Source organism: Rhineura floridana, chromosome 3 (assembly GCF_030035675.1).
Source record: "Rhineura floridana isolate rRhiFlo1 chromosome 3, rRhiFlo1.hap2, whole genome shotgun sequence".
NCBI lineage: Eukaryota > Metazoa > Chordata > Lepidosauria > Squamata > Rhineuridae > Rhineura > Rhineura floridana.
This window is the reverse complement of record NC_084482.1, coordinates 27,191,402-27,294,827: the sequence shown is the minus strand read 5'-3', so window position 1 is coordinate 27,294,827 and position 103,426 is coordinate 27,191,402. Positions and strand designations below refer to the sequence as shown.

The 103,426-nt window shown below is 44.9% G+C and overlaps 1 protein-coding gene and 1 long non-coding RNA gene across 9 annotated transcripts; one reads left to right on the top strand and one right to left on the bottom strand.

The window, feature by feature from the left end:
• The first annotated feature begins 7,643 nt into the window (after positions 1-7,643).
• LOC133379579 (unconventional myosin-Ia-like) lies at positions 7,644-92,219 on the top strand. 5 transcript variants are annotated; one of them, XM_061615139.1, is made up of 29 exons: positions 7,644-7,709; positions 30,242-30,401; positions 32,745-32,860; positions 32,962-33,056; positions 36,548-36,652; positions 37,298-37,344; positions 38,866-38,929; positions 40,850-40,948; positions 42,273-42,376; positions 42,866-43,013; positions 44,579-44,697; positions 45,902-45,988; positions 46,522-46,587; positions 47,148-47,252; positions 50,520-50,582; positions 52,865-53,065; positions 54,855-55,081; positions 61,158-61,358; positions 62,945-63,038; positions 64,037-64,186; positions 65,249-65,317; positions 68,341-68,427; positions 71,876-71,950; positions 81,946-82,080; positions 85,281-85,387; positions 85,843-85,975; positions 88,166-88,318; positions 89,434-89,561; positions 91,748-92,219. In XM_061615139.1, the coding sequence occupies exons 2-29, from the start codon at positions 30,282-30,284 to the stop codon at positions 91,869-91,871; spliced, it is 3,222 nt and encodes a 1,073-aa protein (XP_061471123.1). In that variant the 5' UTR covers positions 7,644-7,709; positions 30,242-30,281; the 3' UTR covers positions 91,872-92,219. The 5 variants fall into 5 exon arrangements, with proteins under 5 accessions (XP_061471123.1, XP_061471126.1, XP_061471125.1 ...); XM_061615141.1 differs by lacking the exon at positions 7,644-7,709 and adding an exon at positions 8,120-8,197; XM_061615140.1 differs by lacking the exon at positions 7,644-7,709 and adding an exon at positions 29,056-29,099.
• Positions 18,171-31,167, bottom strand: LOC133379580 (uncharacterized). Of its 4 annotated transcripts, none has more exons than XR_009761214.1 (5): positions 31,090-31,167; positions 30,911-30,994; positions 30,746-30,830; positions 28,733-28,905; positions 18,171-19,289 (listed from the first exon to the last, which is right to left on the bottom strand). It is a non-coding gene; the product is annotated as an uncharacterized LOC133379580 (long non-coding RNA). The 4 variants fall into 4 exon arrangements; XR_009761215.1 differs by having other exon boundaries at positions 18,172-19,289; positions 28,720-28,905; positions 30,746-30,805; XR_009761213.1 differs by having other exon boundaries at positions 18,174-19,289; positions 30,746-30,805.
• Positions 92,220-103,426: the final 11,207 nt, after the last annotated feature.

Sequence of the window (103,426 nt, the reverse complement as noted above, 5' to 3'; positions counted from 1 at the left end):
CAACTGGCCGACTCTGGCTCACTTCCTGTGTCCACAGCGTACGGGACCATGCTCTTCAGGTGCTCGATTTTATCGGCAAAGTGTTTAGCAAATACGTCACAGGAGGCTTTAGAGTGCTCCATGGGTTCCTGAACAACTGGACCGACCAGGTTTCAGACCACGTGGAACACCCTCCTGGGACAACACTCTGCGGATGCACTAGAGGCAGCAAAAAATTCCCTCTTTGTTGCCTTTGTTGCCACCTGGTAGGCAGCTATTGCTGCTCTAACCAGTGTCCGATCGTCTTCAGAACGAGATTTCCGCCACCGGCGCTCTAGTCGTCTCACCTCCTGTCTCAGACCCCGCAACCGTGGTGTATACCAGGGTGCTATCTGAGTTCTATTCAGGGGGAGAGGACGTTTCGGAGCCACCCGGTCTAGTGCCCTAGTGATCTCCCTATTCCACTCCATCACCAGGGTTTCGACCGGGCGTCCTTCAGCCAGCTCCAAATTTCCCAGCGCATTCAGGAATCCTTTAGGATCCATCAGGCATCTGGGGCGGACCATCCTAATAGGTCCTTGTCCCCTGCGTGTGGCATTGTGTGGTGTGTGGCATTGAGAGGTCTATATTCACCAGGTAGTGATCTGACCATGACACGGGGTTAGAAAAAACAGTCCCCATTTTCAGAGCACTTCCCTCCCCTCCCGAGACAAACACAAGGTCAAGAGCATGACCGGCTACATGGGTGGGCCCTATATTACTAAGGTGCAGTTCCCAGGAAGTCATGGTTTCCATGAAATCCCGAGGGGCTCCAGTGAGGACGTCCTCGGCATGCACGTTGAAGTCCCACAGAACCAGTAGGCTGGGGGAGAGCATCCGTACAGCCGAGACCACCTCGAGCACCTCGGTCAGGGAGTCTGCTGTGCAGCGGGGTGGGCGGTACACAAGTAGAATACCTAGACTGCCCTTAGGGCCCAACCTCCAGTACATGCAGTCAACAAACTTGGTCTCATGGAGAGGAGGTCTGCCAAAAACCAAAGACCCCCGATAGATGACTGCCACTCCCACTCCCCGCCTACCAACCCTCGGCTGGTGTGCATAATGGAAACCGGCTGGACACATGGCCCCCAGCGTAGGAGCCGAGGCCTCATCCAGCCAGGTCTCCGTAATACACACCAGGTCTGCGCTCTCATCCAGGATCATATCATGGATGAGTGTTGTCTTTTGCGCCACAGACCTAGCGTTACACAACAGCAGTCGAAGGTCGGATGGAGTCCTGCGTCCCGCAGTTATCTTCTGGTAATGGGCAGGCCTGGAACAAGGGATGGATATTAAGCATCTATCCCTTGTTCCCCTAAACTGGTATGGCCTGCCACCCGCACCTTTCCAGGATCTGCTGCCTAGCCTTTTAATATCCTGGCTCCCCCTCCCCCCCACGGTATCCCCCTCTGGTCTGCCCATGCCCCACTCCTTGTCCGCCAATCAGGCAGGCCCCCCACCCCTTAAACTGCTATCTCTACAATTCTTAGGTGGCTCAGGGAAGAGGGGGCCGCCGTTCCCCCACGCTAACCACCGGAGCTCTCTGTGGGCGACTGTAGTCTTTGTGGCTCCTCACTGAGTAACAAATGCGCTCCACCAGCAATGTTTGTGAACTCTAGCCCTTACCACCAGAGTTCAGGCCACAATTCAACAATTGCAGCGTCACAAAGGCTTTGCATTTTAGGCCGTGCCGATGACGCGGTCTCTCTCTCCCAGTAAATGACGTTCTGCTCCAAAGAGACCCACCGAAATGAGGGGTCCCAGTTTGTCCTCCCGGAGGCAGCTCACCCGGGAGGAGGGCGATGTTGCTTCTGCTCCAAGTAGACCCACTAACAGCAGGGCCAAAAATGCATATGTTAGTGTAAATAACATAAGCATGCATTCTTGTAAGGGAAACTGCATCGCAAAAAATATGTATGGTAGGCAAAATTGTATACAAACGTGTGTACCCTAGGAGCAATTTGCACTTAAATGTTGATGAATTTTCATGAGCACCTTTTTAAAAAATTGCAAACTGATATGGAAATGTGGAGAACTGAACTTTAAACTGGAAAAATGAGAAACCAAGCAACTGAAATTGACATATTTGCCCCTCACTAGAGGAACACTCCTCTGCCTTTCTGCCATCCCTTTATCCACACACACCTCTTGTTTTCTTTCTGCCAGACAGGCTGCTGGAGAGACTGATCTCTCTTGCCAAAGGCCTCTGAACTGATCACTTCCAGAGGGCTTTCTGTCCTCCTCCTTTTCCACCACTCCATTTGTTTTGGCATTCCTCCATTTCCCCCTCCCATCTCTCCCTCCAAGTTCCCTCTACCTTCATGAAATCAGGCTGAGGACTGCAGGTTCCCCACTGCTGATCTCAACTCTACCAAGGGCCCTCTTTACAATCTAAGCAAAGACCAAAACGAGGAGAGCTTTTGAGGAACATCTGAAATCAGTGATGTTTTGGTTATGCTTATAGCATTACAGCATTACAATGTTTTACACAGATATATCAAGTGTTCTTAGAGACATGGGAAAAGATGATTCTGTACATTATGGGGTGGATTTCTACATCTGTTGCTCTCAAAAGAAAATAGCTACTATAGTTATGAGTACAGTGAGCGCTTTAAAGAATAAAGGGTAACTTAGGGTAGATATTTTTTCAGATCACTTTAAATTATTTCTTTATTACACTTTAGCAATAAGCTGTACTCATCATAATGACTGCAGAATAAACATACTCTTACTTCTTACTTCAGGCAAACAGACATGCTTCTTTATTGCTGGCTGGGTGGAGAACACAACTGAAATGGAAACTAAAAAGTAGCACAAATGGAGTCTAACTCTAGCCCATAATTCAAAGTCTGAATGTTTAACTCTTCAAGGGAAATTTTCATGTTTAACTCTTCAACAGTCATGCTACTATGCAGGCTGTTTTTTTCAGGATCATTTAAGTAATTATAAGATGATAGTGATAATAAAAGATCCATCCTCAGTCAGGGGACGTCTTGAGTGAGAAAACTTTTAAGAGCTCTTCTAGATGAGGCTTTTGTTGTGCACTCGCCCTGCCTTATTCAATGGATTTTTTCAGAGGGTCCTATTCTTACATTGCTCCTGTTCTTAAAACAAGCTGCCATTCTTTAAATGGAGGCTGTCAGGCCAGGCACCAGAGGGCAGCCAGGTTGGACATTGGCCAAGGGCCCCTGAGACTGAGAAGGGTCCCTGCTGCTGGGGATGGGTAGATGTAGATCCTGCTCCACAATCCATGTCAGCATCAGGTCATGGACCATGCACCTTGCCACATGATGCTGGCATGGATTGTAGAACGAGAGCCACCCTCTGAGGCAACACCCCTCCCCCTGCCAGCATGGGCTTAAAATAGGCCCGACCACGCCACGTCCCGGGTTACCGCATTAGTATGCCAGCATGCTGTGCTGCTGCTGCCAAGAGCCCACTGCAGTCTGGTGCCCAAGGGCCTTCTGCAGTCTGGTGTGGCCCTGGCGGCTGTCACTGTCTGTCATGTCACAAACTAAACGGACAGTTTTAGAAAAAGATCCTGGGAGGAGGCAAAGCATGGCTGGGGCAGGTGTGTGCGTACCCATTTGCTCCTACCTCACTACAGGGCTAGGCTGGCCCAAGACATTTTGCTGCATAAAATGTAGCCTCCCCTTCAAATCAAGGCACATTGTACCAGTCAATCAAGTTATCTAGCACATGAGGTAGAAAATTCCACATGCACCTTTCCTCGTCCCTGGCAGTACAAATACAATATTAATAAATTAAATAACTAACCATTTCTCATCCATTCATGACAACCCCAGATCACCTGCCTGAAGCTGCTGCCTCACTCCGTCCAATAGTAGGGCCGGCTTAGCTCCTTTCCCATTTCTGTCATCATGCGGCTCTAGGCCCCCCATTAAGTCCATGTATTGAGCATAGATATATGCATTGGGGAAGCCTACATGTGTAGATCTCTGCATGATCAGGAACTCTATGAATTCTATGTGCATAGGCTTCCCCAGTGCAGATGTCCACAATGCCTAGACATCAGGGGGCAGGGCTAGGGAGAGGCCACACAATGCTGGGGTGGGGGCTCACTGTTCCTACAGTGCCCCAGTAGTCATGCATGCATGAAGGAAGTTAAAATGCCTCCAGATTGGTTAACACTCTTCCAGAAAGCCAAAACTGTGTATATTTCACACTGAGCCAATGTGATGCAGTGGTTAGAGTGTCAGACTAGGACCTGGGTTAAAATTCTTGTTCAGCCATGAAGCTCACTAAGTGATCTTGGGCTTGTCACTGTCACTCAGCTGAAACTACTCGCAAGGTTTTTGTGAGGATAAAATGGGGAGCAGGAGAGCCACCGTGAGTTCCTTGGGGGAAATATGGGCTATAAATGTAATAATGAACACACACACACACACACGGTAAATACAGTTGACCAGCTTACCCTGGAAAATGTGAGGAAGTTTGCTAATTTCTTATATATGTGCTGAAGTACTAAAGACAACCAGGGCTGTTTTATGTTTTACCTGTTCCATGGCTTCTTCCCCATCACTTCCTAGGTACTGACTTGTTCTGCTGCTACAGAGGGAAGATCTGCCTATTCCTCTGTGCATTACGGCAGCCCTTTGTCACTATTTCCGGGTTCTTTGTTTACGGAAGTCAATAGCTTCTTCTGTTCTCACTGTGTTAAAAGCTAGCTCATACTTATAATGGTGCTGTTGACATTGCTTTCCAAATATATACTATGATGTCATGTTTTCAGTAAAACATTTTCCTGTCTTTGGCGGGTGTGTGCGTGTCATTCTTTGAATATAGCTTTGAAAAAACTAGACTTAAATATTGTTCTGTAATAAATAGCACTGCTTGCATGCCTGTGAATGGAGGAGGAAGTCAATTGTCAGAGGAGGACTGAGGAGACGCAGATTCAAATCCCCACTAAGCAATGAAGCTCACTGGATGACCAGGGGCCAGGCAACCTTTCTCAGCCTAACCTACCTCACAGACTTGATGTGAGCATGAAATGGGGATAGAGAACCATATATATCATCTTGACCTCCTTGGCAGAATTGTGGGATATAAATGAAATTAATAATAAAAATAATATAAAAGTAGGCCTCTGTGGTGCATAACTAGATTTTGTCTTTGTTCTCGCTTTTAAAACTTATGGGTGATCAGTTACTTAAATCCATTAATTTCAATGGATCTACTCTGAGTACGTCTAAGACAAGATATCACCCTATTGCTATATTTTTTTAGGTTTTCTCCTCATAAATAATACTTTCTGAAAGTTAACCAAATATGCACTGTCACTCAAAAGTTACAGAACTCATGCAAAATCTGATATAAATTGTATCATATCAAATGTTCTTGCCATATCTATATCTGCAAGCGCATGCTCATGTTCATGATTTTTCCTAAAGAAAATAAACATATTCAGTCTAGTGATTATCATTCTACAATATGAGAGTGTTTATTACTCTGGTATATTTATCCAATTCTCTTGTGTGAACAGTACTTGTAATTTTCTTCATAAAGGCTAAGTCTCATATTTTTTTCAGTCACTGAAACAGTGGGAGTTATTGATTCTTTTCAGACCCATGCAATAAATGTGCTAACAGCTACAAGTAGATATGAAAGTAATTTATAATTTTTCTAAACTTTTAATAGTTCCATTCAGAATGGCCTTTGGGTGATGTCTAACAAAGTTACAGAGGAGATCCATTGAAATCAATGGACTTAAACCAACTGATTTCACTCTGAGTATTATTAGCATTGGATATTATGTCTTCAAAGGTAATATGTAAGTAGTCATTCTAGTAATTATATTTAATATCTCATACCAGAAAGATTACGTTTTAGGGCAATCCAACCTCATGTCTGCTCCCATATAAATTTGCCAGGAGTTAAGACCACCCTCTCAGGGTCTGCTGGTGCTCATGAGATCAGATGTGTGGGACCAGATGTTGGAATCTGTTTAATATGTTAGTTGAATATCCTCCACAGTGTCCAACAGAGATGTCATGTTATAAGCAGCCATACCCCGCCACAGAAATAGGTGATTGGTTACAAAGCTCCAACATTCCATCTCGCTCCCCCAACATTCTATCAATACTGTCCAGAGCAGGGAACTGTTCTGTTCTTCACACTGGGAGTGGGGAGTTGGATCCAGTTGGTGGGCCAGATCCTTACCTCATCCACCTCTGGAGCCAACTTTTTTGATAGGCAGGTGTGGCTCCCCACTTGTCAATCACCTGAAGTCACAACAATCCCAGGTGACCTGTTTTCCTTTGCCTGCATGGTTTGAAATAACAATGTGCAGGTAAAGGCCCAGCATTTTGCAAGGGCAGATCATCAGCTGATTGCGCTTTTGCAAGCGGTGCTGTGATCATCAGTGCTTGCAAAGGCACAGGGCTTTGTAGGCACTGCCAGTCAACTGATTGGGGGTGCCTGCAAGCCCTGCCCCATACCTGATGTCATATATGATGTCAGGTGTAGGGCAGGTACGCATGGCTTGGCCAAAATGGTCTTGCAGGCCAAATGGGTAGACCTTGCGGGTCTAATTAGGCCCAGGCTCTGGAAGTTCTTTACTGCTGCTCCACACACTAGGTTGGAGGCTGATGCACTCGGAGAGAACCAGGATCTCAATATAATAACTTTGGCATCATCTTGCAATAGCTGATTCACTACTATGGAGAACATGGAGGGTGAGGAATGAATGAACTTTCTAAAAGATCAACTCAAACAGGTCCTTTGCACAGAGGTCCAATCTGTGCATAAGACTGGGATACTGAAAATGTTTATTAAATACACACAGTGATTCATTGCTTATTTTCCACATAAGTGAAAGTGAAACTTTTTTTTTTAATCCAGCTTGTTTACAATGTGCTAGAACCACCAAAGGATAGGCAAAGTTACGCTGGGGCTCTGACCTGGCTCAAGGGCCACCAGTTGGCCATCTGTACTGTAGAGTAGGAGGGGGAAACCTGTGGCAGGCTACAGGTTCCTCATCCTACCTCTAGAGTGGCCAAAGCTAAAAAGCAGAATCCAGGACGGTGGTATGCAAATGAAGGATTATGCAAGTAGGAGCAATCTCCACTTTCAATTACAACAGGAGCAGGGAACAGAGCTAGCCCCATTGCAGGGGTATGTCCAAGGGCGCCTTTTCATATTCTTTCATGCTAAGTAAACTATTGCGATTTTCTGCTGTGGGGAAAAAAGGCAAAGTGGTGAGCTGAAAACATGCTCTCAGCCACTTATACTGGGTAGTCTGGCAGAGGTCTTCACAGAATGAGTGTCCAATGTGTCTCTATGCACAGAGTGCACAGACCCTTGAAATATGCATGAGATCCTTGCCATATACAAACTCCTCCTTACACACACACATACACACACACACACACACACCATCCTTTCATCCTTCATATTGATGGGCACTTTGCTAGGATGTAATTATTAACCCTGTTGACTTTGCAGCCCTGTGCTCTGAGGAGATCAGTGGTAACAGGCAGTACAGGGAGGAAGTAGGTGTGGCAGCCAGAAGTTGCTGAGCAGCAAACGGGACTTTGCAGAAGAGACAAACCATGGACAGCTCCTGCTGAGCAGGGTTGCCTCCTTGCTCTTTGGGTCCTAGCCAGGGCTACACTGGAGAACAGTCTTTGGTGTGTGACCACAGAGCGATAGGACATCTTCTTGATCAGGGGGTAAGTGTGAACCTACCTTGGCATTTTCTTCACAGTGCATGGCTCCTTCGTCTTCAACGTCATTCTTGCTTGCAAAGTAGGCCACTCTGCAGCTCCCCCAGGGGTTTGCACACCAGGGCCTGATACCACTGGAACACCCCGCATGCCCCCCAGTGGCATAGGACATCTATATCCTTGAAACATTGTTTGTTTTCTGGGCAGGCATCCTCTCTGTGTTATTACTAAAAACAGCCCTCTCGGGAGACAGCTTCTGTCTGTAGGAAATTCCCATGTAAAGACTGTCTTGTTTCTGATTTTGAGAGGAAATGTGCTAAAAGGCTTATTCTAGCTTCCCCCCTCATTCCATTTACTTCTTGGGAAGAAGCCAAGAAGCCTATACGGAGAGAGACGTTGCCAAGACAAAAGACCTTTTCTTCTTTGTCTGCGGACACGGAAGTTTAAAAGAAAAAGAAAGTTGGAGGAGAAAGAAAGGAGGAAGAGAAAGAAAGGTAAATGTTGCATGGGGGGGGGAACCAGGCCAGCTCTTAGAATTGGACTGTGTTTCATTTCCCCAAAGAGAGGTTTTGAGGCTCAAGCTTGCATGGATGCCATACTATATCTCCTGAAACACTGTTCTTTAATTTGTAGTGCATAGGTACAGGTTGCAGTTGCATGAGTGGTGTGGGAAAAGTACTCTGCATGTTCCCAGAGACAATTCTTATTCTTATGGCTTAGACAGATGGTCTAAGATGGCCCAGGATGGTCACGGGACTAAGAGATGATCTCCTGATAGCTGGAGACCTCTTAGAGAAGGTGATACCCCTCCACCTGAGGGGTGGGAACAGATGTGTGTGTGTGTGTGTGTGTGTGTGTGTGTGTGTGTGAGAGAGAGAGAGAGAGAGAGAGAGAGAGAGAGAGAGAGAGAGAGAGAGAGAGAGAGCAATTTGCAAATTTGAACAAACAAAAGAGCATGCTGTGATCTGGCTGAAGGCACACTGGGTTGCAGAGTCTCTCTCACTCTCTCTCCTGGTCCACCCCCCCTTTAAGAATCTGATGTGGAGTAATGGATCTTCTGCCTTTTAGGTGTGCACATATTGTTTATCTCCCACATATCAATATGTTATCTCCTACTTGAATATTTGTAAATGATGCAAATATTACAAAAATGCCATAAGTATCCAGTGCTCTCCCATCCAAAAGTAACTATACTATTGGGGAAGTGGGAAATGTGCAAGATTATTCACGTATTCCAGGAATCAGCTTTGGTACTGAAAAGAGATTCTGAGGCTGAGCTGCACCGAGTGCTGGCAAATCTTATACTACACTGCTACATGCTGCCAGCTGATGTTTTTCCATCTCTGCTGTTGGAAGATCAGGTGCAGCCCAGAGGGAGGGAGAGAGAAAATGAGAAGTGGTTACAAGTAGCGCTCTGCCATGGACTCAGGGTGCTTCCAGACTGTTGCTGTTTTCGGATAGGAGTCAATCACATACTGACACATTCAGACTGTATATTTAAAGTTGATTTGGAGCTCTTGTACAATAAAGTCGCTTCCCTCCAAAATCGAACTCTTAGTGATTAGGGATACACCAGAAAAGTAACATTTGCTTGACACAATGTTGTCTAACCTCCCTGCAACCATAGCAGAATAAATGTTCAATAAGTGCTCAGTCATCTACCCTCAAACCAGAACGGATGCTCAATAAACAGGTAGTCTGGAAGGGACCTTAGTTGGAGGGAGGCACGTTGAGTTTTTTTGTAAGTAACTGACTTTCAGTCTTGAGTTCTATTCAGTGCAGGGGGAACAGCAACAGCTTCTCCCATAGGCTTAAAAAGATTAAGTAAACCATCTACACAATATCCAGGAACAAAAATACTATATCCAATTTGAAGGGATGAGCAAATATTTCAATTTTGATTTCTCTCAGATTCTCATTTTTCCATTCTTAAGTTCAGCTCCCCACATTTCCACAACAGTTTGCAATTTTTAAAAAAAATGAAATTAAATGTTTTTAAATTGAAAATTCACCAGCATTTTAGTGCAAATTTCTCCGTTTTTGTATGCAGTTTTTGTCTAGTATACAAATTTTTTGCAAAGCCATTTCTCTTAATATAATTCATTTCTATATGTTATATTCACTACTATTTGCATTTATATGCACAGTTTACAATCGGGTCCGTGTTTCTGTACACATTATTTGGCTGGAGAACTGTATTGCGCAATTTGGAGATGTGCAGATTTTGAAGGATGACTGTGTTTCAGTTCATGTATTCTTTCGGAAAGGGTGAATTAGGTAGGTTCACCTATAGATGAGAAATGAATTGAATTTCTTTCCCATCCTTACCAATCTGGCAGGGTAGTGACATTTGTGAACAGAAACAACTACCCCCTACCCCTAGTCTAAGGCAAATCACTTGTTAAATAGTAGTAGAGGTAAATCCATCCACCAATGGATTGCTTCCCACTAGTCACTCCGTTTCTTGGAGTCCTACCCCCATCCTAGTCTCTTTTTAAATATTTTAATATCCCTGGTGCCCATTGTCTGCAGCCTGGCTAATCATCCACAAGGCTTCTGTGATTCATCTTGGGAAGCACTGTGACTGTGTGTTGTTAGAGTGTAAGCATATTGTTTTGTCTAAGTCAGTGTTCCTTAAAACAAAAAGATTTCCCCTGAGGAGCTATTAGCACTTCCAACGGAGGCCTGAGCTCTTGCTAGGGGCACGACAGTGGCCACTACTATGATTTTATGTGTATGGAACAGATCTGGGTAACAGCTGGACTGTTTTTTTAAAAAAATAAAGGGAGCATCAGCATCCCTTGCTTCTTTGTCCTAGAATCCTAGGTATGTAATGTCATACCTGTTATACCTAGCAGAGTCTTATTCAGTCTGCATTCTCCATCCTGGAACTAAGTCTAAAAGCTGATTTTATGACTACAACATCCAGTCTATTTTCATTTTTGCTTTTTATTTTTTTTACTCAACTTCATCTTTTCTGATGAAAAGTTCTGGAGAACTTGAAAGCTTGCCACTGTTGTGATCGGGCCTAATAAAGATATTGCCCAACAGTGGCTTTTAGAGAGGTTTTTCTTCCCCTTCTGGGCCAGCATGGCTACCTTTGTTTTTTAGTATGCCTCTGAATACCAGCTGCTGGTGAACATAGGAAGCTGCCTTATACTGAGTCAGCCCATTTGTCTACCTAGTTCAGTATTGTCTACACTGACTGGTGGCAGCTCTCCAAGGTTTTAGGCAGGAGTCTCTCCTAGCCCTATCTGGGAGATACTGGGAACTGAACCTGGGACCTTCTGCATGCAAAGCAGATGCTCTGCCACTGAGCTGTGGCCCGTCCCTGAATAACAGGTGGGGAGGGCTGTTGCCTGTGGATTTCTGAGAGGCATCTGGCTAGCTATTGTGGGGAAAAGAATACTACATTAGAGATAGATCTTTGATATGACGCATCAGGGCTCAGTGTTGCCGGAGGAGTTCCACCACACTTCCTTCTTTTCCTCTAGGTCAGGGATGAGGAACCTGGGGCCCTCCAGATGTTGGGGCTCCAGTTCCCATCATTGCTGACCAGTGGCCATGCTGGCTAGTGACTGATGTATAATGAAGGCTAACAATAACTGGTTCCCCATCCTTGCTCTAGGTGCTTCTTCAAAATCCACGCATTTCCTTTGGCTCCAACGTAAACTGGGCCAGAGAAAAGGCTTGTGCCACTTCTCTCCCATTCCAGACTATTCAGCACTCTCACTCTTTCAGATGGAAAATGGCTGCAATATTTCCTCAAATCTGGCAGTTGCAGTTTGGACTGGGACTTGTCACGGGCTCAGAAGTGTTAGCCTTGACTTAGGGTGACTCATATGACCCACATTGTTAGAAGCACTAAGAAAAAATGAATTAAAAAAAACCACCAGGGATTTTTAGGCAAGGGCTTGCTTTTTCATAAGATTTTTTGGGGAGGAGGTTGGATGTTCACAAATGTAGGCTAGCTTTGATGATACTGGAAAGCTGGGGTAGTATTAAGTGTAGCGCCTCTAAGTCAGGGTCCCATTAGCACAAGGATTACCACTAGTGCAATGGGAGTTCCCCTCTCTCATCTCCCCACATGCCCCCTAAATCTGTTCTAAGAGTTCCCCCAACCCTCTGGAGCAGATTTGGGGAGGCTGTGAGGTGCACACAAGGGAAAGAGGGGGAGAAAGTCCCATTGTGCTAGCAGTAATCCTTGCACTAACAGAATGAGTCAGTTGAATTCTGTCCTAGGTCTTCCAACCTGCATACAATTATGTCTTTATCACAATACTGACTAATTTTGGATGTCAGAATATGGGTAGCCAATCTGTAGCCCAGGCAGTAGGAGTTGGAAGCACATGTGGACAGGAGCTGGAGGGTTCATAGCTCTGTGGTAGAGCATGTGTTTTGCATGCACAAGGTCCCAGGGCCAATCCCTGGCATCTCCAGGTAAGGAATTGCAGGTAGTAAGACTGAGAAAGGTGTGGAACTGGCCACAGTTTGGTAGCAGAGCATGTGCTTTGCGTACTCCAGGTCCAAAGTTCAAGGGGCTTGGAAAGGCTGCCACCTGGGAAACCTGGAGTAGCTGTCAGTTATGGTAGACCAGAGATTGTGAACCTGTGGACTTATAGATGTTGCTGGACTCCAACTCCCATCAGCTTCAGCCTCTGAATGGCCAATGGTCTGGGAAGATTTATTTTATTTTATTTTATTTGTTTCATTTATAGACCGCCCATAGCGAGTGGCTCTCTGGGCGGTGTACAAAAAGGTTAAAATACAAAATATCAACAATAAAATCAGACAACAAACAATAAACACAAGCAGCAACAAAAGAAAAAAAGGAAAAAAATTAAATTATAACATAAACGCTTAAAATGCCTGGGAGCATAGCCAGGTCTTAACCTGGCGCCGAAAAGATAGAAGCATAGGCTCCAGGCGTACTTCTTCGGGGAGGCTGTTCCACAGTTTGGGGGCCACTACAGAAAAGGCCCTAGATCGAGTAAATGACCTCCGGGCTTCTCGATGGGTTGGTACCCGGAGGAGGGCCTTAGATGCTGAGCGAAGTGACCGGGTAGGTTCATAGCGGGAGAGGCGTTCCACAAGATATTGCGGTCCCACGCCATGTAAGGCTTTATAGGTCAAAACCAGCACCTTGAATCTGGCTCGAAAACAAATAGGTAGCCAGTGCAAACGGGTCAGAACAGGTGTTATATGTGCTGACCGGCTGGTCCTCGTCAGCAGTCTGGCTGCTGCGTTTTGCACTAGCTGAAGCTTCCGAACTGTCTTCAAGGGCAGCCCTACGTAGAGCGCATTACAGTAATCCAGCCTAGAAGTTACCAGAGCATGAACAACTGAGGCGAGGTCATCCCTGTCCAGATAGGGGCGTAGCTGGGCTACCAACCGAAGGTGGTAGAACGCATTGCTTGCCACCGAGGCCACTTGCGCCTCAAGAGACAAGGAAGGATCGAAAAGAACTCCCAGACTACGAACCTGTTCCTTCAAGGGGAGTGTGACCCCATCTAGAACAGGGTGAACATCCACCATCTGGGCAGGGGAGGCACTCACCAACAGTGTCTCAGTCTTGTCTGGATTGAGTCTCAGCTTATTAGCTCTCATCCAGTCCATTATCACGGTCAGGCAATGATTCAGCACATCCACAGACTCACCTGTAGAAGATGAAAAGGAGAAATAGAGCTGCGTGTCATCAGCGTACTGGTGGCAACACACTCCAAAACTCCTGATGACGGCACCCAGAGGCTGCATGTAGATGTTAAAAAGCATGGGGGACAAAATCGACCCCTGAGGGACTCCACAATGGAGAGTCCAAGGTGTCAAGCAATGTTCCCCAAGTACTACCTTCTGACGATGATCCGCCAAGTAGGAGCGGAACCACTGCCAAGCAGTGCCTCCAACTCCCAACTCCACGAGTCTCCCCAGAAGGATACCATGGTCGATGGTATCAAATGCCGCTGAGAGATCAAGGAGAATCAACAGAGTCACACTCCCTCTGTCCCTCTCCCGACAGAGGTCATCGTACAGGGCGACCAAGGCTGTTTCAGTGCCAAAACCAGGCCTAAAACCGGATTGAAACAGATCCAGATAATCGGTCTCATCCAAGAGCACCTGGAGCTGATTGGCAACCACCCACTCCAGAACCTTGCCCAAAAAGGGGATATTTGCCACCGGTCTATAATTGTTCAGGTTATCTGGGTCTAAGGAAGGTTTCTTCAAAAGAGGTCTCACTACTGCCTCCTTGAGGCTACTAGGGACTACTCCCTCACTCAAGGAGGCATTTATCACTTCCTTGGCCCAGCCGGTGGTACCAGTCCTGCTAGCCTTGACCAGCCAAGATGGACAAGGATCTAGAGCAGACGTGGTCGCCCGCACCATTCCAAGCACCTTGTCCACTTCCTCAAGCTGCACCAACTGAAACTCATCCAATAATGAAAGACAAGACCGTGTTCTGGACACTTCAATGGATTCATCTGTCGTAACATCAGAGTCTAGGTCCCTACGGATGCATGCGATTTTATTTTGGAAGTGCCCTGCAATGTCGTTACAGCGAGCTTCAGATGTTTCAATGGTATCTTGAGGACCAGAATGTAAGAGTCCTCGTACAACCCTAAAAAGCTCTGCTGGGCGGCAGAGAGATGTCTTGATAGAGGCAGCGAAGTAGGACTTCTTTGCCACCCTTACCGCTTTTATGTATGACTTAGTAGAGGCACTTACCAAAGCATAATTGCATCCATCTGGAGTTTGTCTCCATCTGCACTCCAGCCTCCTTCTCTCTTGCTTCATCACTCTCAGCTCCGGGGTATACCACGGAGCTGTATGAGCTCTGCATCGAAGAGGGCGCGCGGGAGCGATCGTGTCGATAGCCCGGGCCATCTCTGTATTCCACAGTTCGACCAAGGCCTCGACAGGAGCGCCAGTACTATCAGCTGGAAAAACTCCCAGAGCCCTCTGAAAACCCATAGGATCCATAAGCCTCTGGGAGCGGACCAACTTAATAGGTCCCCCACCCTTGCAGAGGGAAAGGGTCGTCGTAAGTCTAAAACTCAGCAGGCGGTGATCTGTCCATGACAATGGAGTAGATGAAAAATACCCCACCTCCAGATCACCATCTCCATGACCAGTGGCGAAGATCAAATCAAGAGTGTGACCCGACACATGTGTTGGGCCAGTAACAAATTGAGACAGCCCCATGGTTGTCATGGAGGCCATGAAGTCCTGAGCCGCTCCAGATAAGACAGTCTCGGCATGAACGTTGATATCCCCCAACACCACAAGTTTGGGGGACCTCAACAACACCTCCGAGACTATCTCTGTCAGCTCAGCTAGGGAAGCTGTTGGGCAGCAAGGTGGGCGGTACACCAACAAGATTCCCAGTCTGTCTCCTTGGCCCAGTACAAGGTGGAGGCACTCTAGACCAGTTGTCATCTGGACAGGATGCCTGGTGAGAGAGAAAATACTCCTATAGACCACAGCGACCCCGCCTCCCCGGCCCTCAGATCTGCCATAGCGCTGCACCGTATACCCAGGTGGGCAAAGCTGAGAGAGGGCAACTCCTCCCTGCTCACCCACCCAGGTCTTGGTTATACACGCCAGGTCGGCACCCTCATCCACAATTAAATCATGGACAAGGGAGGTTTTATTATATACCGACCTGGCATTCAAAAGCAGCACCTGGAGATCTAAGGGCTGGCTGATAGAACAACCAGCAGTTCTGTGGTCTTGAGGAGAACCGGAACAAGGCACAGACACAACTTGTCTGGGGCGAGTTCCCCTTACCTGGCACGTTCTCCTCCTAACGCCATACCTCCCATTACCCGTCACTACGCTAATTGGGGCCCCCGGAAGCCCCCCCATTAAATACAAAGCATGCTCTCCCAGGCACATTTTAAAAATATTTAAATACAAACAAACACATTCACACAACAACGCATAAAAATACACATAAATATACACAAACACGTCCACACAATCTCATTCATACACACAACAGACAAAACAAACAGACAATTAAAATGCACCCAAACAGCAACAATAGCATCATCCAACAACATCTGGAGGACCACAGATTCCTCCTCCCTTGAGTGGGCAACATGGTCAGACTCAGTAAAATGCAGGTTCGTAAGTGACCCTGCCTGCTTCTCCAGGATGGTATGGCTGCCTGCTCCATGGGTCACATGGAAGAGGGAGGGGCTGCATGTGTATTGTGACCCACTCATAGAATTGCACCATCTTATACCTTATACTGGACTTGTACCACATTAGTCCCAAAAATGTTTTCAACTTTTCAAGCTATATTCAACTTGCACAGCTTTGGGGTGCAAACTGGATATTGGCTGCCTTATCCCCCACCCTTAATTGTTGCTTTTCCCTCTTTTGAACCAACCCTAACATACCAAGAGAGTGAAGGAAAAAATTGCTCACTTCAGATATGAACTTTATTCAAGCAGGATTAATAAAGTTATTGAGATTTTATGGTGGTGGTGCAGAGTCCATGGGCAGCCTCATAAATCAAAGGTGAAGGTTGACTCTTTTATAAAGTGCTATAAAGGTAGGTGGTGTTTATTTATTCTTTTAAAGAAAGCTGATCTCTTGACCTTAACAACAGGGACTATTTAATTACAGATCCTGTTATGATGTGCGGATGCAGGATTTGGTGCCTATCCAAGGAAGAGTGTTTGTTCAACCAAGATAACGATGCTTCTAACCAATGAAGCATCATTATATCTTAAGGCTGTTAAATACTCTACAAAATTCTCACAGGGAAAGCACTATTGTGTGGAAATTAGTATGCAACCTCTATTTAGATTATCACATGGACCACACATGGATGTAGTTTGCTGCAATGATTGGCTGTGCCTTCCCAGCTAATATACATAGCATGTAAATACCTGTGGAATTTTCATGTGTGATGATCAAGATGTGAGTCTCATGATACATCTTGCACAGACCTGCTTACCATACAGGGTTTGTGTGAAGTGGCCATTCTGTTATATCTGGATCAGCACCTCCTTGTATTATTTGTACATACTGTAATTTGACATTGTCTCTCAATAACAGCATGCTGCTGCTCTTTACTCATGCTGGAGGAGGGGGCATAGATCAGTGACTAAACATGTACTTTTCATGTTAAAGGTCCCAGATTCAATCAGCTAACATCTCCATGTAAAGGATCTCAGGCTGTAGGGCTGGGAAAGATTCCTTCATGAGACCCTAGAGAGCAGCTATCAGTCAGAATAGCAGACTGGGTAGCTTCATATGGCTTGGGCTTTTTTTTAAAAAAAAATCACTCCCTCTAATAGCAAACCCAGGTGGTGAGGGCCACTGAGGTTTGCAGAAGTTTGATTTTTTATAAACCAACAACACAAAACCTAAGGGGGCAGCCTTCCAAAAAACGTGTTCACCATAATTAATTAACTGCCTTCCACATATACCACATACAGTAGGGCCCCGCTTTACAGCGCTTCGCTTTACAGCATTCCGCTAATGCAGCAGTTGTCAATTGCAGAAAGGCCCCGCTCCTATGGCGTTTGTTTCGCTTTCACAGCGTTTTTTGGCCGTCGGGTGCCATTTTGGTCAATATTAGTCAATGCGTTCCGCTTTACAGCGGTTTTCGCTTTACAGCGGGGGTCCAGAACGTAACCCGCTGTATGAGTGGGGCCCTACTGTATATGTCCCAAGGAGATGCCATCTTGAGGTTGCAATCCTATGCATACTTAGGGCTTATCTACATTTGAGCATTATTTAGCTGTTAAACCATGTTTTCTCCATTTGAATTAGAACAGAATAGTCCACACCCGCATGTATTTGAATTTGTGTATGAGGAGCAACTTCACTCTCTCCCATTCATACTAGTAAGCAGCTCCCTTTTGCGTTTGTCCCTGCGTTCTGAGTTGTTGATTCTATTATGCCAATTAAGTACCAACAGAGCATGTGCACAGACAGCTGGGCCTGCACACCTAGTTTTTTTTAAATAAAACTTCCCCACCCAAGAAATGTGCAAAAGCACACCGTCAGGCAATTGTAAATTTGCATGTGCTGTTTTCTGGTTTTGTGCAAATCTGAGGCATCAAAAGAAAAAAAAATTCCCCACCAGGATCACATCAGGAATGTAGTTACCAGCACATCTGGAAAAGAAATGAAAGCATGGAGGAAGTAGGGAGGGTGGAAAGGGGACAGAAAGTAACAATAGATCCACCAACCCAAAAACATCGAAATACATCATCTGCAACCCTGAGTAGAGTGGTCTGGAGACAGATTTCCCGAACGTATTGGATTATCTCCATATCGGGTAAACCCAAATTAACAGGGGAAAAGCACTGAGACTGATGTTATTTGAGGCTAACATCATGTGGACTACACAAATTAAGTGGGAACACAAACAGCTGCAAACACACAGTAAACTCTGGTGTGGACAAGCCCTTAGTAAATCCCATTGAACTCACTGGAGCTTACCTCTGAATAAGCAGTGACAGGAATTCCACTGTCAGTGTTTCATTGATTTGAAAATACTTTATATAACTAAATAAATAAAGCCATCCGCTCCTTCTAGATAGGGGTTTTCCTTCTATGCCACCTCCCATTTTACAAATTAAGCTCTGTGACTAAAATAAAAAAAAGAATACTGCATCCATTTTGTCACTCTTGGACACTTTGTATCGAAGAAGGGCATATCAGGAGGGGACAACCAAATCTGTCATTGTTTGGAACACAAAAGCCATTGGAAAATTCAGAAGGGACAGAAGGTGTACCACCATTTGGAAAAAGACTTAACTTCTCCCAAAATAAGAGAGGTTCCTAAAGTCTGAATCACAACCACTAATTGTTTTCTGTCAACAACACTGAGGGCAGAGCAAGATGGGCTTAAATTAAAGGAAGAGGAAAGATCTAGGTTGCCTAGCAGCAAGATTTCCTACCCATAAGAATATCTGGGAAGTGGGACAAGTTACAGGAGGAAGTTCAGGTTTATGTTATAAATAGGCCAAATAAAACAACTGATATGGATACTTAGGGGCAAACGACATGAAAAGCACCTCCCTTCCTCCATTCTTCAGAATGGTTCTCTCCTGAAGTGGTTTTTCATTTAAATATGACAATTTTTGAGGAAAGTGGTTGTCTTATCCAAAGTATACTCTACAAAGTGGAAATACAAATGTCCACACAGATTTTTGTTGACCTTCCTATAAATGCAACATTATTTGAATTTAGACTTGTTTCCCCTTTAGTAAAAGACAATTTAAAAATTAATACTTGTACAAATGGGAACTGCAACAAGATATTGCAGCATGGACTGCTACTGTGTAGTGTTCCATTCAGTCTGCCGTTCTCTTCCTCCGGATACTCCGTTCCGTTCTTCTTTCACCCAATCTCACTGTCCCCCACTCCCCAACAGTCAGCCAGCATTTTGTAGCCACTGAGCACATTTAGTTCTCATTGGGCTGTTTTTGCAGATTCCCCTTCTTAGATTTTTATCCTCCAGTTTTTGTGTACTTCTGCAGATCTCAGACGGCATTTAGACTGCTGATAACTCCCTCTTGTATGTGGGTGGTGCCATTTTGGCTACATAAGCATCAGCAGTCACACCTGAATATCAAGAATAGAGGGAATTAAATTTAATATGTTGATGTGAGTCCAGTTCTTCACCCATGCCCCTTTTTGTTTTTGGTTGTTTAATTAGTTACATGTAATAAATGTCATATCGGGTGGGGGATGCAATAATATCCCTCCAAAAAGGCAAGACAAAACAAAACACATTTCTGAACAAGTAGAAAACAGACCAGCTGACAGCCTAACCAAAAGAAAAGATTTTAACCTAGGACTCAAAAAAATTGTGGTGTTGATACCAGATGTACATCTATGGGGTGGTATTCCACAGTCGGGGTGACATCACAGAAAAGGCTCTCTCCTCTGTTGCTAGTTTGCATCTCCTGGTAAAAGTTCTTGGAGAAAAGTCTCATTTGATACCCTTAAGGGTTATTTAAAGCATATGGCTTCTCCCAAGGAATACACACACACAGAGAGAATATTCACTCACTCATTATTCTCAGTGCCCTTAATACACAACAGTCGCCATGATTATTTGAGGGAAGTGATATGTTTTAAATGTATAGTGTGGATCAATGTATGTGACCTGTGTGTGACCAGGTCAAGGTGAGCTTCATTATGGCTGAGTGGGGACTTGAACCCAAGTCTCCCTTCTCCTAGTGTGACTCGCTTAACAGCTACACCTACACTTACTCTCCAATTAGACAACCCTAAATTTAAAAACTGAGAAGCATGCTGGAGTGGCAGAGGTTTCCCCCCCTAATGTCTACCATTTGCTGATGAGGCAAGCATCGTTTGCCTCTTCAGCATTACAAGGAGCTGTAATGAGAAAGGAAAGGTTTTCTTCCCTCTCTCATAATACTACAGTTCGAGACCATCCAATGAAGCTTAATGTTGGGAGATTCAGGACAGACAAAAGAAAATCTTCGTACAGCACATAGTTTAAACTATGGAATTTGCTCCCACAAGATGGAGTGTCAGCCACCAGCTTTGATGGCTTTAAAAGAAGATTTACACAAAGTAATGGAGGATAAACCTATCAATGGCTACTAACTATGATGGCTGTTTTGTGCCTCCATTGTCGGACCAGTATGTCTCCGAATACTAGAGTGCTGGGAATCACAAGTGGGGACAGCGCTGTTGCACTCTGGACCTGCTTGTGGCCTTTCCATGGGCATCTGGTTGCCCACTGTAGGAAACGAATGCTGGACTAAATAGGCCTTTGGCTTGATCCAGCTTCCTATATTGTAATGAGAATTTCAAATGAGCCCTCTGCTATGTTCAGGCTACTCCACAATGGGTGCCTACAGCTTCACTGGTTTGCGGCTACAGAGGACAAAGGTAGCAGTTGAGTTTTAATCTGGAAGCCTTTTGGTTCTCCTCCCATGTGATGGCCATAAGAAAATGCGGCGGCTAGGGATGGAAGGATCTGTCAATTTCTATATTCTCCATTTCTTGCTTTTCTAATCTTAACTTTGGTTCTTCACATTTCAGGAGCAATATGCTATTTTTTAAAAAAGAATCTCATGAAAATCCAGCAGCATTTTAGTGCAGATTTCTCCTAATAAACACATTTTTGTATGCAGTTTTGACTAATGTATGCATTTTTGCAAACAATTTTCCTTACTATAATGCATTTTTGCATGTTATTTTCAGTAATGTATTTATTTTTATGCACACTTTCTCTTAATATATCCATTTTATAAATGTTGGTTGGAGAACAGCACTGCAAAATTTGAATAAGTGCAAATTCCAATGGACAACTATGTTTCAGTTTACGTATTATTACAGAAAGCGTGAATTTGGTAAATTTGCCTTTAAATGCAAACTGTATTGCATTTCTCCCCCATCCCTAGAGGCAACACACAACAAACAAGAAAAGCAGAATAGAGGCCCTCAAGACGACAAAGTGCTCTAACTACTACATTGCACTGGCTGAAAGGGCACATTCACATAAACCCAGAGAATCCAAGAGCTCTGGCTTCCAACCCAGCTACCAAGCTTCAGGTCTGAGTTTGGTGCCCCATAACGCACTAACCATTGGCCATATGCCTCTGTTAATTTACCCACCTATACTAGAATGAGATGCTGCAGGAGATGGGTCTGCTGCTCTCACTTGGGAGTTATACAAGATATACATGAGAAAGTACAGCATCCAGGCTACTCAATTCTTTTCCGGCCATAAAGTTCTTTTATAGTCAGGCTAATGATCGTGCTGCTAACAGGAACTCCTCGATTAGTGCTGCTGATGTAGCTTTATTGAGCTTTCCTGCTGAGTCTTCTCTGAGGGTAAATAGCAATCTACTAACTCAGACAGCGGCTAAATGCTTTGCTGAGCAAGGCATGCATGGGGATTGTCAGGCAGTGCCAGGAAACAGAGTCTTCAGTGGCTTCCCACTCTCAGTTTCACCCTCAGCCAGCAGCCTGACTAGCAGAAGTACAGCATTCTCCTATAACACTGTGTGTAGCTCCATAATCCATAATCCATTTTTGGGTTGTTGTTTTTCTTTAATACAATGCAGCCACTGAGGCTGAACTTTTAAGTGGGAAGCTGGCATGAGAACAGAGGGGCTTCTTAGCCCTTTCCCTGTGCACTATTTTCCCACTGAAAATCTCGCATACACACACGGGGTACTTCCAGACTTTTGCTATTTTTGGATGGGATACAGTCACATGCCAGCAAATTCAGGTTTATTTATGTATTTTATTTTATTTATTACATTTATATACCACCCCATAGCCAAACCTCTCTGGGCAGTTTACAGCAATTAAAACAATAAAAACAAATATACAAATTTTAAAACACAAAAAAACAATTTAAAAACACAATTTTTAAAAAAATTAAAAACAATTTAAAAACACATGCTAAAATGTCTGGGAGAAGAGGAAAGTCTTGACCTGGCGCCGAAAAGATAACTGTGTTGGCGCCAAGCACACCTCGTCAGGGAAATCATTCCATAATTTGGGGGCCACCACTGAAAAGGCCCTCTCCCTTGTTGCCACCCTCCGAGCTTCCCTCGGAGTAGGCACCCGGAGGAGGCCCTTAGATGTTGAGCGTAGTGTATGTGTGGGTTCATGTCGGGAGAGGCGTTCCATCAGGTATTGTGGTCCTAAGCCATATAAGGCTTTATAGGTTAAAACCAGCACCTTGAATCAAGCTTGGAAACATACAGGCAGCCAATGCAAGCAGGCCAGAATCTGTTTTATATGTTCAAACCGTCTGGTCCCTGTTACCAATCTGGCCCCTACATTTTGCACAAGCTGCAGCTTCCGAACTGTCTTCAAAGGCAGCCCCAAAGGTTGCCCAATTAAAGTTGATTTGGAGGTCTTGTACAACAAACCCACTCCCCTCCCCCTCAGACTCTTTGCTGTAAGGAAAGGGAATTGCGAAACTATGTGAAATTTGTAGTTCCCCCGTAATCCTTAATTTGAAGAGTGGAGGTGATCTTAAGACATATTGGGAGGATTTTAAAGCACTCTTATAAAACTTCAACAGTCATGGAGTATCCTGGGTACTGTAGTTTAGTAAGGGTACTGGGCATTTGAGCTTTGTGAGGTTAGCACCCTTAGCAAACTACAGTTCCCAGGGTTCTTTGGGGGAAGACATGATTGTTAAAGCGGTATAAGCATGCTTCAAATGAATGGTGTGTAACAAATCAGGAGCAGGGATTCTCAAGTGATTTGAACATGTACAAAAACTCAAATTATGTTTTCACAATCTTTTTAAAAATCTAATCTTTTCCTTTTTCATGTCAGCATTCTTGTATTGTATTTTTCATATTGATATTTAACATGATTGCCTGAAAATTCATCCGCAAGGCTTAAGAGTCACATTTTTGGAAAGTATCCCTCAGAGTTTCAAAAGCAAAAAAACTGAAAATGTTAAAACTTCAGAACTTTAGAATGTTGTCAAATTTGTCCCAAATGTCACATCAACTCTATTTGTTTGTTTGTTTGTTTTAAAAAAACAGCATATGGAGAATGCACATTGTAAGCCTCTTCTACTGAACAGATTGTGGTTGCAATCCTATACATAGTAACTATGCCCCCCCATCAGATGCATTGGGATCTTACATGATATTAGAGCACTATTGGTCATCTAGCCAGGAGTGGCTGGTGGAGAGGGGGTACCAGTGTGCCTGCACAGCCCCAATATCACCACCACCCTGACCTACCCTGAGCTGCAGCAATGCTAATGACAGGAGGACAGCTCCATGTCTTTCTGGCCCACCATACCAGCTACTATTGGTATGTCCTTCACTACCAAGTTATGGCCCCAGCAACCCCAGAATGTTCTACGCATTATACAGCACATAGCACAATGTATAATTTACTTACTTATTTGACAAAATTTATATACCGCTTGAATGGAAAGACCTCTACACAGTTTAGAAAAAATATTAAAATCATCAATGGAACAGTTAAAAACAAGTAATTAAAACATATTTTAAACAATTAAAACAGCTACTAACTAAAAAAATAAATAAAACAGATCAACAACTATGTGTTTGGATAGGCGTGCTGAAACAAAAAAGTTTTAAGTGGGCACTGAAAGGAATACAGAGAAGGCGCCTGCCTGATGTCAATAAGCAGGGAGTTCCAAAGAGCAGGTGCTGCCACACTAAAAGAACAATTTCTTACAAGTGCGGAATGAGGATTATGGCACCTATAACAATGCCTGTTCCACAGATCAAAGTGCTTGAGTGGGCACATATGGGGTAAGGTGGTCTCACAAGTAAAATGGGTAAATATTTGTTGTAGCATGAAATGGTAGTTTGTTTATAAATCTCCAAAATCCCCTTTAACAGGACAAGCAAGGAACAAAATTCATGTTAAATACAGATATGTGTAATGATCGGCAACTGCTTCTTTAATGCCCTTTATTTCAAGGGTGAGGAATCAGGTGTTGTTGTTGTTGTTGTAACAACAACTCCCATCATCCCTGAGCACTGGTCGTGATGTTTGGAGCTGATGGCAGTTGGAGTTCAAGAGCATTTGGGAGGGTCACAGGCCAGCCTCCTCTGCCTTACCGTAATCCTGAAAGGTAAGCCAGTATTATTATCCCCTAGAATACAGATGGCGGGTGAGGCTGAAGTCACCTAGTCGTGAATCCATGGCAGAAACAAGATTTGAACAAGGGATGCTACGCCATCCTTTGTTGTATAAGTCACTGCCTCTAAAGTGAACTTCTCCTGAAGACAAAATTGCAACTTTGAACTTCATAGAAGGGCAGGACACCAAAGTATGCTTGGATAATGTTTTGCCACTAGCTTATATGGCTTTTAAAACAGATGAGACACATTCACGGATGTTCGCACCAAGCAAAAAAAAAAAAGGTGAGGTAGCAGTGCAAGGTTTCCAGGTTTAGGCTCTGGAAATAAGTCATATTCCTATCGTTGTTTATTCGGAAGCCGCTCTGGTTTTAAGGGGACTTAATTCCAAGTTACTGAGCATAGGATTGCAGCCTTCATTATAGTTTGGTTTGCAGGCTGAGAGACAGGCAGGGTGCTCTTTTCAACAAGCCAGGCTTTGGATGAAAGCAGCAGTGAAGTGGTTAATACCACTGGGAAGAAGAATCAACCCAGGTTTGCAAGGACACCAGTGACTCAGAGCAGGAAGTTGGGCCGCCAACAGCTGTCAGCTGGCCTTAGAAATCAATGGCAGTGCAGGATGGAGAGGTGGGGGTAGCAGGGAAGGAACCAGGCATCTCCTCCTCACAAAGCACTTACGAGCTGGCAACCTTTTGGCCTTCCCTGCATGTGGAAGTTGCTGCTTCCTCTCATTATGGCGCAGCACAGGTTTGATGTTCTCAGGCATGAATATATTTTTGTATTTAAAACAACAGTAAAGTAACAAGGTTAAGCAGTGCTTTCTTTCTTTCTTTTGTAAAAAATGAGGTCCCGGTATTCATATCTTCATAACAGTGCTGCTGATGCCACCAGCACACAATGGTTGCTGTGGGCAACAAAAATAGAGATACTAGTAATACTCTGTACCAGTAAATTCATTCTCTCTCTCTCTCTCTCTCTCTCTCCCTCTCTCTCCCTCTCCCCCCCTCCCCCTCCCCCTCTCCCCCTCCCCCTCCCCCTCCCTCTCCCTCTCCCTCTCTCTCTCTCTCCCTCCCTCTCCCTCTCCCTCTCCCTCTCCCTCCCTCCCTCCCTCCCTCTCTCCCTCTCTCTCTCCCTCTCTCCCTCTCTCTCTCTCTCCCTCCCTCCCTCCCTCCCTCTCTCTCTCTCTCTCCCTCTCTCCTGATAGAGGAGGCTTTAGTCCACAAGAATTTGTCCCACAATTCTACACACTACGGGCTCATCTACACGGTGGTTTACTGTGTGTTTGGGCTACTCACATCTCCTTTTAATTAGCGTGGTTCACATGATGTTACCGGCAAACAGAAGCTATCATGTGTTTTCCCCCTGTAAATCCGTACTAACCCAATCCACTGATAATACGAAAAGTGGAGGAAAAACCATCTCCACTGCGCTGTGCGCTTCCTTGCAGATGCTTTGCTCCTATGCTTTTAGGTGGGTGTGTCAATCGATCCCCTCTCCACACCCATTATCTCCTTCTCCCTTTTTTCATTTTGTTTCCTGTGGGCTGACAAGCAACTTCCAGCTGCTCTTCTCTGTTTTGCTGGCTTTTTTTATGTTGCTGCAAACAGTGCCATTATTTTTCTTTCCCCCCTAACTTGTGCACAAAAGCCTAATACTGCTCAAACAAATATTTGTATTTCAGCTGTATTGTAGCAGTGAAAACACAAATAATCACACTTCTGGGTTGTTTTTTTAAAAATGGAACCTACTGCAGCTGGTAGAACCAACTGAGCATGCTCAATTGCCAAGCAACCAGGGGGAGTGAAAATGGAAAATTAGAAGGCATAGTCATTAGGAAACTGCGTGATTGATCTTTCTCCTCAATGTAAATAGAAAACACCGTGTTTGCAGCAGGAATTGAGCCCTTACTGTGGACGGTGCAAATAGAAAACAGAGGTAAAAACCACATCTTTAGTGGGAAGTAATGCTCCCGTGAGGATAAGCCCTATATCTCAGGTCATTGAAAAAATAATTTGGGGGAACACAATCATTACATTCTACTTTTTTTTTGTTCTATGGTGTGGGTTAATGGCCCATCAGACTCTTTTGAAATCAGAAAACATAGATTGGCTCAGCTGCCAGACAACTGGATCTATACTTTCAAAGGTGTCCCTCCTCAGGTGCTGGGCAGCCCTGCCCCCTCCTGCCTTAGAAGGAGGAAGTTTGAAGGTGCGGATTGCTCAGTAGTCAGCCACCCAATCTGAGTTTCCAAGGATTTCTTCTCAAGCTCAGCCTCTCTCCCATCCGGGAGAGCTTTTCTGCTCTCTCTCTGGTAAAGGAGGTTTATTTCTTTATTATTTACTAGATTTATATCCTGCCCTTCCTCCCAGTAGGAGCCCAGTGTGGCAAACAAAAGCACTAAAAACACTCAAAAACACCCTGAAAACAGACCTTAAAATATATTACAACAAAACAGCCTTAAAAACATCTTTAAAAAAAAAAAGCTTTAAAATGTTTTTTTACAAAACGCTTTAAAAACATATTAAAAAGCAATTCCAACACAGACACAGTCTGGGATAAGATCTCTACTTAAAAGGCTTGTTGAAAGAGAAAGGTCCTCAGTAGGTACTGAAAAGATAACAGATGCTGCTTGTCTAATATTTAAGGGGAGGGAATTCCAAAGGGTAGATACCACTACACTAAAAGTTCGCTTCCTATGTTGTGCAGAACAGACCTCCTGATAAGATGGTATCTGCAGGAGGCCCTCGCCTGCAGAGCACAGTGATTGACTGGGTATATAAGGGATAAGATGATCTTTCAGGTATCCTGGTCCCAAGCTGTATAGGACTGTGTACACGAAAACCAGAACCTTGAACTTAGCCCTTTAGCTAACAGGTAACCAGTGCAATTATTTCAGCAATGGGGTGACATGTTGGCGATACCCTGCCCCAGTGAGCAGTCTCACCACTGCTTTTTGCTCCAACTGCAGCTACTGAACCAATCTCAAGGGCAGCTCAACATACAGCTCATTACGACAATCCAGCCTGGAGGTTATCAGTGCATGGACAACAGTGGTCAGGCTATCCTGGTCTAGCAATAGCTGCAGCTGTCTAACCAGCCGAAGCTGGTAAAAGGCACTCCTAGCCACCGAAGTTACCTGGACCTCTAGTGATATGGATGGATCCAGGAGCGCCCCCAGACTACAGACCTGCTCTTTCCGAGGAAGTATGACCCCATCCAAAGCCAAAATTTGACCTAATTATCCAAACTGGGGAACCACCAGCCCACAGTGCCTCCATCTTGCTAGGATTCGGACTCAGTTTTTTGGCCCTAATACAGCCCACCAACAAGCGCAGGCACTGGTCCAGGACTAGCGTGGTCTCTCTCGATTCAGATGTTACAGAGAAATAGTGCTGGGTATTGTCAGCATACTGCTGACACCTTACTCCAAATCACCTGATGACTGCTCCCAAGGGCTTCATACAGATGTTAAACAGCACGGGGGACAAGATGGTATCCTGCAGCATCACACAGCACAACTGCCAAGGGGCCAAAAGATAATCACTCAATGCTATTCTCTGAAAATAACCCTGGAGATAGGATTGGAACCACTGTAAAACAGTGTCTCTGATATCCATCTCACCAAGTCGACTCAGAAGGATACCATGGTCAATAGTATCGAAAGCCGCTGAGAGATCAAATAAGAGTAACAGGGTGCCATTCCCCCTGTCCTTCTCCCAATAAAGGTCATCCATCAGGGTGACCAAGGCCGATTCAGTCCCATAACCAGGCCTGAACCCAGACTGGAATGGGTCAAGGTAATGTGGTTGACATAGTGGGCTGTGTTGACACACCCCTGCTATACGCACTTACCTGGGAGTAAGTCCCAAGGAATTCAAAGCAATTTAGTTCCGAGTATTATTATTGTTATCATTTATTTATTACATGCATATCCTGCCTTTCTTCCAAGGAGTTCAAGGTAGCATACATGGCTCACTCCCCACCCCCATTTCAATCTCATAACAACTTAGTGAGGTAGACTAGGCTGAGAGATGACTGGCCCAAGGGCACTCAGTGAGCTTTGTGGCTGAATGGGGATTGGTATCCTTGTCTTCCATATCCTACCAACACTATGACCATTATATCACATTTGTTGTCCACATAGCAGAGAGTTGATGTCTCTTTTCATCTCTAAGGCAGGGGTGGAGGTTCCCCAGCCCTGTTCTAAGGTGCCATAAGACTCTGTTGTTTTTGTTGCAACAGACTAACACAGCTACACATTTGGAGATCTCTTCATATTATTCTGGATTAATTAATTTGAAATAAAACACCACTGGCCTCACTGAGCTGTAGTACTGGAATACAAACTCCCAATATGTACTGAACACTTGTTTACATTTGAAGCCTCCTCGTCCCAATATTTTATTTTATTTTCTTACATTTATATCCCACCTTTCTTTCATCAAGGAACTCAAGATGGCATACGTGTGGTTCCTAGGCAGTCTCTCATCCATGCATTGACCAGACCCAGACCTGCTTCGCTTCAGCAAGGTGGTGGCCTCATGCCTTCAGACCATATCCAGACTACCTCATTTAGAACTGCAAATTCTGCAAGCCAATAAAATCTACAAGATAAAATAATTCTTTAGAAATAACCTGCATACTAAAATACTCAAATGTTTACCATACCTGCTTTGCCCTTAAAGACCTTTACATCCCCACCTTTCCAACCCTTCCTTCTTTTGGGATTTGCCAAAATCTAAACCTCTTTTCAGGGGCACTGCAAAACATTTTGTGGAGGATGGAAAGTGTAAATTAGGTAAGTTTGCCTTTAAATATGAACTGAATCAAATTCCTCCACTTACTCCTAAGGAAGTGCACACACATTACCGTCTTAGAACACAGCTAGGTTGTTCTTTTCCCCCATTTAGATTGAAGCTGGTTTTAGGGGAAACACAGTATTTCGTAAGAAGCAACAGGATAGATATGGGTTGTGTGTACACCACTTCCCAAACCAGTGGTGGGAGTGCACTGGATGCAGAGTAAACAGGAGTATGTACAAACAGCCACAGTGTAGGATTGCAGCCTAAGGTTGGCTCCAGATTCTCAGTATTTTTGGCTCATACTGGAAAGAAACATACACAGCCATTAAAGGACATTTATGCTGTTCTTTTATGAGCCAAATCCCATCCGGAGTCACTTCTCATAAAACCATAGTAATAGATGCACTCATGCTAATCAGGCTGCAATCTCAGTGTGTCATAATTGAGAGGGTGCTTTCACTTAATCTTAAATGAGATAATGGAACATAAAAACAGAAGCAGGTCTCCAAAATATGCTTCTGGGTGATTAAACTGTAGCTCACGTTATGGGTTTCCCTTTGTTTATGGATGTATTTTCTCAACAATTAGAGTAAAAAAAACCCTAGAACAGCAGTGAGTGACTAGCCTGTGGGTCCCTCCAAATGCTGTTGAACTCTAACTCCCATCAGCCCCATCCAGCATTGATGGTCTTCTCTGTGCAGTTGCTCTTTAAAACACACATCAATGCATGTATTAGGCATTGCATAGTATCTTGCACCATAACATCCCCCTGTTACAGGTGTGTGGAACCTTTGGCCCTCCAGATGTTACCAAACGATATCTCCCATCATCCCTGGCCATTGGCTATGCTTGCTAGGACTAATGGGAATTGTAGTTCAGCAACATCTGGAGGGCCAAAGGTTCCCCACTCCTGCTCTGTTGCAAAGGTAAGGAACCTGGGGTCGTCTGGATTCCATCAGCCCCAGACGATGAGAATAACATCTGGAGGGCCGCAGGCTACCCACCCTGCTCTACAGTCATTGGCTTTGCATGAGTTAAGAGTCTGCAACAGCTTTTCACATGTCACTGTAGAGAGGTCCTTCTGTTTCTGCGAGAGGATCATTTGGATATTTAACCCAGTTGTTCCACTGCCTTGCAGGTTGGTGTTCGTGTTGGAATTCCTGACACTCCCCAAAGCCATGGAGGCCATGGCTGTACTTGATACCATTGGGGTGGGAGACCTGGTGTTACTGGACCCACTGACAGAAGATACTTTAATGCAGAACCTGGAGAAACGCTTCCAACATAAGGAAATCTATGTAAGAAGGGTGGGGATCAAGGGTGGGGATCAAGGGTGGGGATCAAGGGTGGGGGAATAACTGAGTTGGGTGGGAGCCTTTTGGCTTTATAGTGGGAAACTGGAGACTTGGAAGCAGGCACAGTATGGCGGTAGGAATAATCAAGAAAAGTCACTGCAGTGAATGTGCAGTTAAAATGTAGTTTACTACTGGAATAATGTGAATAACAAAAACAAATAACACAGAGTTAAAAATAAACAATACAAAACCATAGAATATACAGCCAAAATGATAATAATGGCAGAAACAAATAACATATGAATAGAAGATGACAGTTACTCGGGAATATGGAACTGTTTCAGTACCTCTTCAGATATTTAAGATACTCAAATGTTAGCAGCCAGCCTTGAGTTCCCCATAAACATCTGTTGGGAATGTGACAATAATCACCTACATGTGAAACAATAAGAAGTAAAATATTGAAAGAATATTTGAAGAACAACATGTTCTTAATAACAGAACATAATTACCTTCGCTTCACAGAAAAAAATGCAAATTGTGTAAGTAGTCAATGTCGTAGTTCACTAATTATCTTCTTGTGAGGATGGTGTGTCCTAATTATATATCAATAATAGATTGTCATGAAAAAACAATTAATAAATCTACAAAAAATGTTTGAATAGAAAAAAACTCGGAAACCTTTACATACCTCATATACAAAATAAGAACTTCTTATCATCTTACCAGGAGAGAGGCTAACCCTGCTCTGAGCTTAACTGAAAATCCAGTATCATTTATGGTGTAATCAAGGTCAGCTGCTGGCAATAGTTAAAGAAACAGTAGAAAAAACAATGAAATTGCTATATCACTTGTGTAGCTGACTGAAACAGGAACCCCATTGAATATAGGCGAGGGAACAACAACCTCATAGAACTAGTAATGATGCAAAGTCAATACAACCACCACTTAATAAATACAAATTACTGATAATTCATATGCCACTTTGCAGAAGAACAAACAACTCAAAATTACAGAGTCTAATATGCAGAATATTACAATGATACATACACCACCTACAAAAAAGCAGATATATCCACACGGTCATTGAGGCCCCCTGCAGATACAGCTTTTAATTTGTATAAAATCCAAAACGCCTCACGTTTGAGTAAAATATGTGTGGGTGAAACCCTAACCCTATTGTAGGGAGAAAGATACACACGTTCCAAGGCCAAAAATCTTAAATCTTCAGGTGAGTGTTCATGTTGATAAAAATGTAGAGTGAGAGGAGCTTCCAAAGAATTGGTGCGGATTTTACTTTTATGTTCAATAATTCTAGATTTTAAAGGCCTAAGTGCATTTTTGTATGCAGAACTGAGTGACCAGCGCACAGGACAAAGCAGGGACACAGACAGAGGCATGTGTCCTAAGTAAGACTGCCAACTTTTCAATAGGTCTCAGTATCTGTGCCTTTAAAGATGGCTTGATATGCAGACATCAGCAAGTTTATCTCCCTGCTGTGAAAGGTTTCTCCTGTTGGTTTCTGCAGATGAAGCTGCAGTGTAAAGGCACAGTTACAGGCCAGGGCAGGTGTCATGCCCCCTCAGGTCATCTGATAAACTAATCCCAAGGGATGGAGAGAGAGAGAGAGAGAGAGAGAGAGAGAGAGAGAGAGAGAGAGAGAGAGAGAGAGAGAGAGAGTGGTGGTGGTGGTGGTGGTGGTGGTGGTGGTGGTGGTGGTGGTGGTGGTGGTGGTGATGATTGTGGAGCAGGGGCCAAGAGAAAGGAAACTGAAGCAAAGCCAGCTGAGGGAGTAGCGACTGGTGCTCATTCACTCACTCAGCATAAGCCCACAGTTCTGATGGCCACATTTCCACTATTAATTAATTAATTAATTAATTAATACCTTTATTACCTCCTACAAGGAGCTCAAAGTGGCGTACATGGTTCTTCACCTTCCCATTTTATCCTCACAACAACCCTGTGAGGTAGGGTTACGCTGCAATACTGTGACTGTCTCAAGGTCACCCACTGAGCTTCATGGCTGAATGGGGATTTGAACTCTGGTCTCCCAGTTCCTAGTCCAACACTCTAACCACTACACCACACTGGCTCTAGTTAATTCCTGAACTTCAGGGAGGCAAGGCAGAGATCAAACCACATTACCTTTTGTGCTGGCCAGTTTAGCTGCTATTTTTAGGAGGGTATGGGAGAAGGGGGCATGAATATGGTTACAACTGGGAGAAGAATCCAAAGATGGGCTTGTGGATTTCATTAAGGGCCCCCTTCTCTTTCTCCCGATAATTTGAGCACTAGCAGCATTTTGTCAGCATCTCATTAGTCATAACAACATTCCTGCCTCTGCAGACATACATTGGGAATGTGGTGATCTCAGTGAACCCGTATCAGCCTCTGCCCATTTATTCGGAAAAGACAGTGGAGGAGTATAAGAGCTGTAACTTCTTTGCAGTCAAACCCCACATGTAAGTGAGACCCCAAGGGAGTGGGGGAGGGGACAGCTTTGGGAAATTGGATACTGGTGGTGGGAAAATCTTCCTAATGGTTCTTCATTGTGCCTGCATAGCTATGCCATAGCTGATGACGCCTACCGCTCACTGAAAGAGCAAGACAAAGACCAATGTGTTCTTATCACCGGCGAGAGTGGGGCTGGCAAAACAGGTGAGCAAGAAGGGGTTCTTCAAGGAGTGAAACAGGTGTGATCTTCCAGATGTTGCGGAACTACAATTCTCATCAGCGCCAGCCAGAATGACCAATGGTTAGGGATGAGGGGAGTTGTAGTCTAGCAAGATCTGGAGAGCAGCAGGTTGACTATCATCACCAGTGGAGACTGGTCCATTGGAGCAAATGGGGCACTGCCCCATCAACCTCAGTCTGCCCTCAGCCATCCTGCACCTGCCTGCCTTCTTACTTCCAAATGTTCCAGAGGGTAGCCCTGACTGTCGGCTTCCTCCACCTTCTTACTTTCAGTGTTGCCCTTGTAGAACTAGGGAGGGAGGAGGATGGTGACAAAACTAGAATGATTGCCATGGGCAGCAAAAAGGAAAAAGAACAGATGCTGGTACCCCATACCACTGAGTTCCATACAAAAAAAGCATGGGTTACATGTATAAAAACAGTTTAAACTATTGCATTTATATATATATATAAATTAAATCACCATTGCAAATAGTTTAAAACAACAACAGTACACCCATACAATCAATTCAAACCCAAGACAGATACCAACTGGGATAAAGATTGCAGAAGACTACCCTAGCAGAGTAGTGGGATACATTTGTATAGTAATGTTGGCTTTTTTCAACATGGCTAGTTTGTCAAGACCAGCCTTCCATAAACTGATCTTCAACTGATGTTGTGGACTTAATCCCAGAATCCTTGACCATCAGTTGGTGCTAATGGAGGCTGAAGTCCCAACAACATCTGGAGAACACCAGCAGAAGTCTGATCTATGCCAAAGAGACTGATATGGCTTCTGTGGCGTGCTAACTGCAAACCACCATAGTTCCAATCTCCTCATCCACATAGACTGGTATAAATAGGCTATTCAGAGATATATTTGGCCTCCTTCCTTGCAGGAAATCACACTAAATGCTCACAAAAACAATTGTGCACAAATCTCCCAACAAGAGTATAATTAGGCATGTGGACCTAATTAAGTCTGCCAGTCATCTCCATTTGGCCCTTGAAGCTGTTTTGGGCATATCATGTGCCAATCATTTGACCTTATATGAAGTCAGCCGCTATGAGAACAGGATGCTAGACTCGAAGGGCCACTGACCTGATGTAGCAGACTCTTATGTTCAGGTGCACAATACTTAAAGTCAGTGACTGTCCCCCTCACTCCTCCTCCATGCAGAGTGCGTGTTAACTTACATTAATTATATTTAAATTGTTGAATTGTCTCTGATCCTTTTTTGAGAGATCCCAGGAATACCAGACTCAAAGACTTTGCCTATTGCTACAGTCCTTTTTCACCTGTGTTCTTTCTGTGTTGTGAATTGAACTGCTTTGGTAATGACACTGAACTCCTGAGCTTGGCTTTGATGCTTCATTAGGAATTTCAGTTTTAGATTCCACCTCCCAAAAAAAAAAATTGTCCTTACTACACATGTAGGGAAGGACAGGGAGAAAATAAATATTTTAGGGTGGGTTTGTTAACTCCTCCTTGAGGGTCCCTCCTCCTAGTTTTGTTCCTGATCTTTAGATTTTCCTTCCTGTTGGACAGTTAAGGAAAAACATTTTAATTGGTTGCTATATAAAGAACTAACTAAGCAATTGGGAACTAATTGTGGAAACCAATTGGAATTTGTTTTACTGGTTGCTAGGTTGATTTTTCTGCATGGCAACCCTGAGACCTTAAGTTGAACTACACATTGAGAAAAACTGAAATTTGGCCTGAGTTACAGCCTAAGTAGCCAGCCAGCCAGTCAGCTAATTACAGTGTGTGCAGCAGTGTTTCTATTCCTCTAGGGCTGTTTTTATCCTTTGCCATCAAAAAGAAGAAAAAATAGCCACTACGATTGTGATTATAGCGAGTGCTTTAAAAGAGTAAAGGGTAACGTAGGGTAAATATTTTTTCAGATCACTTTAAGTTATGTCTTTATTTCACCCTTTAGCAATAAGCACCCAATCCTGCTCTACTCATAAGAACATAAGAAAGGCCTGTTGGATCAGGCCAGTGGCCCATCTAGTCTAGCATCCTGTTCTCACAGTGGCCATCCAGATGCCCATGGGAAGCCCACAAGCAGGACCTGAGCAGAAGAGCTCTCTCCTCTCATGAAGTTTCCAGCAACTGGTTTTTGGAAGTATACCTCCTCTGACTATGGAGGCAGATCATAGTCATTAGAAGTCACTGATAGCCTTTTTCTCCACGAATCTGTCTAATCTTCTTTTAAAGCCATCCAAGCCATCTTAATAACTGCAGAAAAAACAAACTTACTTCTTACTGCAGGCCAGCAAACACACTTCTTATTGCTGGCTGGGTAGAAAACACAAGTGAAACTGAAAAGCAGAGCAAAGGAAAGTCCAAGGGATGGAATCTAACTCTAGCCCATAATATAAAGTTAAATTTTTTAACTCTTCAAGGGTCATGTTACTATGCAGGCTGTTTTCTTTTTCTTTTCAGGAACACAAGTAATTATAGGGTGATTGTGATCATGAAAAATCCTCCCTCACTCAGGGAAAAATTTGAGTGAGTGGACTTCTTTTGGCTCTTTCAGATGAGGTTTTTGTAGGGTACTTGCCCTGTCTTATTCACTGAATTTTTCAGGGGATCCTATTCTTAAATGCTCCTGTTCTTAAAACAAGCTGTCATTTCTGAGGCTATCATTGTCTGTCATGTCACAAATTAAAAAGACAATTTTCAAAAAAATAATAATCCAGGGACGGGGTGAAACACAGCTCTGGGGAGGGGAGGTGCACCCATTTGTCCCACCCTAGCTACAGGGCTGCCGCAGTGTTGAAATCAGAAATAAGCCTCTGCTGTGGTGATGGTAGGGCTTGGAGGATCATGGTTGGAGGATAGTGTGGGTTTTTTCTTCTTCAGTGTGTGAATGCATTCTATTGTATTTTGTTTTATTCTAGTGGAGGAACTGTATTTATTCATTTGTTCTATTTTCATTTATTCCATTTGAGGGGGTTATTTCTTTCTTTCTTTATATTTCTTAATTTATTGTGCTTTTTTTTTGTTCCACCCTCCGTGGGAATTGAATTGAATTGAAACTTTTTCCAAACTGGAACTCAGGGCGGCTTACTAATAGAACTACATGTAGTTAAAAACATAGAACATAGAAACATAGAAAAACATACAATTAAAATACAATTAAACTATGCACAACCTTAAAACCGTGAAAGGCACTTCAAAATCTAAAAACAATTTTAAATAATACAAATAATAATATAAAACAATAAAACAAGCCTTGTAAAGCCCAATCCTAAACACCTTCTATCCCAAAAGCTTGTCGGAATAAAAAATGCTGCCTGAGAAGGCTGGCTACATTTGAATCTGGTCCTTGGGCCAAAAGAGGTTCTCCACACCTGGTATAAGTCCATGGAGTGGAGCCAGAGCACAGAAAGTGTAGGCCATAACCACACCTCAGTTCTCATACGCATCCCAATCATTGCTGCTCCCACTTTTTCTCCACCCCCAGAGGCCAGCAAGCTGGTGATGTCATATTTGGCAGCAGTATGTGGAAAAGGGGAGCAGGTGAATTGTGTCAAGGAACAGCTGCTGCAGTCAAACCCTGTCCTGGAAGGTATGTACCTGCTGATTTCTTCTCTGGGAATTTGATAGGGAGGAGGCAATGGTCTGAGACAGAAAAGAATCAAGACTTTTCTGCACCTTGCCGTGGTTGCAGGGGCGTCACTAGGGCGGTGCGGCAGGTGCGGGCCACACCAGGTGACACCACCAGACAGGGGTGACACCCAGAGCCGCCCCCCCCAGGCACCGCCTAGGCACCAATGAGAGCCTTCGCATGCCGCACCGGCTGCCTTCCCCAGCTGTTAGAAGGTGGAAGCGGTGGCAGCGCACTCCCAGGCCGTGTCGTTCAGCCATGTGCGCACTGTGCGTGCGCAATCACTCACAGTCTCAGAGAGAAGGCGCTGCGGGCTGCACCAGGTGACACCAACCCTAGAGACGCCACTGCGTGGTTGTGCAAATGTTACGGGCATACATTGGACAGTGCCTGTGGCATTAGCAGTACAGTCTTGCCCTGGCCTGGGGCTGTTGAGAGCCTTTTGAGTTTTCATTATCCCAAGTCCAGCCAGTCCTTGAATACTATTCTATAACTGTTCCCCCTCCTAGATGACCTATAATGGCATGTTGGGATGGGCTGAACAGGGCAAGGCATTCTTGAGTACAAGTGCAATTTTTTAATGGTCTTCTTCTTCCCGTTTTGCAGCCTTTGGGAACGCCAAAACCATCCGCAATGACAACTCCTCACGATTTGTAAGTATTTGGGGAGGAATGAATGCTATGTGGGACAGTCTGTGTCACAATAGGATTTGTTGATTTGTGAGGGGGGGCCAAGAAATCTGCCCCTCTGTTAAAATTCTGCAACTCAAATTGTGTACCAGTTGCGGGGGAAATTCAATTCAATTTGCATTTAAAGCTGAAACTATCAAATCCACACTTTCCAAAACAATATGAGAACCAAAACACAGCCATTCTTCAAAATTCACACTTATCCAAATTTTGCAATGCAGTTGTCCAGCCATACAATGTTTACAAATATGTATACATTAGGGGAATGTGCACATAAAAATGAATATATTAATGAAAATAATATACAAAAATGCATTATGCTAGAATACAGAGAATACAAAAACTTATATGTTAGTCAAAACTGCATACAGTACAAAAATGAGGAGACGTTCACACTCAAATGCTGAAGAATTTTTATTAGGATTTTTCTTTTTGAAAATCACAAATTACCACAGAAATGTGGAGAACTGAATTTAAGATTGGGAAAATGAGAAACTGAGGGAACTGATTTCCATTGGTAATGTAAAGAAAAGACGAATGATGAGACTTGCACATATGATGTGAATAAATCATTCATGTATTATTGGCTTATTTTGCATAATTTACTCTTCTTCTGCTCTTGGTGGAGATGGGAAAGAGTCATACCACCTTGCTTTCTGACCATTTACACACGCAGATCATTTTGTGTGTGTGTAAACCAGATACCCAATTCTACTTTCACAACCTTGAGGGCTAGAAACGTACTTTTTTTTTACCAAAAAAAGGTTGAGATTTCCAGGATACTTTTCTGCACCTACTTGCATGATGAAATCAAAGAATCACAGATACAGACAGCTCTGACTCCAGAGGGGGAAATATATTAATGTAGGAATATGGGAAAACAGCTGATATGTACAGCAAAATTTCTTGGAAGAGGAAAGGTCACTTGTAATGGAAGCATACCTGGAATCAGCAGTGGGTGAAGGTGGGCATCTGCCAGGGCCAAGAGATAGTTGTATGGATTTGTTAATCCATATAAAACACCATAAAATATAGTCTTCTGTCGGGCAGAGTCTGTAGGCGGTGCTGTATTTGACCAAACTAGATGAGAGGGTGGGATATCTTTGAATGAGTCCTCACAATGTTCTAAAATGGCAGATGCTGCTATTGTGGGGGAAGGGTACAGTTTTGAATGGAACAGTGGCCCTGAGGAAGAGTGGGCAAGCGCCCCCCCCCACATGCAGTTTCCTGATCTAGATCCCCACCAGGGCTGCTATTAGCTTTGCTGGGGAAAAGCACATGTGTAGATTGACCTTTACTGACCATTGCTTTCAGTTAATTTTAAATGATCAAGTCTGCATATCTGCACTATAAACTGGCTAGAACGAAGAGGGGGAAAAGGAACTAAATTCCCAAAGATAGGTAGACCCAGTCACATCTTCCAGGGATTACTGGCAGCTCATTCTGCTCCCACTGCTCTCCCTCTGATTGCCCTTTTCTCCCTAGGGCAAATACATGGATATTGAATTTGACTTCAAGGGTGATCCTTTGGGTGGTGTCATCAACAATTGTGAGTACAATCATGCAAGGTACCAAGCCCCTTTAAGAGATGGGGCCTCCCACAACCCTCCCTGCCACTTGAGAAAGATTATCGGGATTTTAAAAGGCACAGATAGATTTTCATCCTCCTGACCAGTTGCTAGAACGAGAAGCTGTAAAACAGGGATGGAAAAATCTGTGGCCCTCTGGGTGTCATTGGACTACAACTCCCATCATCCCTGGCCATTGGCCGTGCTGGCTAAGCTGATGGGAGGTGGAGCCCAACAACACCTGAGAGGGCATCCAGTTAGTACCCCCTTATTGTAGTCCAACAACATCTCCAGGGCGACAGGTTCCCCAGCCCTGCTGAGCATCCTCAGAGGCACACTGCCAGCCTGTGCAATTCTTCAGGGGCCTAGGGAAATCCAGAGGATGGTGTTATTACAACTACTTCAATATCTAATAAGTACTTAAACCGAGGCCTACTAGACTCTTCCTTAGTTGTCTGTCAAGATCTAGCATTTAAATTCTAAATAAGACCAGGGTTGGAACAGCTCCAGATTCTAATGGGTTAGAAGTGCTAGGAAAACATGTCAGGGGTGTAATAGTCCTGGGTCACAGGCAGTTGCAGATGCCTTATCTTTTTGGGAGCAGCGTCCCAGCCAGGTCCCTGTACAAGCCAATCAGCATGAAAGAGGAGAGTTTTAGACACTAAGAATAAGTGTTTTAGTCACTTGTGCTTCTTTGCTGATTGGAGCCAGTCAGAATGAAAGGAGGTGTCAGCCATGAAGAAGACTCTTCTCAGTAGCTAACACACAGATTGCCCTTTCATGGTGTTTGGCTCCTTGGAACATCTGCTGTAGTGCAGTGTGGACTTGGAAGTAACACAGACAGCAAGAGAGATGAGGGAAAGTGGAAAATGGGACATGGCTGTGAAGGCATGGTGTGACTATCATGAAGGGACTCTGAACTTCTGAATTTGCCATGACACCCTACATGGCATGGAGTTGTCAACATCAGTAGTGGATGCCGCTCACATAACCTCTGGTTTGTTGCTTCACTGCTGCTTACCGAAAGATGGAGGGGGGAGGCAAGGTCAGCATGATACAAACACAGCAGAGCCAATCTGGTGCTCCCACCAAAGCATTTGCACCATGCTGACCTCCCCACCATCTTTCCCCTGTCCTTCGACCTCCTGTAAGCAGCAGCATGATTGAGCGGAGGTCAGGTGAGCGGTGGCACCCCACCCACCGTCCACAGCTGGTAAACATTACAATAGCTCTATGTTACAGTTACAGGGAGTGAATGATAGAAGGAGGTTCCTGAACAGGAGAATGAACTTGGTTGTTTCATGGCTTGGTGGAAGTAAGTATTAACCATTAGCAGCCCCCCCACTTCCCCAGCTACATTAAGGTGGCCACTTTTTGCATCACCAAAGAAAAGTGAACACATCACCAAAATAAAAAAGGACAGAAGACGAGAGATCTGTATAAAATTGGCATATGTATATATATAAATTGAGAAATGGTTGCTATTCTTTAAATAGAAATACCACCATAGCTGTTTACTCAGTCTGCTCTAGATGCTGCTAGCTGTTGAGTTGATACGTAACTTCAAGGACCCTCCTGCTCTCCCTCCTTAGCATTCTTTAAAACATACTTGGCCCAGGCAGTCCTTCAAACAGGGAACTGCCCTCTGTAAAGTAGGACACATGGACATCCTAGGCCGCTGTTCTTCAAACCGTGGGTCCCCAGATGTTGTTGGATTACGACTCCCATCATCCTTGGCCTTTAGCTAAGCTGGTTGGGGTTGATGAGAGTTGTAGTCCGACAATATCTGGGGACCCAAGGTTGAAGAACAGGTCAGCCCGAGGCTACAGGTAGCAGCCTAACCTTGATTGTGCCCTTCCAACTCTTACCTCTTTGTCCCCCCCTCCCCCATTTATTCTCAGACCTGCTAGAGAAATCTCGGGTGGTTCATCATGTCAGAGGCGAGCGGAACTTCCATATCTTCTACCAGCTCCTGGCTGGAGGCTCTGACCAGCTGCTCAGTATGTCTTCTTTCACACATGGGATCTCTGCTGCTTGGGTTATGCAAGAGAATAGGAAAGGAGGAAATGCAGAAAGGACCCATTTTACAGATTTTGGAAGACTCACTTGAGGGGATTTCAAGTCTTGTCAGCCTACTGGAGTGTGGCTAGCCAAGTGTAGTGGGCAGGACTGGATAACTAGAGCTAAAATGGATTGGGATCTTGCAGAGGGTTGGACGCAGAGCCTAGCAAATGTTATTTATCAGGTACATTTCCAAAAACCTTTGTCAACAAAACTTATTTCTGAGTAGACATGAATAGTATGCTTTAATTTGGATTCCTGCATTGAGCAGGGGGTTGGACTCGATGGCTTTTTGGCCCCTTCCAACTCTATGATTCTATGGATTGCTCCATAATTTCAGCAAACCAAAAATACTGCACTTAAAAATAATCGGAATGAGTTGGAAAAAGAAATCTTTCACCTACTGTCTAAAACAGGGTGGAGATCCTTATGTCCAGGGGCCAAATGGCCCTCCAGACCTCTCTGGGGGCCCTGGGGGCCTTCTCCAAGCCACACATCCCACCTCAGCCACACTCAATCTTGCCCAGTAACTCCCCTCACAGGTCTTGCTTCACACCCTGCTTGAGTGTTTTTGCCTGGCAGGAAAGTGTCCCTGAACTCTTGCTTGCCTAAATGGAGAATAAAGTGGGGTGAGTGGGTCGGTGGGTGGAAACTAGCCTAGCATAGGAAGGCAAGAATTTATCCATTACTTTGCCCACTTTACCTCAGGCCTCACCTACCATTGAGATGTGGCCTCTGGAAGGTTCCCAGAAGTGAACTGAGTCAGTGTGGTGTAGTAGGGTATTGGACTGGGACCTGGGAGACCAGAGTTCAAATCTCTGATCGGCCATGAAGCTCCCTGGGTGACCTTGGGCCGATCACTCTCTCTCAGGCTAACCTACCTCATAGGGTTGTTGTGAAGATGAATTCAGGAGGGAAAGAACCACATTTGTACACCACTTTGAGCTCCTTGGAAGAAAGGAGGGGAAATAAATGTAATAAATTTAAAAAATAAAATAAAAGATGGCCCTCAAGCTGAAAAAAGGTTCCCCACCCCTGGCCTAAAGCATGCAATGGCAAAGGTAGAGGGTTGTATTGTAGGCAAAAAGGGTCATATTAGGGGCAGGGATTGTGCTGTTTGCTTCTGAGTTAGGAGCTGTTGAGACCTGCAAGGGGGAAGACATCGTAGCCTCCAAATATGGCCACCCTTCATGCAGGGGAGTGTCTGTGAAGAGAGGAGGAATAAGAACTACAGAGGCCATGACAATGATCCCTCCTCAACAGGTCAGCTGAAGCTGGAACGAAACTGCAGCCTTTACGGTTACCTCAACAGGGAGGCCCCAAGCCTGCAGGGTGTGGATGATGCTGCCAACTTCAGAGCTGTTCAGGTATAGGTTGTTCTGGAGTGGGTCTGGGATATACATCGTACTGGTCTGTGAGAGGTGAGAGAGAAACCACAACATGCCAATGAGGGATGAGCATGGTTAGTGGCCAAGCAGTCAAGGGGTTTTTCTGTTGCAAATGGATCATTGAGATATTGCAAATGGGATGTTGGCAACAGTTAAAAACCTGTTGAATTTCTCCCTGGAAAGGGAAAATCCAGATGTAGGGTAGGGTTAGTATTAGGTTAGGGTTACGAAATATGGGCTGGAGTTTGGATGCCAGCAATGTCTTGTGGATGCTGCAAAAACATGCATGCATGAGGATCTCACAATAAACACCCCCATATTATTTTCACCGCACACACCCGTCTTTGGCTCTGGAAGTGTCATTGGGTTGTGCTTCAAATTCCAACGTGTTTTGCTTTGGTCCAGAGGAAGGTGAGCTGAGGGCTTTCCTGTCTTTAATGCTCTTCTCTGATACTGCTTTTCATGAAGGATGCCATGCGAGCCATTGGTTTCTCCCCATCAGAGGTGACGGCAGTGCTGGAGGTGACAGCCGTTGTCCTCAAACTTGGCAATGTGCAGCTGGGAGAGCAATTTCAGGCGAGCGGAGCAGAAGCTTGCGGAATCCGGGATGACAAAGGTCAGCAAGGAGGAGGGATGATAATCTCCAGTGTTAAGGTGTGGAGACTGGCCCAAGACTGATTGCGTCATAGGTCAATAGTTTGAGAATCTGGTCTTTTCCATGTGTTGCGTGGATACAAACACCCTGTGTACCCTTGGCTTAATATTCTCATTTCCATGGCATACTACACACAGAGGTCATAGTGCCATAATGGCTTTAGATTTTAAAGGGTTTTGCCAAATACAGTTGAAATATCAGCTGCCTTATACAAGAGTCAAAAGAAGGCAGGTGGAGACACAGGGGACAAACCCTGCCTCCTTGTAACCATAAAACCCAGTGGGAGAAGCTTGAGGGTTTTTTAAAATTCAACTTCAAAGAGATTTTGCAACTGATTGGCAGACCAACCCATTCCCCCTCCAGATATGGCTAATGGAAACACTTTGTTCTAGTGACTAGTGTGTTCACAGCCGCACACACTGTCCATTCACATTTCCCAGATGTGATGTTACAAAGGATGTGGCTTCCATTAAAAGCAATACCCATGTCTCCTTCTCCATCTCTCATTTGGTAACCTTGAGTAATCCTGTGTGACATCATCTCTTTGCAAGCCCCCACCCCCACACAGAGGATGAATGAAATAACAGACAAACTATTTTTCAGAGGAAGATTGTCTGCCATTACTGATCTTCTAATTGAGGAGCTGCAGGATTCTTCAAAACACTGTTTGAAAACAGTTCTTTACAAAATTAGCAGTTCCCTTTTATACATGTTGATTTTTTTGTATAACACAGAAGTTAAATTGTTGTTGTCTTCAGTTCTTGAGGCTATTTCCAACATTAGTCCTAACTGAAAATGCAGTGTCAGAAAGACAATACCTGTGTGTCTATATATAGTATGTGTATCTTTTATAGTTTGCTGGACTGCAGTTTACCAGACACTGCCATTAATAAAAGGGTTGGGGAAGAAATTTGGTTCAATTTGCATTTTAATGTGAACCTACCTTTTGCACTTCGCAAAACAATGCACAAACTGAAATGCAGCTATCCTTCAAAATATGCAGTTCTCCAAATTTTGTGATGCAGTTCTTCAGTGAAAAATGTGTAAAAAGTGTATAGTAGAGGACAGCGTGGATAAAAATGCATATATTGATGAAAATAAAAGAACAAAACTGCATTATATTAGAAGAAAATGCGTACGAGAACGTGTACTGTATATTAAACAAAACTGCATACAAAAATGGGTGTTTTAGGAGAACACACTAAAATGCTGATGAATTTTCATGACTTTAAAAAGAAATCCAAACTAATGTGGAAATGTGGAGAACTGAACTCAAGATAGGTAAAACAAAAAACTGAGAGAAACAAAAATTGACAGGTTTGTCTATCCCCAGTCGTTAGAATGAATGGCGATAGCTCAAGAGCAGTGCTTGGTAGAAGATAGCCTGAGCTTGTGAAACCCTTGCCTCAATCCCCTGAGCCTTTCTGCCCTGTATCTTTGGAGTGCCGTGCATCAACAACATCAGAGAGAGAGGAACTAACAGGACCTCTGCTGTCTCCCCCACCCTTCACGCTTTACACTTGCAGTGGTCTGGGAGATCTGTCAGCTGATCCAGTTGAGTGAAACTGTCCTGGAACAGGCTTTGTGCTCTCGCACAGTGGAAGCCCATCAGGAGAAGGTGGTGACAACCTTGACTATCTCACAAGTAAGTGTGTGTGTACAAATTTCTGGTATGTTGCTGGCTCCCATGCAAAAAAATTAGTTGTGCAGTGCTACATTTCCCTTCCAACTTTTAAAAAAACCCACGTATTTCACAGAGACTCAGTCCTGCCCTCTCAACCATTTCAATGTGTGGAGCCTTCAAGAACAGTCTTGCTCATGTTAGAGCCCAGCCACTTCAGCCTCTGGTGGACCATTTGTATATATATTCTGTGTTTGGCACTCCACTATAAACATGTGGTGTGCTTTTCTCCAGTATAAAAATGCCAAGGTGCAGGCATCTCATGTTAGTCTGGCAGCTTCAAGGAGCAGGGCCTTTTTGTTGTTGGCACTCTTTATGGAAAGGGAAGGGCTGTAGCACACTGTAGAGCATCTGCTTTGTATGCAGGAGATCCCAGATTCCATCCCCAGCATCACAAGTAAGGCTGGGAAAGAATCCCTGCCTGAAACCCTGGAGAGCTGCTACCAGTCAGTGTGGACAACACTGAGCTACATGGATCAATGATCTGATTCAGCATAAGGCAGCTTCTTATGTTTCTATGGAATCCCTTCCCTTGGGAGCAGTTGTGGTTCATGAGGTGGAGTACTGCCATCAGCCTGGTGGTGCTGCTGCCCTGTTCTGTCCCAACCAAGCCTGGGCAAGTGGCAGTGCCCCTACAGCCTAGAGTGCTGTGCAGCAGCAACAGCCCACCTCTTGTGCCTCGATGGCTAGGGAGGTTGATCAGGCTTGTGGAAGTTGGTCAAGGCTTGAATATTCCACAGAGCCATTGGGGATAGTAAACTGAATTGATTTAAACTTTATCCTATGTGCTACTGTTTGGGAAACACTAGGTTAGTTGCCTTTCCTGCTCAGCAGATGTTGAAATCCAGGCTGTTGTAGGGCACAAAACTGTCTACAAATGTAGCATATTTTTCTGCCATATCTACTTCTTTCAAAGAGTTCTGGGAATCATAGTTCAGGATTCTTCAAGTTACATGGGGAGTAAGTGAGAACATCAAAATTTATATCAAACCATTTTACGTGTGCAGTGTAAGGCATGCCCCTATCAGAGATCTATAACCCAGAATGGTTCTGACCAGGGAGCTCTGCAGCTGAGTTCTTCCCAAGGCAGTGACTACTACTCTGTCCCAGCCGTAGCTTTCTGAACTGGCTGTGTTTTGTGGTCTAGCAACCTCTGTCTTGGTTCTAGGGTTACTATGTGCGGGATGCCCTAGCAAAGAACATTTATAACCGGCTATTTAACTGGCTTGTTAGCAGGATCAACGAGAGCATCAAAGTGAGTATACATGGTGGGGATGATCCATCTGTTTTAAAACTATGAGAATTTGATACGCAATATATTATAGTGGTAGGTTGGGATTGGGTAATGATCCTTAGAACAAATATGGGTATTATTGCAAGCATTTCCTTATTTTCATATGTTGAATGTCATGGGCATTGTGAGAGAACCCCTAGATCGGGGTGGGGAACCTGTGGCACTCCAGTTGTTGCTGGACCACCCCTCCCATCAGACCCTGACCATTAGCCATGCAGAAAGTGACTGATGGGAACTGGAGTCCAGCAACAAGATCTGGAGGGACACAGGTTCCTCACCCCTGCCATATGTGCTGCTTGGAGTAAGTGGGATGCAGTTAAATGATGCAGTTATTTTCATATAGGCAGTGGCATTTTTAAAAACCCATGTTCATTATCAGGATGACAAAAACAGGGTGGTAGCTGTTCCCAGTTATCAGGGGAAAGTGTGAATGTTTTCAGGACGTTGTGAGCCAGTGAAACTGGTCATCACCAACTCTCTGTTTTGTTTTTTAGGTGAAAACAAATGAGCAAAAGAAAGTGATGGGTGTTCTGGATATTTATGGCTTTGAGATTTTTCAGGTGAGTGGTGGATATCCCTGGAACTCTCTTCTTAAGGCAGAGATCTGATCAAGGTCTTGAAAAATGGGTATTGAGTTGACTGAGGAGGTGGGGAGCTGCTCCCTCTCTGTATATTTATTACATTTATATTCCTCCTTTCCTCTAAGGAGCTCAAGGTGGTATACAAACATGGTTCTCCCCCTCCCAATTTTATCCTCACAACAACCCTGTGAGGTAGGTTAGGCTGAGAGACAGTGACTGGCCCAATGAACTTCATGGCTGAGTGGGGATTTGAACCTTGGTCTCCCAGGTCCTAGTATGACACTAACTGCTATACCACACTGTATATGCAGTGTGTAGGCATGCATCTATATCTATATGTGCATTGTTTAAGGGTATTAAATGAAGGAGCACAAACAAGAACTGAGTTGAAGTTGTGGGGAGAAGTCAGGGTTGGGAGTCAGACTTAGGCGGTGTTGTCAGGGTTTTTTATGTGGGACAGGATCCTTCCAGATACATGTATCCTTTACCTGCCGTTCTTTTACTTTCAAAGTTTTTCTTTCTATCTCTCCTCTGTGTAGAATAACAGCTTTGAGCAATTTATTATCAATTACTGCAATGAGAAGCTGCAGCAAATCTTCATCTTGTTGACCCTGAAGGAGGAGCAAGAGGAATACATTCGAGAGGTACATTTTTCCCAAGCCAGCCCTGGTTCATAGACAGGAATATTAATAAAAAGCATTATGAAAATCTTGAAAAACAGTGGAGATACAAATAACCTTAACTGTGCAGCTTCCATTAGCCTTCAGGATTCAATGTGGTAGCCCAATGGGACCATGCATCACCAGTTCTGAAAGCATTGCAATGGCTGCCAGTGAGCTACTGGGCCCAATTCAAGGTGTTAGTATTAGCATATAAAATCCTAAATGGCTTAGGATGCAAGTACCTAAAACAGCACTTTCCCCATTATGAACCATTTCAGACTCTATGATCAGCAGATGAGTCCTTGTTGGTGGTGCTTCCACTGGGGGTGGCCCAGTTGTGGTTGACCTATGACAGGACTTTTTCACTGGTGGCTCCCCATTTGTGGAATGTCCTCTCTGGTGAGGTGCATCTATCTCCATCATTACTGACTTTTAGGAGGAATTTGAAAATACTCCTGTTTACCCAGGCGTTTAATGACTGAAGGAGACTGATCCTAGCAATCCCGAGATCACTGGATGAAATAATGTTTTTAACTGTAACTGTTTTTAGAATGTTTCTAACTGTTTTCAGATTTTTAAAAAATTGTTTTATTGGTGTATTTGCTGCCCTGGGCTCCTTTGGAAGGAAGGGCAAGATATAAATAAATAAGGCCAGGGAGGCAATGACATATGTACTTTAATACTTTGTTTATGTTCATCAGGGGTGGTGAAGCAGTAGCCCTCTACATGTTGTTGGACTACAGATTCCATCATCCTTGATCATTGGTTATGCCAGCTGGGGCTGATGGGAGTTGGAATCAAGCAATGTCTGAAGGGCCATAGGTTCAACACTCCTGATATATGTTGTGCATATACAGTATACAGGTCCTGGAAAGGAAATTACAATTGTAAACTGAACAACAATAACCAGTTATTAAGGAAATGTGTAGCACTTTTCACGTGACCCTAATCACAAGCTAGATCAGTGCATGAGTTGGGCCATGGCAATTAGCTCTACCCCTGACATCCTACACTCTGATTAACTCTGTTACCTGGGGTCCACACATACAACACCCCTGGCTGTAGGGAGGAGGACTTTGCATGTGCAGCTATTTGTGTGAAGGCCTCAGTGCAGCCTGGAACCCCAGTTGTGCAGGGTTCCAGGTCATGTAGAAGCCTTTGCACAATTGTATACAGTTGAATATGTGAAGGCCCCCTATCTGAACATGCCGACACTGCACTCTCAGATCCTGGGCTGTGTGTGGCTAATTGAAGTGCATAATATTGGGGTGGGGATAGGAAATAGTTGGTGTGAACCTGTTCATGCATAGATTCAACTTGTAAGTCATGTTGCCTGAACAAGACTAGTTTCTTTCCTAGAATTGACTTTGGTTATGTGAAGCAAAGGACAAGCCTTTTCCCTGTTTACAAGAGGATAAATTATCAATGGTCATTAGTTACTATGGCTATATGCTACATCCAAGATCAGAGGGAGTATTCCTCTGAATGCCAATTGCTAGGGGACAGCTGCAGAAGAGGGCTATTGTGCTCGTGTCCTGTTTGGTATTTTAAAAATATATGTGAAATAGGAATGGTTTCATTGTCATATTTCTTAGCAGAGATATAAACACAAGCAGTGGAATGAGAATCAACCAGTCCACCCTTTCCCTCAGACACAAATAATTGCAGACACAATCTTCTTAAGTAAAAGATAAAGAATGTTTACTCACGACCTTTCATATATTCAGGAAACATAGGCTCTAGCTTAGATGGAAAAATAGAAGTCTCAGTCCATGATAATGGTGATCTTGGAAGAGAAGCCATGTGGATGCTTCTCTCTCCTCAAGCTTAATGGAGAATATGCAAAAACTACCAGACAAAGGAGGAGGAAGAGAAAGCCAGGTTAACCCCACCCTTTAGGAAGTTACATCACTGGTAAACAGGTACATGGAATATTTCCCAAATTATCCCTTAAAGGAAACATGCAAATTTGGTTATTCTAACATGTCCTGCTTGTGGACTTCCCAAAAGCATTTGGTTGGTCACTGCGGGAATTGGGATGGTGGACTAAATAGATTAGGGTGGTGGAATATGTGTCTTTCCAGATATCGTTGGACTACAGCTCCATTAGGAGTAGCTGGAACGGTGGTGTGCCGCTGCCCCCTCAATGGCAGTTTTGCTGCCACTTACCAGGACATGGTGGGTCAAGGCAGCAGTGAACTGCATGAGTGAACTGGTGGAGCCAATCTAGCACTCCTGTCTGTGTGCCTGCATGGCTCCGACCTCTCCACTCCCCTCCCCTCACAGCATCCTGCTAACCCTACCACGTTGGCTGATCCTGTCATCGTGCCTAACCATTCACGAAGCTGCCTGGGGGTGATGAGAGTTGGGGTCCAACAGCATCTGGATGACCGCAGGTTCCCCATCCCCAATCTAGACCTTTGGCCTGATCCAGCAGGGCGTTTCTTATGTTCTTAAGAGCTTCTCTATCAAGAACCAGCATCTCAAGATAGCACAATATTCCTTCCTTTTGGCCTGTTTGAAGGTTAAAGGAAAGAGTGCAAGCAGGGCCATCTGGCTCTCCATTGTTAACATGGGCATATTCTTCATGACTAGGGATGGAGAGATCTGTCTTTTTCAGTTCTCTCAGTTTTTCATTTTTCTAATCTTAAATCCAATTCTCCATTTTTCTGCAGCAATTTGCCATTTAAAAAAAAATCCTCATGCACATTTCTCCAAATAAGCACACAATTTTGTATGCAGTTTTGACCAATGTATAAATTTTTGCAATTTTTCCTAATATAATGCATTTGTATGTTATTTTCATTAATACATTCATTTATAGGCATCCCTTCCCCTAATATATACATTTTTGTAACCATTATTTTGTTGAAGAACTGCATTGCACAGATGGCTGTGTTTCAGTTCTCATGTTGTTTTGGAAAGTGTAAATTTAATAGATTATATTTAAATGTAGACTGGATTGAATTTCTCTCTTATCCCTACTCATGATGTTATCATCATCATCTTATTTGAAATTATGTAATTTATATTACACATATACAAATCTTTATGTCATACGAAATGTAATAGCATAATACATAACATAACATATCTGTCATAACAACACAGATATCTAAATATTTACCACTATGAGTAACATTCATCCTCTGTTTATGACCTCTTAGAATTATAACAGCATGAAAGTGAAATGGTATAAAGCCACAAGTCTCCTTTGCTCTGCTGATAACCACACTTTCTCCCCCTCAGGGCATAACTTGGACTCCTGTAGACTTTTTCGATAACAGCATCATCTGTGACTTGATAGAGGATGTAAGTTGTTTTCAAAGCAACAGTGGATAAAGTGGGGAAAGAACGAGGGGTGTAATCTCTAGAAGACATCCCTTGCAAAGCCATTCTTTGACACTCCACATGTGTTGGAAGCCTAAATCATAAGTGGTTGAACGTTCCCAGGGCATGAGTGCGTGCCATGCAGCCACCATGCTGAAGCTAAGCTGGCTTGTCTGTGGTCAGTGACTGGGTGGGAGACTGCCCAGAATGAATGTGAGCATTCTTGTTGGGGAAGAGCACTGAGGGGTTAAGGGGGTTCATAATTTGTGTCAGGGCTTAGTAGTCAACCATTATTTCTCAAGTAGAATGAATGGGGGGAATTGCCCCTGAGTATGTGCAGAGTGCCTTTTCGCTTTACTGCAGCAGTCTGGCCCTTCCCCACACATAATAAAAGTTTACAGAGCCCCACATGCCTCTCTTTCCAGAAAAGAAAGGCTGCCACATCTCCTTTGCTAGGTTACTGTAAACCAGAAAAAAACCCACAACCTCTTGCCCAACAAGCTCCACTCCTGTTCCCCCCACCTCCCTTCATCCAATGCCTCCTTTCTTTCACAACTCCGCCACACCCTGACCTTTTTTCCATAGAGAGTCTGCCATTCTTTGTACCATTTCTGTTCAGTGCTTCATGTCATGTGTGCCAAGGCTACAGGAATCTGTTTGCAATTGTGTGTATGTGTGTGTGGTGGAGGGAAGCCAATGAACACAGTCTTGCCTTCTACAAAAGAAATCTGATCCAGGTTCCCATCCTTTACTTCAGCAGCCACAACAGAAAGTCGAATTTTCTTTTGAAAACCAGTCCAAGGAGGAGACAAGCTAACAAGAGCATCAGGAAGGGTTGGGGGAGGGAGGAGGAGACAGAAAGGCCCAATGGGCAGAGGCTGTATTTAACTGCATCTGCAAAGAGAAGGCAGGGAGAAGAACAGTTGTTGGTGGAAGAGGTGAAGGTACCCTATGCATGGCTGTGTACACACCATACATTTAAAGCACATTTCCTTCCCCCACCCAAAGAATTCTGGAAACTAGTTTACCCCTCACAGAGCTACAATTCCAAGCACCTTTAACAAACTACAGTTCCCAGGATTCTTTTTTTGGGGGGGGGATATGCTTTAAATGTATGGTGTGTATGCATGTCTACTAGAAGTAATCCCCACTGAATTCAGTGGGTCTTACTCCCTGGTAAATGTTAATGTGGCCACTCGCACAACACCAAAAAAGAGGGCAAAGGAAGACACAGATTTGCATAAAATGTGCATTTGCTTATTAATATGTATAGATGTCAATTTGGAAAATAATTACTAAAATTTACATAGAAATGCAGTACATCTCACCACAGTGGAGAAGACTGTGACCAGGTGCTAACCTAAGTCTGCTGTCCAGGTGCTAACAGTTGATGGGCAACTTCAAGGTCCTTCCTGGTCTTCCATCTTATGGCTCTGTATCATTAAACCAGACTTGGAAGTCTTCACACAGAGGAAGTCTTCAGATAAACTCTGTTTGATTGTCCCCTGTAAGTAGGATTGCAACCTGAGGCCCAAATTAAATATGTCGCCAGTGCCACTGTCGGGGCTCTGTATGTGCAATTTTTTTGTACCCAATGTATCCAGCATCAATGCTAAACCCAACTTGCAGATCCTACATATAGAATGTGCAGCATTAGCAGCATGTCAGGGATTCATTACAGGGACCAGGGGCCATCTTGGCATGCTCCTGCTCCTTGTGCATCAACTCTGATGCTTCATTATGGACACTTTTTTTAAACTCGTATATAAATCAGGCCTGATCTCTTTGGCAAAGAGATTTTAAAAGGCACTCTCACTGCTTTTTGGAGCGTTGAGCTTCCCTCCTCTCCCACTTTCCAAAACAACATGCACACTGCCTTTCCCTCCTCCTTCCATACTGGCAGCTTCAACAAATGTCCAGTCTCCAGGGTCAGGACTGAGAGAGGCATGGGAAGAACTGTGTTGCAGTGGTGGCTGGTGGCCATTGGAACTTGTGGGGTGGAAGACAGGGAGCCCAGCAGTTGGCGGAGCCAGCGCCAAATCCTTTTCGCTTTATCTCCATCCTCCTCCCTGCTGCGCTCTGCAAAGGCAACACAGAGTGAGGAGGAAGCTGACAGCCAGTGCCACCCTCTGGAGTGGCTGTAAGCATGAAGGCAGGCAGGTGGGGGCTGGCTGAGGGCAGACTGAGGTTGGTGGGGCACTGCCCCATTTGCTCCAATGAATCAGCCTCCACTGCTGTGTTGTAAGTTTTCCTTCTTTGCGTAGAGCAAAGGAGGGATCCTGGCCATGCTGGATGAGGAGTGTCTTCGTCCGGGGGAGGTGAATGAAGCCACATTCCTCAACAAACTCAACCATGTCTTTGAGAAACACAAACACTACGAGAGCAGAGTCACCCAGAATGCCAAGCATATCATGGACGCCAGCTTGCCTGCCAACTGCTTCCGCATTCACCACTATGCTGGCAAGGTAATTGGTACTATGAGTCTTTCTCAGGAATGTGAAAAGAAGGAGGGGTCCATTTGTTGGAGTGTAATGGGGTAGAGCAGGGTGGTATTGGCCCTCAGAAGGGTGCCGAGCCTTCAATGCGGCCCTCAAGCTGAAAAAAGTTAGGCACCCCTGGGTTAGAACATTGTTTCCTACAGCTGGAGTGCCTGAATCCCTTGGAATTATTTGGGAAACCTCGTGGTGTGGGAGCATGAGTGGAGGGAGGAAACTACCACTTCACGACAGCTACAGAATATAGAGAAGGATTCCGAAACTGTAGAGCTTCCTTTGTGTGAATTTCCCCATGGAGATTCATCGGAACTTGAATTTCAGATGTTTCAAGACACACTGATGTCTGAGGCAGAAAATCCAAAGGTGTTCCATTCCATTTTTGACCCCCCCCAAAACAAATGTAATAAGAAACTGAGCAATTTGGTGCTCTTTCATAGTACCCTGAAATCGCCTACCAGACACTTCACTCTGTCAAATGAGAGGGCCGGCCCAAGCTTGAACATGTTTGAGAGGCATTGTAACTCTGGTTGCTAGCTCCCAAGCTGGAGAAAATGCCTGTTGCTTTCAGAAAACAATATTGTTTGGGAATGGTGATTTTTGTATCACTACTGCAGCATTCTATAGAACTCTAAACTGGCTGAAAGGATAGTGAAAGAAGTCAGACTACATCTTCTGCAAGGGGTTAGATGTGACCAGTCTGGAATATTGCAAGGCTGTGTAAGAATGCATATGCCTGGGATAACCCAAGAGCTTACAGTTGCTGAGGACTGGTGAGACTACAGTAGGGCCCCGCTTTACGGCGTTCCGCTTTACGGCGTTCCGCTTTACGGCGTTCCGCTTTACGGCGTTCCGCTTTACGGCGTTCCGCTGATGCGGCGGCTTTCAATCAGGGGAAATTCCCCGTTTTAAAGCTGATTTTGCCATTTTGCAGCATGTTTGCATCATTTTTGTGCGATGTGACCCATTAAAGTCAATGGGTTCCGCTTTACGGTGATTTCTGCTTTACGGCGGGGGCCTGGTCCCTAACCCGCCGTATAAGCGGGGCCCTACTGTATAAAGTACCTGTTAACTTGTATACTGAATAATACCTTTCAACTTCTATTATTTTCATAATCTCCCAGTTTTATTAAGATAGTACAGAAAAGGCAGCTGCAGGAATCACATAGGGATGGAAAACAAAGGTCCCAAGTGGGACCCTTCTCACTGAGGTGGTAAATTTGTGTCTGGGCTGTACCACTTCAGACTGCAAGAGAGCCACATAATTAGACCCCAAGTCTTTCCACATAGAAAAGTAGATATTAGGGAGTTTCAGCCAAACCTTCTCTTGGACATGTTTGTTCATTATGTGGATGGATTTTTATTTTTATTTGTATAAAATAGGTATGTGAACCCCCACCAGTAGGGTGAAGTAGTACAACCCATAGACAAGTTTACTACCTCAGTGAGAACTGGGCCTGGGTGGGCAAAATATACTGCCATGCGTAGTGGTGGGTTTCCATCCCTTGAATAAAAGAAGGGTCAAACAGTTCTTGGGGAAGCTTAACACTCTAAAAGGGATTTTAGCCAGAAAAAAGGTTGGGAGGCCCTTGGGAATAATGAGGGAGTTAGGTTGTGGGCCAGAGCACTGTGTTTTCATCTTAAGAACCACCCTCTCACCTTCAACTCGACCCTTCCCTTCTATGTGCCTCCATCAATGGATGAAGTGCTGTGTCTGAGTGTGTGTCTGAGGCCTACTTAAGCAGCATCTTCTCCACCTCAGGTAACATACAATGTGGCTGGATTCATAGAGAAGAACAATGACCTGCTCTTTAGAGACCTGTCACAAGCCATGTGGAAGGCCAAACACGTGCTACTGCACAGCCTCTTCCCAGAAGGGGACCTCCAAAAGGCCTCACTGAAGCGCCCACCCACCACCGGTTCACAGTTCAAAGCCTCTGTGGCCACCCTCATGAAGAATCTGTATTCCAAGAACCCCAATTACATCAGGTAATTAGTGTGTGTGTACGTGTGTCAGCTCTACACTGCGTCAGCAGTGCCGGTGGGGGCTGGAAATTCCTGGGTGGTAGGCAGGGAAGCAAAGTCCTTAGCCGGCAGTCTGGCCGTAAATCTGCCAGGTCTAGGAGGAGGGAATCTGATAAGGGCCAGGCCTGTCCGAAGTGTACTTGCCGAGTCAGGAGTCCAGAAGCGAGGTCAGTAGAGGTCCGGGATCAAGTGCCAAGGGGTCAGTCCAAAAGAGGTTGCAAGGAAACTAGGAACACACAAGCCACGCCTGATGTTGCAGTCAGCAACAAGCTGCAGCCAAGGTGTGCCTTATAAAGAGCAGGGTTGACAGCAGGTGTGAGCCCTCAGCGTTTGGGCCTTAAGGAGACAGGCCTGCCTCTCTTCTGCCTGACCTTCTGCTGTCTACGTTCTGCAGGTGAGGGGGGAGTATCCTGTGCACTGTCTGTGTCTGGCTGCAGGGCCTCTGCTGTATCTGGGGTGCTCTGCAGCTGAGGGGGAGAAGGAGCTGGATTCTCAGGAGGCTCCTCCGTGTCTCCTTCTGAGTCTGCTGCTCCTGAGTCTGCTGCTGTTACTCCCGAGTCGTCCTCATCTGAGGAGTCCTCTGACGGGGCCATGACACCATCCCCCGCCCCACGACCAACCCTCCGCCTCCCGCCGGGGCCCGGCTTATCCGGGTAGAGCTGGTGGAAGCGCCGGACCAGACGAGGGGCATGCACCTGCGCCGCATCTTCCCATGAGCGTTCCTCAGGGCCGTACCCCTGCCAGTCTATGAGGTACTGGAGGCGGCCCCGATGCCTCTGGGAGTCCAGGATCTGTGCCACTTCGAATTCCTCTTCCCCGTTGACTTGTATCGGCGGTGGGGGCTGCGGTTTACTACCCAAGGGGTGAGGCGGGAGAGCGGGAGTCAGCAGTGATCAATGGAAGACAGGGTGAATGCGGAAGGAGGCAGGGAGTTGGAGTCGGAATGCTACCGGGTTAATCTGCTGGGTGATCCGGAAGGGACCTACGTTACGAGCCTCCAGCTTGTGAGACGGACGTTGTGAACGCAGGAATTTGGTCGAGAGCCATACCCGGTCCCCTACCTTCAGCGGCGGGCCTGGTTGGAGGTGGCGATCTGCAAAACGCTTATATGCGTCCTTGGCCTGCTCCAGCTGCTCCTTCAGGACTGCATGCAGGGCCTGCAGCTCCTGCAGCATGACATCCGCAGCGGGGACCGGCGACGGGGGTCGCACTGAGGGGAAGAATCGGGGGTGGTAGCCGTAGGAGGCGAAGAATGGGGTCTGGCGCGTGGAGGCATGCACTGAGTTATTATATGCGAACTCCGCCAGCGGTAACAGATCCACCCAATTGTCCTGTTGGAAGCAGGTGTAACACCGCAGGTATTGTTTGACGGTGGCGTTGGTACGTTCTGTTTGTCCATCTGATTGAGGGTGGTGGGTGGAGGACAAGTGGATCTGGATGTTCAGGACCCGAAACAGGGCCTGCCAGAACCGGGCTGTGAACTGGGCTCCTCGGTCAGAGATCAGGTGGTCGGGGAGGCCGTGTAACTGGAAAACCTGGGTCAAGAACAGTTGCGCAGTTTCTGGGGCAGAGGGTAGGCCGGCACAGGGGAGGAAATGGGCCATCTTGGTGAACAGGTCGATGACTACGAGGATGGTGGTCATTCCCCGGGAGGCCGATAAGTCCGTGATAAAGTCCAGGGAGACCGAGCGCCAGGGCCCTGGGGGGGTAGGCAGTGGGAGCAGGAGCCCCGGGGGCTTGCCGGGGGAACTTGGCTCACTGGCAGGTATCACAGGCCGCTACATAGCCCTTGACGTCCGCTTGGACCCGGGGCCAACAGAAATCCCGTAGAACCAGGTGGAGGGTTTTATACGTTCCAAAATGCCCTGCAGGCTGGCTGTCATGGCAGAGGTGGAGCACCTCTCCCCGCAGAGCTCCTGGGGGAACGTACAACCGATTCCAGTGATACAAGAGGCCCTGCTGCAAGGAAAAGGGGCTGTCCCGGGCGGGCATCCCTGACTGGAGCTCTCGCTGCTGGGCCAGGGTGTAGGGGTCCTTTTGCTGCTGTTCCTGCACCCGGTCCAGGAGGGGGTGTGGCTGGTGGGTAGCGGCAAAGTTCTCTGGGTGAAGGATTGGGCGAAGGGGCCGATCGACCTGCTCGGCTCGGTATTCCGGCTTGTGAGAGAGCGCGTCCGCTAGTGTGTTTCGGCGGCCGGGGAGGTAGGTGACCGTGAACTGGAACCGGGAGAAAAACAGGGACCACCAAATCTGGCGTTGGTTCAGCCGTCGGGCGCTTTGCAGGTGCTCCAGGTTTCGATGGTCCATTCGTACCTGTACCAGATAGCGTGCCCCTTCCAAGAGGTGACGCCAGGTCTCGAAGGCTACTTTGATGGCCAGTAACTCCTTCTCCCAAATGGTGTAGTTCTGTTCCGAAGCGTTGAGTTTCCGGGAATGGAACGCACAGGGGAGCAGGGACTGCTTGCTCCCCGCCGGCTGGAGTAGCACGGCTGCCACGGCCTTATCAGATGCATCGGCCTCTACTATGTAAGGTCGGGTGGGGTCGGGTTGCTGGAGGATGGGTTCAGATGTAAAGGTGTGTTGGAGGCGCCGGAAGGCCTGTTGTGGTGCCTCCATCCAAACAAACTTCTCTTTGCCTCGAAGCAGGTCTGATATGGGTGTGGTGAGTTCGGAAAAGTGGGAGATGAACCGGCGGTAATAGTTGGCGAAGCCCAAGAAGCGCTGCACATCTTTGGGGCTTCGAGGAGCTGCCCAGTGGAGGATGGTCTCAATTTTAGCGGGGTCCATCTGGATACCCGAGGGAGAGATCCGATGGCCTAGGAAATCCACGGTTGTGAGGTCAAAGGCGCATTTTTCGAGCTTGGCAAAGAGGCGGTTCTCCCGCAGGCGCTGCAGCACCGCTCGAACATGCTCCTTATGTTCTGAGGGGTTCCGCGAGTAGATCAGGATGTCATCTAAGTAAATCACCAGGAAGTGGTCTAGGAGGTCCCGGAAGATGTCGTTCATGAAGAGCTGGAAGACAGCAGGGGCATTGCACAAGCCAAAGGCATTACGGTGTACCCAAAGTGCCCATAACGGGTGCGGAAGGCCGTCTTCCACTCATCGCCCTCCCGCATACGCACCAGGTTGTAGGCCCCTCTCAGGTCCAGTTTGGTGAAAATGCGAGCGCCCCACAGCCGCTCTAATAGTTCTGGGATCAGGGGCAAAGGGTAGCGATTCCGAACTGTAATCTGGTTGAGGGCTCGGTAGTCATTGCACAGCCGGAGTTGCCCACATTTCTTTTTGACAAAGAGGACTGGGGTGGCTGCAGGGGACGTGGAAGGGCGAATGAACCCTCGGCGCAGGTTCTTGTCTAGGAACTCTCTGAGGGCTGCCAGTTCGGGTTCCGACAGGGAGTAAAGCCGGCCCACGGGAATCTTGGCTCCGGGGAGCAGGTCAATGGGGCAGTCGTAAGGACGATGGGGCGGCAACTGGTCTGCCTCTTGCTTCCCAAAAACATCCTCTAACTCCCGGTACTGTTCCGGTAAGGCCTCTAGCGTGGAGCTTGCCTCCCGGGTTGTCAGGATGCACTCCTTCGGCCTCCAACAGTTGGCTTGGCAATAGGGGGATCCGAGGGTCAGTCGGCCCATGGACCACTGGATGATGGGGTCATGCTGCTGGAGCCACGCCAGGCCCAGCACGACCGGGAAGTGGGGTGCAGCAGCCAGGTAGAACTGGAGGCTTTCGTGGTGCTCCCCCAGGGCCATGTCAAGCGGCACTGTCTCCTGTACTACAGGGCCTGAGGCGAGAAGCCGGCCATCAATAGTCTCCACAAGGAGGGGGCGGCGAATGGATTGACTAGGAACCCGGTGGAGCTTGGCAAAGGACACGTCCATGAAATTGCTGGTGGATCCCGAGTCCAGCATGGCTGGTACTTGTAGGGTACCCCTTCCGGGGACTGTCAGCGAGATCAATACGGTCAGATGCTTGGGTGGTGAGGAACTGAGGTGGCAGGCCCCTTGAACCACGGGGTTGCCCCGGCTCAAGGGCCTGTGCATTTCCCGAGGCAGGGGCTGTGGGTCATTTCGCGGAACACTGGGCTGCAAAATGTCCCGGGGCCCTGCAATACAGGCAGAGGCCCTGCTGCCGGCGTCGCAGCTTTTCGGCCGCAGAGAGACGTGGCTGAGCCCCTCCCAGCTGCATCGGTTCTGCCGGGGGTGTAGGGTCCTTGCCGGCGGGCTCCGAGGGCCCAGTCACTGGGGCCGACGCTCTGTAGACTAGCCGGGGTCGGTTGGCAGCACGCCTGCTTTCCAGCCTCCCGTCAATCTGGAGACACAGGCGTATGAGGGCGTGCAGGGTTCCAGGGCGTTCCACCCTAGCTAGCTCGTCCAGGAGCTCATCCGACAGCCCCTCCTGAAATTGGTCCATGAGAGCTGCTTCGTTCCAGCCCAGGGTTTGTTGCAATAGACGAAAGTCTGTTACATATTCCCCCAAGGGGCATCGGCCTTGCTGCAGCCTGCGTATGCAGCGGTTGGCTGTAGCTGATTGGACTGGGTCCTCGAACATAGCCTGCAGTTCTCTGGTGAAGGCGGCTAGGTCGTTGAGCACGGGGCTCTGCTCGAGGAGTAGGGGCGTGGTCCATCTAGCTGCGGCCCCGGTGCACAGGTTAATCAAGAATCCCACCCGGGTCTTATCATCTGGGAAGGCCTCTGGTCGTAACTCCATGAAGAGCTGGGCCTGGGCCAAGAAGGCTGGGAGCTGGTCGGAAGCCCCAGTAAATTTCTCTGGGAGAGTCACAGGGCACTTGGCTCTCCCTGTAGGGAGAGGGGGTGGGGCTGCTGCTAGCTGGGTTTGCAAGCCTTGGACGGCCAAAAACAGCTGGTCTACTTGTGAGCGCAGGAGCAAGTTTTCCTGCTGGAGTTGCTCCATGGTCAGCACTTCCCCCACTCCCTCGTTTGCCTGCTTTGTTTGGGGCTGACTGCAAACTGTCAGCTCTACACTGCGTCAGCAGTGCCGGTGGGGGCTGGAAATTCCTGGGTGGTAGGCAGGGAAGCAAAGTCCTTAGCCAGCAGTCTGGCCATAAATCTGCCAGGTCTAGGAGGAGGGAATCTGATAAGGGCCAGGCCTGTCCGAAGTGTACTTGCCGAGTCAGGAGTCCAGAAGCAAGGTCAGTAGAGGTCCGGGATCAAGTGCCAAGGGGTCAGTCCAAAAGAGGTTGCAAGGAAACTAGGAACACACAAGCCACGCCTGACGTTGCAGTCAGCAACAAGCTGCAGCCAAGGTGTGCCTTATAAAGAGCAGGGTTGACAGCAGGTGTGAGCCCTCAGCATTTGGGCCTTAAGGAGACAGGCCTGCCTCTCTTCTGCCTGACCTTCTGCTGTCTACGTTCTGCAGGTGAGGGGGGAGTATCCTGTGCACTGTCTGTGTCTGGCTGCAGGGCCTCTGCTGTATCTGGGGTGCTCTGCAGCTGAGGGGGAGAAGGAGCTGGATTCTCAGGAGGCTCCTCCGTGTCTCCTTCTGAGTCTGCTGCTCCTGGGTCTAATGTTGTTACTCCCGAGTCGTCCTCATCTGAGGAGTCCTCTGACAGGGCCATGACAACGTGTGAGAAACTAAGAGTAGATCTCTACTATATATTTTGGAAAGTTGTTCTCTATGCATTTGGACTCTGACACCTCTTAAGATATTGTAACCAAGTTTTGTGTGACAATTCCTGAGATTAAGGAGCAGGTTTTGCCCTATGTTTGGACACTATTTTGAATCAATATGGTGGACTGAGCCTTTCAAAACTGCCCAAATTTTGCATGGTGGTTCCTGAGATCAAGAAGTGCGTTTTTGTCTATATTTGGATGCAATCTGATGCCATTTTGAATCAAGATGGTGGACTGCACTGATTTGAACCACTGATTTCAAAACTGCATTTTAAAATTGTTATTTCTTACACTTACTGAGCCACGATACAAGCCAGCTAGTGGGCTATATTTGGATTTGACCAGTCTACTGACAGAGACAGGAGGCTAAATAATCTCACTAATTAAGACTGTTCTTATGTCCCATTTGCTGCCAGGTGCATCAAGCCTAATGACACCAAGGAGCCAGCTGTGTTCACAGATGCGCTGGTTCGGGCACAGGTGCGCTACCTTGGCCTGCTGGAGAATGTGCGGGTTCGGCGCGCTGGATATGCCTATCGGCAGCTCTACAACCCATGTCTGGAGCGCTACAAAATGCTCTGCAGGGAGACCTGGCCACGATGGAAAGGCAATGCCAGGTAGGGATAGAGAAGGTATGGTGTGCTGAAGAGGTTGCTGCCAGAGGCTGGTGGTTACATTCAGGGGTCAGCAAAATATCCATATGGTAGAAGTATCCAAGGGTTAAGTACTGCTGACCATGGTGGATGGGCTAGGATGGGGTAGGGAATCTTCTCTCAGCCTGTGGGCCACATTCTCTAGTGGGCAAACCCCAGGATGGGTGGGGCAATGGATGTGACTCTACAGAGCTTGGAAAAGTTACTTTTTTGAACTACAACTCCCATCAGCCCATTCCAGTGGCCATGTTGACTGGGGCTGATGGGAGTTGTAGTTTAAAAAAGTAATTTTCCAAGCTCTGCTCTTACCCTTGTACAGTTGCTCACAGTCCAACCACACAAAAGACAGAGGTTTCTACACATATATCTCTCCATCCAGGCAAACACGAGGCATTATTGCAGTTCAAGGCCACATTCCACCTAGGCCAAAAAACTGGAGCAGTGTGTGAATGAGGGGGGTGGTCTGTGGAGAAGGCATGGCCTGTGAAATGTCCCAAGGGCCAGATAGAGAATTCTGGAGGGCTGCATTTGGCCCCCAGGCCTGAGGTCCATCACCCCTAGGCTTGGCTTGGACAGGAATACTGAAAAATTAGTGGTGTGTTTATGTGCTGATGGGACATTTGCAGGAAATATTTGGGAGTCATCCTACTTTGTGTGCTTTCACTAGGAATGGCATAGAAGATGAAATCTTCCTCTAGATCAGCCTTCCTCAACCTGGCGCCCTCCAAATGCTTTGGACTCCAGCTCCCATCAGACTTAACCAGCACGGCCAATGGTCAGAGATTATGGGAGCTGGAGTCCAGCAACATCTGGAGGGCATTCATTTGGGGAAGGCTGTTTTAGATGATCCACTTGACATGTGAAAAGGGGCAAGAGGAGTGGAAAGAGTGACTGGAGCTGGTAGGGCCCATCTATAAGTAGGGCCTTGACCATGAAGAACTAGAACCATTTGGGGATGTTTCTCAGGGTCCTTCTTTGAATTTAAGATGTAAAGTAAGCTTCTAGCCCTTTTACTTAATCAATATATATGAAAAAACATGCGGTCTGTTTACTTCCCAGTTGCTCAATAAGAAGTAAACCTGTTCCAGTCTTCCAGCGGTCTGGATAATGAGTGTAAAGGCACTTGGATGACATCTATTTATTTTTAAATTTTTATTAAAATTATTTATTTATAGTTTTTATTAAAATTACTCAATAATTTAACTTTAGTTTAAATATATAACAACTTGTATTTAGGTGCCTCCCCACAGTGTGTACATGCACAGGCTGTCCCAATTATAAACATTCTGGAAATTGCAGGCTGATTGGCCACTGTGAGAACAGGATGCTGGAATGTGTGGGCCATTGGCCTGATCCAGAAGGCTCTTCTTATGTTCTTAGGTGCCAGCTGGGAGACTTGGTCTGTGGTGGAAAACCACTGTGCTGTTTGACATTAGGAACATGGACAGTCACACACACACCCCAAACACAAACCAACTAAGGGTGAGCCCAGCCCTGATGGTTATTATGGTTAGACTAAGCAATTTCTTATCTTTTCCTTCCTGGTGCAGGGATGGTGTTCAATCCCTTTTCAGCAGTCTGCCAATTGACCCCAAAGAGCTAGCATACGGACACACCAAGATCTTCATCCGCACACCACGCACGGTGAGCTACTGATGTTAGGATCGAGGAGGGAGGTCTGTGGTTACCACCCCTCCCAGAGGTAAAAGGGAGGAACAGATGCTGCTTCTAGAACTGTGCCCAACACTCTCCACTTTGGATGTTCTAGTTGAAACTAGTGATTTTGATGTGTGGAAGCCTCTGTCCTCAAATATTAAAACTGTACAGATATCCATCCTTATTTTTGTTGTTGTTGGGTGCCTTTTATTCCCCAAGCTCCTGCTTCTGTGGTGACATTTCCCTCTCCATCTGCTGCTGTTTCCTTTCTATTATTCCACTCAGTGTTTACATAGTGAAACATATCATGTCACAACACTATGTAGCCAATCAGATCTGACTATGTCAGTAATTTGCAGGAGGGATTCAAGAACTCTGTCACCCTAGCACAGCAAGTCAACGTAACCCACCCACCCCCTCACCCCACAAAATAGACTTTTTCTGCTTGGGAAACTGATATGGACATGCATTGAAAAGTGTGGGATAAACCAATGATTAATGGGAAGATCTTGCAAGCGAATCAGGATGAATGCTCAATAAATAGATGATGTTGCCTAACTTCCCTGCAAACTTTGTCCAAACAAATCAGGATGAATGCTCAATAAACAGGTCATCTGGACATGACCTTCATCTCATTTACAAATTGTGCCACATGTGACTGCTGGGAAAGCAGGATAGACTGCAGAAGATGAATTGAATGTATGGCCTAGCCACTGTAGCTTTCACACTCGCATTTATAAACCCATTTAAAGGTCTAAACCAATTTGCCATGATTAAAATATGCCATCAGCCCATGAGATCTGGTGCAGGGGCCTGAAGACAGAAAATCCAGAAGGAGCAGAACCTGGTAATCTTAACCTCTTTAGGTCCTGGTTACACTAGAAGTATGAAGTAACATCAAACCTAGAGTTAATGCAGATCAGGGTGAATTTCTCCTGTGGTCACATCTGACCCTCTATTGGTGGTTTTCAACTTTCCCCTCACAGCTTTTTGATTTAGAGGACAGACGTCATCGACGGGTAGAGGAGCTGGCTGCTGTGATCCAAGCAACCTTCCGGGCCTGGAAATGCCGCAAGAACTATCAACAGATTCGCAAGAGCCAGATCCTTATCTCCTCCTGGTTCCGGGGTCATGTGGTAAGATGCAGATAGGCACACACATGTGTGATTCTACATACTTGGGTGCATTTTGATTTGCTGGCCCCATTGTTCTCTGTGTTTTGCAAAATTGCCTGTACTGGGACAATATTAAATCTTGGCAAGCATGCATTCATGAGGACGAGCTAGACCCATCTCTCACTTCTTGGCTTGTGTGTCCACTTAGTAGTAGAGCATCTGCTTTGCATGCAGAAGTTCCCTGGTTCCATCCCTGGCATCTCCAGACAGGGCTCACAGAAACCCTGAAGAGCGGTTGGCAGACAGTGTTGACAATACTGATCTAGATGGACCATTGGTCTGACTGAATAAATCTTATGATTTACTAACTTAGTTATTAAAGCCATATCTGCTCCACAGGTTTAAACTGGTTTAACAGTCATTTCCCTTGTCAAAGGGAACTCTGGGAAATGGGCTCATAATTTCTAATCAGAAAGTTCTCAGCACCCTTTTCAAGTTACATTTCTCAGGATTCTTCAGGTTTGTAATGTAGATTGCTTTTATGAATTTGCAAACCTTTGTTGGCTAGTGGCAATACTTTACAGGCAGGATTCCATGGAGGAAAGTATGTTGTACACCCTCAGATAGCATGAGGATAGATGGAACTTCCACCAGGATAAACCTGGGTAAATGCTGCAGAACCCTAACATGTGCACAGAGCCCCTTTTCTGTTGTTTGTGATGATCAAATAAGGCCAGTGGAGGCTTAATCTAAAAGACCAGTGTCCCACCAACCACAGTCTTCCTTCTTCCTCCTTTAGCCACCATCTTTCTTCTTACTTGCAACCTGTCCAGGGGGTGGCACTACCTGCCTAACAGTATCTCAGTGTTGCCCCCTGTAGAACTTCAAAGGTGGGAGGAGAAGGAGGAGGATGGGGATAAAACTAGAGTTAGTTGGCTCTGCCTGTCATTTGCTCTGGATCCATCTTCTGTTGGCCTCCCTGCCTTCCACCTCACCAGTCCCAATGGGCACCGGTCACCACTGAATTAGGCCCTGTTTGCTCATGGCCCATCTCACTACTAAGGTAAACATTTTATTTTGCAGCAAAAGAAGAAATACACAAAGATAAAAATGGCAGCTCTTCTTATCCAGGCCTACATCCGAGGATGGAAGGTGAGGAGAGGAGTGTGACCCCCAAAAGCTGGATACAACCAGGCCTTTAAAGGTTCTAGGGATCAGCTAGATCAGTGTTTCCCAAAACGTGGTACGCGTACCCCTGGTGGTACGCGAAAGGGTTTCAAGGGGTACGTGGCTGAATGTTTTTTTTTGTACTTTATCATTGGGTTTTAGCAGCAAAAAACGTGTGCGTGTGTTCTTTTACGAGAAAATACAGTTCTTGTGATTTCTCCAGTTTCTCACATAATCATGTGAGGGAAGATCAATATCATAACAGTGGTTTATCCCGACGTTATTCAACGCGTAGTCTCTTTCGCTCTCAATGCATTCCTTGTCTTTTCATAGACCCCTCCAGTTTCTCATAAGACTCAGACTCCCTCGCAATGACTTTGACCACCAAAAAACACTTCCACAAACAGACAGATGGCGCCACAAAGATAATTATGCGTATGCTCGACTACAAAAATGGTCACACCGGGAAGCGGGGAAGTGGGTTTTTTTCTCTATCTTCAGCCAGCCACTTCCCTCTTGGGGAATCTCCCGCTCTTCAGCTGCAGAGTGGTTTTTCCCCCCATCCTGCCTGCCCTGCCTGCTCATCAGCTATGGATTTTAGGCGGGAGGTTTGAATCCCCTGCCTGCTCTTGGGCTGCGTGCCTGAGTGGCTTCCCAGGCAGGATGGGGGGAAAACCACTCTGCAGCCAAAGAGCAGGAGATTCAAACCTCCAGCCCAGGCAAGCGCTGCCTCTGTAAACCCGCTGATTTTTGGCTGGAGTTTCTGGTTTTGGAGGGTCTCCTGTGGGTCTCCACCAAACTTACCTTAATCTCCAGACTCTCAGCTTCAATTTAAAACAACAACTAAGTTTCTAGGTTGTCTGGTTCCCGAGATATACACCAAAACGTCAGCCCCCCTGTGACTGTTTAATCTGTTTTTTGACCGATCTGTATAGCAGCTTTTAGCTAGGGCTTGGAAAACTTATTTTAAACTACAGCTCTCATCAGCCCCAGCCAGCATGGCCACTGGATTGGGCTGATGGGAGTTATAGTTCAAAAAAATAACTTTTCCAAGCTCTGGCCTCTAATCCCACCCTTTCAGGATTGTAGCCAATAAGGGGAGCCAGGCTTGTGATTTGTTGACCCAGGCAGTGCTTAGGCTTCATTACAACGTCAAAATGGTGGTTTTGACGTCTTCAGTTTGAGTAAGTAAGAATATAGTAATATATATAATACCTTACCCCTCTCCCAATTATTTTTGTGAAAGTTGGGTACGCCTATAAAATCAATGTCTCAAAAGGGGTATGCACATGTTGAAAGTTTGGGAAACACTGAGCTAGATAGTCAAAGTGAATAAAATAAAACACAAGAAAATTTAATTTTTAATTTCATATTCTAATATGGTATATTTAATCACCAGTTTGTGCAACAAAATCTTACACACTCTTCAGTATGGAATTATTTTTGTCTGTTGTAATCAACTTTGGGGTTGGTAACACATGCTCAGATGTTAACTAGCCAGAAGTGGATGAATAGATGAATTTGTGCACTGTTGCCTGTATTTTGTTACCTGACCATTTCAAATCCTTGAGCGTGCATGTGCACACCATACATCTGTGTGTCAAACTCTGCAAATATTTAAAGGCAGAACTAGATACAATGCTCAATGTTCTCTGTGATATTATTAGCAATGGCCAGCAAAACTATATGCCTTAGTGAGGCTGCCACATCTTCCACCCATAACATGGATATGGATATGGCATTACTGGTGCTGAATTGACGTTCATGGGAATTATTGTGCTAAATACAAAATGTGGTAGACCAACATTGGTGCAGTACTGCTGGTGTGCACAGGGGACAAACATGTAGGGAGGAACAGGGCTCAACTGGCGTCCGAAGCTCTCTCAGATCATGGTTCCACCCTTGACAACAGAGTAGCATTATACTAGCAAAAGAAGGTGGTGTAAGTTAAAAAAAAAACCTCCAATTGAGGTCAATGGAGAAATGAAAAAAACCTGCTCCGCCTCCTCCCATTCTGCCTAGAGTGCCATGAAAGAGAATAAGAGTACACTTAGGCTGCATTGATGTTAGTGAGCTGCCTGTGCAGTGGGCTCATAGGGTTGCACTCCATAGGACTGCCTTTATACTTCTTTGTGAAAGAATCTTCCCCCCCCCGGGACCTGCTCTCTGCCTGTTTGCTCCTGTATGCATGTATCTTTGGGTGAATTCAGATGACTGTGGGCACTGTCGCTATTTTCAGGTGGGATTCAATCACATACCGGCAAATTCAGGTTGCATAATTGTAGTTGCATAACAAACCCATGTCCCAAAAAGGATGGCAACTTCATCTAACCAGAGTGTAAATATTTCTCTGAATAGCTGACATAGTCTAATCTCCCTGCAAACAAATCAGGATGATTGCTTAATAAACGGGTCATCTGGAAGAGCCTAACTAATAAGTACCACACCTCAAGGCATTATTACATACAAAATTTCCCCTATTATTGAGTTGCAGTTTGCCGCATGAGAGAAAAGACTCTTATCAAGGCAAAGTGGTATGCCAATGGTTGCAGCCCCCATAGTACATTCTTGGGCTGTCAGCTAATTAATGACTTTTAAAAATAATTATCATTTTAACTGATTAATAGATTACATTTAAATACAATTGCATATTACAAACAATCTTCCACCCAGGTTTCTCTCTGACATATTGAAGGATGTATAAGGTAACACAATTTAATAAATAAACACTACAGCCTATTTAATAATTTATTTTAGATTCCAAAATGGCCTAAAAATAATAAACGTGAGTGTCATTCTCAGCCTCATGGATGAAAAATTTGCCCTTACTGATTGCAAGTGACCTGTACTAACTGATTACTCGATTTAAAACTTTAGTTGATTAATCTATTGCTTTAAAGTTTGTAGCACTAGGAAAAAACACCATATTTGGATTCTCCCTGTCTACCTTCCTCCATCTCCTATGGATTATTGTGGGGTTCTTATCTATCTCCTCCCTTCCTCCACAGTCTCGTAGACTGCTGTGGGAACTGAAGGAACAAAAAAAATGCACTCATGCTGCCACCATCATTTCTGCTTACTGGAGAGGTTATCAGGTAATAAATACACATTGAGAACATACATATCTGGTGAAGTGCATCAGCTACCATTGATCAGTTTTCGTCATCTGTCTGCTGCCCACAGCTAGGATATCCATTCACAGGGGATGGTGTTTTCCAGGGACATAATTCTAACAGAATCATTTTATGGCTCAGTCCTTTCTTTTGGCTTTTAGCTTCCCTTAGCTTTTCTGAACGGGCCTTGCTACCTGGATTGTCAGTCATGCTATTACACAAAACTGATTAATTGGTTGGTTTAATATTGGATAACTTTGAATTTGAAGGGGTGCAGAAATGAGCATTCTAAAGAAAGAATATACATTTTTTGTATTTTTTTTAATCACAGGCAGTGGTCCATCCTCTTAAAAGAGGCATTTCCCCTCACTTCACTTACACACAGAGTGCCTCTTTTAAGATGGTATGTTACAATTTGCAGTTTTATATGTATTTGTATTGAAAATGAAGACTGAGTAGATCCCTTTTAGTCTATCAACATGAATTGACAGACATTGTAGCTGTATGTGTGATATTTTCAATTGACTTACACTCAGCTTACATTGTAAGTTGTAAGGTGAGTGGTTAATATGCATGATAACCGGCTGTTGTCCACATTCACCAAGCCTAATGGAGAATGTGCACATAATCCTTCCATGAAGAGGGAACTGTGCACATTTGCTGGTCAACATAAATAATACCCAACAGGCCTTGGGGAATGCACATATATTGCCTGAATTTCATACATTCTCTGGGCAGTATGCACATTATCCGGTCAGTATGCATAATCTCCAAGAAGCATGTCTTTGTTCTGTCTCTTGTTCAGAAGTGTATAATCTGCTTGGGCTGCTTCTTGCCCACTGCCTAATCTTACATAGCCCACAACATACCTTTCCACTGATCAGCAGAGCAGCAGGAAGGGATGGGCTCTAGATAAAGATTAACTTTTTTGCTGCAGTCCAGACTCCTTTTCCCCACTCTTAGCTGTTCCCCCATCAGCTGAGCAGCACAAGGGGCAATAGAGGAAGAGGAAAGTTTTTGAACCTTCCCTCTCCTCCCGTTATTCTGATGGAAATTGCCCCCACCCCAAGCTGCTATTAAACTAAGGAAAAAAGTAATAGTAGCATGGAGTTAATCATCATGGGAATCGTAGGGGAAGGGAATTTTAACCAGCTGAGGAAGGGTTACCCAGCAGGGGAACGAGGGCTGAGAGAGAACATTATCTGAGTCGAGATTAGGGATGAAAGGATCGGTCAGTGTTGGTTCTCTCCGTTTCTCATTCTTCCAGTCTTAAATTCAGTTCTCCACATTTCTGCAGCAATTTGTGATTTTTTTAAAAAATACCTCATGAAAATTCATTGGCGTGTTGGTGTGAATTTGTCTTAAGAACACACTTTTGCATGTAGTTTTGACTAATGTATACATTTTTGCAAGCAATTTCTCCTAATATAGTGCATTTTGTATGTTATTTTCACTAATATATTCATTTTGTGCATATGTTCCCCTAATTTATGCATTTTTGTAAACACTATTGGTTGGCTAACTGCATTGCAAAATTCGGATAAGTGTGAATTTTGAAGGCTGGCTCTGTTTTGGTTTTTCATGTTGTTTCAAAAAGTGTGAATTTGATAAATTTGGCTTTAAATGCGAACTGAGTTGAATTTGTCCCCCATCCCTAGTAGAGGTAGAATGGGGCCGTGGCTGTGGCACCAACCTCTGAACCTGGATTGTCATCCATCTCACTTGACTAAGTCTGTGGTGCTCTCCTTTATTAAAGAGTAGAGCAGGAAATGTGTCAACTGGAAATAGGGATGGAATGATCTATCAATTTCAGTTCTCTCAGTTTCTCATTTTTCTATTGGGTTCTTTGCAGCAATTTACAAAAAATTCTCATGAAAATTCTTCAGCATTTTAGTGTGAATTTCTCCTAATAAATAGATTTTTGTATGTAGTTTTGACTAATGTTCACATTTTTGCCAGCAACTTGTCCTAATATAATACATTTTTGTATGTTATTTTCACCAATATATTCATTTTGTGCACACCTTCCCCTATTTTAAGGATTTTTGCAAAGACTGCTTGGTCAGAGAGCTGCACTGCAGAATTCGGATAAGTGTGAATGTCGAAGGATGGCTGAGTTTCAGTTCTTAATTGTTTCAGAAAGTGCACATTTGATAAATTCAGTTTTAAATGCGAACTGAATCAAATTTCTCCCCCATCCCTAGTTGGAAATTAACATGTCTTGTTTCCACAAGCCCACTATCTCCCTTCAGTGTTAAAGAGCTTTGCAGGCTGATAGAGCAAACCTCAGGAATCCTGAGAGATGACAGCATATAAGGGAGTAGCGCCCTTTGTACTTCTAAAACCTGCCTCCCTCTGCATATTTATCAACACACACACACACATGAGTCATCTTCACACACACACACGAGTCATCTTTATCTCCATTCTGCTGCTGCCTCCTTTATCCATGTTCTTGTCCTCCGGCTCCTTCTTCCTCCACTCCATTGTTCATCACCACCATCCATTTTTTAAAACAATTGTTTCCTCCACTCTGTCTCGCTCTCCGCCTCCTCCCTCATTGCCTCCTACCTACCCACAGAGCATGATGGAAGAGCGATGCTACACTGAAGCCCAGTTTGAGGCACATCATTTTCATCCACAAATCAGAGGAGCAGAAGACTTCCCCTGCTTCCCCCCCCCCAGTAATGCCCCCAAGTAATGCTGGAAACATTGCAATTACTCTACAAAAGTAATAAAATTACTCCTAGTTTTATTACAATCAAAATGTAAAGGAATTACCCACTCGTTCCTCAAAAAAGTAATGAATTACAAGTAATTCGTTACTTGTAATGAATTACTTCCAGGCTCTGTGTGTGTATATATATGGAGTCTTTCCAACAACCCTGTGAGGTAGGGTTTGTGATTGGAAACCAAGGCTGCTCACAATAAGAAATAAATCCCTTTAAAATCCAATAACCATAAAACAAGTATAAATAGTTGCAAAACAGCTTAAAGTGGCATGATTCTGAGTTTTGGGTTCGGGGAATGAAGTTTATCTATTTATTTATTATTTGATTTATATCCCACCCTTCCTTCCTGTAGGAGCTGAGGGCAGCAAACAGAAGCACTAAAAACACTTGAAAACATCATTAAAACAGACTTTAAAATATATTAAAATAAAACATTTTTAAAAACATTTTTAAAGCTTTAAAAACATCTTTTTTTAAAAAAGAAAAGGTTTAAAAACATATTAGAAAGCAATCCAACACAGACGCAGACTGGGATAAGGTCTCAGCTTAAAAGGCTTATTGAAAGAAACCCTTGTCAGAATAGACAGTACTGAGCTAGATGGACCAATGTTCCTATGACTTGCTGTATGGCACCTTTTGTTCAAATGTCACTCAGGCTATGGCATACTTAACTACGCAGGGTTTTTGTCCCCTCACAGACACGGAAGGGATACAAGAAGTATTTCCGCTCTGGGGCTTCTGAGTGCATCACAAATTTTATCTACCGGAGGCTGGTGAGTACATTCCTCCTCGCACAGTTAAAATGATACAGCAAGTAAAAGGGACTTGGCTTTTAAACCGTTGAATGAGGGTGATGAGTGTCAGAAGTTATAACTTTTTCCCTTCTAAGGGGACACTGTTACTTGCTCATGCAGCTCGGGGGATTGTGGAACTCAATAAATGTAAATATTGAGTGTTATTATTAGCATCAATATAGACAGGTAATTGATGTGCTATATAAGAAGAGTTAACTCCAGTGCTTATTCAGGAGAAGGTTCTGTGGCAGAGCACATGTTTTGCATGCAGAAGGTCCCAGGTTCAATCCCTGGCATCTCCAATCAAAGCTGAGAAAGAGCTCCGTCTGAAAGCCTGGAGAGCCACTGCCAGTCCGTGTAGAACAGAGGTGGGGAGCCTGTGGCCCTCCAGATGTTGCTGGACTATGGCTGCTTTCACACATGGGGCTGAGTGTGTTAGTTTAAAGGATTAAAAAGGTAGCGCTTCTGTCCCAATTTCTAAAATCCCTTTCACATTGCAGTACCTGTTGCGTTAAGGAACAGCAGCTTTTTCTGCCGATAGACCGGCATTTTGCTCAACTGTCTTTCACACGGCTTGTTTTTGTCCCTCACCAATGCACACTGTTCCCCACTGTGTAGGAGGTCTAAGATCTCGTCCCGTCACCATGAAAGCCCTCTCCCTTTAGGATCTGACTTTTTAAATTGTTTTAGTTGTATCAAGACAGGGGTATGTGTGGGAAATGCTGCTGCTATCTGCACCGATGCCGGAATACCGGTACAACATTCATCAGGCAAAAAAAACAACCACCAACCCACTCGACTAAAGGGCAGGAATGCACTGCATGCTGGGATGCCTGTCACATGAGCGGCTGCAGCTAGATAAACTCCTGCAATCTTCCGGGTTCCCAGCCTTGCTAATGGATTATTTCTGGTATCATTTATCATGGAAATTAGCACTAAACTTTCACTACATTCCACTAGAATTCTGGAGCTAGCTTGTGCGTCGTGCGATAGATCAAATATAATGCGCAAATTACCGGGTAAGCAGTCGTCAGAATAACGGAATGAAGTGCAGTGTGAAAGCAGCCTATAACTCATCCCTGGCTATTGGCCATGCTGGTTGGGAGTTATGGAAGTTGGAGTCCAGCAACATCTGGCAGGCCACAGGTTCCCCATCACTGGCACAGATGTTTGAGCTAGATGAACTACCTGGCCACATTCACACCATACATTTATTCTGCTATTACTCCATTTTAAACAATCATGGCTTCCCCCAAAGAATCCTGGGAACTCCAGTTTGTTAAGAGTGTGTTGTTAGGAGACCCCTGTTCCCCTCACAGAACTACATTTTGCAGTTTTATAGGAAGAGGGATTGATTGTTAAGCTGCTCTAGAAACTGTAGCTCTGTGGGGGGAATAGGGGGGGTCTTCTAACATCTCTCAGCACCCTTCACAAACTACCCTTCCCAGAATTCTTTGGGGGAAGCCATTAATGTTGAAACTGAAATAATAATGGGATAAATGTATGATGTGAATGTGGCCTCTGCATAAGGCTGTTACATATGTTCATTCACACAGTGCCACAAGATAACACCGTTCTCAGGGTGGGGAGGGACCATGGCTCACTGGCAAGTCTGGCAAGCTACTACCAGTCAAAGCTCATGCTTTGTATGCAGAAGGTCCCAAGTTCAACCTTCAGCATCTCCAGGTAGGACTGAGAAAGACCGCCATGCTGGAGAGCTCCTGTCAGCCAGTGTGGGCAATACTGAGCTAGATGAGCCAGTGGTCTGACTTGGTAGAAAGCGGTTTCCTCTGTTTGTAACCTAAAGGCTGTTCCAAGATCTTTTGAGGGCACATGTGTGCCATCCAACTCTTAGGCCAATCTGGCTACCTCTGAGTCCGTATGGAACAGAGGAATAGTTTCCAAAGTGGTCTGGGAAAAACCTCTTTTTTCCAGAAGGTTCTCAGAGGTTCTTCATTGGGATCAGTGATAGGCAGATAACCCGACCCTGAAAAAAGAGCTTGCCCACTATTAATAGCCTTCCTCTGTAACGGTCAGCTGCAGGGCAGTGTTGATTCTGGTCTAGGATGTGTTATCAGTTCATACAGTTACCAGTGGCCCACAGGGATGGAATCTGCACCCTAGAACATGTGAAGAAAGGGGGCAAACTCTCAAAAACAATACTGGGGAGAAATAAAATCTAATAGTATACACATTTTGGTGAAGATCTTCTTTAGGGCCACTGAAAGACCAATCATATTAAAAATGAATTTAAAAACTGTAACACAGATTATAGACTGTATTATGACACTGAAGTTATCATATTTTGGACCCATAATGAGAAGACATGATTCACTAGAAAAGACAATAATGCCGGGAAAAACAGGAGTAGAAAAAGAGGAAGGCCAAACAAGAGGTGGATTGATTCCAAAAAGGAAGCCACAGATCTGAACAGGGTGATTTATTATACAGCCACAAGAGTGGCTGTATACTATAGTCAGCATGGATTTTTCACATTCCGCGATGTTAAATTGAAAATACCCCCCATGCCATTCTGATGCTTCCCATAAGCTCATTTCAAAACAAAACCTTACAAAACTTATAGTCCTGAACTCAGAAATGCTTGCAAATGATCAGACCTACCTTTCCCCTCCTTCCTCTCTCCTCTCCCTTCCTTCTCCCTTCTTCTTCCCCTCTTCCTTCTTCCTCCTCCCCTACTCACTCCAGCCCTCCCGCCCTTCCCCCCATGGCCAGTGTGATTGCACGGGAGTAAATCCCACTGAACTCAATAAACATGCAAATGATCAAGCCTGCTCTCCTCCTCCTGCCTGCTCCCATCCCCCTTTTCTCCTCCCCATCCCCTGTGGTCAGTGTTACCTACCCTACGCATGATTGCAGGGGAGTAAATCCTACTGAACTCAAAGAGCATGCAAATGATCAATCCATTCTCAGCAAACTTGCACATTTCTTACCTCCTGGATTAAAAAGCAGAGAAATTTGCTAATAGGCAAAAACCCTTGCGGTTTAAGAAAGTACCTATAGCCAATATATATATATATATATATATAATTTTATTTATATCCCACCCTTCCTCCCAGCAGGAGCTATCAAAGTTTCTATCAAACTTTAAAAAGTATCAAAATGCAAACACAATTTGGGTTGGTTTTACCAAATTCTTCCAAGCTGCACAGGAAGTGGATTGGACTGTGAAAGACCATCCCAAATTGTGTTTGCATTTTGACACATTTGTAGGGTCAGAGAGGAGGTCAGGTCTCCTGTTCCCCTGGTGCATTCACTATAGCTGCCCAATTTCCCTGCTTTTTAAAGTTTGATAGAAATATCTGTTGGCTATAGGTATGTTCTTAAACCGCAAGATTTTGCCTGTTAGTGAATAACAAATGCTATTGGAGGCTGCTGATTCATAGGGTCGCCATAAGTTGTAATCAACTTGAAGGCACATAATGACAAAGAAATTTATTTAGAAAAATGTATATGCCGCTCAATAAAAAAGTATCTCTGAAGCGGGTTACATAAAATAGTATAAAATATTCATTTTAAAAAGAGCAATAAAAACAGACTTAAAACAGTAGATATAATAAAATTACCAAGATATAGAGAAAATCAACAGTTAAAAAACACAAATGTACATATTACAATTACATATCTGGGTAGTTTTGCTAAATTAAAAGGTTTTTAGCAGATGTAGAAAATAATACAAGGAAGGTGCCTGCCTAATATCAATAGGGTGGGAGTTCCAGATACTATGTGGGGCACTAAGAGATTGATATCTCACATGTGAGGAATGGAATAGTCCAAGGTAGTATGAAGTCGCCTGTAGACATTTCATTTCAACTTCCTTGCTTAGATTATTTACTAACTCTTGCTTGTCTTGTGGATTCTCATAAGCTAGTAGTAAATCATCTACATAAATCAAAATACAAGTCCATTTGTTGTTCTTGAATCTGTTATATAGGCATTGGTCTGCTTTGCCTCTCTTATAGCCTTGTTTCAAGAGCATTTGGTTCAGTTTGTCATTCCATGCTCTTGCAGCTTGTTTCAGTCCATAGATGATCTTTTGCAGTTTGCATACTAGGGTTTCCTTTCCTGGTATTTCAAAGCCTGGTGGTTGTTGCATGTAGATTTCCTCTTCTATTCCCCCATGCAAGAACGCTGTTTTTATATCCATGTGTTCCACCTGCATTTTCTTGTTAGCAGCAACACTTAGTAGAGTTGTGATTGTTGTATGTTTGACTACAGGAGCAAAAGTTTCATAGCAGTCTTGTCCATACTTTTGAGAGTATCCTTTGGCCACTAGTCTTGCCTTGTATCTCTCAATGTTCCCTTCAGCATCTGCCTTTTTCTTGAATACCCACTTGCAACCTACAGCTTTCCTTCCTTGAGGAAGCTTGGTAAGTGTCCAGGTTTTGTTCTTGTGTAGAGCTTCCAGCTCTTCCTTGGCTGCCTGCCTCCACCTCTCAGCTTCAGCTTTGGGTAAGGCTTCAATATCTTTCCAGATCTCAGGCTCTGGAAGTTCATCAGCTCTTGCCAGGTAGGACAGTCTCAGTGGAGGTACACCTCTGTTGGTGCGGTTAGAGCGTCTTGGTACAGGACTCTCTGCTGCCCCTTCTGGCTGTGCAGGTTCCCCTTCTTGCTCTGATTCCTCACTGTCCTCCAGTGCTGGCATGTTGCTGTAATCTATAGTGCTGTATGGTATTTCTTCTTCATCATCTTCACTATTGTGGTCTTGGAATGGTGCCCCTTCTGGTTGGAATGCACCATGACCTTCATCAAAGTAGACAGCTCTTTGAATTTCAATCCTTTCTGTTTTGGGATTTAGGATTCTGTATCCCTTTTTCTTTGAAGAATATCCAACGAAGATTCCTTCCTTTGTAGTGTTGTCCAATTTGGTTCTCTTCTGGTGTGGAATGTGACCATACACTTTTGATCCAAACACCTTTATATGAGCCAAACTGGGTATGCACCCATACCATAATTCAAATGGAGTCTTGTTGCCATTCACCTTTGTTGGCAAATGATTTTGTAGATAGGTGGCAGTATACACTCCCTCTCCCCAATGCTTCTGTGGGAGACTGGCATCTTCCAGCATGGATCTCACCATCTCAATAAGGGTTCTGAATTTTCTCTCCGAGACTCCGTTCTGCTCTGTGTTGAGGGGTACAGTGGTTTGATGCTCAATCCCATTTTCAAGCAGAAACTGCTGGGTAGCATGTGACATGTATTCTCCTCCGTTGTCAGAACGTAAAATCTGTGGTTTTCTCTGAAATTTAGTGGTCACCATTGCCACATATTCTTTGAGTTTCTGAAGCATTTGCCCCTTCTCCTTCAACATATATATCACAGAGAATCTTGAATAATCATCAATAAAACTTTCAATATATTTGTTTCCACCAGTTGAAGTGATTGGCATTTCACAAATGTCGCTGTGAATCAACTCTAGGGGGCACTTAGTCTTCCTTTCATTCTGCTCAGGAAAACTGTGTCAGGTCCCTTTTTCTTTAACACAGCAGGTACACCTCCCTTTTTCTTGGCAGGGTTCAACTTTCATGCCTCTTACTAAATCATTCTTTTGAAGGGTTTTTATCTTTGCAATGTCTCTATGCCCTAATCTCCGATGCCATAAATGTAAACAAGACTTGTTACAGCATTCTTTCACAACATTAGCTTGTGGACTTTCCTGATCCACTTCATGCATGCCTTTTCTCTTGGTAGCTGTGCATAAAATGTCACCATCTCTAGAAATTATGCAAGAATCTTGTTCAAATAACACAGAGCACCCATTGTTTGTAGCTTCATTAACAGAAATTAAATTGTTTGAGATTCCAGGGGTCCAGAGCGCATTCCTGAGATAAATTTCCTCAGTGCCGCTTGGAGTCTGGCAAAACAGCTTAGCATCTCCCCGCACCTTTATGGGCAGGACTCTCGAGTCAGCCAATCTAACTGTGGCTTCATATGGGGTTAAATCTTCAAACAAAGCTTTTTCCTTTATTAGATGAGCGCTTGCTCCACTGTCAACACAGAATTTTGCATCATCATAACATTTTTCAACATGAGTTACTTGAAAGCCCTTTGCACTTTTCTTTTCTGTCCCTTTAAATTCTTTATTTTTTTCAGGCTTCCCGTTCTTGTCACATTGGTCTTTAAGGTGTTTTTCTGAATTGCATAGATAGCAACGCTTGGCTTTCACACCTTTGGATTCCCTTTGTTCCCAAAATCTGCATTTGACTGCCTGTCCAGCAGCTTCTTTGCTAGCTTCTTTACTTAGGAAAGAGGAGAGCTGTCCTTTTTCCGTAGCTGCTTTCTGAGAGAACTGCTCTCTCACTTCTGAAACAATCTCATTTAGAGTTTTGTTTTGTTGTTGCATTATAAGTACGAAAGTCTCCATATATTTTGGAAGAGAGTCCAGAAATAAAGCTATTTGAACTGGTTCATGTAACTCTGTTCCTCCTTCCTCTATCCCTTGGACAAACATCATGAATTTAGTAAGATGTTCCTCAAAAGAATCATCCCTCATTTGCAAATTAATAAGGCTTCTTAACATTGCAATCAGATGTCCCTGGCTTTTCGGATTATGATGGGATTCAAGAGTTTTCCACATCTCTCTGGCATTTTTAGAATTCATAATCAGAGGAAACTGCGCATTACTCACACATTTAGTGATGAGGTCTTGTACCGTTTCATCCTTCTCAGTCCAAATTCTTTGTTCCGAGAAGCACCTTCTCCTGGTTCCGATGCTGTAATCACCTCCAACAGCTTCTGTTGTTTCAGGTGTTTCTGCATGCAAAATTCCCAAAGTTTCCATCCTCCAGGCTTGAGTTTCTCGAGACCTAGCTGCTCCGTCACGGTAGCCATCCTGAAGTAAAAGCCTCAACTCTTCACTGACTAAAACTCTGAAGGTTTCTATTTTAGCTTCCTTGATTCAAACACAATAGCTCCTTTAATTGCTCAAATCTCCATTTGCATGGCTGGGCCCATAACCTGTCAGAATTTCTCACTATTGAGATGCGTAGCAGAGTTGCGTAGCGCTGCAGAACGGAGAGTATTGAGCGAGCTTAGTGTGTGTGTGTGTGAATCTTTGCTAAGATTCTACCTTCCCTGCAAATTAGTCAGACAGAGACTTTAAGCTTTAAAATAAGAAGCAACTACTTTATTCTGGAAGTACATGCTTGATAGGAAAGAGTCCTTACATCTAGCTAACTAACTATGTTGGAGCAGTCTGCACTGGTCCCAGTGCAGCTCTCATCCTGGTTGAGAGGGGAGACAAAGAGAAGATGTCTGCTCCCCTCTCGAGAGAAAGAGAACACAGAGAGAGGTGGGAAGGAACTGGGATCAAACATCCTGTTGCTTATCAGTCTAGCAGGAAGAAAGAGACGGCAAGATCAAAGGGATAGGTATAGCCTCAACCAGCAAGAGGTCTAGCTCTCTAGCTACCCTTATTAACCCCATGCAGCCTCAACCCACCAAGTTGGAGTTGAACCTCATACATTCCAACAAATTCTCCCACATCTTAGTGCGAATTTCTCCTAATAAATACATTTTTGTAGGCAGTTTAGACTAATTACACATTTTTTCAAGCCATTTCTCATAATATGGTGCAATCTGGTATTTTCACTCATATATTCATTTTTAGAGATGGATTGATTCCATAAAGGAAGCAACAGACCTGAACTTACAAGATCTGAACAGGGTGGTTCACGACAGATGCTATTGGAGGTCACTGATTCATAGGGTCGCCATAAGTTGTAGTCGACCTGAAGGCAGATAACAACAACAAATATTCATTTTAATGCACGCTTTCCCCTAACATATGCAGTTTTGTAAACATTGTTTGGTTGGGGAACTGCTTTGCAAAATTAAAATAAGTGTGAATTCTGAAGGACACCTGTGTTTCCATTCTCATATTGTTTCAGAAAGGGTGGATTTGATAGATTTGGCTTGAAATGCAAACTGAATAGAATTTCTTGCCCATCCTTACTCACTGGTGAGATGAGGAAAGGGATGTGTGCATGTATAGTATAACAATGATTCAAGTGTGCTCAGTTTACAGGGGAATACCAGAAAAGCCAAATTGCAATCTGACTTTCTGGATCCCCAGAAAACAAGTCTTGCTATTTGATGAGTTTTTGAGAGGGGTGGACCTCTCTTAATCTCCCCCCAATTCAAGCCATGTCCACTTTTGAGCATGGCCTACTTCAACTTGGGCACATACCTTTCCTCCATCATGACCTCTGCTGCCACCCTTTTTTTGCAGATTGTGGTCTCTGTGACGGAAATGTATTTTGACACCCAGCCCAACTCCTTCACGCATCATCAGCCTCTGTAATAAAGTTGACAGCACCTAACATTAAGAGCTTCCATAAGCTGTAGTACTATTTGCATATTATAGCTTAATTCTACTATGCATCTTTTAGTCTAGGGGCAGTAGAAGTTGCTTGTCATAAAATCAATAAGCCTTCATACACTAAACAGCTGGTATAGCACAACGGGGAGGAGAGCCTGGCTGGGAGTCCAGAGTCTGTGAGTTCAAATCCCCGCTCGTGTCTCCTGGGTATAAAGGGCCAGCTAAAGATCACCCACAGCTTGGAAGATTATTTTTAAAAAGTAATAAATTACAGTTACAGTTACATGGCCCCAAAAAGTAGTAATTACCATTATAATTGCAATTGCTCTGAAAGTAACTGATTACTTTACTTTTCCTTCAAAGTAATCACTACAATTACATTTCAGTTACTTTTAAAAAAACCGCCTACAAGGTGCTGGCCTTGGCTGCTGCACATCTAAGTAGCCTAAAACAACATTAAAAATAAACACACACATACAGAGGTAGTAGAATAATTATTTTTATTCATACGATAGCAATGGTGGTCTCACCGCTGGTAAGGGTGGTAGGGAGGGAAGCTGAGACCACTACTCAGATCTTTGCACGTCAAACCAAGTGCAAACTCCCCCCCCCCACTCAGACAGAGCATAATCTCTCTCACTTAACCACCTCCCGGACCCTGCCCTGCCACCAACTAAGGGACACTCACTCAAGCACACAATTTCCCCTGAGATGCAAAAAAGTTAAAATACTGCAAATGCAGCACAGTAGCCAAAGAGGGTGGTGGAGGCCACTTTGTGTGCCAAGTGCAAACACACACACACACACACACACACACACACACACACACACACACATGCACACACACGTTGTCATCTTTCATCTCCACAGTTCTTTATCTCCATTCTGCTGCTGCCTCCTTATCCTCCTTTATCCATGTTCTTGACCTCCAGATCCTTTTCCCCTCCACTCCATTCTTCACCACCACTATCCGTTTTTTTAAATAATTGTTTTCTCCACCCCACCCCGTCTTACTCTCCGCCTCCTCCCTCGTCGCCTCCTGCCCATCCACAGAGCACGAGGAAAGAGCGACACTGCACAGAAGCCCAGTTTGAGGCACATGATTTTCATCCACAAATCAGAGGAGCAGAAGACTTCCCCTGCTCCCCCCCCAAGTAATGCCCAAAAGTAATTCTGGAAACGTTACAATTACTCCACAAAAGTAATAAAATTACTCCTAGTTCTATTACAATCAAAATGTAAAGGAATTACCCGCTCATTACTCAAAAAAGTAATGAATTACAAGTAATTCGTTACTTGTAACTAGTTACTTCCAAGCTCTGAGATTACCCCCACAGTGAGTGGCTCAGGGGTTGCCATGGGCAAGCTGCATAGTCCTAAGGAGCCCAGTTGCCCCCCAGCTGGCAGTTGCGGACAAGGAAGGGGCTGGCTTGTGCAGCTGTGGCAAGCTGAGCAGGCCCTAGCCAGCTGGGGAGGACTAGCCGCAGAGGGGCACTTACTATGAACCCCCTATTCATAGGGTAGCCATAAGTCAGGATTGACTTGAAGGCAGTCCATTTTCATTTTTCATACACTAATCTGCAGGTGACCCTCTTAGATATCTGAAGATTTATGCTCTCTATCTCCCTTCCTGTAGGTGCAAAAATTCCTCTTGGGCCTGAAAAACAGCCTCCCTTCCATGACAGTGACTGACCATGCTTGGCCACCTGCCCCATACCAATTTCTCACAGTCACCAACAAAGAACTGAAGAACATCTTCCACCATTGGAGGGTCAGAGCTGGATTGTGACTCATTTCTATCCATTCTCCTTTCAGAGTAACACTGAGGGTGCTTCCAGACTGTCACATTTTTTTGTGTGGGGCTCGATCATACTGGCAAATTTAGGTTGCGTCATTTTAGTTGATGGGGAAGTGTTGCACAACAAACCTACTTTATCAAAAGATCGAAGAGTGATGGGAAAATGTACTGGGATAACACTTGCTTTGATGCCACATCATCTAACCTCCCTGCAGGAAAAAAAAATCCAAATGAATGCTCATTAAATAGTCAACATTGTCTAAGCATTGTTAAGCAGGACAAATGCTTAATATATAGTCATCTGGAAGCATCCTCAATCTCACGACCTGGTAGTATTGCAGATGGGGTGTATATATTCTTACTGGGATACTAAATACTGTGGCCTTGAATATATTATGCACATTAAAACATATTTGAATACATGATAGGGGGCCCTTCAATAATCTGTGATAGAATGGAGGGGGTGGACCAGAAGGAGGAGACTCTCCGTCACCTCCTCCCCATTTGCCTCTTCATTTCCCTCACTGTAAGTATGCCTCTCTACTGTATTCCTCTGTGAGCTGCTTCTGTTGTTGAGATGAATCACAGACCGGTTGCTGTTCTCACTTCCAGGAACACTCTGTGAGGCGTAACAGCCGGCAGCAGAGTTGCCCTGGCAAGACCAAACAAGATTCAAAGAGACATTGCTGGTGCTGGAGTGGAGTGAGCTTCTGCTTAACAGATGATTTTGACAGGCTCTTCCCTCTGAATGATTAAGAGCTGAAATTAATTAAGAGTTTAAATTAAAACAACAGCAAAAACTGCAATGAGATTATTGTTGTTGTTGTTAATGAGAGTTTTACTTTGTGGATAAATTTTCAGACAACCATCTTGAGTTTGTGGGCTAAGATCTTGCTCTCAAGCAGTGATGTGTGGAGGGCAAGGTGTAAAACCTTTGCAGTTGGACCAGCACACCATCTGGCAGATGGGCCCAGCTCCTGAGAGCAGCACCTATATAGAACTGTTGCTGCTACTGCTGCCAAGTCTTTGCCTTTCCAAGGCCGGCTGTGTCATGCCACAGCTGTGCAAGCCATGGCAGGTCATTATTATTATTATTATTTATTGCATTTGTATACTGCCCCATAGCCGAAGCTCTCTGGGCAGTTTACAATAATTAAAGACATTTTAAAAAAACACAAATTTAAAAGCACATTTTTAAAAACACTTTAAAAACACATGCTAAAATGCCTGGGAGAAGAAGAAAGTCTTGACCTGGCACCAAAAAGATAACAGCGTTGGCGCCAGGTGCACCTCGTCAAGAAGATCATTAATCACTTCCCTGGCCCAGCCGGCTAGTCCAGCCCTGCTAGCTCTTATTAGCCAAGAAGGGCAAGCATCCAGCACAGAAGTGGTTGCATGAACCTGTCCAAGCACCTTGTCAACGTCCTCAAGCTGTACCAACTGAAACTCATCCAAGAAATCAGGACAAGGCTGTGCTCTGGATCAGAGCCTGGAAAAGTTACTTTTTAAAACTACAACTCCCATTAGCCCCAGCCAGCATGGCCACTGGATTGGGCTGATGGGAGTTGTAGTTCAAAAAAGTAACTTTTCCAAGCTCTGCTCTGGATACCTTGCTTGATTCACCTGCTATAACACTAGAGTCTAAGTCCTGGCGGATGCTAAAGATTTTATCCTGGAAGTGCCTAGTAAATTCATTACAGTGGGCCTCAGTTGGATCTACTATGTCCTTGGGGCCAGCGTGTAATAGGTCCCGGACAATTCTGAAGAGCTCCGCTGGGTGGCACATTGATGATTTGATAGTGGCAGCAAAATATTGTGGTTTTTTGCTGCCTTCACTGCCCCTAAATACAGCTTACCATAAGCACTTACCAGTGTGTAATTGCATCCACCAGGAGTTCGTCTCCATCTGCACTCAAGCCGTCTCCTATATTGTTTCAGCTCTCTCAGCTCTGGGGTATACCATGGAGCCGTACGAGCTCTACACAGGAGAGGGTGCTCAGGAGCAATCATGTCAACTGCCCGGGTCATTTCTGTATTCCACAGCTCGACCAGGGTTTCGACAGGAGCACCAGCCCTATCAGCCGGAAAACTCCCCAGAGCCCTTTGGAAACCATCCGGATCCATTAGTCTCTGGGGGTGGACCAACTTAATAGGTCCCCCACCCTTGCAGAGGGGAAAAGCCACTGTAAGTCTAAACTTCAGCAAGCAGTGATCTGTCCATGACAGAGGAACTGATGTAAGATCACCGTCTCCATGTCCAGTTGCAAAAACCAAGTCTAGAGTATGCCCTGCTACATGTGTTGGGCCAATGGCTTATTGGGACAGTCCCATGGTTGTCATGGAGACCATGAAATCCTGAGCCACCCTGGATAAGGTGGCCTCGGCATGGCTGTTGACATCCCCCAGATCCAACAGTCTGGGGGATCTCAACAGTACACCCGAGACCACCTCAGCTAGGGAGTCTGTTGGGCAGCGGGGTGTGTGGTACACCAACAGAATCCCCAGTCTGTCCCACTGACCCAACACAAGGTGCAAACACTCCAGCCCAGTAGTCACATGTACAGGGTGCTTGCAGAGGGAGATGGAGCTCCTATAGACCACAGCAACCCCCCCTCCCTGACCCTCAGGTCTCTCTACCTGAGATCATAGCTCATCAAAGGATCCCATGCCTCCCAGACATGCATCCAGTGCCCACCTCCCTCTCCCTCATTACAGTCTGCAGTCTTACAGTCCAGCAGTCTCAGTGTAGATCACTGTCACCACTTGGTGAGTGACAAGATGAGCCTGGATGGGGAGTGTTAGAGGTGCCCCAAGTGGCTGCACTGGTTACTGCTGGGGCTACTGAAGGGCAGCCTATAACCAGATCATCATCCTGCAAGATTCCTAATGAGAACAGACCTTCCCAGATTTTTTTTTTTTGAAAACAGACTTTCTTTTTTTGAGAGGGGAGGGGGGACTCCTAAATCTAAGAGTATCCATAATTAGCAGTGTTTTTAAAGAAACAAAGCAAAGTAGAAGAATATAAATTTGAAACTTTTTTTTTGGTAAGCAAATGTGACTGAGGTGAATTTGCCTGTGATTTTAAACCGATCCCTCACTTGTAAACAAGGCACACTTTGGAGCTTGCAATGTTCACTCTACTCTTGCTACCCCCCCCCTCGCTTTTCTGGTAGTGCAAGAAATATCGGGATCAGTTGCCGCCTCAGAAAAAAGAAGCCCTACAGGACAAGCTCTGTGCCAGTGAACTTTTCCGGGGCAAGAAAAGTTTGTATTTGAAGAGGTGAGAGCCAGGGCAGAAGCTACCACCATCCCAGCTGAGGTGGGAATCAACCCGTTTAAGAGTGGTGTAGATTTCAGGTTCAGTTTCTTTCTGCTTCTCATTCTTCCAGTCTTAAGTTCAATTCTACACATTTCTACATCAGTTTGCAACTTTTTAAAAATTCCTCATGAAAACTCAGCATTTTAGTGCGATTTCTCCTGATTTCCACATTTTTGTATGCAATTTTGCATAATCTACACTGTTATGCAAAGTGGTTTCCCCTAATATAATGCATTTTTGTGTACTTTACTTGACTGGAGAACTGCATTGCAAAATTTGGAGAAATGCAGATTTCACAGGATCGCTGTTTCAGTTTCCATATTGTTTTGGAACATGTGAATTGGGTAGATTTGCCTTTAAATGCAAACCGAATTGAATTGCTCCCCCCATCCCTAATTACAATGTGTGTCTTCTAGCCTCCCACAGCCTTTCCAAGGGGAATATCTGGGTCTGAAGGAGAATCCCAAATACCGTAAGCTCCAAACCACAGCTGATGGCAAACTAGTTATGGCTGACAGTGTGAGGAAGGTCAACCGAGCTGATGGAAAGGTGAGAAACATCCTGCCTTACCCATCTGGCTCTTAAAAGTACAGGACCAGAAGGAAGAGCAGGGGCTGTGTATGTGATTTTTTTACTACTCCTAAGAGAAAAGACAAATTGTTGCATTTGGGCATAACTTTACGATAGGGGTAAAACCTGTAGACCAGCCAACCATTGGATCTGGTCCTTGCTGATGGGGATCCTGCAGAAAGGTACAATGTGTATCTGTGCACTTATGAGCCACGGTAGCCAAAATGCAATATGCATGTTCAGTGGCAGTGTGCCTCTGAATAACGGTTTCCAGAGGGGTAGCCATATTAGGGTGTTTCCAGATGGGTGTTTACTGTCGACTAGGTGGAGCTCACACATTCAAGTTTTTTGCAGAGTCTACACAACGTTGCTAGCATCAAAATTAGGGTTGCCAGGTCCATGGCCTGAGACTGATCCTGTATCTTTAGGAGAAGAGAAAGTCAGCCAAGTGCAGGTGTTCTTGCAACTCTGTAATGGGAAAAACCACAAGGTGGAATTCTCCCTTCCGCCTGCACAACTTATAAAGATACAGAAGACCTCTCAGTTGCCAGGCCCAGCCTCCAAGAGGTCTTCTATATCTTTAAAAGTTGTGGAGGGGGAACGGAGAATTCCACCTTGTGGTTTTTCCCATTACAGAGTTGCAAGAACACCTGCACTTGGCTGACTTTCTCTTCTCCTAAAGATACAGGATCAGTCTCAGGCCAAGAACCTGGCAACCCTAATCAAAATGGTGGCTCGTATTCCCCCTCCCCATGCTTTCATCCAGATTTACCCTTTCCAGGAGAAATCTGATGAGTTTAAAAAAACAAACTCTGTTGGCAGTGACCTGTTTTCAATATCTAAATGGCCCATTTGCAATATTAAGCCCCTGTCTGGAAGCACCTTTAGTTTCTTGCAGCAAAAACCACAGAGTCTTATGGCACTTTAAAGCAGGGGTTTGCCCACCATTTTAGACCCATGGGCACATGAGGATTTTTGAGCAAGTGCTCAAGCAAGTGTTTGAACAAAAGACATCACTTCTCTCCCCCAGATAAGCCCCCCCAAAAGACAGAAAGTGCACACACAATTTACTTTTCCCAAGGAATCCTGGTAAAAGTTAGATCCACTAGAATTAATATTGGCCTTGAAAAGCATGTACAGCTGAAAGCGGTTGTGGGAAAGAGCGTCACTCTTCCAACTTCCTCCAGCTCTTATGTATTTTTCTAGGCAGAAAAAGGTGACTACCCTCACCACCTCAGGGGACACTTGAGTGCAGGAGCAGGAGGGGTTCAGAGGTTTCATGGGCACCAGAGAAGACCATGGGTGAAACGTTGGCAGCCCCTGCCTTAAAGACTAACACATTTATTCTGACATAAACCTCTGTGGGCTATAGTCCACGTCATCAAATGCTCAAGGCCACATTCACACTGTACATGTATCCCACTATTATTCCACTTTAAACAGTTTTGTTTTCTCCCAAAGAATTCTGGGAAGTAAAATTTGTGAAGCGTGATGAGAGTTGTTAGGAGATTGTTATTCCCCTCACATGGCTACAATCCTCAGAGTTCCCCAGGAAGAGGGATTGATTCTTAAACCGCTCTTGAGAACTCTAGCTCTGTGAGAAGCATAGGGGTCTCCTAACAACTCAGCACCCTTCACAAACTACATTTCCCAGGATTCTTTGGGTGAAGCCATGACTGTTTAAAGTGGAATAATACTGAAATAAATGTATGGTGTTAATGTTGCCCACGTGTTATCCTCAACTGTCAGATGATAGGGATGAGCACCAGGGAGACTGCTGCTGCTTTCACGGTCTATTTGGACACAATGGGCTGGCCACTGTGGAAAGAGGACATGGCACTAGGTGGATCTTTGGCCTAAGACTGCGTCTGTGTTAGAATTGTTTAACATGTTTTTTAATAATGTTCTTAACCCTTTTTAAAAGTTGTTTTTTAAAAATGTTTTTAACGCTGTTTTGTTTTAATGTATTTTAAGATCTGTTTTTATGATGTTTTTAAGTGTTTTTAGCACTTTGTTTGCCGCCCTGGGCTCCTGCTGGCAGGGAGGGATACAAATTAATTAAATAAATAAATAATGAATAAAATCAGCAGGGATCTTTTTATGTTTGTGAGAGTCTGTCGTGACATGAGGTAATCAAGATGGCAACTTTCCCTCATCCCTCTCTTTCAGGCCTCACCTCGAATCTTCCTTCTCACCAAGAGCCACATCATCCTGGCCGACCCTAAGGTTGCCCAGCCAAAAACAGTGATCACCCTGAGTGACATTGACAGTGTCTCTGTCAGCAGCTACGCAGATGGGTTCTTTGTTCTGCACATTAGAGAGGTACTGAAAAGGCGGAGGAAGGAGGCAGCAAGAGAGGCCTGACTGCCACCCCACAAAACTAAGTGGGGAAAAGTGACGTGTGGAAAGGATCCCTGCAGCCGGTTTGCTATTTTGTGACTCTCTTTGAAACCCCGTGGCAGAGTTAGAGAATATGAAAATGCAACATATTTGTTTTTAGGCATTCATGTCTTTGTGCCAAAGCTGAAATGAAATTTCACAAAGGTTTGGAAATGTGAAACCTGCATCTGAAATTTTCAACTGTAGCTTTTTTTCAAACTGGCATTAAGAAACACTTTAAAGGGAAAAAATGCTGCTGATATATTTTCAGGTGGACTCCCAAGCTGGTTAAAAGAATTCTTAGGCTTCTGTCCTATATATACACTTAACTGAGAGTAAATCCTACTGAGCACAGTAGAACTTGCTTCTGGATTAACATGCATAGCATTGTGCTGTAAATTGGCTAATCTCCTCTGCCTTTTAACTGATTCATCAGTAAATTGCAGAGACTCCTTCTCTAGCCTGCCACTCCCCTGCCCTGACCCTTCAGCTTTGCAGGGCTTGTTTGCAGTGTCAGAGCCTGGTTTAAGGGAAAAGCAATTGGCAGAGGCAGAATTAAGCACCCCACTCCCACCCATCACTGCCTGTCCTGAAATTGCACCCCCCAGCTTTACATTTGGTATTAGAAAATACAGGCTTGCTGCCATGATATCTAACCCTCCTTTACTGTACGCTGGTCTAACTTGCTTGCAAGGACCAGGTTTTGAGTATTTGTGTATCCCATCGAATTCCTAGTTCCTATCCCTACTTCCCTCTTAGCTAGGATGGATTGCCAGGTTAGCCAAGACCAGTTCCGTATACCAAGATTACCAAAGGGAGTGGAATTGGGCACAGGTAGGCTTAACCAATGTCCTGCGGATGGGTGGGTTTGTTTCTAGTTCCTGAAACTACAGTTCAGTTCAGCTTTCATTGGCAGTAACAATAGCTAGTATGGCGGCATAGGCATGCAGGGCTTATAAAGCGGCCAGTGGTCAGCCAAGATGATGAAAAGAAGCGCTAAAGCTTGTAAGCCAGAGTAAAGACCAGTACAATGCCTCAAATATCTCTTCCTCTTGCAGTCCTCCACAGCAGGCACCAAAGGGGACTTCCTGCTTATCAGTGACCACCTGATTGAACTGGTCACCCGGCTGCACCAGACCTTGCTAGAGGCTACAAAGCAAAAACTGAAGCTCCAAGTGGCTGATGAGTAAGAGGAAAGAGTCCACAGTGGGTGGAGAGGGTGGGGAAAGGGTTTGGACCAAGCACTGGAGCCCTTGTTTGGATGTTTGCCCAAACAATCACAGGAACATAGGAAGTTGCCTTACACTGAGTCAGACCATTGGTCCCTCTGGCTCAGTAGTTCTACTCGGCAGTGACTGGCAGCAGCTCTCCAGACTTTCAGACGAGACATTCCCAGCCCTACCTGGACCTTCTGCATGCAAAGCAGATGCTTTACCACTGAGCTTTGGCCCTTCCCCAAATTTATCTTCCTTTTGCAGGAAAAAACACCTTGTTGCTGGAAAGGCAGTTGGGAATGATTTGGGCAGGGAGGGGGAGAAATGGAAAGAAGGCTGAAAGGTTGTGTCCATCCACATCGACACAAATCCACCAATGGGTTTAACTGGCATTGTTGTTGGTGATATACAGTTTTCCTTATATCACTCAAAAAGGCAGTCATGTTGGCCTGGAATACAAATTTAAAAATCCATGTTAGGACAGTACCTTTCTCTGGCCAACACTCCCTCCCCCCCAAAAAAATGTGCAAGCTTTCGAGTTCTCCAGAACTCTTCCTCAGAGCTACATGATAAACAAACAAAAAAGTGACTGGCAGGGGTGTGGAAGATATCTATGTTCGGCTGGTGGTGAAACCATCTCTTTCTGCATTTTGTAGGACTCTTAAGATGGAATGAAGCAGCAGACATTCATACCTTTTCTTGTATAAAGGTCTTGTGACCTCCTTGTATGTTGGCTGTGTTTGTTTAGTTGAAATATTTATTGTAAAATGTTATACTCTGCCTTACAGTAAATGAGCAAATTAATAATTAAACTGATCTAAACACTTCAGCTCAGGAAGCTTGCAAAAACTGCAGCGATTAAAGATAGCTGACCATCTCCGCAAATTGTTCAATCCTGTACCAGGGTGAGATGCACAACGGTACAGCACAAACAGGCAGGCCCCTTGGTGGTAATAACAGGACTACAAGTTGGCTTTGCTAACAGAAACACCCAACAAATTGGAACAGGTGATATGTACAAAGAAGCAAACGGAACGAAAGATGATGGAAACACTTTAAAGGCTCATGTAACACATTTGATAGCTACAAAAGTAAGAACAACCTCACAACACTCTGACACTTGTTAGGCCACTAAGAAATAATGCATCCAGAATACTGGAACCTGTGGCCCTCCCAGAAGTTGCTGGACTACAATCCCCATAATCTCTGACCATTGGCTATGCTGGCTGGGGATGCTGGGAGTTGGAGTCCAACGACATCTGGAGGGCCATGGGTTCCCTAACCTTGCTATCCAGTCCTTCTCAGTGGCAAAATAAGTCTCTGAGTGACATTAGGTTGTTCTTCTATTTTTGTAGCTATAAAATGTGTTACATGAACCTCTAAAGCTTTTGTGCTCCATAGTTTTTTGGTTTTTCATTTTGGTACATATCACATATCCCAACTTGTTGGGTGCCTCTTCATGGGTGTTTATTGGCTTAGATCTCCTTTGTTTTGTTTTTCCTTTTGTTATGCTAATAGATCCTGAAGATCAGCTTCTGTTTAACAAAGAGTCCCACATGAACATTAAACAAGCTTGCAACATTAAACGTGTCTTGCAACATTAAACGGGAAGGGCTGTAGCTCAGTGGTAGAGCATCTGCCTTGCATGCAGAAGGTCCCAGACTCAATCCCCAGCATATCCAGGTAGGGTTGGGAAAGACTCCTACCTCAAACCCTGGAAAGCCGCTGCCAGCCAGTGTAGACAATATTGAGCTAGATGGGCCAATGGGTCTGACTCAGTATGAGGTAGCTTCCTGCGTTCCTCCTGTATCCCTAGTTCAAACCCAAGCACTTGTAGGCTGTCTGCAAATCTTACATAGAAGCTGCCACAGCATGTGCAAGTTGCTGCAACATTTCTCCCTATTAAATAAATTTGTTAAAATCATGTAGCTCGAAACACAGCGGCTGAGCTCACATTTTCTGTGTGATTTATTCTGCAACATCTCCATTTTAATCTTGGTCTGATGTTGCTGCAATGTTTTGGGGGTTCTTCATCCTCTCTAACCTTTTCTGTTTTGGGTTGGAGTCTGAAGGCCTGGCAAACAAGCTTGAGTGCCGCTGCTAAATGAGAACGAGGGTTGCTTACCTTTTATCCTGAGCTGCATTTGGTCTTCTACAGGTTCCTGGTGAAGTTTAAGCAAAGCAGCATCACTGTCAAGGTGGTAGAGACGGCTGAGAAGCAGGGGGCAGCACCTATCTGCAGAAAGAAAGGCAGCCGTCGAATGGAGGTGTTGGTCCACTGAGGTGAAGTTGGACTGAAGGATGCAGCTTCTTCACAGGGAGCTAATGCTGGCCTCCTTGGGGATTTTGGAGGGGGGAATCTGTGACTTAGATTTGGCCCCTGGTGGCTTCAGTCCCCCTTGCTATCCTCTCATCCCATCAGAATTGTTACCTCAGGAGCAGCTATCTGAACACCTGTCTTCAAAAACCAATCAACATATCCCAGTTTCTCCATTTGCTGTGGATGTAAATGACAAATCATGCCTGTATTACTGCTGACCTCTTCAGAAACGGCCTCTCTCCTGTAGAAGCCTTACCTTTTATTTAACTGGAAAACATGGAGGGCAGGGGGAGAGTGTCAATAAAACAGACCAGTGAAATGAAATGCTGTTTGCTTAATTTAAAGTCTCTTGGGCTCCGGGGTGGGGAAACTGTGGTCCTCCAGATGTTGTTGGGCTTCACCTCCCATCGGCTCCAGCTAGCATGGCTGATGATCATATAGTATTAGATACAGAAAGTAATCACAACCAATGAGGTACAATACTTTTAAAATCATTATCATCATCTTGCATACATCCAAAGCAAACACAATGGTTAAGGTCTCTCCTCTTTAATCACGATCTGTACCCAAAGGGTGTCCTTTGATTACAGGCTGTGGTTAAGGAGAAGCCACCTTAACTGTTTGGCTTGGATGACACATTAAATCAAACCTTGGCTTAGCTGCTACCCCATGCCAACCTGAAAAGCCCACAGAGGATCAAAGCAGCTGTGTCCTCTTCAGAAGCCAGTATGTCTGCGCAGTCATGGCCAGTCATCCTCTGGCTTACCTTGACAGGTGAACCAAGAGTGTGGAAGTGGACAGTGATGTGTTTCTCAAACCCTGAAGTACATGTGCACAGTCCAGATGTTTTGGTACTGTGCTGTGCATTTCCTTTCTTGTGCCAGTAGTGCAGTAATTCCAATGTGAAAGCAGAAGTGGTGGGGGGGGAAGATTTTCAGTGTAGACATTATTTCCATGCACTTTCTGTTCTTCTCATTTAATGCTATATTACCATGCTCAATCAATAATGTGGAGAGCTGCTACTCTGAGGTGCCTTTATAGCAGTGATGGAAACAATGCAAAAACAGCAGTGATGAAACAGTGTGTAGAATAGATGCTAAAATAGCTGAGAGACAATACTGTGAATGCTGGAAGTTCCATTTATATTGATTTTTAGAACAGGGCAAGGAACCATTTTATGCTGAGGACTGCATTCTTCTGGAGGGGTCAGCTCTCGGGGACACATATAAAGGGACAACAGGGCTGGAAACAAACAGTGTGCGGGCCACTCCTCTGTTAAGTCTTGTGGGTTTTCTAAAATTATCTTCCTGCTGGGTGCCGGAACAGGTTCCCAATGAATATATATATATATATCCATGTGATTAGAGGGACCAGGTCCTTTGTGAAGCTTAGCACTTGGTTTGGCAGCTTTCGAACTTTGTCTTCCCTTGATATCTTTATGCAGCTTTACACTTTATGTTAGGTGTACTACAAATGTGTGAAGGCAGCAAGCACAGTACTGTGTCAATCTAGGTTCACTTCTCAAGAAGCTAGGATTCACTCTGGCTGCTTCCTGTCGTGGAGGGTACATGGTGGCACACCCTGGCATTAACACCATCTACACACTTGGGACCTGTGTTTACCATCCCGCTTCTTTACTACCCCCAGGACAGCTCGAAATCCAACTGGGATTTCTGAAGCCCTTTGGGGCTTTATTTATTCATTCATTCATTCGATTTATTAGTCGCTCATCTGGTTGGTACTCAGCCACTCTGAGCGACGTACAAAGCAAAAACATATAAAACATCAAGAACATCAAAAACTCAGCAATAAAACTAAACAATAACATAGAAACAACTCAGTTACAATAAGGCTTCTCGTCTGTATAGTCCAAAAAGTGCGCCTTCAGATGGAAACTCCTGATGTAAGTATTCCCATCCCAGCACAAGACCGGTGTGGGTGATAGTCCATTTGCAAGACCGAAAAACAACACCCCCTCTTGATCTCAATATCCAGCGTCCAGTACTTTCAGCGGAGAGTGGCAAACAGATCCCTTGAAGTCGCAACTAACAGGGAGGTTTTCTTCAGAGAAGCCAAAAATGAAGGCACTAGGATGTAAGCACGGCCGATATCAAGGCGAAGCAGAGAGAGGTCGGATGGTAAAATAGCGGTGGCTGCAGGGGTGCTCCCCCACCCTCAGCAGTCACAGAAAAATCATCATCGCAACAGCACGGCGTCTCCCAGGGACAGGCCGCGGCGCCAGGCCCGCCAAAAAGCTGCAGCCCCAGCCCGGCTTGACGCCCCCGCTCACAAAGGTAGCGGCAGCGGCAGCCTGGCGAAGATGTAAGCACCAAGCTGCGTTCTGGGCCATACCGACAGCTGGTGTCCCGGTCAGGTACGAGGGAGACTGCATAAAGAGGGGGGAGGCTGCCCCATATTTCCAATATGTTGTAGCCTCCGGCAAGGGGGAAAATGTAGAAAATTACCCCATAAAAGCCATCAATGGTAGAGCTCCCTCGTCCGTAGTTGTTGCACCTCCGCCATCTTTCCAGTCGGTGCATGTCCCATAGCCATGCTAGATTTTAGAGATTTTGCCAGGCATTAGTGTGACGATCCCACCTTTGGCTCCCCCTGTCAGGTTCCCACCTGCTTGTGGCTACCGCCTTTCACTAGGCACCACCTCAGGACACCACCAGTCAGGATTGTCATTTTTATTTTTTCTCACTCCACTCTAGCACAGATCTCACAAGATCCCACTGCTAGGCAGCACCACCAGTCACTCCCTGTAAACAATACTGCTAGAGACTTTGCCTCAGTCTCTCTATAGCTTGTTACTTTGTGTCTGGGTGCCCTTGCTGTCCACAACCCCCTTGTATCTTTGTCTATAAAGCATACAGTCCTGGGTTGCTCTGGATACTTGACGTTGTTACAATTTCTTCCTTCACTGCTGCCACCATTAGATACAGTTTCCCTTCAGCCTTGGTAATTACCCTGCCCTCCCTTCCGGTATGCATATCCCCAGCCAAGGATCAGGCTTTTGGTAAACCAATAAAAGTATTTATTTGATAACACTAGGAAATAACAAGATTACTTTAGGAATGTTTAACAAGCATATGGTTTCATATAGTGTCACTCTTTATGTTTCTGGTCATATATATACTGTCTAAATATCAGCCAAATATAATCCAATCCTCCCTCAGAACTCTGCCAACGAACCCATCTAAATAACTCTCCACTAACGACTCTCCAACCACTCTCACCAACCGACCCCCTCTCAACTGTCATCCTCTCATTTATACCTTCAGCCATTCAAACACTCAGCCAATCATCATCCAACATTCTCCAGCCTTCCAACCCATGCTGTCATTCAATTCACTTACCATATATCCCTTAATAAACCCGCACTTACCATATTCACAGGTTTTAACATATAAGGACATCACAATTAGCCTTTCAGTTCATCTTTGTAGTTGCAAGGTTTCCTCCACATGATGCACCCAACACCATGTTTACTGTATTTTTTTTCCCTGCATTTGCTTGGCAATTTAAGATGCTGCTGTGCCAATAAATTCAAACCACCTTATCTACCAAACATCTGTCAAAGTTATTGAAATAACGTGGAAAAGACACTTATCAAATTTCCCTTTCACTTAAATCCCTTAGTACCGAGGCTTTCACAACTGAGTACTGAGGCTTTTTGCAAGCACTTCCTCCTAATGCATTTTTGTATATTTTCACTAATGTATTCACTTTTATGCATGCTTTCCCCTAATATATGCATTTTTGTCAACATCGTTTAGTTGAAGGACAGCATCACAAAATTCAGATAATTGTGAATTTTGAAGGATGGCTGTGTTTCGGTTCTCTCATTGTGTTTTGGAAAGTGCAAATTTGAGTTATTTAGCTTTAAATGTGAACTGAATCAAGTTTCTCCCTCATCCCTACTCCAAACCCTGCACATAGTGGACCTAGCCAGTGGCATCCTTGACTTGGGAAGAAGACTACATTTTGTCAAAATATGCCATAGAGTTCCAGTTCCTGGTAACTGGCACCAAATGAAAAGGAACTGTAACCCATTTTTTAAAACTATGGACCACCTTGAATGTGGTGGCACAAAGGAGAGAAGTGTAGTAAAATAAATAAATGCTCAGGAAAATCAGCCCCGGTACATGGGATGGTGTTGGGGCCTTGATATAGACAGTCGACTGCAGCAGTTGGAAAACTTTCAGTCTTTAAAGACAGAACCTTTTCCTCATTATCAGCTTGGTCTTTCATGCTGCAAAGGATTCTGTCTGGTCCACATGCTCTAGTGCAGGACTGCAGACAGAGAGTTTGCTGGTCTTTTCTGACCTTTGAGTTGCCACACTTCAATGGAGTGTGTGCTAATCATGCCCCCCATCCTCTCCTGCAACTGGAAATCACTGCCATACAGTTACATATCGGCATGACGATATCTTCCCTATTAAGGTTTAAGAATGCTTGTAACTCTTTAAAACAGACATGTTCAGCTGCTTTTTGCGCGTATGTAAGAGTGCGAAGGCACGCTAAGATTTCTCTCAAATCATAAGCTACTATTTTATGCAGAGAATATAAAAAGAGGCCTTATGTAGTAGTTAAATTATGTCAGATCTTTATTGAGCATTTGTTTTGATTTCTTTATGGCATGGCTGTATGTCAATGAGCAGTCATCCTGCATTTGCTTGTGGGGGTGTTTACATGTCTTCCATTTAATCATTCATCCATGCAACAGTTTTCCACACATTTCCCTGTTACATTCCAAACTGCAACAAGTCATTTTTTAATAAGTGGATTTGTTGTGCTAGGGTAACAGTTCTTCAGTTCCTTTTAAATGCAGAAACCTAACGTTCTGATATTTACTTGACTCCTGCCCACAAAATACTGATATGCTGGAGGCACCCAGGCTCTTGCATAGCCCCCAATACTGCACAAGCCTCACTGCAAAGAAACAATGGTGCACATTTTCTGTTCATTTCACTGATGCTTGTACAGGAGGATTTCCTGGAGTTAGTAACGTAGAGGCAGAAGTGCATACGATTTGGATTCTCCATCTCAAGCACAAACCATGTCTTAGCACAAACTTGGCCAAGTGGCATTATTGTCAACTGTTGCACAGTTCATTAGCAACTACTACATGGATTGGGGTGGGGAGCCTCCAGCCTCCAGGCCGATCAGTGACGTCAGCTAATGGCTGGGAGGACAGGGTTCAGTCCTGCCTTGGCTGTGCAAAACCACACAGCCGAGGCAGCAGGATTTAAACCCTGCTCACTAGCTCACCAGCCGTACAAGCAGTTCTCGCACACCTGAACTTAGAATCACATAACAGTAGAGTTGGAAGGGGCCTATAAGGCCATCGAGTCCAAGCCCTTGCTCCATGCAGGAATCCAAATCAAAGCATTCCCGACAGATGGCTGTCCAGCTGCCTCTTGAATGGCTCCAGTGTCAGAGAGCCTACTACCTCTCCAGGTAATTGGTTCCATTGTCGTATGGCTCTAACAGATAGGAAGTTTTTCCTGATGTCCAGTCAAAAACTTAGCGCTAAGCAGGACCCCCTCCCCCCGCATTTGCTGATACGAAGGGAAAGTGATCCTGCTTGGTCTGGGTGTGCCACAGAGCTCCCTAGGAGGAGCTACTTTGCAAACCCAAACTCAGCACTAAGCAGGATTGCCCCCACCCCATATCAGCTGATGCAAAGAGAGAGCGATCCAAGCAAGCATTGTTTGAAGAAGTCTCCCCCACTTTAAAGACTGCTGGAGCAATGTTTAAAAGGGTGGGATTGCTTCAAACAGTGCTATGCTGCGTGACAGAGCAGTCCCTGCCAGAACTGATGTCTGGAAGCAGGCATTGGCTCTGGCAGGGGCTGCCCCACCACGCAGTGATGACCCCCCCCGGATCTGTTTGATTTGGAAAGCCCACCCCACACTGATGCATTTTGGAGGTTGAAGGGATCAGGCAGGGCAGGCTTTCCAATCCTCCCTGCCCCCTTGCAAGTTCTGACTAGAGCTTGAAAGGAGGGGCATGGGGAGGCTCTGCAAACACAAGGGACTTTGACAGGTGGGCAGGGCAACCTACCTGGCAATTGTGGTCATAGTGACATAATGTGATTGACAGGTGTATTGCCATGCCCACATGTCACAGTTGGCCCATGGCCACATGAAGATCTGCCCCTTCCCTTCCCCCTGAGCCAAAAAGGTTCCCCAACCCTGACACAGATGGAGGTTATAGCTCGGTGGTAGGCACACACCGGACAAGGAAACTCTGGGAGGGATGGTCAGTAATTTCTTCTGACATCCCTTGCTGATAAGTGAGGAAGGAAACTAGGTATCATTTGGCTTGGGATATAGTTTGGAAACAAGCCCTCATTGTAGCCAGAGAAGGAAGGCTCTCACAAACACGAATGAAAAGGTTTTTTTTTTTTTAAGTTCAAAAATTTCCAGTCCCTCCCACCATTGTATAACTCCATTTTTCACACCTAATGATCCCACAGCTCTAAGCACTCTGCACTGGTCTGGGGCTCCTGGTGAGGACTATCCAATTTACCAGCCATGTTGGCATGTAGCTCAGAGGAATAAAAAAGAGCTTGGCATCCCAGCCGACTGAATAGCGGGTGCGAGGGTGCACGACAGTCAGAGCATGCTCCATGCAGTCAGTAACCAGAGAGAGGTTAGGATTGCAGTAATTTTGCATCTGGACAATTTCCATCAGCACTATTGAGAGGGGAGAAAGAGGACAGAAATAGGTCAGGCACCCATGAATACCATTGTCTTTGCACGAAGTGTGAACTAACTCCATCATAACAACCCCATGCTTACAACCCCCTCTTCTTCCAGAATGCAAATTGCTCAGGCCATACACTCCATACATCTGCAACTACATTAGCAAGTACAGATTTTGGTGCCTGAAATTAATATCTTGAAAATTGTGGCATTAATTTCAAAATGTAAATCAATAAAATAAAAAGGACATGTGCAGACAAGTGCAACATCCTCCACTGAAGTGAACAGGGCAAATTGCATGTGCAGGTGATCGTCTGCAGATGATGAATCACCCAGTGTACAGGGAGTTCTGGCCTACAGAGAGCATCACTTACTCCCAGCAGCTTATATGGGAGAGGTCTGTACCTGCTTAGCTTCAACCATGTTGTGTGCTCCCAGCCCAATTCTCTAAGCCAACTTAAAGAAAGCCAAGCCAAACTTATTGGAACACCTTGCCTGATACCTTCTACAGCCTCCTCATTGCAGCTGTCTTTCTGAGGACTTACTCAAAAGCGGTTTTGAAGAGCGGCAAGAATTCCCCTCCCGAGCACCTCTGTTGCCTACAGCCCACGTGCTCTGGCAACCCCCTCCCACTAGTCTTAAGGCTGCATCATTTTTGATATTTTAAACTGTGGGTTGTATTTGCTGTCAGAAGCTTCTGGTTGCTTTGCCTTGAGATTGCAGAGATTTTGAATTAAAGCCTTCTTTGAGACTGCCCTTGAAAAAGGGCTGTGCAGACCTGAAACGCGCAGGGCTTCAATAAATGGTTACTGTTTAAAAACAAAAAATCTGTTTATTTCATTTTGACTGACCTTGGCATTCCTGAAGAACTTGTTTCCTCTTTTTTTTTTTTGTCCTTTGGTGCCTGCCTCCTATGTCTGTTTGCCTGTTAAGGCTTATGCAGACTTGGATGCAAGTCCCATTGGACAAGTGGAACTTGCTTCCAAGTACAAACACTTGGGGTCAGGCTCCACATCTGGTTGTGGAATCTGGGTTTTCATGTTGCAGAACAAACTGTGTTCCATTTGTTAACGTTCAACAGTTCCGTGGCACATCTAGAAACCTTTGAATCCATTTGCTAAGCGGCTTCAAATCTGAAGAAAAAGGGAGTGTGTCACTTACGTTTATTCAAGTAAGGCTCCCCATATGCTTCCTTGGTCTCCTCTGGGACCTGCTTCCAGAGGCCTGTGAAGTTGTCTACCAACATTTTGTCATTCGAGATAGCAGTTCGGAAGTAACCTGGTTCTACTACACAGACCTTTACTCCAAAGTGGAAGACCTCAATCCTAAAAAAAGGGAAAAGTGCATCATGAGCCATGGTCCAAGGGACAGAGATGTGAAGATGTAAAGAACATGGTATAAAAAAGCCCTTTCAGATCAAACCAGAGGTCTATCTAGCCCAGCAACCTGCTTCCCCAAAGTGGCCAGCCAATTTCATCTGTGACACCAGACATGAGCAATGCATCAGCCCCAGAGCCTGTTTCAAATACCAGAGCTAAAGCAACAGGGTAGGAGAGTGAAATCTGTGGCCCCACAACTCCCATCATCCACCCCCATTAGCCATAGTGGCTGGGGCTGATGGGAACTGGAGTCTAACAACTCCTGGAGGGCCACAGGTTTCCTTCCCTGTAGTAGACAGAAGGAAAGGACCTTCAAGCATGAACCAAATGCATTTTCCTCACCAAGGAATTATTACTGAGTAGCCCAGGGATAGGGAACCTAAGATCTGGGAGCCAAATCCAGCCCTGCAGGCTTTTCTGTCTGACCCTCAGCACTCTCCCCAGGCCAGACTCCCTCCCTGGTCTTGCTTCGCACCCAGAGTGTGTTTTGCCTGGCTGGAATGTGTCCTTGAGCTCTGACAATGTATCTTGCGTGTCTGGCCAGAGAATAGATAGGGGTGCATGAGTGTGTATAGAAACTGGCCAACAGTGCCAAAGGTAAAAATTTACATTTGCTGCTCCACCCACTTTTGCCTCTAGCCCCACCCACCATGTGGTCCTTTGAAGGTTGCCCAGAAGGGAATGAAGCCCTTAAGCTGAACAAGGTTCCTCAAAGGTTTGAGATGGAGTGGCGGGGCTCGCAGGGAACCCTGTGGCAAAAGAGCCAGTCTTTGGAGAGCTGCAGTAACCACTCCCCACCTGTCTCATAAAGCAGGTATTTGCCCGCAAGTGGCAGAGGTGGAGGGGTCGGTAGCCTCCGTCTTCTGTTTTGCTAAGAACCATTTGGCAAGATTGCAAACACAGAGAAGAGCCTCTTCAGAGCTCTGTGAATCAAGGCCTGCCTACACATACTCACACGTGGTCTCTCAACCCTTCCCAAGGGACTAAAAGATACATGTGGTTAAGGTTCAGAGTGAGAGGGGGGAAAGAGAAGGACCACTTTGTATTAATGGGTTAATTTTTTTGGAGGAAGTGGTTGCAAAACGTTCTGTGTCACAGGGGAGTAGTTTTCTGGCTCCAGAACCCATGCTTCATGCAGAAACATAAAAATACAAATATTTGTGTATTAAGCTTCTCTCTCCCCAGAACTACTGACTGCTTTAGCAGTTTGCCTCCTCTTCTCAGCTGCAAGATCTAGGCTGCTTTTCGTATGAATGTTTTTTGTATATTTCTTTTTCATCAATGCATCCAAATATAAGCATCATCTTTGCTAAAGGACCGCTCGAGCCCATGCATGTTTCCTCAGAGGTAAGTGCACTCAGCAAGGCTCACTTCTAAAGTATGTGTGCATTGGATTGTACCCCTATCCTTTGGTTTTATTTTCTTTGTAAAAGGGTCCCTTTTCGTAGTTCTGCAACCCTCGGAAGTTCGGGAGGGGGGTGGCCCAGGAGAAGGCATTCTCTGTGGCAGCCTCTAAGCTGTGGAACTCCCACCCCACCAAGGTGCATCTGGCAACTTCATTGTACAACTTTCGGCAAATGCTGAGGATGCACTTCTTTACCCTGGCCTTCGACACTTGAGATAGGTATTTTTAGGACCCACCCTATTTTCTGTGATGTTGTTTAGATTGTTTTTTAACTGTTTTTAATTATGTGTTTTAAAATGGTTGTAACTCGCCCTGGGACCTTTGGGTGAAGGGCGGGTTATACATTCTGATTCTAATTCTAACAGGGATGGAGGAGTTGTTCAGCAACATCTGGAGAGCCACAGATTCCCCACACTTGCTTTCAGCAGAAAACCCCTCCTTAAGCTAAAAAGAATCTGCAGCCGATACTACGAGAAATAAATTAGCCCACAGCAGTTACCTGAGACTGTCAGAGAAAGCCTCCACCCCATATTTTGAAAGACAGTAGCCACCGCCAAACAAGGCTAACCGCCCCATTACGCTGGCAATGTTGACAATCCTCCCCTTGGCTCTTCTCAGCAAAGGCAGCATGTGTATGGTTACATCAACCACACCAAGCAGGTTGATGTCTATGACCTTCCTGAAATCCTCCTTGGTCAGCCACTCATTGGGGGCAAGTGGGACTGAAATGCCAGCATTGTTCACCAATCCCCAGAGGCCTGAGGGGGAAAAATAAGAGAGGACATCAGGGATAGCATAGAGCCCCATCCATAGAGACACACCTTGAGCACAAGCACGGCTTGAGCTACAATCTCGGAATACAAACTAGAGACTGTCTAAGGTCACATCCACACCACACTTAAAGTACACTTAAAGCACATGGCCAAAAGAATCCTGGGAACTGTAGTTTACCCCTCAGAGCTTCAGTTTATTTATTTAACCAATTTTTACTTCATTTGCATTGTATTTCTTGTGCACCACTTAGAATCTGTTGTAATTAAGTGGTGCACAAGAAATACAATGCAAATGAAGTAAAAATTGGTTAAAACTATAAAATCAGACTTCCATTAAAATGCCTGGTGGAATAAAAAAATGTCTTCAGTGGGTGCTGGAAGTTCAACAGGGAGGGAGCCTGTCTGAGCTGAACTGGAAAGGAGTTTCATAAAACTTGGCCCACAATTCTGAATACACAGTTCCTGGTGGAAACAAGTCAAGCATCTGAGCCATGGGGGACCACTAACGGAGACTTCTCCGAAGATCTCAGTGATCGGGCAGATCCTTCAATTATCCTGGACCCAAGTTGTTAATGGCCTTGTAAAGTAATACAAGAACCTTGAACCTGGCCCATTACCATATGGGCAACCAGTGCAAAGAACAAAAAGAAACATCCAGGGAAAGGGAAAGAGAGAACCGGGGGGGGGTCTGTTTAAGCCCTTAGTATAGGAGTGGAGAACCTTTGGCCCTTCAGATATTGCTAAGCCATAACTCCCATCAGCCCTAGCAAGCATGGCCAATGGTCAGGGATGATGATGGGAGTTGGAGAGCCAAAGATTCTCTGCACTTGCCCTAATAGCTGATAAGCATCAGAGGTGGTGGTAGATGCATGCTGTGAGATCAAAACAAAACAAAAACAAAAACTCCCCTCCATTTATAAATAAAATTAACCCTGAGGGCTGGCCCACATACATGGCAGTCTCCACAAGGAAACTGCTGGGAAAATCCTCCATATAGCTGCACTTGGGCCCCATCTGTATTATCTTGCCACTTTAAACAATCATGACTTTTCCCTCAAAGAATCCTGGGGACTGTAGTTTATAAGGGTGCTGAGAGTTGTTAGGAGAACCTCTATTCCCTTCACAGAGCTACAGTTCCCAGAGTGGTTTAACAACCAATCCTTCTTCCCAGGGAATTCTAAGAAATGTAGCTCTGTGAGTGGAATAGGAGTCTCCTAACAATTCTCAGCACCCTTCACAAACTACAC

Coding starts and splice junctions, on each gene's coding strand:
- LOC133379579 (XM_061615139.1), top strand. CDS start 30,282: ATGGAGGCCATGGCTGTACTTGATACCATTGGGGTGGGAGACCTGGTG. Junction 45,989..46,521: donor GGATCAACGAGAGCATCAAA/GTGAGTATACAT, acceptor TTTGTTTTTTAG/GTGAAAACAAATGAGCAAAA. Junction 50,583..52,864: donor TCTGTGACTTGATAGAGGAT/GTAAGTTGTTTT, acceptor TTCTTTGCGTAG/AGCAAAGGAGGGATCCTGGC.